The 144,179-nt window shown below is 32.8% G+C and overlaps 1 protein-coding gene across 6 annotated transcripts; it reads right to left on the minus strand.

Annotated features, from left to right (window-relative positions):
• Nucleotides 1-14,016: 14,016 nt before the first annotated feature.
• On the minus strand, nucleotides 14,017-119,724 carry Pot1 (protection of telomeres 1). Of its 6 annotated transcripts, none has more exons than XM_046422442.2 (20): nucleotides 119,576-119,701; nucleotides 118,666-118,850; nucleotides 110,661-110,733; nucleotides 104,886-104,971; nucleotides 91,507-91,614; nucleotides 89,463-89,510; nucleotides 84,729-84,843; nucleotides 57,819-57,949; nucleotides 54,033-54,323; nucleotides 47,579-47,734; nucleotides 41,412-41,581; nucleotides 40,222-40,310; nucleotides 36,504-36,560; nucleotides 33,109-33,265; nucleotides 30,827-31,032; nucleotides 26,204-26,339; nucleotides 21,384-21,472; nucleotides 18,880-18,971; nucleotides 17,295-17,400; nucleotides 14,017-15,186 (listed from the first exon to the last, which is right to left on the minus strand). In XM_046422442.2, exons 2-20 carry the CDS (start codon nucleotides 118,786-118,788, stop codon nucleotides 15,074-15,076), a joined length of 2,346 nt encoding a protein of 781 aa, XP_046278398.1. In that variant the 5' UTR covers nucleotides 118,789-118,850; nucleotides 119,576-119,701; the 3' UTR covers nucleotides 14,017-15,073. The 6 variants fall into 6 exon arrangements, with proteins under 6 accessions (XP_046278398.1, XP_046278399.1, XP_046278401.1 ...); XM_046422443.2 differs by having other exon boundaries at nucleotides 118,666-118,847; nucleotides 119,576-119,681; XM_046422445.2 differs by lacking the exons at nucleotides 104,886-104,971; nucleotides 118,666-118,850 and having other exon boundaries at nucleotides 119,576-119,724.
• Nucleotides 119,725-144,179: the final 24,455 nt, after the last annotated feature.

A 144,179-nucleotide genomic window follows, 5' to 3' on the forward strand; every position in this document is an offset into this window, starting at 1 on the left:
TGAAAAAACACGTTAAAATGAGGTCAGATTATTAATACACTTCTTTCTTTTTCATGTAACAGTAAATTTAAGAATGTTTCTTGTTCTTAAATATTCTTCTAAAATAGGACCTTTGAAGGTTGCATTATATTCCTTTTTTTTAATAATCCAGCAATTTATCAATCAGCATTGTAGGAAGTTGTCATTGTTTCTGATTTTCTAAATAGTATTTTTTGGAAAATGGTCACTCTCAAAATTTTCAGTTTATAAAAAAGAAAAGCATGGCATAGAAGAACAATTATTTTAAAAATATTGTTATAATTTATTTATTTTTTGGGTACTGGGGACTGAACTCAGGGGCACCCCACCACTGAGTCACATCCCCAGCCCTATTTTGAATTTTATTTAGAGACAGGGTCTCACTGGATTGCTTAGTGCTTCACTTTTACTGAGGCTGGCTTTGAACTCGAGATCCTCCTGCCTCAGCCTCCTGAGCTGCTTTTAGATTTTATTTATGCCACTAAATAACTTTCCAGAATAGTTTTAAATTTTAACAATACATAAAGGTGTCTTTTTAATCTATCTTCAGAAAATTTTTGTTTTTAATCTTTCCTAATTCCATGTACAAAATAAAGTTATTTTTAATTTTCACTTGGGTATGAATTATACAATTGATCATTTGAATTTATTTTTCTGTGAATTTGTTCATATTGATATTGTAAAGTTATTTTTATTGCACCATTAGTCTAAAATATTTGTTACCATTTTTTCACAGTGAATTATTTACCTTACGTTTTTAGCTTACTGATATACACAAATTTTTAAATTTAAAGAGCATGGTAAATATAAAAGAAATTTAATGAAACTTTTTCCCCCCAATGATTACTAGGCAAGTATAAAAAAATTGGTTAGGACAAAGTGTATTTTAAAATTATTCATTATTTCACTAAATATAGTACTAATGAAATTCCTTTTATGCAGTTTAAATATAAGAAGTTGATAATACATTTTAAATGATGTCTAAAAATGAGACTGCACTATATTAACAGTCAATACAAATGGTGTATATACAACCCAAATCACTATAGTTTAGATCACTTTTAAGTCAAACTTGACTTTGGATAATCTCATCAGCAAGTTAGAAATGTAGTACTTTATAGAAGTTATAAATACAGTATATGTAATTTAAGAATTATTTCCAATAGTGTTATTTATAAATCAAGAGATGGAATCTTTCATACATTTATTTCCAAAAATCCAAGTGTTCATATTTATGGGGAAATTCCCCCAAGATGATGATGTCTGAGATATAATTCTTGGGTAACTTTGTTGATTACCATGTTATGAAAATTCCCATTTAACTTGGAATAAATGTGGAACAACTAAATAAGGTCTACTAAACTCTACTCAACTGATCTGGCTTTGAAAATTAATGATGCCATTAAAAATAATGTAGCATTTAGATGTTGAAGTTTAAAATTATCTCAAGCTAGCAAGTCATGTGGTGTTTGACAGACATTGCTGTGGTTTCTCTAAGTCACTGAGATTATCCTGATCATCCTGTGGATTTACTGTGGTGTCCTGAGATGTTTAAACCATGACTTCAGGTGAACAAAAGAATAAGGCGTAAAATGGAAATACTCAAAAGCTTAAGCTGACCAATGCTGGGCATATATTAATGTATTTAAGATGTAAATAAATGCATGAATAATGGGTTGTTAAAAAATGTTAGAATTTTGGGGGACTTAGGTATCTTGAAAAAATACCAATGCTGGACTTTTGGTGCCGATACCAGGGGCAAAAAAGTAGAATTTAACAGGGTCATATATTAGTTTAACACAGTAGATTTTATTTATTTACTTATTTATTTTTATTTGTTTTGCTTTTTATTCTTTCTTTTTTATTATTAGTTGTTCAAAACATTACAAAGCTCTTGACATATTTCATACATTTGAGTCAAGCAGATTATGAACTCCCATTTTTACCCCGTATACATATTGCAGATTCACATCGGTTACACATCTACTTTTTACATACTGCCATACTAGTGTCTGTTGTATTCTGCTGCCTTTCCTATCCTCTACTATCTCCCCTCCCCTCCCATCTTCTCTCTCTACCCCATCTACTGTAATTCATTTCTCTCCTTGTTTTTTTCCCCATTTCCCTCACAACCTCTTATATGTAATTTTGTATAACAATGAGGGTCTCCTTCCTTTACCATGCAATTTCCCTTCTCTCTCTCTTTCCCTCCCCCCTCTCTTCCCTGTTTAATGGTGATCTTCTTCTCATGCTCTTCCCCCCATTCTGTTCTTAGTGCTCTCCTTATATCAAAGATGACATTTTGCATTTGTTTTTTAGGGATTGGCTAGCTTCACTTAGCATAATATGCTCTAGTGCCATCCATTTCCCTGCAAATTCCATGATTTTGTCATTTTTTAGTGCAGAGTAATACTCCATTGTGTACAAATGCCACTTTTTTTTTATCCATTCATCTATTGAAGGGCATCTAGGTTGGTTCTACAGTCTAGCTATTGTGAAGATTTTAATAATTTTATAGTCAGTCACAGTTCATTTCAAAAAATGAAAGATATAAATCTTAATAGTCAAACTGGATCACATATTAGATCAAAGACTTCACTTCAAAGTGACTATTTAAAAGAGAAAAACCAAGTTGACAGACTACACTTTGTTCTAGCCCTACTCTATCCCTGATTTATTTACCATCACTACCAATTCTTTTTTTAGAATCAAGTTTATGTACTATTTTTTTGTGGCTTCATTAATTCAAATGTTGCTATCCTAAGGGAATTCACATTTCAAAAACATTGAAGACTTTTTTTATTGGTGGGAATAGATTTCAAAAATTGTGGTACCCAGATCTTAATCATTTTATGAAAGAAATACTGTTATTAATATAGTTCCTCCTTATGAAGAAAGACATGTTATGAGAATCAAATTATTTATTAAAATTATAAAATGAAAAATTCAAATGGAAGCGTTAGTGAGATACAGTTCTAGGCTTTTCTGGATAAGTCAAGGTTCCATCTTTAAATTTATCCAAGTAGGAAGGGATGTGTTAGTTCATCTGACATGATGCTTGTTAGAACTTCTGCAATTGACTGAATGTCTATGTCCCTCCAAAGTTTGTATGCTGAAATGCTACCTCACAAGATGATAACATTGGGAGGTGACTAGATCATGAAGGCCATCTGAGGTTAGAGTGAAAAGACAACCACCTAGCCCTCATAGGACACCAAACTGCCAACACCTTGATTTTAGACTTAGCTTCTGGCACTGTAAGAAATACATTTGTTTTTAAGCTATACAGTTTATGGCATGAATTTTATAGCAACCCAAATGGAATGACAACCTTCAAGGGGGCAAAGTCTTCAAATACAATTTTTCACAGGTTACTAGGAAGACAGTGGAATCTCCTTTAAATTTAAGTGGTTGTTGAAAAGACCAAGTTATAAACCACAGAAAAAGGTAACATTACACATAAAAGGCGGTGTTAATTTTTATTTTAAACATTTTTTTTTGGTGTTTATGGCAATTCCCTTAATTGGCACATTTTGTCATTAACAGTTAAACTGCCTTTAGTGAGCTGTAAGTATTGCAATTTAAGTATCTCATATTAACAGTAACTTTTCCTCTATGAACTGTTGGATTTTTCCTCTAGTAGAGCAAGAATGTGAATAAAAGAACACAAGAGTTTTCATCTATTGTATTTTAAGCGTCTCTTTTAAGGTTTTCTCATGATTCTCCTCACCTGAAGTGAGGTGACTCTAAACAGTGTGATATCACATCCATCCACTTTGGTTTGAAAAAACACAAGTTTTTCACTTGCTATGGATTGAAATGAATGAGGGAGGGACAACCAACCAATAAACAAAAACCACACCCACACACACCCACACACTCAATTTAGATTCAGATAATGGAGTTAAGCAATTAACTCTCCTCTTTAAAAAAAATGATTTGAATATAGACAATTCAAAGTCCTCCAAGATGAAATTAAAAAACATTTTTTCAGATGCCAAGAATTCTTCCAACAGAAGAGGAAAGAAACCAAACAGAAAGAGAATTGTGAATAATGGTCCACAATGATTCTGAATTGAAGATTTTTTTTTTCTTTTCCCTCTAGCTGCTTAAGGGTTGGTTTGTTCTTAAATGACGATCAAAAAACAGTCTATGAAGCAGTTCTCTACTGTTTCCTTTACTCTTTCCACTAAGAAGGCTTTTACGTTAAACCTTTTAGTTACATAGTGGGAGACAATTTTTTACTGGGTAGGGTGAAGACTTATTTTTGGTCAGTCGATAACAGTTGGATACAACAGAGATGTTACTGTACAAAACAGAACAAAGAATGAATCATCAAATCAGAAAAAAGGTCAGAACTGGGAGATCTTAAACATCAGCTGGTTCACTGGTTTGCAATCTTAATTCCTGAACTATCAGTGACTTTCAAGGTACAAATGGCAGAAAGTGAGATTCTTTTCAACATTACAAAAAGCTTAAAAAGTTGTACAGCGAGAAATCTGCACAGATTCTTGCTTTTGTTTAGGATTAAATAAAATTGATTATATAAAACATTCTACAGTATTTAATAGGACCATATGTTCTTATTTAAGTTTCTTTTAAAAAATGAAAATGAGAAATTTTTATTTAACAAGAGAAAGTTCAGAGGTGAAGTCTTGCAAATTAATCAATGGTGAGTATTTGATTTTTCTTCTAATGCAAGAATGTGAACAAACGAAAACAATCATTTTCATCTATTGTCTTTGAAGTTTTCTCCTGATTACCCTCATCTAGAGTGAAGTGACTCTAAATAAAGTATTATACCATATTGATCCTTTTATTTATTAAACTCATCCCTTATATAGTCAGCCCTCTGTATGGACGGGTCCCACATCTATCTTTTCAATTAACCATGAATTGAAAATAAAGTATTGAAAATGTACTATAGGGTCCAGAGAAGTGACTTTCTCTGGATTAAGTACATTAGTGTGAAGGCTGGGACAGGTGGGACAGGATTTCAAGTTTGCTGATTGGCAGTAGTAAAGGTCAAGGTAAGTAACCTTTCTACCTTGGTCTCCAATACAATAACATAGAGGCTGGCTGGTGTCATTCACACTGTAGCCTGTGAGATGTAATCCCTGGAACTGTGTGATGTAGCCTCACACACCTGTGCTTTGTATGTTATAAGTCCTCTATTTTCAATAAATGTCACTGATTTTATACCTATTTAAATATTTTGCCTATTATATAGGTTTAAAATTTTTATACTATTTAAGTATTGATACCAACATGAAGTTGTGTTTTTCCAGGCTGAGTTCTATTTTGTGAAGACTTCAGACTTACAGCAAAGAACTGAAGCTCTTCCAAGAGACAGTCAACCTCACGCCAGGTATTCTTTTGGCACAGAGAGATTTCTGGAGGAAGGCTGATGACTAAGGCAAGAATGATATAGCTTTCCTTAACTTTGCAAAAAAAAATATTGATCCATTTAGAGTGGAGCTGGAGCAATCAAATCATGAATGTCTGCAGAGTTGGCTTCCCTTAAAAGGAAGTAACACTTTGTCCCTTGTAGATTAACCTCTTTTGCCATGATCCTACAGGTGAGGTATTGTTCTGAAAGATTTGCTTTATCATGTCATAGGATAACCAAGTGTTTTGTCAAAAAGATTGAGGAATACACTGAAGCCAGGTTTCAATTACTTTTAAGTACCTAATGTGTGTTCTAAAAACCAAATTTTATTTTTTAAGGCAGATAAATTATGATCTATGTCATAGACCCCTTTTGTGATCTTACAGTAAGGAAGTAATTTTCAGATTCAATATTGGAAATTCAGTGTTTTCAGAGAGATGTCAGTTATGGTCTGTGGAACCATAACACAAGCACTAAAATATCTCACCAAATAACCCAGCATAAAAATTGCATTTTGATTTAACTAAAACCAGAGGGACTAAAGAACAGTAGCATGTATTATGTCATTACTCTCTGTTTAAATCTTTACTATTATAAGAATAGACAGGTACATTGTGTTGCTCCATTCCAAATTATATCATACAAAATATTAAGAAAAAAAATCCTGTTGACTCTCTTGGAAACCTTGCATATAAACACTTTTGAGTGATGAAACACATTAGGAAATCCATAGTTTGTTACCAATATTTTAGTTTTAAGTGACTCAAATGAAGAAACTGAAAAGGCTTACACACCAGTCATATTGCAAACATTTCCCCATAAAGTCAAAACCTTTTGAGTTTTATTTTTTAATCATAAATAATTTCATTTTTTTCTTATTGCTTGTGTACTATTTTTAGATCCCCTTTTGACTAAGTTACTTTAGTCAAGCTATATCCTAGTTTAAAAAGCATGGAACATGACGATTTCTGTTTATCTGAGTTTCTCTCTTGGTTTTATTTGTTCATGACAGGAATGAGATATTGAGAACACAGGGTCTGAAATCCTAAAACTATCCAACATAACCATCTGAAGAGGAGATTCTTTGGTCAATTGACTCAATGACACTACTCCATTTCATTCCCATTTCTGTAATGGGCTCTAGATTGGGCCTGAAATAACCTGTCATATGCTGTTTTGTCTCTTTGTCACCACCACTGCAGGGCTGCTAGAATGCTAAGACATCACAAAACAGAAGGATGAAATAAACTTTAAATCTTTTTCTGAAGAGATCAGAAAGAAAAATGACTAGTTTTTGTCATTAAAGTTTACTGACATTTCATCCTTTAGAGGATTTCCCATGTGCCAGGTTCTAAACATTTTAATGTTATTTCATTTAGTCCTCCCTAATTTCTAGGACAATCTAGGTGGGTACTACTAGCATTTGGTTTTCAAGAAAGGCTAACAAACTTAAGATCAAACAGGTGGTTAGCTGTGCAGCCAGGGTTTGAATCTATACAACCCTGAACCAGAATCCAGGGTGCCAACCTAGTATCTGACACTCTTAATCTTCCTCCTCCAGGTGATTATATTAGGAAGTCAGAGTTTAGAATGGTTGACCACTCTAGATTCTAGCTCAAGTTGCTTCAACTAAAATGTTCAGGGCCAGGCAGAGCAAATAAAGTTCTGAATCAGACACACAGATACCACACTTGAAAAAATTCCTACAAATGGGTCAGAATCTTTTACCACAGGAGATATCTACCTAGGACTTTGCTTAAAATGCAAATTTCTGAACATCAGCTCCATAGAATCTTTGTCCAATGTGCATCAAAACTATCTAGGTTTTACTTTTAAAAGCAGAATTCTGGGTCCCAGGCAACCATACCTCTATAATCATTGTAGATGCTAATTTTAATATTCTCACATTTTAGAAGATGGCTCTCAAATATGAAATCTCTTCATTCCTTCCAGCAATATTTACTAAGCACCTATTCTGTGGCAAGAATTTCTAGACACTGGGTGAAAAGCAATGAAAAATCAAACTCCCTGTCTTAGGAGCTCATGTTCTGATACGAAAGAAAAATACAGATTGTAAACAAATAAATTTGTCAAATTAGATAAGTGCAAGGGAGAAAAATAAGGCAGGGGTGGTTGGGGGGATGGATTGCAATAGGATAAGGTGTCCTTCTTTATAAAGTCACATTGATACCCAGGATGATGGGAGTGAACCAAGGAAACTGGGACAGCTCAATAGTGTCCAGAATAAAGTAATGACATTAAGTTCAAAAACCTTGAGAGCTTGCCTAGTCCAAAGAACAAGACCAGTGTTCAGAGGGGACTGAGAAAGGAGAAAAGTGATGGGATCAGAGGTTTTAAGGAATTATATCACATTGGGCGGGGGGAGGCCCTGGTGATCAGTCTGTGTGAGACATGGAAAATAACATGGAAACATGGAAAATAACAATACCTACCATGTATTAGAACGCATAAGCCTCTCCACTGAGAATATAATGCTGGCAAATTGTGGAGGTGAGAAAATCAGCTGGAGGGCTATGGCTGTAGTCCAGGCAAGAGATGCTGACAGAATGGTCAGCGAGGTAGTATAGAAGGGGTCAGGTGTAGCCCATTTCTGGATAGGCGATGGAGCAAGCCATGGTTATTTTTTCTAATGGATTGAATGTAGGGTGCAAACAAAGAGGAGAAAGAAGAGGGGACAGAGGGGAGAGAGTAAAGAGGGAGAAAGAAGAAGAGAGGGGAGGGAGGGGAGAGAACAGGGTAAGAGGGGAGAAAGCGGGGTACAGAGCGAGAGAGGGAGAAGGAGAGGGGGAGAGGGAGAGAGAGAAATGAATTAGGATGACCAGATCTGATGCTTGGGCATTTAGAGCACAGTAAATTTGATGTAAATAAAATACTCTCCCAGCAAATTTCCAGTTGGACACTGGTGTGAAGCGTACTTGTCTTACAACTGAAGCAACATGTTTCATGGAGCACTGAAGATGAAGAACTGGAACACATACCTTTACAGAACTGTGATTAATCAAAACCCATTCTTCCTGACATAAAACATGGAATACAAGACACCTATTTTTTAAATTGCAACCAGAAAAGCAAAAGGTAAAAGAGAAACTTATTGGTTTTCTCAATGTATCGGAGGGAAACAGATTTTTTTTAATGACAGAAAAATATTTATGATTTGGTCATAATTTATTAGTATTTCTAATAATTTTAAATGGGCAGATGTTTAAGAATCTTTAACAAATCATTAAAACAAACCAAAAATTGTCTCACCTTTAAGTCAAAAAGTGGATGCTTAATTGAAAATTCCCCTATTCTATTTCTTCCATCTTCAGAACTTACATTGTACTATCAAGATTGTTTCTGCATTTTAAAATAAGTACTATTGATTACATAGGTGTGTTTAAAATAAGAGTCCACCTTGCTACTATTGAGATAAATAAAAATGTCTGTAGTACCTAGTAACATGATTAATAACTTGTTATTTAGTAAGAGCAATATAACCTGATGCATCTTCATGTGTAATAAGTTTTGCTCAAAACCTGTAGCATCCTTTAGGTTAGGATTTTGAATTGTAATACTCCTCTCATATGGCTCTAGTCTTCTTGCCCTAATTCTGAAGGCATGCCCCATGTTTGTCTTTTAATGTAAGTCACGTCAAATTTCTTTTTGGATACAGACACTGTATGAGTAATAAGTGAACAGAAATGCACAAGACGACCTTTAAATACCAATTTTGTGGTTTGGATTCTTTATTTGAATCTCCATTTAAGCTTTGATCATCGTGCAGAAATATTTTATTAATGATTTCAAAATTTAAGGACAAGTTTGTCTTTTAGAACTTTATTAATGAGGAATAAGCACATAAGTTTTCCCACCTAAAACCAAACCCACAACCATGCATATCTACTCCAAGCAGTTTTCACTTGACTCCACAGGTCAATAATTTTGATGTCTTACCTTACCTGTGTCACCAAAGACCCACTGTACTATTTATGTATGTATTAATGTATTAACTGTAATGCAAGCTTGAGACAGAAAGTCACTTATGAAGTAGCCAAACCTGGCAAGCTACTTTAAATTCTAGAAGACATTGCCTTCTAATGTAGGATAGAAATCTTCTAAGCAATTGTCTATGTAAATACCAAATGGCCTTTAGGAATTCATATTTCAAGAGGGAGAAATCCTCCTGAAGGTATAAGAAAAAAATTTCAAGGTTGCATATAAAAAGATACTTACTTAGAAACTAACAATATTTGGTATAAATGTTTTTAATAGATGAGAAGGTTAAGGTTTTCAACAGACATGTTTAACCTTCCAAATACTGTGAACAAATAGATAAAATAAAAGAATCTTTTGTACAAGTTGAAGACTGGTTTCTTTGACAACTATGGATGAAGTTGTCAGGTATCTTCAAATATAGTACCCTGAAAGGAGAACTCAAAGCAGAGAATAAAAGCAGGTATACAAACATTGATGGCATGCCTGCACCCATGTCAACACACACACACACATTCATAGTATCAATCGGACTTTGTGGCCTACATTTCAAGCTTAAAAAAAAAACAAAAACAAAAACAAAAAAACACCAACATGTTGCTATAGTCTAAAGAAATGTGAAGTAGCTTCTGAACTGCTCATAATTGTTACAAGAAGGAGAGCTCCCACTACAGATATATCATCCTTATTGTTGTAAAGGAAGTATAACAAGTCTTGATCCATCAAATGCAGTCCTGAATGCAGGGACATTTATCTCCACATATGATCATCATTGAAACTCCAACTGATATCAAATTTTCTAATAGCTTAAATCACAATACTGCAGGGAAAAATAACACAGTATGACGATTAACATCTCAACTTCCAAAAGAAACTATAATCCATACCTGAGTGCACTGGTGTGTTCTCATATGATTTCCAGGTGCCATAGGGAAAGACAGACTATTTTGCCCAGATTTAACTAGGTAGGTCCCTGTTTTCTGGGTTGGGTGATGTTTTGGGTTTTTCGCTGCTGTAACCAAGAAAATTTTTAGAGGAAAAGTATACTAGGGATTCACAGTTTCAGAGGTCTTAGTCCATAGATGGCCGACTCCATTCCTCTGAGCTCTAGATAAGGCAGAACATGATGGCAGAAGAGTGTGGTGGAGGAGAGTGGCTTAGGACATAGCCACCAAAAAGCAGAGACTGTCCTCACCACTGACAAAATATGTGCTCTATGTACCCTAGGCATGCCCCCAATGACCCACCTTCTCCAGCCACACCCCACCTGTCTACAATTACCATTTAGTTAATTACTATCAATGGATTAACACACTGATATAGGTTAAGGATCTCATAACTTAATCATTTCACCTCTAAACTTTCTTGCATTGTCTTATGTATGAACTTTTGAGTACACATCATATCTAAATAAGAGGTGACTAAGATTTGAAACTCCCCAGAGAATATGAGGGAACAATAGAGAAAAAAAATTTTGTTTCGCCTAAACTGATGTTCTAGAACTTCAGTATGACTCATCATAGCCTTCACATAACTTGAAATGCCTAATGAAAAGCATCAGAGAAAGTGTTCTTATTATTCTTTTCTCCATGATTTTGTCAAAGCAGGAAAGAATATTTCAAGATAATGTGTCATGGTAGAATCCTAATCTATATTAGGCATCCAATATAGTTCTCCAAAATTCTGATCAGCTAATAAAAACCTCTAAAGGGTATGGTGACTCCAGACCCCAGGATGTCAGATTTAAGGGGAAATAACATCAGACAAAGTACAGACTAAATAATGTAAACAGAACAATATTATGATTAACTATAAGGTAATAAAATAAAAACAAGGATACATTCTTGTAAAAATATAAAATTCCAAAACTGATGTAAGAAATATTTAAACAAACAACAAAAAACACAACAGAAATAGTGAAATAATCAGAGAATTACCCACTGAAGTAACTTCTGCTGAGTAATTATAAGCAATGAGCTTCTTCCTCTATGTGTACTGACATGAAAAAAAAGTCCATTATAAAAACTGACAAGAGAAAAACTGCAGGACTGTCTATAACATGATGCAATAAAAAACATGTAAATATATACATACTCACATGTTCTTAGGAAAAACAATCTGGAAAGTTGTACTCCGAGCTGTTAAAAAGTGCTTTCTTTGGGCTGGGGGTGTGGCTCAGGGGTACAGCGCCCACCTGGTGCACGTGAGACACTAGTTCGATCCTCAGCACCACATAAAAATAAAATAAAGGTATTTTGTCCATCTACAACTAAATATTAAAAAAAAGAAAGAAAAAGAAAATGCTTTCTTGTGGGCTACCAGCAAGTGCAGGAATTACTTCAACTTTACATATGCTATGTTGGTTCTTCATAGTATATATTAGTGTGTATGTGTTGGGTATTGAACCGGAGGCCTCCTGCATGATAGGCAAGTACTAACCTAAATCCTCAGCCCTATTACTTTTATTAATAAGAAATGGATAAAAATTATCTTGATAAAAGGCAGAGTCAAAAATAACACTAAAAATTATAAGTAGGGATTGACACTGTTTTTTATAGATACCAAGAAAAACTTTCAGAAAGCCCAGAAGACAATTGGTTGGATTGTCCTAATTTGTGACAAATTCATGGTTTGACTTCTGAAACAACTTCATAGTCAGTTGGGCAGTGGAGATTCTGGCCCATTCCTGTGGCCTGTAAGAAGCTAAGGTACAGGTTCTATGTCAGCTAAAGACCTGGGTACCCAATGTCCTAATTTGTGAAGATGGTTTTCTAAGGTAGACGGAGGTCTATTTTTATTTGGAAACAACTTCCAATGTACAGGAAGACCAGGGGTTAACAACAACAACAACAAACCCTGAGATGAACTGTGCCTTGGAATGTATAGTTTCCTCAAAAAAAAAAAAAAAAAAATCAGTGGAACTGAAGCTGGCTGCACAGTGAATGTGTGAGCAATGCATTTTTCATTTCTGCATCTAGATCAAGAACAACTGTCTTCAATAGAACAACTGTCACCAATTTTTAAGACCCAAATTCTCTTCTTCATATAGAACAATGCAAGGATTATAAAGAGACAATCTAATAGTATTGTTATGGTTTAGATGGTGTCTCCCAAAAGCTCACATGAGACAATGCAAAGTTTGAAGGAGAAATGATTGAGTTAGATCTTTAACCCAATCAGTGAATTTTCCCTGATGGTATTAACTTAGTGGTGGCTAGAAGTAGGTGGGGTGTGGCTAGAGGAAGTAGTTCATTGGGGGCATGGCTATGTGGTATATATTTTGTATTTGGAGAGTGGAGTCTATTTCTCTGTTTTCTGATTGTCATGTGAGCTGCTTCCCACCACAAAACTCTCCCTCTATAATGTTCTGTCTCACCTGGAGCCCTGAGGGCTAAAGCCAGCCTTCTATAGACTAAGATCTCGAAAACCGTGAGCCCTCAAATAAACCTTTCCTCCTTTACATCTGTTCTGGTTGGGTCTTTCAGTCACAGCATTGAAAAAGCTGACTAAAACAAGTATCTAAAAATAGATACTGAAGAAATCAGAAGTTGTACACAAATGATCTTCCTAAATTTATGTCACACTTTAAACCTCACAGGAAGATTCTATCAGTAGTTATATCAAGGGGACAGGGATTTTAAGAACAATCTGGGATTATTAAAGAACAATCTGGCAGTATATATCAAATCTTGGTAAAACAAACTACCATTCTGTTGCTCTAGAAATGAAATTCTTCTAATACTCTGGGTTCCTGATTACGGTAATATACACATCACTGCTGGATAAATACTAGGTATCAATGAAACTCTTCTTTTTCAAACAGAAAACGTAAAACAAAACAAAACTCCACAACAAACTATAAGTCATGTTAATGTAATGGTTTACATAAAACAAAAAAAGAGTGAGAGAAATGACCTTTAATCATAAATATTCATGGGGAGAATTTTCCTTTGTAAAATGGGAGAACACATAGGTTCACAGTGTAAACACTTGACAACATTTGAACCCTATTCTTTTAGACTGGGTGTTTCCTGAAGGAAGAGAAAATGTCTACCCCACCTTTGTATCCCTAGCATATCAGCAGTACTGAAATACATCCGTTCAATTGTAGGGTTTTAAAGTATTTTCCCTGAGGATGTTTTGAACCAAGAGTTTGTATCTCTAAAACAGCAGCACTGGTCACGAGTCTCTCACTGTTTAAAACATGGAATTTGTAACTAGGTATAGAAATGTGTTAAAGTATCCAATGCCTTTTGGATCAAAAGCCTCTTGAGAGTTCAGGAAAATACATTGACTTCTTTTATAATCTACTTCTATTTTAGGTATTTAAAAGCAGGATTTAATGCAGAATAGCCCATGGTATCTTTTGTTTCAGAATACTGGAGTGGTTAGCAGTAAAGGCTCTAAATAGATAATAAAACACAAATACTGACTCCAATCTATCAGGATTCAAGTTTTCTTATTAAAAAAAATGCATTGTTCAGGGGTTCAAAGACATGTTAAATGCTAGATAGTGGCTGGTATATAGTACCTAGTATCTACTATGTTGCTTTGATTCTTTGCCTCATCATTATCATGCTACCACTCAATGTACAGCAAATAAATGAAACCAATGAAATGTGTGCATTTATTTATTCTTCACTAATACTGAACTAGGCAGATTGGTATTTGTCAGTCATTAGCACATAGACAAATCTATCCATACATACAAATACATGGGAATATTTGTATGAAATTAAATATTCATGATTTTACACTTGACAAATAGTGCCAGGTAAAAAGCAGACTATTATACTGAGTTAACATCACATTCAATTAGTTAGAAACTCTAATATGTGTATATTTTACATAATACTATTGAAAATGTATATAATATAAATAAGTCATTAACATTAATCTGATCACTTTATTATGTTGGTATGGAATGGAAAATGTTTTAGTATCATGGAAAGAAACAAGCAATCAAGACACATAATTCAGGTCTAAAGAAATGGATTTACCCCAAAATGATCAATATCACAACTGAAATAAAGTATTTTTGTTAAATGCAGTTAAAGTAAATCACACTTTTACCGAACTGTGGTTCACTCTGACAAACATTTCTTTAAGCAGAACTTGGTTTAGCGGATCTCTCTGAACAAAAACAAATCAAAATAAAACCAATAGCTTGCATTTAGTGAAAGCTGAGACTGAAGGTAAGAATATTTCCTAATCTCACACCCATATTAACATAATAAAGGCTGCTGATACAAAAATCAGGTAGGAAAAGAAGCTCATTAAGGAATGGTATATAGCACAGAAATCAGTGGTTGATACATGAAAAATGCCATAGAAAAACTGATTTTTAGTTTAGGGTAATAAAACAGGCTTCTCTGCAAGGACTGCAAAAAATCAAATGAAAGACTAGTCTTTATTTATTCAATTTTCCTTTTATGTCCCTGGCAGTCATCATGTGGATATTTTGAGCAACAAGCACATACTCAAAAGAAGGCGTTAAGATCACAAAATGTCTATTAAAAAAAAAATCTAAAATAGTAGTAAGAATGAAAATGTGACTGTTATTTGAGTAACAGCCAAATGTCTTCCTTGTTTTGCAAGAACTTCATAAAAAGTAGTAACTTTTGCTTTTTAATTTAGGGTATTTTATTTAGGCTAAGTTGAATGGCAATATTAGATAAGATCTTCTGCAACTGTGGTGTCAAAAATTTGATAGCAAATTTGCTGCTCCATTCCATTTGTGACACTGTAAGATCTGATGAAACATTCCAACCATGGGTATGCATCTACAAACAAACACACAAAAACAACAAAACACTATTTAACCACTAACACTATACATAACCATATTAACCATTAACACTAAACAAATAATTGGCAATTGTGTCTATTTAATTTTTTTCCCAACAGCAGAAGAAACTGATTAAATCTATTTCATTTCAAAATGCTTGATATCAAAAGTAGTAAACCAACTTTTATTCTGTTTTCCTCTGCTGACTACTTAGTGATTACCCACATACTTTTTAATTTTTTTCCTTAAATGATTAAAAGAAATAGAGCCTGAACTTCAAATTAGTTCCAGCCCTTACACTTGCCAAGCTGGACTCACATCAGGTAGCAGATATGGAGCTCAAGCAATACTGGCTGCCACAGATGCCATTTCTAAGCTTTGGGTTTATTATCATGGTAAGTTTATTTGTAACTTCTAGAAAAATTGCATATGTTTCTTCAAGTTCAAGTGTGAAATATTTTTAATAAAGTACTTAATTTTGGCAAGGGTAAAGTGAAACTGACACTGTCCTACACTGCTGATAGAACTGTAAACAGATAAAATATTTTTAAAGAACAATCCTGCAGTATATATCAAAAGCTACAAGGTCCATGTTTTATTTTTTGACATGGGAGTTTTGCTTCCAGAAATCTATCCAAATAACTCAAATAACCAACATAAATAAAAACAGACAACAATAAAACTGAAGAAGATAAACTTTGTTTGAGATGAACAAAACTATCTCTTTGGAACTGTCACAGATGCAGATTAACCAGAGAAAAGTATAGTGATTAAATTGCATGGAAATGGAAGGAGACCCTCATTGTTATACAAAATTACATAAGAGGTTATGAGGGGAAGGGGAAAAAAAAAACAAGGAGAGAAATGAATTACAGTAGATGGGGTAGAGAGAGAAGATGGGAGGGGAGGGGAGGGGGGATAGTAGAGGACAGGAAAGGTAGTAGAATACAACAGTTACTAATATGGCATTATGTAAAAATGTGGATGTGTAACTGATGTGATTCTGCAATCTGTATTTGGGGTAAAAATGGGAGTTCATAACCCACTTGAATCTAATGTATGAAATATGATATGTCAAGAGTTTTGTAATGTTTTGAACAACCAATGAAAAAAAAAGTAATCCATAAAAATTAAACCAACAACAGTTAGATCTACAGCAGGTAAAATTTCTTAGTGATAAAAATATTTGGAATAATCAAATTGTCTTAAAATGATTTAGATCTGCAAGTTTCAATATAAATAGAAATAAAAGCCTCAGAAGGAAAACTCCGGCAGTAGGTATAATCCATACAATTTAATCTTAAGAAAACCTAGTTGATCAATCAAATGCTTATATGAAAAATAACTAAAGTTCATAAAAAAATAGAAAAAGAAAACTTGTATAATCTGAAGCTAATTATCAATAAACAGAAAATCTACCAATGAATTAAATGCCTAAGTAGAGTTTATTATAGAAAATGTTTAACATCAAAATTTCAGTCCTTTTTGGTATAATTTCAACCTAAATGTGTATATGCACAAACTTTGTATCAAATGTGCTTATGAGCCGGGCGTGGTGGCACATACCTATAATCCCAGAGCTCAGGAGGTTGAGGCAGGAAGATTGCGAGTTCAAAGCCAGCCTCAGCAAAAGTGAGGTGCTAAGCAACTCAGTGAGACCCTGTCTCTAAATAAAATACAAGACAGGGCTGGGGATGTGGCTCAATGGTTAAGTGCCACTGAGTTCAAACCCCACTACCCATTACCTGCAAAAAAGTGCTTATAATCAAAACAGCCTCCCTTTTACTACATTTCAAATTACTTATAAAATATTATATAAATATTTCATTTATACCTTCTCTATCTCTGTCTCATCAAGAGGTGGATAATATAGTAATTACTATTTAACAATTCATTTGAATTCAAAGCTTTCATATTTCTAACTGTCTGCAGATTAGATATATGCTAGATGCTCTTTCAAGAATAAGAAAGAAAGGAGGGTTAGGGATTTGGCTCAGGGAGAGACCGCTTGCCTAGCATGTGCAAGGCCCTGAGATTGAGTCTCAGCCCTGAAAAAAAAAAAAGAATAAGAAAGAAAGAGATTGTCAAAATATTGTTACCTACCAATTTTTATCCCTGAAGGGCAAAACATATCCATGATCATATCCATATTTTTTTGAAGGTCATCATCAATTAAGACTTCTGATGCTGGAACCTGGAAGAATTTTTCCTTTAAAAAATTATGACAGAATGAAAAATAAAATATTAATGTTTTTAATCATAATTAATATGAAAGTATTTTAACATTACCTAATATACTGAAATAATCTAGGATCATTTCACTTTATCAAGATTATAGAATTCATAAATTAGAGTGCTGATCTTTAAAATCTGCTTACACTTCTTTAATGTTAAAAGAACTTTGTGATATACATATATATAAAATCAAGTTAGGTTACTCTGACTTAATGATGATGATAAAAAATAGACTGATGATTCTCTATACACGAGAATACAAAATCTAGTGTTAAGTTTAAAAGAACATAACATAGTATGCATTTATTTTTTCTCCTCTCTACTAGGTTGTAAGTTTGCTTACTTTGGTCAGTGCTGTATCCTTATCACACTGGAAAGGACTCAGTGCACAGGTTATCATTAAGTATTTATTTAATAAATGGCTAATGAGTTGTGAAAGTAGGAGAAGATGTCTTCTCTCAAACTAACCTCATGTTCAAGATGTTTAGTAAGAAGTTTAACCTTACCTTAATTAAGCCCTTAGCCTGTGGGGTAATGTCTAAACTTAGTGGCACACCTGATAGGAGGAAGACTTTGTTTGCCTGGGGTGGGGGTTGGGTCATTCTGAATAGTCTAACAATGTGATTCACATGGAAAGTTTAGGGTATGCATTATCAGCTTGATGATGACTCAAATCAGTCACATGGGCAGTCAACCATGCCAAGGTGATGGAGTCACAATAAACATTTTTGACATCAAGAGTCATTCAGATTCCCTGGTTAGCAATACTCCACTATATAGTTACACTGTTGCAGGAAAAGTAACACAGTTCACAATTTCATGGGGACAGGATGACTCTAAGTTCCATATTTGGAACTTTCAGAAACTATGTAATCTCCATTTTTGGTTGATTTCAATCTATATCCTCTGCTACGCAGTTCTATATTTGGACTACAATAGTTTTCAGTGAGTTCCAAGGTTTTCTTGTGAATTATGAAAACTAAAGATGGCCTTGGAGACTTCTGAACTTTAGAAATATCAGAAGTGAGGATGGGCATATGGAACGCTCTACAGCTTTACACAATGTCTACCTCCTTATCAAAGTAGCTGTATTTCTTCTAATATGAAATGTGGAGGCTTACAAAGTATGGTGAAACACTTACTATAAATAATGCTTATTAGTGTGGCCATACTTCTGATTTTTGGACTTGCAGTTCAACTTAAGCATGATACAGACAATGACTCTTCAAATTTCTATTCCCATTTTTTTCATTTTTCAAATATCAAGATTTATAATATCAAATCAAAAGAGAGATACAAACACAGACAACTTAAAGATGTATAAGCTTATATTTTATTTAAACTTTCACGTTGCCTTAAAAATTTTAGAAATTAAATAGGTATGTATAAGTGTATTACAATTTAAAAAATTTTTCTTTTAGATGGAAATGTCATTATCAGCTTTGTTACTTACTGAATCCTTGAGATAAGCTTCTAATACTCCAGTTCCATCATCAAAAGTAAATGTCATAACAAATACATACTCAAGGGGTACAATACCTAGTACTAGTGAAGGAAAAAAATGAACAAAAACAACCCATGAGTCTGCTATTCCTTATTATCAAGGAAAAGTCAAACTTGTTTTATTATGTATTAACATATAAATATTGTTTACTAAAATACTTCAAGAGATAAAGAAACTTTCATATTCAACTTTTGCTCTCTAAAAGCAAAATATTAAGTTTATTTAGCAGGTTTAATCTGGAACATTCCACAGTATTTACACAGGGATAATGTCTTATGCTATTACAGCAATGGAATCTTTCCTTAATCATTTTTATAATGTATCTTTAAAATGAGAAATCATAAAGTATAAATCATAAAGTATTTCATAAATTGTAATACACTGCATTTAGTCTTCTGAAAATTAAACTAAAATAGCAGGATTAAAAAAATAGAATGCAGTTCTTTTTTTTTTTTTAACATGCCACTCCTGTTTGTATTGTAAGTATAAGGGATCGCTTATTATGTTTTAAGGAATATTATCTGATTGAATTAACAAAAATCTCAGAATCTGGGATTTCATCATGATGAAAAGATGAAGAATAAGAAAGATATTAAAGACACAAAATCATGTTTGTATACGGAAATGAAAGATACTCAATATGCTTACATACCTTAGCTTCCATCTACAGAACCCATATTTAAACTGTAGGACTAACTGTACTAATCAAGTAGGCAAATAATAAATCAGGGCACACAGACATGAATTTAAGCATGTAACAGATATTATTATTACAGAGGAATTGATTTTCAGGTTTCAAAAGGTCTCAAATAAGTTAGAATAGTTAACTAAAACCAAGAAGGAACAACTTAAACTTACGCAGAAGATCTACAAAAACAAACAAAAAATTGCATTAAAAATATGATAGAAGTCAGTACGGTGGCTCCTGCCAATAATTCCAACTACTCAGGAGGCTGAAGCAAGAGGATCAGAAGTTTGAGGTCATCTTGGACAACTGAGTGATACCTCGTCTGAATGAATGAATGAAACAAAGAAACTAAAGTGTCGGAGAGGAGAATGTAGCTCAGCATGTCCTTAAGGCCCTGAGTTCAATTTCCAGTACTGCCAAAACAAACAAACAAACAAACAAAACAACAAAAAGAATGATGGGAAGACCAAGCCTGACATCAAGAAGTTCAAAGGAAAAGCGTGTGTCGGTCGGCATTTTTTTCCCGGGAGCGTATGGGGCATTGGCGGGGAGTTTAAAAATAAAGTTTGTTCCTGTTTGAGTGGCTCGTGATTTTGTGCCCAGCCAGACTGCGGCAGAAAACAATATGGAATTTCACTAGAACACAAATAAAATATGAGATAGCAGTATCATACATCTGTATTACAAAAGGAACAACATACAACTAGGTATAGAAATAAATATCTAATCACTAAAAATTTGGCTAGTAAAAGCTAAGTGTCCAGTTTTAGAGAAGCTAAAACTTTTCATTATATTTGAAATTGGCTAGATGTCAGCAATCCTGCATCCAGCTTTGAATGTCAAACCCCAGTTAAGAACTTTGGCTAAGTAGAATGTTTACTGAGGAGGAAAAACAAAATAGTAAGACATGTGGAGAAGTACTAGAGAAAATGAGGGTGCCTGCTTGAAGAAATAAGATTCCAGAGGCCTGACAAATATCTTCAAATGTACTAAGTCTGTTTATCTTACAGAATAGGAAATAGACGTGCTCAATAATTCTAGTAGACTGAATGGTGCATATTAAAAGTTCTAGGTAGGGAGATTTTGCTTCAATGTTAAAAGTGTCTAAACCCGGTGCAGTGGTGCTGCCTGTAATCCCAATGGCTCAGGAGGATTGCAAGTTCAAAGTCAGCCTTAGCAAAAGCAAGGTGCTAAGCAACTCAGTGAGACTCTGTCTCTAAATAAAATACAAAACAGGCATGGGGATGTGGCTCAGTGGTCAAGTGCCCCTGAGTTCAATCCCCTGTATACTGCCCCCTTCCCAGCAAAAGTATCTAGTACAGGCTGCCTTGAAATGTAATGAGTACCCTGCCATTGAAAGACTTAAACAAAGGCTGGATGACCATAGTTAAGAATTCAATTTGAAAAGATTCTTTATATTGGGAGAAAGTTGTTAATTGCTCTAAAACCCTTTCCAATCCCAGAGCACTTAAGAGCTGAAGTGATTTTTCAGAACCTGTATTTATGATCAGTGACTAATGAGAAAACAAATTATTGATAATTAAAATTTGCATTATGATGAAAAATATAGGATGACACTCTTGAAATGTACTTGCAAGTGTATTAAACATGTAGACTATATTTTAATAAAATCACTGTAAATGATTTCCCTTAAAAAAAGTTAACCTAGTTCTGCCTTTTATATTCACAAACGCTAAAATATACATCAGTGAGATGATCTTATACAGGAATAGTTAAAACTGTACGACATGGAAATTTAGCTAACCTTCTGCCACCGAAGAAGGAATCCATGATGTTTTATCGATAACAGAATTTAGATTTTGTATGGGTCTCAAATTAGAACACTGTTTACATCTGAAATTAATAAAAGAAAAAGTTGTGAATATTTAAAAGTAATTTAATTATTATTATAACATTTTTGCTGCTTAAGTACATATAAGTTTAGAAGGTAAATTATTAAACAGAAGAGTACTGTACTACCTATATTGTAATGTACTTATTTCAAAAGGGCATTAACAAAAAATAAGGCTTTTTTTTTAACATAAAAGCAATAAAAAAGATACATGGGGATCAAAATAAGCAACTCTACTTTGAGAACTGAGGAATGAATTCCAGATGCCAATCATTAATTAATTTGACTCTTAATTTCATAATATTAAAAAGTTGAAAGAGATAATTTCTAAGAATTCTTTTGATTTTATAGCAAGCAGTCAGGATTAGATACTAAAAAAAATAAAAAGAATACTAATTAAATTACAAATAATCACATATAGAGGTTTATAGTTTATGATGCCTAATACTACAGTTCTCTTTTAAAATGTAAAAATATCTAAACTTATGTTACTACTAAAGTTGTACACTATTTAGAATAGACATTTTGCTTTGCTTATATACCACATATTTTAAGTTTGAGTAATTCTTTTTTTAATCACACATCACCATATATTTATAACATATGATAAGAAAATATACTTGAATAAAAATAAAAATTCAGATTCAAAAGATTCCTTTTATTTTCACTTTGGGGCAAACAGGGTAACTGTATTAAATTTTACCACCTAATCATCAAATACATAAATGATTCTTTTTTTTTTTTTATTTTTTATTGTTGGTTGTCATAAATGATTCTTAACTAACTAAAAAGACAGCTGAATGAAATAATAATATTGTCTAAAATAGGAGTCTGAAATATTAATTAGATTGTGACACTGATAAAGCAAGTATACTAATTAAAGATTTATGGAAATAAGTCAAAATAAGAGAACTTATTAATTCCAAATCAGTAAAAGGTGAAAAAGGACAAAATTTGGAACATTTAAGAAAATCAATTCAACAAAAAGACTTGAAACATTTTTAAAGAAAGTAAAAATATACTAAAAATGTGCTAAGTAGAAAATAATAAAAATGAAAAGATATATACTACATACTAATAATTAAAATGTATTTAAATTCATCTGCTAAGGATAACTAAACAATTTGTGACATATTAAAACTGGATGACACAAACTTGAAAACAGAATTAGATACTAAAATAAGTTGAAAACAATAAAAAAATATTAGCAAAAACAAACCTTAAGGAAAAAAATTGTGGTTAGAAATGTTTTCCTTTTGTAAGGACCAATAATACTCAACTAAATGAACTCAGAAAAGAGCCTCAAAATATATATAGCAAATGGTAACAGAATAAAGAGACTCAAAATCACAGAGGATGTTTACACACATCTTATAAGAAAATGTTTAAATCAATAAAATCACAAAAGAAACAGAATTTTTTATTATAACTAATACGCCTGATCTAATGGACAAATTAAACTCTAACTCAACTATTAAGTAATGTACATTTATCTCAAAACTTGAGATAAATCTATGGCTATATTCTCAGGAGGAAATTTATAATTATAAATGTTAAAATATATTAAAAATTAATTAGTTGAGGCAAGCATTAAATATAGAATGTTTGAAAAACTAAGGAGACCTAAAGAAGTAAAGGAAGACAAAGAGCAGTAGTACAATAATAAAGAGGATGATCATGAACAAAAGTCAGCTGTTTTGACAAAGAAAACTCAAGGAAAAAAAGAGAGACACACAAACAATATTAAGTAGATGCAACAACAAAGCAGATATTTAAAAAGAATTTGAAAATATAATCAACAATTGTATGTCAATAAACTTAAAAAATGAAATGAATACTTCTCTAGAAATATTTCATTAACAAAATATAAATACTTAGCAGATATATAACCATTAAAGAGACATACTGAACCATTAGCTTAAATCTTTTTTAAAAAGGATCATGTCCAGACAACATAAAGAAAGCTTTTAAAAACTTTTATGGGCTTGGGAAAGCATTTTGGCAAATATGACTATATTAATATTTTAAAACTCCATAAAACAAAGGAAACCATGAAATTAGAAAGATATAGATAGCACTGTTAAGTATGTAACTGACAAAATATTAGTATTTCTACTACAGAAGAATATTTACAAGCAGTTGCATGCACATGCACAAATTTAAACTAAAAAGAGAGTGGTAATCACATAGAAAAGCAGGCAAAAGATGTGAACTTGGAATTGATGGAACAGAATACTGAAATAGTCAATAAACATATAGGTTGTATAAACCCAATAATCATCTAGAAAATACAAGAAAATACATATACACCATTTGAAGTCTAATAAAGTTATAAGTTAGATTTACACCAATTCATGGAGAGAACATAATAGAAATTGAAATTTTTATATACTACTGATGAGACCATTAATTGTTAAAAGCATTGAACAATTCAGCTTTTTTCCCAAAAAAGCAAAAAATATGCTTATCTTATGACCCAGTAATTCCAGTTCTAGGTAAACGACTTAGTAGTCACTTTCAAACTCTTTTGGCAAGGACCCATAGTAGTAAATTCATTTTAGATTATGTCCTGGTATGTATCCCAGTATATATCTAAAAAAAAAAAAAAAAAAAAAAAAAAGTCTAAAAAATATCTAAAATATATAAAAAAACTAAAAAAACAAAACTGCTGCTCATGATCACTGAAATGATTTTATGACAAAGAAAATGTGTAACAGGTGATGATTTAGTATTGTCATCTTTAAATTAAATAGCATATACCAATTAATAGGAAATAGATGAATAATTACGATATGTTGATAGAGTACAGATAGTAAAATAACCTAAATCTATACAATCTACATGGATAAGTCTTGAAAACAACATTGAATTTTAAAAATGCTGCATATGAGAAGGCATGGTATATAACAGTTTACACACATTTAAAAAACACAAAAAATAATAAGATATACTGCTTACGATGTTCATATATTAAAACAGAAGCATCAAAACATGCATGAGAAGGACTGACACAACTTTGGAAAAATAGTTACCTGTGAGAAAAAAGGGTTAGAGAAGGGTCTGTTATAAGGACATATTTCTTCTCTGTAAAATACCAATTCTTAAATGTAAAGTCTGAAAAATGCTAAAATGCTAATATCTGCTAAATCTAAGTAGAGGGTACATAAGTGTTGTGACTTTTTTTGATATTTTTGTAAGTTAAAGTTATTTTATAATTAAAGATAAAAAGGAAATCAATTAAAAGACATGTTGGCTTTTGCTGCTGATATTCAAGTAATAGAAAATTTAAAATATCTTTAAAATTTAACATGTAAACAAAATTTCTGTATTGGTTCATGCTGAAAGTGGTGAGAAAAGCTGACATCCTTAAAATAACTTTTATAAAATAGAATACTGGTAAATTAACAAATGACATTCTAGAGTTCATAACTAATATCTGCTTTCCAAGTTTAAGAGTAGTCAATTACCCTATACAAGGAAGTCAAGTCAGAAGAAGGGCAAGAGAGAGAAGAGGTGTGTATGAACACACAAACACAGACTCACACACCCATAAAACAAAACAAATGGAAAATCCCATGTTAGTGATTTCATTCAAGAAGAAACATACAGAACATAAAAGGTTTTGATTGTTGAATTAACTGGTGGATAAATCTTGAAGATGACTCTGAGGTCATGTATCTAGTGAGAGATATAAAGATATTGGGCACATCAAGGTAAAAATCAATATTAACCTAGGCATTTAATTCAGTGGTGCAAATAATTAGTTCCACTTTATGACTGAAGCATTTTGATGTATCTTATAGGGGATAGAACCTGGGGGATGCCTACCAGAGACTCCAAGTTCTCAATCTGGGAAACATGATAACTGCAGTAAATAATTTTTCAATGGAAATCAAGATGTAGCCATTTTTAACAATGACTAACAATTGCTACAAATTTAGGAGTAGGACAAATAGATAGTACAAGATTCATCCATCCTAAAATCCAAGGTCTCAAAGCAGGACATTTCCATGGTGATTGTTTTTTTCAAGCAGCAGGTGGCATTTTTATCTCTATGCTTTCCTTATAAACCTAGATATCTCTTTATATATCATAATGCATTCTTTTAATTTTTAGTGCAATCAAATTTTTAATCTAATGTCCTGGCAAATCTGGAATTCAATCACTTATTATTAAGTTTGCAGCACTGAAATTTTCTCTGTAGCTATTATCTAAATCTTTGTGAAAGAAAACAAGTATCTGCATCTGAGGAAAAAAAAAATGTTGTAGGCTTATACTTCAAACACTGTGTGCTTAATATATAATGCTTAATAGAATAGAAAAATCTAGCATAGATAATCCTTGATCTATTTTGGAGTTACATCCTAATAAACCAATTTTAAGTTGAAAATACCTTAAATTGAAAATGCATTCAATACATCTAACCTAGAGAGCATATAGATTAGCAACACATTCCGCTGCAGAGTGTTAGTTGTTTACCCTCTTGATCTTGTAGCTGAGAACTCCAGCTTGCTACCAGTGCCCAGCCCTGTGAGGGGAGTACTGTACTCATATGACTAGCCCAGGGAAAAATCAAAATTTACTGAGTGTGTGTCACTCCAGCCATTGTAAGTTGGGAACCATCTGTACAGATAAGTTGGTACTAAGTATCTGCTAAACATATACTAGTGCATGGGACAAAATACTAACAATATAGTTTTTCATTCCAAAAATTCTCTGGGTTGAAAACATACCCGTAGTAAAACACTTTTCCTTGTATAAGAAATGGTGCTGAAAGATCTAGGAGTTCCAGGTCTTCAGGGCCAGATCTCACAGGAATTACACTATGAAACTTGTTTGAGAGTTTAAATATTTCACCAAGCATACCTCCTATTAAAAAAGAATAAATTAGCCATCCAGGTTTATTAAATAAGCCATATCAGGTTTATATAATGAAGGCAAAATGGAATACTTATTAAGTAACACATGAGATACAGTAAATACTAAAGAGATTAACAGAAAAAAATAAAGTCATAAATTTAGAGATTTAATCACTCATGGTAAAAAATATTAATCCTATATATTAACAACATTATACAAAAATCCTATATATATAACAACATTATACAAAATTGTTGGGACTTAGTCATTGCCATGGCACATGCCTATAATTTCAGCGGCTTAGGAGGCTGAGGCAGGAGGATCATGAGTTCAAAGTCAGCCTCAGCAACTTAGTGAGATCCTGTCCCAAAATAAAAATTAAAAATACAAAGGGCTGGGGATGTGACTCAGTAGTTAAATGTCCTGGGTTCAATCATTAGTACCCCAAATTTAAAAATTAAAAAAATTTAATGCTGAGACTTGATTAAAAATACAAAGTTTGTGAAATTTCAACCATCATCTTAAATTTAAATAAACTGCTCTTTATGCCAGGATCACCTTGGTTCACGTAACCAAGAGAACAAAGATGGGAACGAAAGTATTATAGGTTTCTCACTGCTAAATTTCTTATTGCTATTAATGTCTAAACAAATATAGTTTTGAGTTTGAAATATCTTTTTTATGACTATAGTTTAATAAAACTTTATTTACAAAAATAAGTGACTGACCAGATTTCACATACAATCTCTGTCTAGAGTAGTATATATCACAAACTTCATTTAAAAGTTTCTAGTACTTGCATTAAAATAGGATGAAATTTTAATATATTTCATCTAATATAGCATATTCAAAATATTTTCAACATATTGTCAGTAAAAAGACTAATAAATTATTTTACATTAAATCTTCAAAAACTACTGTACAATATTTAATACTTACAGCCCATCTCAATGTGTTTTAGTTTCAAATGCTCAGTAGACAAATGTGGCTCAATGACTACTGAATGGATAGTGCAGGTCTATAGTTCTAAAACTGATCAAATATATAATTACTCTACCCTCTATATCTTTTAGCTATTCTGTACTTTCATTTTGAAATATCTTTTAAGCTTTCAGATCAATATTAAATTTAACTATACCTATGTAGAGTAGTTTATGTCATATGAACTCAAATACAGTGTTTATTCATTTTTCCTGGAAATATTATCACACTTCCCCTAATTCTGTGACAGGATAAACATTAAAACCACCAAGTTGGCTAAGAAAACAGTATGCTCAATGGTTTTCCATTATTTGAAGACAGAATTATCTTTAGAACTCAAATCCAATTATCTTTTTACTTAGATTGATAATTCCTTTTCTCTATAAGGAAAGAGAACATAATGTTTAAACATCAGCTTTGTGTATTTCATGAAAATTGGACAGAAATTGTAATGTTAAATTGCAAGTACTTCTGGACCTTCAAAAATACTTTTTTCCATAAAAGTAACAAGAACATCAGCAAAAACTACCAAAATTAACTTTTTCAGAACTCTGGAAGTTAAACATAAGACTGTAACAATCTGTTGAGTGTTTATTACTGATAAATGATTGAATTTTGGTAAGAACAGTGAGCTCGGCTGCATTTGATTTTGTACAGTCCCATCTTTGTTTCCACAATTCTGTGTCAGCTAGAAGTCATACTTTTGTTCTATTATACTGATCACAACTACTTAAATTTCAAAATCTAAGAAGCTAGCTATTTAAAAGCTTCATATGCCAAAAGCTACAGTCTATCTTTTAGATACTTATACATAGCCCCACTTAACCCTGCCTACTTTGCTTAAAATTGCAATGAACGACCGACCATTCACAAACTCTTTTTCCATGAATGTTCCCTGCAAAATAACATTCCAAAGAACACTGTGAGCATTCTGCCTGGCCCTTTTCACTGGATTACCCAACACTGGCTCTGACACGAGTTTGATAACCTTGGTTGAGCTACTTTGGTATATTAATTTCCTCGATTTTCTTTCTTTCTTTTTTTTTTTTTTTTGGTGTGCGGGGGTAGTACTGGGGATATCACCTGGGGATGCTTAACCACTGAGCCACATCCCCAACACTTCTTTAAATATTTTATTTAGAGACAGGGTCTCACTGATTTGATAAGTGCCTCGATAAGTTGCTGAGACTAGCTCTGAACTCTCAATCTTCCTGCCTCAGTCTCCTGGGATTATAGGCATGCACAACCTTGCCCAGCAGAGTTTAGTGTCCTCATTTTAAAAACAGAATTATAATACCGTTATACTGTAAAGTCATTATAAAGATTGAATGAGTTAATATTTATAAAGTACTTAGAGTCACATGTGACTACTTTTATTAATTATTACATAAAGTTCACAAAAGAAAACACTTTGTCTTGTATGCTACAATACCACCGATGATGAGCTCAGTTCCCGGCACAGAATAAACATATGCAGAATAAACAAAAGAGTACAAATAAAAGATGCTTAAAATTATATGTATGAATAGCAGTGTTAGAAAGATTTATATATATAGGCATTCTTACTGAAAGACACATATTTATAATGGGTACAAAGATTCATCTTGGACTATGAACATAGGTTTGAGTTTTTTTTCTCCCATTTACTAGCTCTTTAATTTTAGGCTATTTATCATCTTCTCAGTCCCAGGTTTCCCATCTGTTTAAAAAGGGGACAATATATAGCTTACAGACATTGTTATGAGCTAAAGATAAAATATTAAACTATGTAGTATAGTGCATGGCATATAGTATGCTCAAGATATTAATAAATATTATGATAAAATGACTCAACATTAGAGTTGCAAATGAATTATGTTTCAGAGTAAGTTTAAAATTATTCAGTTTTGAAACTACATATTAATAATAAAAGGAATACATCTGAAAAGAAAAAATAGGAATATTATTACCAACTCTATACCCACAAGTTTGTTAACTTAGATGAACAATTTCCCAAAACTCACACAAGGAGAAACAGATAATCTGAATAAAACTTTATCTATGAAATACTGAATCAATAGCTAAACCTAAGGAGGGGAAAAAAAAGAATCAAGCCCAATTTCAATAGTGAATTCTACACAAACATTTAAAAAATGATATATCTGTCTCATTCAGAATAAGACATTACAAGAAAGGAAAACTACCAACTAATATCTCTCATGAAGGCAGATATAAAAATCCTCAACAAGTATCAGGAAATAGAATCTAAAAAATGTATTCAAGTAACCATTCATCTATAAATGAGATATATTATAGGTATGCAAAGGTAGTTCAACATTAAAAACATCAATTGATATTACTTGTCACATCTACAAGCTAAAATAGAAAAATAAATATAACATCAACAGATGCAGTAAAAAAAGCATTTAACAAAACCTAATACTCATTAATGACAAAAATTCTCAGCAAATTAGAAATAGAGGTAAACATGTATCCTGTCCTTAGTAAGATTAAAATCTAATAAATGAATTTCTAAACAGACAAATTAACATAAATCACAAAGTGATTTGGCTTTTTTGGATGGTTAAATGGATATATAACAAACACCAATTAGAGTAGTTTTGGGCACAGTGTAATTATATTAGAAAATTGCTATGTTCATGAAAATGATATCCATTTTTATAAACAGGAATATTCATATATATATGCTTTATAAAATCATATAAAAGCAGTATTACTCCTATGAATAAAAAATGTCAGTAATAAAAATAATACAATCATTATTATTATAAAACAGAAGGAAGCATTTCTCCAATGCAAATTAGTTATCATGGAAAATTATATAGGAAGAAAAGCTTTAAGGAAAATAATGAAACTTTAAACTTGTACTGAGAAAAGTTGTATTACATATATAAAATATTAGATAAAATGTGACAAAAATGGAAAGAAAATGAAAAAGAAAACATAATAAAGATTTATTCTTTTACTTTATTTATTTATTTATTTTTTTTGGTGGTGCTGGAGATTGATTGCAGGGCCTCATGAAAGCTAGGCAGGCACTCTACCACTTAGGTGTATACCCAGCCCCAAATTTTCCTTCTTTTAAAACTTGTCAAGTTATTCCTACTTGTTTAATGGTCTCTTCCTTGATTTAGACATCAATACAAGACTTTCATCCTATTTTTATGAAACAACAGTGACATCCAGAGGCCAAGACAACAGCAGTTATACAATAGCAGTCAGCTCACTATTATTACTCAGCTAAATAATCAGTTTGGAACTGACAAGATCACATGCAAGAATCCAACAAGATGGATGAATATAAATACTTAGGTTTAATGTCTAATTTCAAAATGTAATTCAGATGAATGTGTGTGTATAATATATTTGAATCTAGTTAATATAACATTCAATTTTGTGAAACTTAAATTACTAGTATTTTTCATTTATATGTATTAGGTGGCCTGTAAAATACATTTAATGGTAATTAATCTGTAAAAGCAGTATTCTAAAAAACAACAGCTTAAATATCTTACCTTCTATCAAAACCAGACATTCATTTGAAAGTGGAAGAATACCACTATTTTTCACAAAATGAACAACTACTTTTCGTCCTCCTTGGTCTTTGGTGGTCCAGATCTCTGAATCATATAATGATGTATTTTGTAGTTTGTTATCTGGGGATTGAGTTGCAGCATCTTGCAAAATTATATCCAAATTGCCCTCATGTGGAACTTCTTGCCTAAAATCAATGACAATGAAGTATTTTAAAGCAATTTTGGTTTAATCTTAAAAAATTCCACTTTAAGAAAGCATCCAATTAAAATTCCATTTTTATATACAGATCAATTAATCTATTTTTTTTCTTAAGTTAAGGAAATAATTCACTGTGCAAATCAAGTAATTTTATTTAATAGATATTTGGTATTTTGTGGCTAAGCAGATCTACAATTATTTTTTTTTATACCAATCTGTTCTCCTCTGTAAGGAATGTGAAAATTACCAGTGGGAGAAAAAAAAAAAAATGCAGCAACTCCCTTTCCCTCTCTTTATCCAGTTAACCTCACTTTCATAGACCATATACTTTCAACCAATCTTAAACTTCCTTTAATAATTAGTAATTAAGTCACATGGTTAAAGTATCATAGTGTAGAAATGGCATGGTCGGGAATCAAAAGGTCTATGTGCCTGTCCTGGTTCTGTTGTCAATTAGCTGTATAACTTTATCTCATTTGTTTAAAGGGGGATTATAGATAGGGGCTTTGCTTTAAAGAGCTGTAGGATTAACACAGAAAGGTAGATTACCTGTAGGCAGGTAGGAATAAGGGTGTTTGAGGAGGTGGGAGGGAAGAGACCTGGCCATCCTACAAGGAGACACTAGGCCTTGAGAACATTCTGTGGCTACTTCTGCCAGCCTCAACAGTAATTGCCCTTCCTTATCAATGGCCAACCACAAAATCTACTCTTATCCCAAGCACTTTCTATTCAACTAAAGGACCAAATCCCAAGGTTGAGCCTGTCTTCTTAATTATGTAAATAAGGGATTAAACTTATACACTTTGGATTGGTTTATTCAACCAGAACTTAAAGAGCTTGACTGCTCCATTCTTCATTTACATAGGTTCCACCAATCACCTACCAGGGGCCATCACACATGCCTTTAAAAACCCCCAACAAATAGCCAGCAGTACCCTCCCTTAGGACCACTCCTGTACTGTGGGAGCCTTTTCTGACTTAGATAAATCTTGCTACTCTACCCTCCACTTTTTTTGTGGATCTCATTCTTGGAATCTGAGAGACAAAGAACACATTTAACGTCATGCTCCATGCAACATGATTACACACAGAATTTAATGATCCAAAATTTGATAATATTTCAAGTATTAAGTAAAATATTTACATATATTTTAATCCCAACTACCATTCAAGGTCTAATGGGTCCCAAATGTAATTTAAAGATATTTGTTAGATTTCAGAGGGAAAATATGTATATTAATGTACACAGAAATTACTAAATAACATAGCAACACAAATATACATGGTCATGTATATAATGTGCATCATAGTACACTACAGAGAAAGCTTGATTTTTGGTATCCAAATGTACATATCCATCCATTAGCTACTTTTCATTAACATCATTTTATATATTTAGAAGACAGGTAAACTGCATTAAAAATATGAACAAAAATTTAAAAAATAACTTTCCAAATATCTCTTGAGCTGAGTACATATTAACAAGATTACAAAACAGTCCTATATACATACCTGCATTTGTTTACTTACTTATTTATGATTAATGTTTATAGTAAAGACACCAAGGAACTGAGAACTTCTTAATTACTATACAAAATTTAAATTGTGCTTTTTATATTATAGTTCTTAACTAGACAGAAATATTTCTAACAAGAATTCTGTATCACTTAAGTAGAAATACCAATTACCTACATTTTTCAAGAATTCCAGTTAAAACAGATTTATATTTACATATATATTTTGTAACAAAGGAGAAATTCTCCCGAAATACATTTCTAATTTATTATTTTCATAGGCATTCATCAGAACTAAGGTGAATTTCAGATCTAAAAATAGCACATATTTTTATTTATTATTACTAAGAATGAATTGAAAGGAAACATAAGGGAAAAAGAATGAATCAGAAGAATCTACTCTGAGATTGTACATTTCCCTTAAAAACATTATCATTCTTTCAAAATACTATACATACTATACAATTTGATCATTATCAGGACTTAAAACTATGTATGTGTAATGCTTATATACAAATAACATGATAACTTTATTTTGGAATACTTACAGTGAATAACATTTAGGACAATGAAGTTTGACAGACTGAAAAAGTTTTTTGGGCTTATAGGATCTCAGTTTTGCTCGGATTCGATATTGTTGAGGAGCTTTTTGTTTCAAAATGGCACATAATGGTGTTTTCTCCAAATACTGATGATCTGTAAGTACTGTACAGAATTTTTTTTTAAAGATTTTTTTTTTAAGAGAGAAAGAGAGAGAGAGAGAGAGAGAGAGAGAGAGAGAGAGAGAGAGAGAGAGAGAATTTTTAAATATTTATTTATTTTTTTTTAGTTCTTGGCATACACAACATCTTTGTTTGTATGTGGTGCTGAGGATCGAACCCGGGCCGCACGCATGCCAGGCGAGCGCGCTACCGCTTGAGCCACATCCCCAGCCCTGTACAGAATTTTTATATTAAATCAGAATAGCTTACAAGAGCCTTAAGTGTATTCATGACATCCCCCAGAACCAAATATACACTATAAAGCCTAATTAACTTATGCTTTGTTAACTGTCAGTTCCAAGAAAGCAAAAGTCATATTATTCTTGGATGCATACTTATTAGAATTTAGGCAGCACTGTCATGCAGATAATGTTACTGTTGAAAATTGGGGAGGAGTTGGGGGAGGAGAGTGAGACCAGAACCTTGGTGGCAAATGCCCAGCAGGAAGGCCAGGAAGGCACACAATAGGTATCCAAATACTTCATTCATGAAATAATTTGTCTAGTAAGTGTACACTAAGTATTTTTATATGAGACTAAAAGTGATTTCTTGGCTAACTTAAGGAAAACAGTAAAGTTTATTTCATCAAGAAAATGAATATGTTACCTGTGAAACATTTTAAAATATTCACTATAATACTGATATCTGCAACAACTCTATCAAGTAACAGCTTAAGTTGTATTTGACATTGTTCAACAGAATATAACAAAACACATTTGCTCAATATTATTTGCCAGACAAGTTCTTCTCCATGATATTTAAGACAAGAGACTCTTTCCAGAACTTTCATTTATAATAAACAATTCCAAGAGTGACAAGAGACATTAAGGAATACCAAATTGTCATGGTGGTGGTAAAGTACAAGAAGGAAAAGGAGTCAGGTGGGAAGGAAATGAACGAGGAAGGTGAAGAGAGGAAAAGGAGGGAAGAAGGAAGATGAGAAATAAAAGAATTAGATTGGAAAAAAAGTCAGACAAAAGCAATAGAGGCTTAGCCTGGTAAAATGGGTTTCCTCAGCTGATGGTGGAAAGGTCTGGGATAGCAGTGGTCAGTTTATACAGGGATGAGTACAAAATTGCTGGTGACCCTCAGTGTAAGAAAGCAACCCTTACTCTGCCTGCTAAATTAGTTAATACTTTTCTATTTTAGAAAATGGAATGGATGCACACACTTTGACACTCAAATGGCTAGGAGCATTACTTCCTATATCCAGCTTGAATCCAACTAAAGCCTCACTGAATAAATTTGCCTTCAAGGAGGTAAGAGGCCAAGAGTTTACAGTGGAATAGTCTTGCTTTAAAAAGCAAAAGGCCAAAGTAGATGCAATCAGTTTAGTTTAAAATTGGCACTTGCTTCAATTAACACTGTGAGACAAAGTTTTTAACTTTTTATTTAAAACTTTCAAACTTAAAGAAAATTGCAAGAGTAATACAAAAACCCTCTATATTCCCTTTCCCAAGCTTTTGTCACATTTAACCTTGTCAGTCTGCCTTTATCTCTCTGCATATGTATTTTTATTAATGAAATAATTGAGAATAATTTTTAGATATCATGCCTCCTTCCCCCAAATACTTTAGTGTGTATTTCACAAGAACAAGATCTTTCAATGACATAGTTACAGGGCAATTTTCAACATCAAACATTTAACATTAATTTAACAGATATTATTCAAATTTTTCTAACTATTTCCAAAAAGTTCTTTTCAGCATTTTATTATTTGGTTCAGAGTCCAATCCTGCTTTTATTTTTTGACATTTATTTGAGAAGTTCAGGCCACTTACTTTGTAGAATAAACATTAATTTGGGTGTGTCTTGTTTTACCCTCAGGTTCAATTACAAGTTACACATTTTTGGCAAAGACAATATCTGTGATAATGTGTGCTGCTCAGTGCATCCATCAAAGGGCATATAATACCGTTGTCTCCATTATTGGAGATATAACTTTTTAAATTTGGTGTAGGTGATTAGTCTGCTATAAATTTACTATTTTGCCCCCTCATAATTGGTAAAGAGGTACCTAAGAAAAAGCAAATATGCTATGCTTCATCAAATATTTAGGACCTAACAGCTTAGGAGCCGCTGATTCACAATTAAATCAATAATTACTAATATCATTGCAAAATGATGGATTTTTTTCTAATTTAATTTTTTTATATTTATTAGTAGTCATATGTAGTAGTCATTTCTCCATAAGAAAGAGATTTCCATTCAACCCCATTTATTTACTGTTGTTTGTTATCAACTAGGGCTCATACAATGAGTTCTAATCCATCACTAATATATATTTTGATGCTCAAATTGTCCTAGATTTGACATGTCCAAACATTTAATTGAGAATTTCCTTATTTTCTGGCACTCTAAGATATTTCAAATTTATCTTATTCCCTTGTCCTAGCCCCAGATCTGCTATTTCTCTAAGGAGCCCTTGCATATTTTTAAACCAAAATCTGTAGACCACTTATACTTATTGTTAGTGGAGTACCCTTGCCTCTGTGCCCTTTCATGGATACAGGTGGCATATGTGCATATAGGTTGATACTGGTATATACACATACATGTACTTTTATATGAATATGTATACATGTAAATATATGGATACACACACACACCCCTGTCACCATTTCTATAGCTACATATAAAATCATGCCACGATTACAGGGCATCTTTGGTTCCAATACAACACCAAGTTTTATTAAGTGTTCTCTCATTCCATATTTTGTATCCCCTTTCTCTCATATGAGAAACTCATATCTTTATAATAGTATATAACATTTAATTAAAGTGTGTTTAATAAGTTCTGTGGCATGTTTTAAGAAGTTCCTTATCTAACACTATGAGAGACATAGTGTGATTAAAATTAATGTCATATAATATATTCTGTATCCTCAAACTAAAAAATAAACCCTGATATACTGTTAAATTGTACAATGATATTTTTTATAAATAGTAAGAGATACATGATTTAAAATATATATTCAATCAGAGACAGGTTCTGCATGGGTTACATTTTATGCTGTATAGGATGAGATAGAGGAATAAAAGTTAAATGCAGACCTATTTTTGTTTTATGATATCTACTCTTACTATTAGGCAAGAAGGAATTAGTTAAGTGTAAGAGCAAACTTTAATATGCTCATTATTGTAGTATTGTTCCTTATCTCAAAAATGATAGTTGGTCTTACTTGTAGCAGACAGCTGTTGGCATCTTTCTACTTCATATAGTGATACTGATCCAGAGCCTACAGGAAGAAGGAAAAACAGAAAAGAAAAAGAAGAATTACAAATTTACTGTGGCACTGAAAACTATAAAACATTATTGAGAGAAATTGAAGAATACCTAAATAAATTTTGACATAAGTTATCATCATGATTTTCTAGCCTTGACAATGTTAAGATATCAATTTCCCCCCAAATATTTTGCAGATTAAATACAATTCTAATCAAAATTACATAGGCATTATTACAGAAATTGCTAATCAGATTCTACTACTTAAGTGGAAATGCAAAGGATCTAGAATAGTGAACAAAATCTTGAAAAAGAAAAACACTGCAGGATTTATAGTAAAAGACTTTAAGACTTACTATAAAATTATAGTAATCAAGTCAACATAGTACTGGCATAAAGACTGACAAATTAAATTAATTAAATATATAATCTATAAATAAAGCCACATTTACAGTGGTGATTTTTGACAAAGACAGCATGATAATTCACAGGATAAGCAGAAATAGCTTTGGAACAATTGAAAATTCATATGGGAACAATGGATGCATCCTTCACACTATACTAACATGTAAAGAACAGAAAACAGAAATAAATCTATATTTACATCCATTTGACTTCTGATAAAGACACTGAAGTAATCTAAACAGGAAAAGGAAATAAACATTGCTATAAAAACTAGAAATTCCTACTTAAAAGTAAAATGTCTACCTTACACTATACCACAAAGTGTTAAGAAAAGAATAAATTATGCAATAGTGCAGATAAATCTCAGAAACATACTTTGTGTAAGAGAATAGATAACTCATGATTCCACTTATTTGAAGGTCTAAAACAGAAAAGTATGCAGAATGTGAATTATTCATGTTTATGTATCAGGTAAAACTCATGTAGTAGTACATGAAATAACTGGTTGTCATTTCAATGAATGTAAATTTATCTTAAAAATAATCTTAAACAATTGTTGAATGTTAATGACGCATATTCATACTTAAGTGTTTAGAAGGCTTGATATCTGAAACGTACTTTAAAATGAACCAAAAAATAGAGACTAATAAATGAAAGGAGGAATGGAGAGAGAGACCAATATGTAATAGAGCAAATAAAATAAAATATGAATCAGAGAATCTAGGTACTGAGTATATAATATTCTCTCTACAATTGTTTTAACCTTGTTGTATGTTTTAAAAATTCTTAATATATCAAAAAATACACCATGAAAATGAAGAAGTGAATAAATTAGTAAGTTTATTAAATGTAATACAATGACAAATTAAATTAAACAGGATATTACTTTAATAAGCAAAAGTAGAAATCAAACCAATAATTTGTAAAATACTATCTAATTTATAAAATGAGGAATTTAAGACAAGTATATTTTACAATTGCTTTATTTTTCATTCTATTATATATAGCAGTATATTATTTATTTTATGGAGCATCATATACAACACATACATGACTAGCCTTTCTTCTTCAGCATCATTAATGACTAACACCAAAAAACAAGAGAACTTGGACAGATATCTCAAGGTGACGTGGTACAATTTCAATGAATCTAATTTATTTATTAACATCTACCATTCCAATATGAAGTGTAAACAATGCAGAAACCATAAAAGCAGATGAATGAAAAAATATGGCAAAATATATATATGGTCTACCATCAATTGATAAAAAAGGTAAAAGAATCCAAAAGAAAATCACATAGAGTAAGAACAGAAAATTGAAAGAAAAAAAAATAAAAAAGAGCTGTTAATTATATTGAGATTTCCAAATGCTCACGAAAATTAAGTAAGACATTTCCTTTTACCTACCAAATTGTCAAGAAATTATACACACTGTTTAACCTCCAGAACTGTGAGGTCGTGGAGGAAAGGACATTATCCTATGCTGTTATTCAGGTACAAATTCTGATGACCTTTTCTGAAAGAAATTTTGTGGTATCTATTAACATAAAACATATGTCTAGCCTTTAATATATCAACTCCACTTGTAGGAGTAGTTGTTTTTTTTTTAAGAGAAGTAAAAGCATAAAAGTAAATGTGTTTAATATTTATTCAAACATTACTTGCAATTACAAAGCACTTGTTGACAACCTAAATGTCTACCAAATGGAGAATGGCTAACTAAATATCATTATGCCTGTATAATACAATACTATGTGATTACTAAAATAATGAGTTTAAGCTATATGAATCAGTGCAGAAAGAGGTTTAAAATATACTGTTAAAAAAGCAACTATTACAGCATGATTCCATATTGGTAATAACTTAAGAGAGAGGGAAGTTTTATTTCTTTATGTTAGGTATGTCTTTAGAAATATGAAGTTATTGAAGGAATCACATTAAACTATTAACCTTATTTCAGGGAGAAAGGCATAGAGGGGGATATAGGCATACAGACAAGTATTCAATTTGATATTTTGAATATTACTGTGTAATTTAAAAACAATAAAACACTTTTAAAAGGAGAAAAGAGATTGCAAGAAAGTATAACTACAAATTACACTATATCTAAATGGTGTCAATTGTAAAATTGGTCTTTTAATGGTAGTGCGAATAGTTATATATCAGGCTAAAATGCCATTATTGAGGTGACAGAAATGGGAAGAGTTTTAAGACAGAATGAGAAATAAATTTATAAACAGAAAGTCAAATATACCCTATATTTGAACTTGATTTGCTTTATCATCAGTCAATAAGTATCTGTGAACAAATTAAATGATGCCTGTTACTCATAGCCTCAGTTTCCTTTCTGTAAAAGAGCGAAAATAATACATCTTACAGGCAGTTGTCAGGATTAAAAAAATAATGGACACAGGCATTTACTAAGTGTTTATTAAGAAATGCATGCTAATTTTAGACTACTAGTGGTATAGCCAGAGAGTAAACACCCATAAAACATTTTTTTTTTTTTTTTTGATTATAGCAGGATAGGAGTTAGACTGTTAAAAAATATCAGACTAAAAACCTGATGTACCTTCTACGGGTCAGAATGTACAACCAGATATTAAGTCAAAGTGGAAAAGGAGAAGAAATGTTGCACGCTGAACAGTTTTAAAGTTCAGACTTGAACAGTCATCTATTCAGGTAGACAAAAATATAAACATACAAAAATATAATAATTTGATAGCATCTTATAATTAGATTATGGAAACTATGTATACATCTAAGATGTATATGAGCAAAAAATTATTGGGCTTTTTGATAAAAAGCAGCACAATCAATAAAGCAGCACAATCATCCTTTGTTCATTTTAGAAACTGAGAAGTAAAAGTAGTTGCCTAGAAAATAATACAGAATTTTTAATGAATACACACATTTTATATATATATATATACATATATATATATATATATATATACACACACACACACACATCATAAATCAAGCAGTCACTATCACTCTAATTTGGAAATGTAATTATAAATTTAGGAAGAACCATACTTTGCATAGGATACAGATGAATGTTTAGGGTGTTCTATTATATATATATATATATATATATATATATATATACATAAATATATATATATTTTATATATATATTTACACACACACATATAAATAAAACAAGAGAGATAGAAACAGTGAAATATTAAAGAAAATAATTATACTGATGTAGCAATTTTATTTATCAGGAACTAAACTGTCAAAGTTAAAAACTGTCCTTACTTGAAAGGGCTGGAAAGCTGTCCTCATGTTCTGATTGAGAGATAATATCTGAACGCTGAGTAGCTGTCAAATCTGCAGATTCTAAAGCTCTAAAATGGGAAGAATATAATTTCAAATTTGATAACACAAAGTCAAAACAGCAAGTTTAGCTCCAACCACAAAAATCCAGGATTCCACTGCAATTACTTATACAATTTTCTGTGTATTCTCAGTAAATAGTCTACAGCTTCCATTAGATTATCTGAGGGTTCCAAAGCCCTCATAATTAAAAACCCAAGGTTAGAAAGATAAAAGTGGAACAGAAAGGCAATGAAATACTATAAACAAAAATATTCTGGCAATTTAATAGACATTCGGAGTCAGAACAATCTCACTGTAGATTCAAGAAATGAAATAATGAAATGCTATGTTGTTATATATTGCAATACAAATAAAAATGACATAAAATTAGTAAAATAGATTTTTTTTTAATTTTAATGACAAATTCACTGAAATAAATTAAAATTTAAATATTACTTATCAAGTTACTGTTCAGCAAAATTAAGTGTTTTCTATCTCTGGAGATACATAAAAGTTATTTTTTTTTGTTCTGTCTGTCTAAAATACTGCTAAAAATATTTTTGTACACAGTAGCCACTAAGAATAGCTCAAGAAAAAGAATTGCATATACAGGAATTAAATTAATATACTATTTACTTTCTGAGCATATCCAAAAGTTAAAGACACTTTTGTTAAAAGTTTAAAAATTCATACACTAAAACACTTCTGTTACCTATTTAATCTTAAGCCCTTTAGAAAGTTTTTTCTTTTCCTCTCCCCACAGCAGGATTAAATATTTTAGAAATTTTAGTTATATAATAAAGTTTCCAAACTTTGGCTAAAATCTACTTGCCACTGTTTATTGCTATACTTAGTATAGCAAATGGTATAAGAAGAGCATGAGTGTAAAAAGCAGACTTGAACTACTAGAAACTTAGACTATAGTGTTGGCTCTGTTACTAACTGGCTATTTGAACTTATAATCACTTGAGGTTGTATCATTTGGCTCATCTATTTAAAAACGTGGAGAATATAATAGAAGGCCATGAGGATCAAACCTATCAGAGACCCACCAGGAACAATATTACCTTTGAAATTAGTTTAATGAATACCTTATGTACATTTTCTAAACAGGTGTATAAAATGCTTACTTTTTCAGTTGGTCCACATCGGAGTTACTTTCTGGCAAGACCCTGATTCCTCGACCATAACTAGTACCTCCATGGAGATGAAACTCTAGGCTTAACAATGATGCCTGGCTCTGCAAATTCACTGATTGTAGTTTGGTATGGAGGCTATAGATCCTAAGAAAGCTTCCAACCTAAAAACAGATTATTTATGATTTAGAAAGAGAGGAAAAAATCAATTTCTTACATTTAAAAATGTTAGATCCAGTGTGAGGCAATGACCAGCCACAACAATAAGGACCACTGCCTAACCAGAAAATAAGAGTAGGTGTGCTATACCAGTGTGGTTGAACATCAGCTCCATGGATTCTACATCCAAACCACACATTCAGTTGTAAGACAGTTCCATTTCAGACATACTGAATGTGAAAGAACATACTGTCTTAACATTAAGCTAGGAATGTGGGAAAACAGAGAAAGATATATTCAGTCTCAAGAGAAAAAGAAGCACCTGCGAACTGTTGGAATTCAAAACAAAACTACTCATGGGCAACCCAGCCTGCACCCTTGGGGCATGCCCTTGCTTGCAAAAAGTCATGTAATACCAGGGTAATATACAAGTAGTACAAAAACCGGCTTGAAATTGTGTAATTCTGCCCTGCTTCCACCTGTAGTCTAATCCATAGTTACTGTCCCTCAATAAATGTTAACACCCCAGACCAAGTGGTGCCTCTCTAGTTCTTTTTTTTTTTTTTTTTTTAATTTTTTATTGTTGGTTGTTCAAAACATTACAAATTTCTTGACATATCATATTCCACACTTTGATTCAAGTGGGTTATGAACTCCCACCTTCCCCCCATACACAGATTGCAGAATCACATCAGTTACACATCCATTGATTTACATATTGCCATACTAGTGTCTGTTGTGCTCTGCTGCCTTTCCCATCCTCCACCCTCCCCCCTCCCCACCTCTCCCCTCCCCTCCCCTCCTCTCTCTCTACCCCCTCCACTGTATAACCCTGAGGGTCTCCTTCCATTTCCATGCAATTTCCCTTCTCTCTCCCTTTCCCTCCCACCTCTCATCCCTGTTAAATGTTAATCTTCTTCTCCTGCTCTTTGTCCCTACTCTGATCTTAGTTACTCTCCTTATATCAAAGAAGACATTTGGCATTTGTTTTTTAGGGATTGGCTAGCTTCACTTAGCATAATCTGCTCTTTCTAGTTCTTGAGGTTGCCCATATTCTCCCTTGAATGTATCTTTGTTTCCCTAATTAAAACACTATCTGTGAATCTAACTGACATGTCTTAAATTCATTTCTCTAACATTAGTCAACATTTGTGGTCCTCCTCTCTAGGAATTCCTCCAGTCTCTTCCAGTGATGGCATCAATAAAATATAGCAAAGAAATTTATTATCTAAATGAAATCCAAGACCTTTATTTGATAAACATTTCTCAAAATAACTTGCTTTAACTAGTTTAAAAAATATAATCACTAAATACTCTCATGGTGACAAAGTAGAAAAAACAAAAAGTACAACTATACCAAAATAATAAATATTACACCATCCCTCAATTTTTATGAAAAGGAAATTTTTATAATAAAGCATTTGTATTTCCACAACAGTACTGCGAAATAAAATTATAGGATTGATCTATGAGTTCAGATATAGGATTAACGAGTTTTGAATCAACTAATCTATGGTTAATCTTAGATGTTTTGCTAAAATTAGTCTGAAAGTGTCTCAATTACAGAGAACCTGATTTTTTTTTTCAATAAAGATCTCAATGAGAGAGATATAGAATGCCAATCAAAGATATCAAGATATTGACATCTACTTAAAAGAAGAAGCAACATAACCTGAATCATAATTTACTTTCATGAAAATTTACAGTTATAAGCTAGGAATTTAATTAATTTGCATAAAAGTAGCACTAGTGATTACTAGATGACTATAAGGCTATCTTCCTCTTTTTTTTGTCTGTTTTTCTTTTTTTTTCCCCTACAAATTCAGCCTAAAAGTGGTGATGTACAATAGAACAGAAAAACCATATAAGTGAGAATACAAAAAATAAAGACAAAGAGCAAATCATCTTCCACTAGTGACTGTAACTTTTCTTTTCTTTTTAATATTTATTTTTTAGTTGTTGGTTGGACACAATACCTTTATTTTATTTATTTTCATGTGGTGCTGAGGATCAAACCAGGGCCTTGCATGTGCCAGGTGAACACTCTACTGCTGAGCCAAAACCCCAACCTAACTTTTCTTAATTACATTTCTCTTCCTCACTCTTTCGCTGTGATGGAAGGGGATGGGGAAAGAAAGTAAGGTAGTAAATCTACATTCCCAGACATACTCCTTCAATCCCAAGGGTCTTTTTTTCCCATCCAGTAACTGGTTTATAAGGAGGGAGTAAGGTATCTAGTCTTTTCTCCTCTGACTTCTTACACATCATAACTGGGGAATAGGATGATGAACATCAGGAAAACACACACATACACATACACACACACACAAAGATGATAAAACTCATTTCCCACATGGTCTCCAAAATGCAATAGTGGAAGAAAATAAGTTTCAATTTATCTCATTCTTTTTGAATATTCATTATTTTGTGATTATATATGTATATAAATATAACTATACATCAAATATACTAGTACAGTACATATCTATAATCTATGAAGAACTTCAAAGAAGGTCTAAATATATGGAGAAAGATTCTTTGTTCACAAACAAAAAGCTTTGATATTATAAACATGATTTCCTCCATATTACTCTTTAAAGTCAATGTAATCTCAAGCAAAATCCTTAGTGTCTTTCATAGAATTTGAAAAGCTAATTAAAAATTTATGGGAAATAGAATAGTCAAGTAAATTTTTAAAATGAAGAAGGGGCTCTGTCCTATTAAAAGTGTACATACAGTAAAAAAATATATTTTTTAAAGGATCAAGCAGGATACAAAAAAAAGTCAATGTATAGAGTTTGATTCTAAAAGTATCTAAAGTAAACATGACAAAACAATTAGAAATAAGTTTATCTGGTGAGATCATAGGTGTTTATCTTTTCTAGTATTGCATTTCATTATTAAACAAGATTTAAAGGCCAGAATAGAATTCATATACCAACAGACTATAAAAATGACAAATGGTTATTATCAGAAATTCCTTCTGGAGGCAGCATTGTACCTTTTAAAACCTGACTAAATATATCATGAAATATGCCCAATGTTCTAGTATAAAAAAATGAATGTTGTTTTGTCTTATCACTAATGCAATAAGGTTCCAAAAACAAGTGAAAAAATTAAAAAATTATAAAATATACTTTAAAAATTATTATAATTTTTAAATTATATACTATTTCAATAAAGAAACACTGGAAAAAGCAAAGCAAATATGACTATTAAGAAACCACTATCTCTTAACATAACCACCTCAAGTTCTAACCATTTTCCTCCAAATGACATAATTTCACTTTTCTTTATGGTTAAAGAAAACTCCATTGTGTATATATATACCACATTTTCTTTATCTATTCATCTGTTGATGGATGTCTAGGCTGATTCATATGTAGAAGCTAAGAAAAAGCAAAAGAAAGGTGTGTGGGGCATAAGCACATGAAAAGCAAAGGGAGGTCAGTAGAAGAGGAGAAAGCAACCAGGCAGTGGAAGGTGCAGAGGGAGGGGGGGATGTGTTGAGGAGGAATACTGGCGAAGTTATATTGCTATATTGTGTGCATGAACTAATGTATAACAATAAATCCCACCATTATATATTACTATGATGCACCAATAAAAATGTGGAGGAAAAAAAAAGAAACCACGATTCCTTTAGAAATAATCAAACTATGGGCTGAGGCTGTAACTCAGTGGTAAAGTGCTTGCCTCGCATGTGTGAGGCACTGGGCTCAATCCTTAGCACCACATAAAAAATAAATAAAGATACTGTGTGTTCATCTACAACTAAATAAATAAAAAAAAAATCAAAAATATTTTGCATAAATCATCAAGAATTTATCTTTAGGATTAATACTTTTAATCCCCTGTATATGTCTCAAAATAGTCAAGCTACAGTTAATTAAGGGGTTGCTAAAGGCCTTTATTATGACATTATATGTTTTATAGTTATTTTCAAAACTGTCAAGATAAGACAGAATCTCAATTTGTCTTCATGTGTATAAAATGTTCTGGGAATGACATAACTTCCTTAAACAGCAAGATTCAGAAAAAAAGGTGAAATGAGTTAAAAGGTAATTTAGGCTGTAAAATGTATTGTTTAATAAAATTTGGTTATATCAAGCTTTACTTTGCATTAACTACTCCTTTATTTAAAAAAATACACATCTTTCCTGTCTCCGTACAACAAATTTTGAATTTGCTCCATGCGTTTTGATATAAAAATGCAAACTTAAACTGTTGTCTTGAAACACTGATATTCACTTATATCTGCCATGTGATTAAAGATTTCATACATAAATGTGAATGTTTACAGAAGTTGCCAGAAATTAAGATATCAAATACAAAAGTATATTATATAATAGTTTAAAGGTAATACTTAAACACAGAGACAATCATTTTCATTTTTAAATTGTCCTGCATACAAAAAATATAACTATGAAGTCTTTTGAGAGAAACAACATGCCTCCTATTTTCTCAATTAGAATATGTGCTCATATCACCATCTAGTGGGCAAGAAGTTAAAAAGAAAAAAATCTGGAAAAAATTCACAGCATCCTTTCACTCATCTACTCATTAACCAGCAGATATCATTTCATTCTTACAATATGGAAAGTACTATAATAAGTACTGTTCAGGACTTAGACAAAAAAGTAGAACAAGTAAGGAAATAAAAATTCACAAAAGTGCAGAGGGAAACAAAATGGAATTACAATAATCACAGTAGATATGCATGATGAGGAACTGAGGTGATTCTAAAATGTAAATAATTTTATTCATAAAAGAACTCCTTTTGTACTAAAAATAACCTCAGAAGTGGATGTATCATAATTTTTCATTTGAAAAGATACTAGTACAGACAGTATCTTTCACAGAAAAAAATACCCAAAGTATATCTTCAACAATAATATGTCGGGTACACACACATAAACACAGACATTTCTAAAGAACTAGAAAGTGCATTTATTATATCCAAAGCCCTAATTTTAACCCAATTTTATTGTTTGAGTTGGGAGAGCTCATTTGAAACACAATGTGAGAGTGGAAGTGTTTTCTTCTCCACGGATTTTACATTTTTACAAAAGGAAACTGAGCATTGAAATGCATATCTGCACTTTTACTATTTCCTTTTAACTTCCACAAGTAGGCAGAAAGACATCTGCAATAAGAAGAACATTTCCTTTTAATGTTTAAAAGGATTACTTCAGGAAACAGACTTTGTGGATTCAATCACTGGCATAATCAAATAGCTGTAGAATTTTGGAAAGTTCACTTAACCTCTGAAAACCTCACTGTCTCATTTATAAAATGAGATGGTGACAGCACTTACAGCATAGGTTAGTACCGGATTCATATGAAGTACCTAGCAAATGTTATTATTATAAATCACGGTACAATTATTTGTTACAAAGGATACTTTCAAATAAAATACAACAAAATGAAGAAAAATATTCCATGAATCTGTGTTTCTAATTTAATAGAAACTGCCATATCTAAACAGTGCATTTTTCACTAAAAACTATAAGCAAATTCCCCAAAACAGTAAACAAATTCTATAAACTTTATAGTACATAAAAACATACACAACTAAATCAATACACTGGAGATGATTTACCACTTTCTTAAACCAGTAAGTACAAAGTTGCCATCTAGAATCTACCAAATCAATTAACAAGCTTAAAATTTATTAACAATACTTTACAAATCCTTTGTCACTTGACAAAATTTCCTTACTATTTACACAGTAAATTGTGTATGGATGGATACAAGATATCAGGAAAGATTAATTTAAAAAATAATCTATTATATATTCTAATTTATTTAGGTGACTTTAGGTACATATTTTATAAATTAAAAATTCAAGAAAAACATAAATTTGAAGCTAATTTCTAGACTTCACCTATTACCTATAAATGTAATCTTTTATCACCAACATTTATGTGGACCAAAATCATCAAAATAAAATAAATAATGCAAACATAAAGTAGCAAAAATTTTATGACACTCAACATTACCTTCAGGGATTTTGCCACTCGAACATGGTTATCATAGACTAAAATGTCTATTGTCAGATTCTGTAGCCGATGAATATGAGTTAAATCACCTTCAAGAACAAGGTCTTGTATCAAAACTCTCCAAGATGGGAATGGTGTCCTGGTGCCATCCCATACCTGCCAAGGGAAGAGTAGAGCAAAATTTAATGATATTTATGAAAAAAATTATTTTGTGTTAATAGTACTTAAATAATTAAATGTATGCACTTAAATATCTGCAATACTTTAAATATGATACATATTATTTTCTAATTATAAAATTATTAAAGATTAAACTATGGGTAATGTGAAAACATAAAGAAATAAAATTCACTTTTATGAGCCTAGATAAAATATTAGTATACTGCTCTATTTCATTTTTCTATTGTTTTTGTATACATAGTGTATATATTTAAAACTTTTAAATAAATTGGCTTTATGTAATGTTATGGTTTGGATGTGGTGTCTCACAAAAGCTCATGTATGAGACAATGCAAGAAGCTTAAGAAGAGAAATGATTGCACTGTGAGAGCTTTAACCTAATCCATGAATCCCCTGATGGAATTAACTCAGTGAAACTGAAGGTGGGAAGGGTGTGGCTGGGGGTGTGCTTCTTGGTATATATTTTGTATCTGAAAGTGGAGTCCCTCTCTCTGCTCTCTGATCATAATGTGAGCCACTTTCCTCCACCACACACTTCTATCATGATGTTCTGCCTCACCTTGAGCCACTAGGAATGGAGCTGGCAGTCTATAGTTGAGACCTTTGAAGCTGTGAGCCCCTAAATAAACTTTTCATTTTTTATAATTTTTCTTATCAGGTCTTTTAGTCACAGCAGCAAAAGAGCTGACTAAAATATATCACTTTTCTCTATAGTTTATGATTAAGTATTTTACCAAGCAATTTAAATAATACCCTACAATGTGGTTTACAATGTATTCATATTATTATTTTAAATCATTTAATTGATTTTATTTTTTAAATACATGACAGCAGGATGCATTACAATTCTTATTACACATATAGAGCACAATTTTTCATATCTTTGTAATATTATTTTAATAGGGATGGGCACAAATTTACCCTAGTAACCTTCATTAGTCAGTTGGGTGGTTTCACATTTTGTTATTTAAAATAATACTATAGCTGTCATCTTGCGTATGAACCTTTTTGAGTACCTATGCTAATTATCTTAAAAAATTTTCTATACTAACGTTAGAAATATACTGACTTGTTAATTTTTTCCATTTTGTTCTTATTTAGAAAATCCTTTTAAAAGATGTGAATGTTTTATTTACACTAGATTTTAAAAATACAAATAAATGAAAATAATGGGTACTGGGAAAAAAAAAAAAAACCTATGTTGGACTGCTATGTAAACAACTTAAGGTGCCGGGACATGGGCACAAGATGAGAATGCATTCCCCCTTCCTCACAACATGAACAGTCTATGTTGTGCTTAGGTTTTAACAGATGCTATGCTGTGCCACAAATAAGTATGATGATGAAGGACAGCTGGTGTGATGTGGGAATGTTAGAAAAGTATGGATGAACAAGAATAGACAGGTTATTTGAAAAGAAAACACTAGATCTTTTATTTCTCTCTCTACTTTTTTTATTTTCTTGTGATCCTGGTTATTAAATTCAGGACCTGACATAGAAACTCAAACACACCAGATTTTTATAGAAAAGGTCAGATCAGTGACAGATAGTGTCAGGGCACAGTAATGAATAATGCCAGTATGATAGGAAGATTAAAATAACAATCATGTCAAAATGAGTAATATTTTATGTCACAAACATTTTTCTCTGTCCAGACTTCATTAATTTTTTTGTGTGTACTGGTTTTTGCCTTTAACATTCTGTACTTTACAGATCAATGTAAGAGTCTTTGGGAATGGGGTTAGAGGGTAAAAAGTTGCAAAGCGGCTTTTATGCTTTAGTTCTTTTGGGGGTGGGGGAGGTACCCGGGATTGAACCCAGAGGTACTTAACCACTGAGTCACATCCCCAGCCGTATTTTGTATTTTATTTAGAGATAGGGTCTCACTGAGTTGTTTAACACCTTGCTTTTGCTGAGGCTGGCTTGCGATCCTCTTGCCTTAGCCTCCTTAGCCTTAGGGTTTATAGGCATTGCGCACTGCGCCTGACTTATGCTTTAGTTTTAATTGAATGAAAATCTTTCTCTCTCTCTCACACTCACACACACACACACACACACACACACACAGAGCTAACCCTTGAAAAACATGGATTCACTTATATATACATATATATTTTTAGGGGAGCTATGATAATTTGAGAAAAAGAACTTGCAAAATAACCACCTAGTCTAGAAACAGTGAAAAAAAATGAAGAAAAAGCTATGCTGTGAATGCACTCAATCTATGTAAATATGTCTATTTTATCATTTACTACCATAAAATATACACAAATCTATTTGAAAACATGTGTTGATGGTTTATGTTAGTTGTAAGGCTTCTGGTCAATAAAAGGCCATTAGTAGCTAAGTTTTTGTTGAGTAAAAAGTTATATGTGAACTGTTCACTATAGGAGGGACTTTCGCATTGTTTGGGGTAAACTGCCTGTTTACGTACACACACACATAATTTTAATTAAGTAACTTTTGTAACATCACGTCAAAATTCAATTTGGTAGGTATTTGTATATTTATAAAAATTATATGTATTTTTTTCCAAATAGATAATAACCACCTTTAAACAACTTTTCTTGACTAATTTGAATGCTATTTTAAAAATATGTATATACTATATAAACATGGAAGAAAAAAATATGGTTAACAGTATCTCATATTTCCTCTAGGCTCATAGGAGGGAGATTCTTATTTCTTTACATTCAAATTACTCATAGTTCATATTTAGTAATTGTATAATTATAAATAATATACATCATATTTAGAGTAGTGCGGCTACTTAAAGGCATAGATTTAATTACTGCTATTAAGAACAAATAAACTGTTGCATGTACAATACAGGATTATTTCTGAGTTTCTTCATCTCTTCCACTACTTAGTATTAATTTGAGTGGTTTTCTAAAACTTTTAAATATCTGATACAGAAGGCTCTTAGCACTACCAAAACTTTATTTCATTCTTTGATTATTTATAATAAGCTTCAAAACTATAGTCTATTAAAACAGTGATTTTAATTAAAATTGTATTTTATTTAAAATTACTTCAGGGAAGAATCAAAAATTTCAATGCTTCAATTTTACTTTTATGTCTCAGTAAAGTCTTCTAGCTATTTTCATACAAGGTTAGGTATATCTTGCAAGAACTTACAGGTTTTACAAATTCATTGCCAATCTGAAAGGTATTTTGTTCAATTATGTTATTTTATTTGTTGACATATAGGAAAGACATATTTTAAAGTATTTTAAACTAGTTAACTCATTGAACAATTTTATTAACATAAGTAGCTTTTTAGTTACCTGAATTTTGATATCATAGAAATACTACTGTGTTTTTTTCTTTTTCATTAAGAATTAAATCTCTCATTTCATATCTTATTGAATTCATGAGACTTCCTGAGCAATATTACAAATTAGGAAGACAGCAGATAATTTTGCATTGTATCTTACACTAAAATTTCATCAGTAACTATTTTGTTTGGTATAAGATGGACATGTTGTTTAAAAAATTAAGGAGGCATATTTCTAATATTACCTTGCTACATTAAATGTTTTCATAAATATATTAACATTTACTGAGACAAGCATATAATTTTTAATAATCATGGAGATTACTGTATTTTCCTGTCATTATACAACTTCTGAACTATAAAAATAAATTATGCTAGATAATAGTATATTATCCTTTTACTATACTGTTGATTCTGTTTGGTGGTATTTGATCAAGGATTTTGGTTCACATTTACATAAATAAGATTATTATATAAGATTTCATCTCATTCTTAGTTACATAGCATTCTTATGATGCTTCCATACAAAGAAGTAAATATTGCAAATCTGAACAGTAATCCCTTGAATATGACAATTTCTGGCTCACATTATTTTATGTTTTCTAAAACACAATAGAGATTAGACATACAAATGATCTATCAACTCTGGCTGCGCATGACTTCTGCTTTTTTATTTAAAAAACAATAATAATAAAAAAATAAAAGAGCTGGATGCAGTGGTTCAATATTGTAATCCCAAGGGCTTGGGAGGCCCAGGCAAGAGGATCAAAAGTTCAAGGCCAACCTCAGTAACTCAGCAAGGCCCTACACAAATTAATGAGATCCTGTCTCTAAATAAATAAATAAATAAATAAAAATATAAAGATGAGATTTCAACATCACTGTGGACATTAAGGACACAGAATATACCTAAATAAAATTTAATTTATAAGTATTATACAGAACACAAGCTGTATAAACACAATAATAGAAATAAGGTAGAATAATGTTAGACTTCCAGACTTATTAATTTATGTCTTTATTGCACACCATTGGTAAAAATATAGTTACTGAAAAAATTAAATCAACTACATTGCAATTACCGAAAAAGGGATCCATATTAGTATCATACCCAGGTTGAGAAAGGAAATAATGATACTACATAGTTATGTTGACTAGATATCATTTAAGGTAAGGTCTGCCTCCTCCTGGTTTTGAAAAATAATTTAATAATGTTTTCCTGATACATAAGAAAAATCCAACATCAGAAAAATAAAATCAGCTATAATTCTACCTTTCAGAGTTAACAGTAAAATACTGGAAAGTTATATATGCTTTTCAATATAGTTTTGCTATGTTTATGTATATTTTTGTAAACAAATGAAACAATATTACTCACAGTATAGACAACCAAAAAACTATCTGAACAAGTATGTATCTACAATCCATTTTATAGTCTGAGAGCATTCTATTACATATAAATAGTTCATACAATTTAATTCTCTACTGTTACTGAACTTTTCCCTAAGTTTTGGTACTATAAGACAAATATTCTTTTAAATTTCCTCTGTACACATTTAAAATCAGTTCTTTAAAATAAATTCATGAAAATAAAATTGTTGCATCAAAAGGTACACAAAGACTTTTAGGCTTATATAAAAATTGTCTAAGATTTACTAATTTAATTTCTTACATTTACTTTTTAATACCATATTTTAAAAGTTACTTGAAAGTTCCTTTTACTTACTTGAAAAACTTATCTATTAGAGTAAGATACAAGAACACACTATTTTTTAAGAGAAAAAAATATAGATCATCAGCCACAAAATTTAATGCAAAATTTAAGAATTTTCTAACAGGACAGCAGTAAAAATATGCTCTCTGCCCAAAGGTATATTCCTTGTCATTGAAAATATTTAATAATTACAAACTGCCCTGGTTAAAGATATCACATTGGCCACAGAGCATGACTTCTATCTTTGAATGATTTTATGTTGCTTTAGCTTCAGCTTTGTCATATTTGACGTGATCAACTTTCCTTATAGTATGCGACTTTCCTTATAGTATTCTGTGTATATAAAGATTCTATTTTCAATTTCTAACCCTTCATATTTTATTTAATAATTTCTGTTTTTCACTGTCCCTTAATATGAGTGTTTCAGTCAGCTTTTTATCACTGTGACCAAAATACCTGACAAGAACAGCTTACAGGAGGAAAAGTTTATTTGGGGCTCATGGTTCAAAATTCTTAGTCCATAGATTGACAACTCCTGGCCCCAGAATAATGGAGTCAGCCATCTATACACTGAGACCTCTGAAACCATGAGCCCCACAAACACTTTTCCTCCTTTAAGTTGTTCTCGTTACCCAAAGAACATGTATGAAGACAACGATTGGTGTCAATATACTTTATATACAACCAGAGATATGAAAAAATGTGCTGTATATGTGTAGTAAGAATTGTAATGCATTCTGTTGTCATTTATTTTTTTAAAAATCAATAAAAAAGCTAACTAAAACAATGGACACGCTTAATGATAATAACACTAAACCCTAAGATTGTCCAAGTGATACAACATTCCACAATTCTTTGCCCTATAATTGCAGAGAACAGAGAAAAAAAAAAAAAAAAAACATGGTGAAAGCAATGTTGTTCAAATGCCCAAGAAAGAAAAATAGCAGATCATTCCTCCAAAATTATTCAAGAGCTAAACAAGGATAGCTATTTAGCTAGAAAACAGCTAAACAGCTAAATAGAAAACAGGTCTATTACTACTAAAATAATAAATAAATATGCCATAAATCATATTGTATTTAAAATACAGATCTGATAATAATATTTTTCTCTGGAAGGAAAATATTAAAGAAGTAAGTGTAGATAGCATGAATATTTAGGCTTATCAAAAAAGTTAAATTTTAAGTACTTAGTAGAGTGTAAACTTATTCCATATGAATGCTAAAAGTGTTTCATTAATTCAAATATGGTAATAACTTATAATTTCAAGTATTTAAATGTACCTTTAGAAGATATGAAGCTCCATCCACTTCTGCTTTGCCCACAAGCTGACAAGTCAGGTCAAAATACTGCATAGGCTGAACATCACACAACTGTACTAACATGGAAGAAGGCGAAATATGTGTAGATGCCCATACCCGTAGTGCTTCTACCATTTTGTGGTCCTCAGCAGTGAAATTAAAACATTTGCTTGAAGTACGAGGTATGACAGGAGCTCCCAAGGTTCCTTCAAATGTCAAAGATGCAAACCCAGAGCTGGTGATACCCTGAGGCTCATTTTTATATATCTGAATCTAAGAAAATAGGGCAAAGTAGAAAACAGATACTAACAAAATAGTTTATCAACCACAACTCAGGAGCTAAAGAAACGTGAAAGATTATAAATTTTTCCAGCATAATTAACTCAAGTATGTAATTCTTTAATATTTTTCATTGAACTAACATGAAATGTAAATTCAACTGGTATTATATCAATATACATAAGTTATCATATAAAATTCTACAAGACTGTACAAACATATTTACATTTTCAAAGAGGTAGTCATTGACTACCAAGTTTTCATTCATTATTTTTACTAAGATATAATTTACACAAGGAAAAAAGGGATAATAAGTGACAGTTATTAATGACAGATTAAAAGCTGGAATACTTAAAAGATGAGTGTGTGCTGTCAATAAATGCATTTTAGGCTACTTTACTCACTGTGATTGAGAGAACTGACCATCCATGAGCATTTTTTTTGCTTTCTGAATTTGGGGGCTCATTTACTAGATATATAATTGTTATATATTCTTCACAAAGTGACATTTTTGTCCTTATAAAATGCTCCCTTTCTCTTTAAAAAAAATCTTTTTAATAATATATGCTTGATGGTGTAGTTATTTCATTTTCTGTATGACTACTGCTTGCTTGGATATTTTTTCCTGTAGTTTTAGTTTCGATTAAATTGTGTCTTTATATTTTAAGTATGTTTTGTAGGTCATATACAGTTTTTAAATTTTCATTCAGTTGATCCTTTCCTTGTAACTGTACTGTTCATTCTATTTACATCAATGTAATTATCACTATGGTTGTACTTTGTTATCTTGTTATTTGTTTTTCTTTTGTTCTTTGATGTTTGCTTTTTAAAAACTGCTTCATTGGTACCATTGTTCCATATATTGGATATTTCAATTCTCTTTCAGCTGATTTCATACTTCATTTTGGTTTCTACACTGGTTTCAGAGTAATTTGTTCAGGTGTCTTTTATTTTCATGTACCTTGCATTAAGTGCATTTAAGTCAATGTTATTCATCAAATTTGGAAAAGTTTTGTCCTTATTTCTAAAAAATATTTTCCCCATCCACATTCTTTTCTGTTGCTTCTCAAATTGTATAATGCAACATTTGATATTCTTCCAAAAATCCCTTAGGGTATATTCATTTTTACTTAATCCTTTTTCCTTCAGATTAGGTAATTTCTTTAGATCTATCTGAAAATTAACTTGATATATCTAATCTGCTCATTAGCCTGTCCATTAGATTTTTCATTTTATTTGCTGTTCTTTTCAACTACTGAATTTCTATTAGGCTTTTAAAAACAGTTCCCATTTCTCTGCTGTAATTTGATTTGTCATTCATTTACATTTTCATTTGCTAAAAATTTTTTTCTTAATATTTTGTATTTTATATATTATATAAATATATATTTTTAAGTTTTAATTCAAAAAAATCCAACATCTGGGCCAAGGAATCTGTTTAGAATGTCTTTTTCCTCCCTTGCCTCTGGGTAATATTTTCCTATATTCTTATTTAGTATTCTTTTTTCCTTTGGTAGACACTGTAAGAATCTGAATTGTGTTACCTCTTCATGGTCACTTATTTGATGGCTAAACACCTTAAATCCAGGAATACCTGGTTTTATGCCTTGTTATACACAATCTATGGAAACCCCATGGTGTATTCCAAAGTCTTTCTATCTTGGTGGGACTCACTTGCAACATGTCTTCTTTGTAGATCTTCTTTCAGGTTTTGACAAAATATGTTGTAGTAGGCCTTACTCTAGGATGTTTCCCTTTATGAGGAAGGGCTTTAGGTTTTCTCAGCTGAATGTCAAAGGTGTAAAAGAGGTATTATCAAGGTTATTTATCCCTAAGTAGGCTGAACTGCAGCATCCCCAATGCTAGACCTCTAATATCTATTTCATGTTCAACCATAATTCTGTCAGAGAGCAACTCTTGTAATCCTTAAGTATTCTTGTCCTTTCCATGTACAGCACAGCTTTCAGTCAAGAATTCATGGACACCAACCCCTTCCCTAACACTAATAGACTTCTTGACATCCCCCTATAAATAGTTCTTTCCTCTCTGGTACCTCATCTTAAAGATCCAAGTTCTTTTAGCTGTCTTGAATTTTGGCCTAGTTTCCTTATCTTAGTAGGACAACAGGTTACATTCCAGCTTGCCATGCAATTGTTGAGAAACTGTACCCAGATAGAGATGTGGTGATCATGTGGCTCATCTCCTAAGTCTCTTTTCTCTATCTGATCAGATAGCTATTGTCCAATGTGTGAAAACAGTTGCTTCACCTTTGTACAGTGGGAAAAAAATGCTCACAATCCATATACTTTGACTAAAAAGATCTACAATCTTTATATATAAGGAACTTCCACAATAAGATAAGAAAGGGAAATAAAAATCCCATAGAAAAGAAAATACATAAAAAATGGCTATTTCATATTTTGGAAGATACATGAATTCAAAAATGTTCTTGACTTCATAAATATTCACAAAAATTCAAGTTAAAACCATGAGATACTAATATAAACCCAACAATACATTTTAAAAGGAAAGTATGAAGAGTTTGTGAAATGTGGAACAACCAGAACTTTCATATGCTGTTAGTGACAATGTAAAGTGGTAGCAATCACTTTGAAAAACTTAGGGTGAACATAAAAGTACATCTTAAGGCACTAGTAACCACACTTGCTAGTATAAACCTAACTAAAATATATGTGTGTATAGAGGTATGTGCTTGAACATATGTTTATATTAACTAAAAGCTATACTAAAGAGTCCATAACAATAATTATAATTTCCACAATCTGGAAATCACCTAAACATTTAGAAACAACAGAATGAATATAAAAATTGTGATGCGTTCACATAGGAAAGTACCATTTATCAATGAAAACGAACAAAACCATGTAAGCAATATGGATGAAACACACAATCATGAGTAGACATTTAAAACATAAAACCAAAACCATATAGTGTCTAGCCACATTATAAAGGGAATACAAAGAACATACACAAATAAAACTAGTATGATATTAGAAATCATAGCATTGACTCAGGCCTGGTGGCATATGCCTATAATCCGATCTACTCAGGAGGTTGAGTAGAAGGACTGCCTGAGCCCAGGAATTTGAGGCTAGCCTGGACAACATAGCAAGAGCTCTGTCTCAAAAATTAAGTAAATAAATAAGTTAATTTATTATGATTGTTACTCCTGTCCTTTACCAAAATTTTCATATCATGAATCTATATTTGAAAGTAAGAACACAGAATGGGCTTAGTGTGAATCTGAACAACTAATATATTTCTGAGGAAGAAGAATTGGAAATTCATTTAAATGAAGTGATATCACACTATATATTATTTGGAGTCTGATACTATTTACATTTCTTCTTCTGAAACACCTGATATCATGCTCTAAACAAAGCAACTACACAAGTAGTGCTAACTAGCTTCAGTGAATGGCAGCGTTCTCATCAAAAGAATGTAAGTTATAAAAAGTATGACTTATACCTTAAGCCTGTGAAAGCGAACAATGTCTCCAATTTTATAAATTATTGGAAGGGCTTCATAGTTTCCACTAAAAAACAGGCAAGTTAACTTTACATTTGTCTGATCCACAATTGTTACCACCGAACAATAATCTGGAAAACACAAAAATATTGGCCTAACTTTTAGTATTTCAAAGCATTTGATGAAATAAGATTATGCTTACTTCAAAATGCCATACTTTATTACTTAAATTTTTAAAGAAAATGATGAAATATGAAGACATTTTCTTGGTTTTCAGTATGCCTTGTCAAACTAATCTGTAAAAGTGTTCCACAAAAATTACTTTAGAAACTGTAGTAAAACAAAATTAAAGACTCAATTAATTTTTCTGGAGAGACAGTATCTTCTTCTATTACTCCAAAGTTTAAAAATCATAAAGTTGATGAACATAGTCAAATAAACAAAGTATAATTCATAAAGTAAGCACATTTAAGTTTAGAATAAAAAGAGTATATTTGCACCAAATATGATGAAGTCATATTGTAACTACATAAAAATGCTATATATTGACTGCAGTGCCAGGGATCAAACTCAGGGCTTCATGCATACTAGGAAAGCACTCTACCACTGAGCTGTCCTTGCCCCCCCCCCCCAATTATTTTAAAAACTAGAATTTTACAGTAAATGTACAAAAAAATAAATGATTCGTAGAAAACAGTTTTTTGATAACAAAGAAGTAAAGATATACCTGAGAGATTGGAGGACTATGGGTACTGAAGAGCAATAACAATGAATAAAAGCAAAGAACAAGGAATGAAAGTTAAGTATATTATTTAAAATCAAAGAGCATTGATAAGGAAAAAGTGAATAATAAAAATCTAGAAGGAATAACATTTTCCAGAGTAAAAGGATTTCAATAATCTACAAGCAAAGGCAGCAGAACACAACAGACACTAGTATGGCAATATGTAAATCAATGGATGTGTAACTGATGTGATTCTGCAATCTGTATATGGGGTAAAAATGGGAGTTCATAACCCAAGTGAATCAAAGTGTGAAATATGATATATCAAGAACTATGTAATGTTTTGAACAACCAACAATAAAAAATTAAAAAAAAATCTACAAGCATTTCCCTCTGATAATAATTGCTTGATAAATTAAACTACATAGTCATACTTTAATAATTGTTTCTCAACTCATAAGTAAATCCTAGGTATAAACAAATATGGCAGGAGCTCAAGTTGGGTGGAAAGTAAATACAGAAGTTAACAACACATTGGTCAGTGCTCTTATCATAAATCTAACAGCTTTGGAAATTACAGATCAAGTCTGAAAAAGAAGTGTATCTTAGACTACTGAAAGTTGAAACAGATATCAGAACAAATCAGTCATCATAAAAGACAGATATGGGAGAAAAAAATGACCTGCCAGTATAGAAGATCAATAAGAAAATTTGTCCAAATATGCCATGGTTTGGAAATGAGAAAAAAATAATAGGCTAACTAATAGGTAAACTTCCTGCTGAAGAGCAAGAATTAAAAAAAAAAAAAATACAATAAACCTAAAGGAAATAGGATACAGTAGTAATTTCAAAGAGAAAAAAAATTAATTTTCCAGCAATATTAGTTTTTAGCAATAAACAAAAATATTATTTATTACTCTTCTATATTTGCAACTCACCTAAGTTAATTCCTATTATGTAAATTAAAAAGTTTTATCAGAAAACAAATCCTTTACCTACAATTCATCCACTGTTCTTCCACACAACGTATCACTAATATTGCCTCATGTCTAACAAATATGATTTAATACAGGATTTTTGGTAAGACCTTCCAATGTTTCTCTAAGCACTACACAGGTTGTTAACTTTGCAACTGGATTCACATGCATATGACCATGCTACCTACCACCTGTCCTGCTTGTGAATATTACCTCTGTAATTTTGGTCCCATTTTCCACAACAGTGATATAATTTACCAATTTCATAGTGAAATGCACAGCTGGTTTGCCAGAAAATAACAACATACTTTGAATAAAACACAATTAGATTGAAAGTTTTAAGTTCCTTAATATTTTATGACAGATAAAACATAAGGGCAGAGATCACTATTCTAACAAAATCTGGCACAACTCATGGTACATGTCATTAAACTTAGTCCTTTTACATTTTTGTTTCTTGGCAGCCTTTATAAAGCACATAGCTGATTCACTTGTAACAGAACACAAAAACTCGCATTTCATATTTGTACCTAGTCACTACTTGCATTTATGTCATTTTAACCTGCAGCAATTCTACATTACTCCTCTCACTTTAAATGCTCTGAAATGATCCATTTTTATATACTGGGGATATAATGCAAAAGCAAAACTGCAAATTCATGGCATAAATAGTTGAATTTGAATGTTAGCCAAGATGAACAAAATCCAGTCCTTGTAGTACTAAGATGATATTGAAGAATGTAATAGCTGTAGGGGACGGGGGAGTACGGAGTTTTTGATTTTTTAAAATCAGGCTTAATCTAAATTTTAAGACTAAAAAAGTTTTACCCCCGTCCCCCTGCTCCCAGGAAATGTCAACCTTCAAAAGATGAGTTGATGGATTGAAAGACTCTGGGTAATATTTTGGTAAACACTGATGTAGGCCCATTATCTAAGTAGTCTTTACAGGATCATCACTAGTTTTGTAGTGCTTTGTGCAAAACTTAATAGACTCCCCTTTTTCAAAAGTACTGATGATCCTCATCAATTTTACAAAGAAACTTTATTGACTCCAAGAGAGCAGTTTTGGCTACTCACCCATATGCACTCCTATCTGATCTCACATGCATACCCAGAAACGGTGATAAAAAGGACAAATTCTTTCCTCACCACCACTTCCCTAGAAGTGACTGTGCCAGGTTAAAGGTCTGTGCGGGATTGGACAGCTAGGAGAAAGAGAAACACCTCAAAGGATGCCCAAAGTACACACACAACTGTTGTGTGTGCAAGGAGTATTGTGTCTGCATGCTCAGAAATCTGAGTATGTAAATAAGATGGCTGAGGATCTAGGTTTATGCAAGAGAGGACACTCCTCAGTTCAATCAAGTCTTGGCTGTAAACCCTGAAATATCTTTTACCTAAACAACTCTATTACCTGGATGGAGCACACACCTCTACCAATAGCACGCTAAGTCCGTGGTCCTAACTTTCACTTGACCCATGTTTTCTCCTTTGGAAGTACTACTACCTGTGACTTTTGGCAAATGTAAACCAAAGAGACTCACCATGTGCTCAAGGAAGAAAGGGAAGTAGGCAAGCAAGGAGGAAAGGAAGGAAGGAAAAAGATATTTCTATAGAGTAAGAGCTTCCTTGAAAGCAAAATACACACACACATACACGCACACACACGTAAATAAGAATTCGTAGGCATGACTTTCTTAATTCAATACAAAGGATGGGGAAGAGTGGATGATATGCAACAGTTGAATCACCTGAAATACTATTTTAACAGAATGACTTCCCTTGCAGTTTGAATAAATCTGCCCCAAATGTAAATGTCCTTCAGGATTTTCCTCTATTATCCTATATCATTAAAATCTTTTTTGTTGGTTAATATTTTGTATTGCAGTAGTGGTAATCCCTTAGCTTTTGCTTTACAGTTTTCCAGACCCCATTTTTTTTTAATTAGTACATAAGCAAAGTGAATAGCAGATTCACTCATTATTTTATGTCACACATAACCATAGTTCATAGAGAGTACTAAGTGAGTGAGACACGGTCCTGCCTCCCATGAAGTTTACTTTATTGATTTCCTTGTACTGATTTTACATTTTTATAAACTAATGTTACAATCTTAGTTTTTATAATATTTTATGCCCCTATTTGCTACTGTAGAGTTTACATTCTCTATATAGGTAATGACTCATCATGGTAAAGGCAGAATTAATGATGTACATGACATTTTCCAGAATAAATGGAAATACACATTTAAAGTTGATGAACAGTCAGTATTAAGATGGTCCCAGAGTCTTGCTGAGCATTACTTTATTTATTTTATTTTATTCATTCATTCATTCACTCATTCATTCATTTATTTGAGAGAGAGAGAGAGAGAGAGAGAGAGAGAGAGAGAATTTTTTAATATTTATTTTTTTGTTTTCGGTGGACACATCTTTATTTTATTTTATTTTTTATGTGGTGCTGAGGATCAAACCCAGCGCCCCGCACAGGCCAGGCGAGCGCGCCACCGCTTAAGCCACATCCCCAGCCCTGAGTATTACTTTAAATATTCACATTTTAGAAAAGTGGCAAAAACAAAAGTTTTTATAAATATTAGATACAACCCTGCAGTTCAAAATGTCAGGCAGTAGAAAAGACCTCAAATTAAATTTCTAGATATGATTCAAGTTCAACCAAAGGGTCAGAAATTAAGTCTATCACGGAAGTTAACTATTATTAATAATTAATTATTTTGTCATTTTTATAACTAATACTTGTCAATGTTCTGATTTATATAGAGCTGAATAAAGCATTCTACTGAAAATATAGTTTCTCTGTTAAAGTACTTTCTTCCTAGGTCTTTAATAGGAAGAAAGCTGCATTACTTAATGGTCAATAATACTGAAGGATTACTATACACCAGGCAATATGGTAAGCTCTGTGTGTTTGTGTGTGTGTGTGTATACATACATAACACACATATATGTGTGCAGGCACATATTTATACATGTGTCTAAACATACACACATATGTACACTCACATATCCATACACATACCTCCTTAAATTTTTTTGACTTCTGGAAATTTTATTATTTTGTCTTTCACATACAGACTTGTTATTTACCAGGAATTAATTTTCATGTTTGATAGGAGGTAGTGATTCAGTTTCATTTATTTCAAATGGTCACAACTGAATTCGTATATACTTGAATATACCAGAAATTATTCTTCCAGCTTTAAAACAAGGGAACTTCTTGTGACTGGGGTTGTGGCTCAGTGGTAGAGCTCTTGCCTAGGACATGCAAGGCCAGGAGTTCGATCCTTAGCACCACATAAAAATAAATAAAGGTATTGTGTCCAATTACAACTAAAAAAAAATATATATATATATTATATATATATAAAACAAGGGAACTTCTTAAAAAGGTTAGTCAAGCTATCCAAGTTCTAACATCTTATAGGTCACAAAGCTGGGATACAAACTTAGCATGTCTGTATCAAATATTTCTATGCTGCATGCTTTTAAAAACCCGAACAGTAACTTCCAAAATGTAAAATATTGCACTCAAAATTGTGATGAAAGCTTGAGTAATTCTAATTATATAAAATCATACTGTATCTGAATTATATTTACAATCTTTACAATTTCATGCATTTGTCTTGAAACAGTTCATTTCTGAAGAATTAACACATCATAATGAAAAAAAATAATATAAATTTACTCCATAGAAACAGACCCAAGGGCACTATCACGGTTTCTATCATTGTATTCCATTCATATGAAGCTTATCATATATGCTACTTTGCAATTCTTTGTGATAATTAAGATTTATTTTTGATTCATAAACTGAATGAATAAAAGAAGAACATTTTTAGAAAAGTAGTCTCTCCTCAGGGTATTTGTAAAAAGTTAAATACTAATGGAAAGACAATCAAAGATGTATGTTTAAGTGTAAGACCACTTAAAGAACAGTCTATTGAACCTTGAGTGATAAGAAAAAATAGAGGGGCAGTGGAGTTAGGAACAGGGCAAACTATAGTCCAAGGGACAGATCTTGCCGACTGCTTGTTCTTCAACTTTGCAAAGCATTCAACTTTATTTTCATAAAGATAGTGTTTTCACATTCATATCTATATTTAACTTCATTATTTAATTAGAATAACAAGTGAAAGGAGTATCAACAGATCTGAGAACAAATCAAAATATAAGAATACAATTCTTGTAAAAAGAGAGCTTCATTTGTGGGAATAGAATGTGAAGGTGTACTAATCAACTCCTACTAGAGGGAATTTAGAATGAAAAGCATCAGTTATATGGTTTTACAGATAAGAGGAGGACAGATCAGAGTTAGAGTTTCTAATTTAAATAATTTAGCTATGTGCAAATGCCCAATATCATACAAAAATAATTTATGTATTAGAATGGAAAATATATTTTCAGAACAGAAGACTTCTGAAGAATATCAAAGGGGAAATAGACAGCTTTTAATCAGAAGACATAGAAAGACAGGCTTCCAGATTTAACATCAAATCTTCTCAATTCACTGCATTTATCACACATAGTATCTGATCAATCAAACACATGGCACATGTAAAAATTCATCCCCCACCTAAAGCCAGTGGCAGACACAGTCTCTGTATACCTCAATTTTCTTATCTGAAAAAATGGGTAAGTCATAGTATTCATTCACCTCAATGGACTGTTAGAATTAAACAAGTGATTACTTCTGCAGTGCTTAGAATAATGCCTGGCATAATAAATGAGCACTGAGCAGTAGTAGCAGGAAAAGTACTGACAGTATTTCTTCTAGTTTACATAATAACAGGGTTCTCTAATAAACCTACATATGATCTTAAATCTGTCTAAAGAAAATATATAGTATATAAAAATACTTTGTCAAAATATGGTGCCAATCTTTAGATTAAGTTTGGCAAATGAAATGGAAAGTATAGATTCAAAGGATTACAAAAATATTTAGATTTGAATTTCTACTGGATTAGTTACTATTAAATATGGTTTCTTTCCAGAGAAGAATCTCACAGTTAACAAGAACATGCCATTCTGAAAATAAAATTCACTTGGGACACAAGAGTTTCTGAAAAGATGGAAAGTGAAAAATAACCATTAAACTGTCTTACCTTAATCTTAAACTTAATTAAAATGCCAAAGAGACAAAGACAATTCTCATAGAGCAAAGGGGTAATCAAGAGCCAAGAAGCTCTAATATCTAGATTAAGATTTAGGATAAAAAAAAATTAAGATTTAGGATAGGCAAAAAAGCTAACATAGATTTTTTTAATTGCTCCAAGGAAATATTCTATTAAAAAAATAAACCAACTTCACAACTTTCAATAATGAATTCACAGAACAATACAAGTATTTATTTTCACTATGACTTATTTCTACTCTGTCCTAAATGAAGACACAAATTAAAGGTAATTTAGGTCTTTCTTCATAGTTAACATCTCCAGGGAAGATGGGCAAAGAACTTTAACAAATCAACGTTTTTACCTAAATATAGCCTTCATAATATATATGTTTAAACTGTTGAGAAAATATTGACTTTAATGCTTTAGTAATACTTTATAATTTGATTTCTGACAAAGCATTTAACTGGTTTAACACTTTGGTAATACTTCCCATAACTTGATATAAATCTGAAAAGATAAAAAATGATAAATCAAGCACTCTATTCTGCAATATTGAGCAATTCACCTAATTTCCTCAGCATGATTAAGTATAAATTGCCTTGGAGTTTTATTATAAAGGAAAGTTAGTACTTCATCTAAGCAAGGTCTTTAATCAAAGAAGCATGCATGCATAAATAATATAATCTGCAAAAAACTCCTCTATGAAAGCTGCTTCATCTCCTTTTTATCTACTTCTGTACTTCTGTTTTTAAACCAATCAATATTTTAGCAACACTCTCCCATTTGAATAAAAGTATCTTATGTAAATATTTAAGTACAAACTATGAAGATAAATCACTGTATCAAGACCACATAATATATAATCCTATTTCTTTTATAAGGAAACTTATTATACAATAAGAACATTTCTTTATTGTGCTGGGGTGAGGTTACATAATTTCCCTTCATATTTTACTGTACTGTAAAAGAGCACTGAAGGTAGAACAGAAAGCAAATGGTATGATACATATTATATATTACAAAATACATACTATAGATGATAAATATTATATGTACTATATATTTTAATACATACTGACATAAACTAGATAGGTGGAAGATCTTTTTTTTGAAATTGACATTTTAATTATAACTTAGGAGAGAGCAAATAGAAACATGTGCTCTACCATCTAAATTCATTTTACATAGAGGGGAAGAACAGCAGTTTACAACAGATTAGACAAAGGAGAATGAAGGGAATGGAGAGGGCAAAGAATAGAAAAGACAGTGGAATGATTCTGACATAACTTTCCTACGTACATATATGAATACACCACAGTGAATCTCTACATCATGTACAACCACAAGACTGAGATACTAATTAGAATAAGATGTACTCCATGTTTGTAATAAATAAGTCAGATTATACTCTATTGTCATGTATAACTAAGAAGAACAAAAATATTAAAAAGTAAAAAGTAAATAAATAAATCCATTTTAAATTGGATGAAAATCATAGCCATGAAGAAGGTCATTAAACTATGATCTATGAGGCAGCTGCCTGTTGTTATATAAAACTTTATTACTATACATTCATTTATTCATGCCTATAACTGATTTCATGTTGTATGGCATTTGGGAGGCAATGTCTATCATTAAACTAATTTGGGGGTCACAAAGCACCAGAAAGAAAACATTTTTTGCTTTACAGGACATATTTTCTGCAAGAAAATTGAAAAATTCCAAGTTGAACCGTTGTAACTCTGAAGAGCTGAACTAATACATACATGCTTCAACAACAGATTGATATTGAAAAAAATCAGACCATGTGAAAGAAGGCAGGTACAAAAGCCACATATTGAATAATAAGTTTATAGGGAATGTCAAGAAGAGGCAAATTCTAGACTGCTTAGTAGATTAGACAAAGGGGAATGAAGGGAATGGAAGGGGTAAAAGAATGGTAAGAAATAAATTTCTCTTGTGTAATAAACTGCCCAGTCTATAATATTTTGCTACAGCAGCCCAAACAGAATAAGACATATATAGCATAATCATGCAACTTCTGAATAAAAATGCTTCTGTTAAAGAAATATAGATGGTCCTCTCCTGACAATGGTTGAGATTACAATTTTTTAAATTTATCATGATACAAAGAGATACACATTGAGTAGAAACCATTCAGCAATTTTTGTCTTTTGCTAAGTTAGTGCTATCTTCCCTGATACTCTTTCATGGTGCTGAACAGTGGTACTGAGCTGCAACTCACAGCCAATTAAAACATACCTAAGAAAAATACCTAAAAAATATATATATAAAGACATTTTTTGTTGTTTTTCCCAGAACAATGCAATATAACACCTTTGTACTGCGCATTTATGTTATATTAGTATTATAAGTAATCTGGAGATGATTTAAAGGAAGGATATATGTAGATTATATGTAGTACTTCATTATTTTATATAAGGAACTTAACCATCTGCCAATTTTGGTATCCTTGCGGGTCTTGGAACCAATGCCTCATGGATACCCTGTGTTTGTGTGTGAATTTGTCCTTTGGTGTATCTTATATGTAATTTACTTAAGAAGCTAATACTACCCTAACCTTAGAGAAGAAAAAAATCAGAACTTAGGGTATGAGTTTTATATAAACTTTACTCCGGTCTCAAATATATTAGATTCCATATACCAGCATATGTATGGTAAATACACTCAATATATTCCTGAAAGCCATAAAAATCCACTAAAATAATAAATGAAGAAAAAAGACAAACCCTGAAATTCACAAGCAGATAATATAATCATAAAGAAAATCAAGACTGAAACAAAGATTCCTAAAAACTCCAACACTCCCAAAAGTTCCTATAGAGACTGCAGCAAAGACTTTGGCCAATGACAAAAAAAATTGTCAACATCTGAAAAGTCTTCTTTTTAACTGACAAATTATCACAGGTTAAATGCTGGGATCAGAAAATTAATTACAGACTCCACAGATCAGTACAGATATGTAAGTTATCTATATATCATGTTATTTAGTAAATGATTTTGAAACAACAGATCAATAACCAACAAAACATCAGATCATCATATCTTAGAGGGGGATGGGCTTTCCAAAGAAGCAGGTAGAAAAAAAAAAACTCCATCATATTTTAAATATCTGTATCTCAAAAATTACCAGCAATGAATGGCAATAATTGTGAAAAGCATCTTTAACATACAGGACAAAAAAGACATTAAAATCATTAGTAAATTAGTAGCTGCAGAAATAACAGCAAACAACAAATCAAAATATAAAAAAAGAAAAGATATTTTAGATTTCTTGACTAATGATATAGAAAGTATGTGTGGGAGTAGTATACTAAAGTAGAAGGAGCTCTCAAAAATGCAGATGAATGTAAAAGGAATTCTTAACGGTAAGGTCTCAAAATCCTAACACCAGTTATGACAGCCTCATCATATGAAGTATTTGCAACATAGCAAATATAATCTGAATGAATCAGTTTTATCACATTTTAAATTAAATCTAGAAAACCATAAATTAAATATAAAAATATTTTTACTTTGACCCCAGGTTCTTAATAATGATCCCTAAAAGACTGCTACAACAGCATAAAATTAGGTTTCAATACAATGTTTTTTTTTTACTAGTTACACAAGACAGTACAATGATCTTGACATATCATACATTTGAATCAAATACTTAACTAAGTATTAAGCCTTCAGTTCAGACAATGGTAGAGGAAGGAGAAGACATATTGATTCAAGTAAAAGAGAAGGTCTCTCAAGTTAGTCAGACAGAGGAAAAGATTCAAGTAAAAGAGAAGGTCTCTCAAGTTAGACAGAGGAAAAGATTCAAGTAAAAGAGAAGGCCTCTCAAGCTAGTCAGACAGAGAAAGAAAGTGTAAAACAGAAAAAGCCATCAGGGGGAAAGTTACAACAGGAGACTGCTACTAACACCTTTCTATCACCAGAGGGCGTAAGTGTCCAACTAACAAGGCCACCTCCATATGCTGGGAGGTCCCCAACCCCCGCAGTTGATAGTTGGGATCCTGAGACAAGATCTCAAATATTAACATGCCCTGTATTTGAGGCAGGAGGGCAGCGATTTTACCAAGTTTTAAATTTCAAAACAGTGAAGCAGCTAAAAGAGGCTGTAACAACCTATGGTCCTCAAGCACCCTTCACTGTAAGCATGGTCGAATCCATTAACAACTTGAACATGACGCCAGCAGATTGGGCTAATATGTGTAAAGCTGTGCTAAATGGAGGACAATACCTGTTATGGAAGGTTGCCAATGAGGAATTTTGCAAGGAGACGGCTAGGCGAAATGCAGCAGCTGGTTATCCTCAGAGAAATCTAGATATGTTGTTAGGAAAGGGACCTTATGAGGATCAGCAGCAACAAATTGCATATGATCCTGGCGTATACGCACAAATTGCTGCAGATGCAATTAAGGCATGGAAGACTTTACAAGGACATGGAGGTTTACAAGGTCAATTATCTAAGGTAATACAAGGAGCTAATGAACCTTATGCTGAATTTGTAGATAGGCTTATTCAAACAGCTACCAGAGTTTTTGGGAATACAGAACAAGCAATGCCATTACTAAAACACCTGGCTTATGAGCAAGCGAATCGTTGGTGCAGAGATATCATTAGACCATGGAAACATGAAGATTTAAACACATATATTAAATTATGTAGAGACATTAATGAACAAGAGCAAGTCGTGGCAGCTGCAGTAAAACAGGCTTTAGATGCCAGAGACATTAATGAACAAGAGCAAATTGTGGCAGCTGCAGTAAAACAGGCTTTAGATGCCAGGCCAAGAACATGCTACAATTGTGAACAAACAGGACATTTTAAAAGGAATTGTCCCATTGGAGGAGGGTTTAACAAAACTAAGTATCAAAGGAGTAGAATACCAGGTATTTGCCCACGATGCCGTAGAGGGAGACATTGGGCTAATGAATGCCGTTCTCAAACCACCATAGAGGGTACTCCATTATCAAAAAACGAACAAGGACCAGGTGTTTATCCACGATATTGTGGAGAAAGGCATCGGGCTCCATTGCCAAAAAATGGACAGGGGGGCCCAATGCTCCGGGGCCCAAAACCACAAATATACGGAGCACTGGAGGAACCCAGCAACCCCATCAGGGTAGTGCCCAGGACACATTGTCCATCAGATCCCTCATCAGACAAACCAGAGGGAGCGCAGGGTTGGACATCTGCGCCTCCGCCAGAGCAGTACTAACTCCAGAGATGGGAGTTCAAATCATTCCCACAGGGGTGAAAGGACCTCTTCCCAAAGGAACAGTAGGCTTATTATTGGGACGCAGCTCTTCTACTCTAAAAGGACTTATGATAAGTCCTGGGGTAATTGATCCCGATTATGAAGGTGAAATAAAAATTATAGCCAGTTCTCCAAAGGGTATATCAGTAATTTCACCAGGAGATAGAATAGCACAGTTACTAATAATACCCAGCCTACATGATAAATTCTCCAGTCGTACTGTAGAAAGAGGTTCCAAGGGATTAGGCTCCACAGGTGTAGATTGGACTATGCTTTCTTTAAATTTAGATTCTCGCCCCATGCTAAAACTAAATATTCAAGGACATGAATTTAATGGGCTACTGGATACAGGTGCAGACCTTAGCATCATCTCTCGTCAAGAATGGCCAAAACATTGGCCATTACAACAAGCCACTCAAACGCTTCGAGGCCTAGGAGTGGCAACTAATCCCCATAGAAGTGCAATGGTATTAGATTGGAAGGATCCTGAAGGATGTGAAGGAACTATACAGCCATATGTATTGGATCATCTTCCCGTAAATTTATGGGGACGAGATGTCCTAGATCAATTAGGTTTGACATTAACAAATAACATCAACCAAAATGCACCCACTATTATGACTAGACAAGGTTTTAGGAAAGGAAAAAGATTAGAAAAACAAGAACAAGGTATAGCAGCACCAATACAAATAGATCAAGGAACAGAAAGACATGGGTTGGATTTTCAGAAAGGGCCACTGAGACAATCAAAATTACTTGGAAATCAGAAAGACCAGTATGGGTTCCTCAGTGGCCCCTGACTAAAGAAAAGATACAAGCAGCCCATGACCTGGTCAAACAACAATTAGCGGAAGGACATATACAACCTTCTGTATCTCCCCATAATACTCCCATTTTTGTCATCAAAAAGAAATCTGGTAAATGGAGATTATTGCAAGATTTAAGAGCCATTAATAATGAGATGGTTATTATGGGACCTGCTCAATCAGGGATTCCTCAGTTGTCTGCTTTGCCAAAAACCTGGTATGTTTTAGTTATAGATATTAAAGATTGTTTTTTTTCAATTCCAATTCATCCTGAGGATAGTCCACGTTTTGCATTTACTATCCCTGCACTGAATCATGAAGGTCCTGATCAGAGATATGAATGGAAAGTACTCCCTCAAGGGATGGCTAACAGCCCAACTATGTGTCAAATTTATGTTAACAAAGCAATCCAGCCACTTAGAAATCAAAATCCTGAACTACAAATATTTCACTATATGGATGATGTATTATTAGCACACAGAGATAAAAACACATTGCTAGAATGTTATGCCACACTTACAAACTTATTAAAAAATTATAATCTAGAGATAGCAATAGATAAAGTACAATTAAATTTTCCAATTAATTATTTAGGAGTTCTATTATCCTCAACCATGGTCCGTCCACCAAAAATTCAAATACGAGTAGATCAACTCAAATCACTTAATGACTTTCAAAAGTTATTAGGAGACATAAATTGGATAAGGCCTTATCTAGGTATACCAACAGGAGAGTTGGGACCTTTATTTGATATCCTAAAAGGTCCATCAGATCCAAATTCACCCCGAATGTTAACGCCTGAAGCAAGAAAGGCATTAAAAATCATTGAAACATATATGGAAAATATGCATTTGGATAGAATTGATATAAGTTTGCCTTTATTATTTATTGTACTACCAACAAAAAATATTCCTACAGGAGTATTTTGGCAAGAAGGTCCATTATTATGGATACATTTATCTTATTCTCCTAACACTATTCTTACTAGGTATCCTGAGGCTGTAGGACAATTAATACTCAAAGGAATAAAAGCAGCAAAGGGAGTGTTTGGAATTTCTCCCAATAAAATTATTACTCCATATACTATGAATCAAATTGATGAGTTAGCTAATGAGTTAAATACTTGGGCAATAAGCATGTGCAAATCTAATGTTTCATTTGATAACCACTTACCATCTAACCCTTTATTGTCTTTTTGGTCATTGCATCCTGTAATTTTTCCAAAAATGACAAGAAAAACACCTATCATGAATGCTCCAAATATATTCACTGATGGGTCAAATAATGGTACAGCAGCAGTAGTTACCCCTGATCAAACTTTTACATTTTTAGTACCCAAACAATCAGCTCAAAAGGTAGAGCTTAATGCAGTTTTACAAGCTTTTGTGATGTTTAAAGATTCTGTATTTAATTTATTTTCTGATAGTCAGTATGTAGTTAATGCTATAGTATCTCTTGAAGATGCTGGTAGGATTTCCCCTTCTTCTACTGTTTTCTCTTTGCTTTCCACTATACAAAGTCTAATCTGGGACAGAAAAGATCCATTCTTTATAGGACATATCAGGGCACATACAGGATTGCCTGGAGCCCTTAGTTTGGGCAATGATTTAGCAGATAAAACTACACATGACATACATATTTTTTCTACACTAGAAGAAGCTATAAATTTTCATAAAAAGTTCCATGTCAATGCTAATACTTTACAAAAGCGTTTTAAAATAACTAAGGAACAAGCTAGACAAATAATAAAACAATGTCAAAATTGTGTGACCTTTTTACCACAAGTTAATCTTGGAATCAATCCTAGAGGATTGATACCTAACCATATTTGGCATATGGACGTCACACACTTGCCAGAATTTGGAAAATTAAAATATTTGCATGTTACAGTTGATACTTCTTCTGGATTTTTGATGGGCTCCCTTCATGCCGGAGAAAAAACTAAAGATGTTATAGCTCATTGCTTACAAAATTTTGCCACTGTGGGTGTTCCAAAACAGTTAAAAACAGATAATGCCCCTGGTTATACTTCTACCTCTTTTAAACAATTTTGCTCAACATTTGGCATTACTCATATAACAGGAATCCCATACAATCCACAGGGACAAGGCATAGTTGAAAGAGCTCATCAAACTATTAAAATGTACTTATTAAAGCAAAAAGAAGGAATTGGGAAGGGGTATATATTCCCCAAAAATAAACTTAAAATAACCCTTTTTACTCTAAACTTTTTAAATTTGGATTCATCAGGACTTAGTGCTGCGGAAAGGCATATGTGTCCAAAAAATGTGCATAAGCCCAAGGTACTTTGGAAGGATATTCTAACAGGACAATGGAAAGGTCCTGACCCAGTAATTGTCTGGAGTCGGGGGTCTGTTTGTGTGTTTCCACAGGGAGAACAGCAGCCGATTTGGATTCCAGAGAGATTAACCAAGGTCCTGACCCAGTGATTGTCTGGAGTCGGGGGTCTGTTTATGTGTTTCCACAGGGAGAACAGCAGCCAATTTGGATTCCAGAAAGATTAACTAAAGCGATTTCTACAGACCAAAAAGAAGATGATTTGGCTCAAATCCATAACAACTGATATCCAAAACTCCAGTTTGGCTATTCTTACATCTGCAACAGAACCAGGATGCTTTTTTCAATATCTATTTTATTATTGCCCTTTGCCATATCATGAAGTTCTATTTTGTTTTTTGAGCTCATACAGACCTAGGTTAATGTTTTGCTGATCAGTTCTATTTTTTGACTATAGAGTTTTTAAACATTGCAATGGAGATTTCACCTGTAAAAAGTTATAAGGCCTTTACTATAATGTTATGTGTTGTATGTATTATATTATGTGTGCACACTTGTGTTTTGTGTTATATGTTTGAATGTACGTATGTCCATATATCATATATGATGAGTGCTCATGATAAAATGGATCCAAATTTTTTTTTTCACGTGATTTATATGGTTTAATTTAAATTGGGTAAACAACTGTTGAGGATTGTTTTAATATGTAAACAAAAAAGAAGGTTAACAGATCTGTTTGTTTACTTTCACCTTTCCTTTTCATTATATTTAATAATTCTCTTAAAGATAATGTAAATTGTTAAGAAAATTGTTTTCTTTTAGTGCCTTCTGTAATGTTACATAATTTTTTCTTTAGCCATTATTGCCAGAATTCCTATCTTCATCCCAGTGCCAGTGAAGACAATGTAAATTGTTAAGAAAATTGTTTTCTTTTAGTGCCTTCTGTAATGTTACATAATTTTTTTCTTTAGCCATTATTGCCAGAATTCCTATCTTCATCACAGTGCCGGTGAAGACAATGTAAATTGTTAAGAAAATTGTTTTCTTTTAGTGCCTTCTGTAATGTTACATAATTTTTTCTTTAGCCATTATTGCCAGAATTCCTATCTTCATCCCAGTGCTGGTGAAGTCAAAGATAAAACCAATCTACAGCTTCTACAATAGCCATCACTGAACTGCTTGCAGAACTTGCCTGGACACATTGTAAGCTCACCTGTATGCATTGTGAACTATCTGTTGGTGCAGCGACTTGTGGTAGTGTTGGGGTATTTTTGCTGATGATGTCATTGGTGGTACAATTTTTCCAAAAGGAGCCGTCAATTGGCTTGGTGTATCTTCCTCCCTTCTGCTTGTCATGATCGTCCAGCTAAAATTTGGGGGCCAACAGAGGTGAGGCAAAGAACCTCACCCCCCCCCCCCCGGCTGGTACAAAGACCTCTCCACAGGTGTGGCTGTATACTGGACCGGTAGTCAGTGACGGGTAAGATCCAATTGCAATGGTACCAACCTAAGGACCATATGTACTATTGGACAACCTAAGGCAGGCACGGTCCCTAAGCCACATGCTTGTTGTTTAAACAGAGAGGGGGAGATGTTGAGAGCCACAGCCGAAGGGGCCCCAGCAAACTTCCAGCTGCGGGCTGATGATTGGCTCACAGCGGCCCCAGCAACATCTAGCTGATTGGCTCCTTGGCCCCAGCAACATCTAGCTGATTGGCTCCTCTGCGGTGATGCTCATTGGGCTGTTTCCCTGCCCTTTCAGACCACGGAGCTGCTCATTCGGGGACTTTTTTGGCTCCGCCCACGTGACCCAGCCAATCGGCCTCAAGAGCAAGAGGATTGGGGGAGGTGGAGAGAAGCTTGTGTGGGAGAGAGAGGCTTGTGGAAAGCCGGTGGTGGCAGTTGAGGCTCTGAGGGTTTTTCCTGAGAGGCTGTTTTGTTTGGCGTGTGTGGTTCTAAAAATAAAGTTAGTTTCTTTTGACAAGTGGCTCCTGATTGTGCCCAGCCAGACTGCGGCAGTATAATTTCTCATTTTTCTGAATGTACAAGTTGCAGAATCACATATATATATACTAGTCACGTATATACTAGTGTCTATTTTATTCTTCTGCCCTTCCTATCTCCCCTTTCACTCCCCTCCCTTCCCTTCACTTCTCTCTACCCAATCTAATGTGACACACTTTTTTCCCCCTCACATCATCATACACATGTATTCTGTATAACAATGAGAGTCTCCTTCCATCTTCCGTGCATTTCTCCTTCTCCCTCCCTTTCCCTCCCAACTCTCTTCCCTATTATTGTTTCAAATTATATTTAAGTCGACTTCCTCAGCAGTTGACTTTTGAAATTGAAAAATTCACTTTTTCATTACAGAACTCTGGCAACTATGACTGCTGTCTCCAAAATTTGGAATATTGTCCTCCTTTTCCTCATCTATCAAAATTCAATTCACCTATGAAAGTTCAACTAAAATACTAGATCTCTTAGAAGCCTTTCCTCCATTAGAATTTATCTATGTTCACTGCCAGAGATCTTTGCTTTTTCCTTCAGTTATGTATCATACAACTAACTATGTCTCATATTAGCAAATCTATTACATTATGTCTTCCTTGACAACTCAGTCTCTTACTATTTTATCACTGTGAACACCTAGGTCTAACCCAAAGCTACAAGTGAGAAAAAAAAAGAAAAATTTTAATTGAGCAAATAAAAGAATGCATTACAAATTTTAAGACAGATTGAGAAAAATGTACTAACTTTTATGATTCATTAAAACAATTCAAATTATAAACTAATGAAATATAGGGGTAATTCTCTAAATTAACAAGCTATTAATTCACCAAAGGAAAAGATCATAAAATACAAATTCTAGAATATGCACAGAAAGCCAGATGGAAGCCTCAGCTTCATTCAAGAATTCATTCCTGAACGTAAGTAAGTAAACAATATGATGATATGGTGATGAGAAAAAAAATCATTTTTCCCCACCTCCATTCTCCAGATGGAAATGGACAGACTAACTGGAAAACAGTATGGGGCAGATGAAGAAGAGAAGCTTAGCTCAACCTTCCAAGTCCTTAAAAAGAGATAAGTGATAACTATCCATGGCCTGGATGCCTTCCATTTCTGAAAAACTGTCAAGTACCTATGAAATCTTGACTTATTCACCTAGAATAATACAAAATAATTCATTTTAGCTCTTGCAAAATGGAAAATTCAGTGCCTCCATTATAATAAATAAATTGTCACTCAACTTTAAAATATACATTCAAAAAGCATAGAGTAAAACAAAATTTTGATAGAAAATCACTGCTAAAAAATCTCCAAAGTCAAAAGAAGGCAGCAATGATTCTCCCTTCCTAAGACTGTATCATACACTCCATAAAGAGACAACTTTGATGACGCACTGACACGTTAATATTAGCTGATTCCATAATCCTCAAAGTTTTTCTAAGTTCTCATGAGTACAAATGTTAATATCTATGGTATCCTATGTCCTTATAACAACAGGACTAATTGACTTCCAAAAAGAATAAAAAAATATTGCCTCCAATAATTGATGATAACATTTGGGAAATGATGCATTTGCTTTCAGATGGAGATTATTACCAGAAATAAGACACCATGCTATACGTCATATGGAATTTTTAGTGCTCAGAATGAGGCAGGTCTTCAAGAAAAATTTTAGTCAAGGAGTAAGAATGCCAAATTGCACTTGACTCCACTACAATAGATTTAATATTTATAAAAAGAATTTTAGTGAAAACAATTATAGCTAGTGATATATAAAAGAATATACACTTTTCTTCTCTACGTAAATTTGAGTTGCATGAAGGTAATTTCCCTGTATCTAGTTGTATGTATATCCAGATGTTATTGAGATTGTGGTTCTGCATTTCTGAAACAACATTGCTATATGTAGTATTCTTAAAAGGCAAAGATGTGCACTGCTCCTATATATTTCTTTTAGTATTTTTTTGTGGTACCATTAATGAAGCTGATCCTCTCCTGAACACATACATGAGTGATATTTGTCTGACTCTCCTGCAGCACTTACTCCTGTTGAAGGATGAGTTCTGTCAACAAAAATAAAAATGTAACTGTAACTAAAACTGCAAGATGGATAGTTTATACCTGTACTGTCTTACAAGTAGTGAAGACATCTTGCTATGTCTGAAAGATGGATTTTAAAGTTTCGATGATTGCTGAGACAAAATTGATGACATTTATTTTAATTTAGTATTTCAGAAGAAACATATTCCATCTGTAATAACAGATAGTTCTTTACTAGCCATGAATTTTTTACTAAGGGACTGGATCCCTTAGTAAACATATCTTAGTAAACATACCTCAACTATCTGATTAAGATACATACACATATACAATAAATATTATAGTTACATGTGACATTCACTTTTGTGTGTGATTCAATAACATTATCAGAAGAAATTATGACTATATTCTCTAATAAATGAAAATTAAAAGTTATCAGTGTTTTTTAAACCAGCTACCATTTTATTCTACATTATCATTTTTAGGTTATTTTCTAAAATGATGTATTTGCTGAACAATTTATTACCAAAGTTTTAAGAGAAGAATTAACAACATATCAACACAATGAAGTTTTAAAATGATATCTTCTTCCACCATAGATGGACATTATTAACAGTAATGGAGCTTTTTCCTAGGCATACCAGGTCAATCAAAATCAACTGGTAAAACTGAGAATTTGGAAGAGGATCACTGTGATCACATTATATCCAGAAATACCCAGAAGGGCACATGTACGATTCAGGAAAAACCTTGGTGGTAAAAGGAGACTAATGAGGTTAAAGTATATGTATATACATTGGATGGGGTGGGATCATGGAGACTTTGAGAAAAAATAAAGTTGGAATGAAAATATCTGAAACATAAATTTGAACAAAAAATGCTCTGCTTTGACTTCAATATTTCCCTTCCTCTAAAACAATAAGTATCATAAAGATTTTTCCATAAAACAATCCTCTGAGATTTTCAGACTTGATTTGAAGTCTATTTCAACATTATGTCCAGATTTATTAGTCTTCAAAAGGTCTTTTGTACAGTGTAAAAAATGTACATTAATAATATAATGCTGAGCAGGGCTGGGGTTGTGGCTCTGTGGCAGAGTACTCACTTAGCATGTGTGAGGCAATGGGTTTGATCCTCAGCATCACATTAAAAAAAAAAGGAAAAAACCCACAAAAGATATTGTATCCATCTACAGCTTTAAAAAATTATAAAAATATATATGCTGAGCACATGAAAATGAGATTTTCCCCCCATACAACCCACTCAAGATCACACCTTCAGAGCAACCTCGATAACATAATTTGCATGTATTTATCATTATAAATAAAATGGCTTTGTAATATAAATTCAATGGGAATATCTTTTTATGTTCTCAGAATGACCTCAGGTCCTGGAATGCAATATATAGATAATATTTTACCAACAACATCCACTTTCCTATTTTTAATATCCCAGAAATATATGTTCCTCTTTAAAAAAAAATAGCCTAGGTTAACTGGTAATATTCTGTTCTTAATAAAACACAAAACAGTGTCATTAACTAATAATGGTGTTTTGAAATAGGTTAAATACAATAATATTAAATTTAGTTGAATTGAATTAAACAGGTGAACTGTGTTTTCTCCTACTCACTTTTTACTATCTCACAATAAACAGAAATTCATAGTTTTGATGTACTATCTTACATGTTATTTTGTTGATGCTGTCACTGATGCTTAAGGTCTTACATTATCATATGGCAATTCATTGGTTGGCTTTTTAATTTGAGAATTACCCAAGTATGTGGATAAAAAACTCAGCCTTCTAATTTCTTCATTTATTCTTTTCTTCAAGAGAAGTTGTAAGGGTAAAAAATACATGAGATATAACCTTTTAACAATGTGATGTTGTACTGTAAGCACAATATTGTACAATAGATCTCTAAAACTTTTTGTCTTGCAAACTGAAGCTTTATATCCACTGAATAGCAACTCCCAACTTTCTCTCTCCTCTGCTCCTGGCAATTACCATTTTAATTCCTATTTATGAGTGTGACTACCTGAGATACCTCATACAAAGAAATGAAATCATGTGGAATTTGTTGTTCTGTGATTGACTTGTTTCAGTTAGCATATTACCTTCAAGGTTTACCTATATTGTTGCATGACAGTCTGTCTTTCTTTTTTTGTAAGCTGAACAGTACTCCACTGTATGTACATGCCAATCTTCGTTATTCATCCCTTGATGGATATTTAAATTGCTTCCATAACTTATTTAGGGTGAATAATGATGCAATGAACAGCCATGGGAGTTTACATATCTTAGGAATTCTAATTTCAATTCTTTTGGATAAATATATAGAAATGGGATGGTGGATCATAAGGTCAGTTTGATTTTTAAGAAAATGTATTTTCTAGAATGGTTACACCATTTCACAGTCTCACATAGCACATAATTTCAATTTTTCCATACCCTCATCAACATTTGCTACTTTTTTTGATTTTTGGAAATGGTCCAGTTTTTTAAAATTTTTTTAATTTTCTTTTTCGTTATACATGACAGAAGAATGCATTTTGACATACCATAAATACATGGAGCATAACTTCCCATTTTTGTGGTTGTACATAAGGTGGAGTTAGACTGGTTTTTGTATTCATAGAAGAATATAGGAAAGTTATGTCCAATTCATTCTATAGTCTTTCCCATTTCCCACCCCGCTCCCTTCCCTTCATTCTCCTTTATCTAATCCAGTTAAATTCTATTATTCCCTCCTCCACCACTTATTGTGAGTTCGCATCTGCATATCAGAGAGAACATTCAGCCTTTGGTTTTTGGGATTGACTTATTTTGCTTAGCATAATATTCTCCAGTTCCATCCATTTACTGGCAAATGCCATAATTTCATACTTTTTTATGGCTAAATAATACTCCAATGTGTATATGTACCATATTTTCTTTTTCTATTCAACTGTTGAAGGGCATCTAGGTTGGTTCAATAGTTTAGCTATTGTGAATTGAGCTGCTATAAACACTGATGTGGCTGCATCACTACAGTATGCTGATTTTAAATCCTTTGGGCACACACTGAGGAATGGGATAACTGGATCAAATGGTGGTTCCATTTCAAACTTTTTGAGGAATCTCCATACTGCTTTTCAGAGTGGTTGCACCAATTTGCAGTCCCAACAGCAATGTATGAATGTACCTTTTCCCCCACATCCTCACCAACATTTATTGTTATTTGTATTCTTGATAACTGCCATTCTGACTGAAGCGAGATGAAATCTCAATTTTAATTTGCATTTCTCTAATTGCTAGTGATGTTGAACACTTTTTTTATGTATTTGTTAACCAATCATATTTTTTCTTCTGTGAAGTGTCTGTTCAGTTCCTTTGCCCGTATATTAATTGGGTTATTTATTTTTTTGTTGTTAAGTTTTTTGAGTTCTTTATATATCCTGGAGATTAATGCGCTGAGGTGGAGATGGCAAAGATTTTCTCCCAGAAAAAGGTAACTTAACAGACATGAGGTGATATCTCTCTGTGTTCTGATTTCCATTTTCCTGATGATTATGGCACTGAGTATTTTAATATATTGGATTGCTATCCCAATGCTTTCTTTGGAGAAATGTCTACTCAAGTCTGTAGACTATTTTTATTAATTTTTTGGTTTGTTGATTTGTTCTTGCTGAGTTATAAAAGTTCTTTATATATTCTGGAGATTAACCTTTTATCAGATGCATTGTTTATAAATATTAGCATAATATTCTCCAGTTCCATCCATTTACTGGCAAATGCCATAATTTCATACTTTTTATGGCTAAATAATACTCCAATGTGTATATGTACCATATTTTCTTTTTCCATTCATCTGTTGAAGGGCATCTAGGTTGGTTCAATAGCTTAGATTCCTACAGATCATCATCAATTCACTCTATTATTTCCTTCAGTGAGTGGAGACTTCCTAACTTGATATATTTCTACTTGTCTATTTTTGGTTTTGTCTCCTGTGCTTTTGGTGTTATATGTAAGAAACCATTGTTTTCCTGTGTTTTAGTATAGAAGTTTCACAGTTCCAGGTTGTATGTTAAAATCTTTAACCCACTTTGAGTTGATTTTTGTATAAGAGAATAATCTGATTTTATTCTTTTGTCTATGGTTACCGGGTTTTCCCAGTAACATTTATTAAAGACACTATCCTTTCTCTGTTATATATTCTTGGCAGTCTTATTGATGATCAGTTGACCATATGCATAGGTTTATTTCTGGGCTATTTTGTTTCACTGATGTACATCTGTCTTATGCTAGTATCTAAGGTTTTAATTACTGTAGCTTTATAATACATTTTGGAACCAGGAAATGAGAAGCCTCCAGATTTTTCTATCTCAAGACTGTTTCTGGCAATCTGGGGTTCTCTGGGGTTCCATATGAATTCTGGGATTTTTATAGAGACTATATTGAATCTGTACATCGCTATAAGTAGTACAGACCTTTTAACAATATATTAAAGTCTTCCAACCATGAACACATAATATCATTCCATTTGTTTGTATCTTCTTTAATTTCTTCCAGCAATATTTTATACTTTTCAGTGAGCAAATCTTTTACTTCCTTAGTTACATATTCCTAATCATTTTCTAGTTTTTGATGCTATTGTAAATGGGATTGTTTCATTTCTATTTGAAATTATTTATTGTTAGTATATAGAAATGCAACTGATTTTCATATGCTAATTTTTAATCTTGCAACTTTTCTGAACTCATTTATTACTTCTTACAGGTATTTGTGTGTGAGTGTGTCAGGGGTGCTTTCTATTTACATAATCATGCCCTCTGCAAACTAAGGCAATTTTATTTCTTCCTTTCTGATTAGGATGCCTTATTTCTTTTTCTGGCCTAACTGCTCTAGGTAGGACTTCTATGTTGAACGGAAGTGAAGAATGTGTGTACTTTGCCTTTTTCCTGATACTAGAGGAAAAGCTATCAGTTTGAATGTCAAGTGTTATATAAACTAAGGGCTTTTATACATAGTCTTATATTAAGTTGAGGTAATATTCTCTTATATCTAGGATGAATGTTTCATTCATAAAAGTACTGCATTTTGTCAAATGCTTTATTTGCATCTCTTGAGGTGGTGTGATTTTTATAGTTCATTCTATTATGATGATGTAATAAACTGATTGATTTCAGACACTGAAATATCATTGCATCCCAAGAATAAACTTTATTTGGTCATGGTGTGTCATGACATACCATGACATGAACATACAGTTCACTAGTATTTTGTTAAGGATGTCCACAAAAATTTTCATTATGGATACTGACATGTAGTTTTCTATTTTTTCAGTCTTTGATTTTGGTATCATAATAACGCTATATTCATAAAATTAGTTTGGAAATGGTTCTTTCTTTTCAGCTTTTTTGAAGAGTTTGAGGATTGGCACAAATTCCTCTTTAAATATTTGGCCAAATTCACTAGTAAAATTATCTGGTTTTGAGCTTCTTTCTCTTTGGGGGGAGACTTTTTGATTAATGACTCAACAGCTTATAAGTCTGTTTAAGTTTTCCACTTTTTCATTCTTATGTTTACAGAAAATCACCCACTGTTTTCTCAGTATCCTTTGTTTTCTGTGGCATCATTTATAATATTTCCCTTTTCAATTCTGATTTTGAATTTTTTTTCTTAGTGTAGCTAAAACTGTCAATTTTGTCTTTTCAAAAAAAGTTTTTTCTCTCAATGTTTTACTATTCTTTATTTCATTTATTTTTACTCTGATCTTGTTTACTTAATCCCTTCTGTGTACTTTGGGATTATTTCTTTCTCTAATTCTTTGTAAATTAGGTTGTTTATTTGTGCTCTTTCTCCTTTTTTTAACATAGGTACTTATTGCTACACAGGTCTCTCAGAATTGCTTTTGCTGCATCTCCTAAGTTTTTGTATGTTCTACTTTCATTTTTGTCTCTATTTTCTAATTTCCATCCTGATTTTTCCTTTGACTCATTGGTTAAGGGATATTATTTAATATGCCCACATTTAGTGAATTTCCTAATTTTCCTCCTGTTACTGATTTCTAGTTTCATTCCATTGCAGTTGGACATAAAACTTGGTATGTATTTAATCTTAAATTTGCCGAGTAGTTTAGTTACCTAACGAGTGGCCTACCCTTGCGAATGTTCTGTGTATATTTGAGAAGATCCTGTTATTAGTCTCTAGTTACAATAAATGTTCTGCTAGACACACAGATGCATGCCTGTAACCCCTGCTGCTCAGGAGGCTGAGATAGAGGATCAGAAGTTCAAAGCCAGCAACTGAGACCCCATCTCAAAAAAAAAATGGGGGGGGGGGTGTTGGGGCAGGGCTGAGGATGTGACTTAACAGTTAAGTGCCTTTGGGTTCAATCCCTGGTACAAAAAAAGAATGTTTTGTGTATGTCTATTAAGTCCGTTTGGTCTATAGTGTTGTTAAATTTTTCTGCTTTATTTAATCTTCTGTCTGGATATTCCATCTATTATTTAAAGTGGTCTACTGAAATTTACTGCTATAATTATGGCTACCTATTTCTTTCTTCATATATATCCACAATATTTGTTTCATATACTAGGAGTGCTAATGTTGGCTGCATATATAATTATTATATTTTCCCGGTGAATTGATCCTTTTATCATTATATGATGTCCTTTTTCTGTTGTAAGAGTTTTTGACCTCAAGTCTATTTTGTCTGATATAAGTGTACCATCTGTGCTCTCTTTGGATATCTTCTTGTTTGTTTCCACACAATAATCTATGTCTTTTGATTACAGAATTTAATCTATTTACAATGTCAGTTGTTAGTGACTGGGAAGATATATGGTCATTTATTTAGTTCTTTCCTGAGTACTGCAAGTCTCTCTTTTGTACTGCTTTTTTTTTTTTTTTCCTCTCTTGCTATCTTCCTTTATGTTTGGCTGAGTTTACATAATGACAAAACTCATTAATTTCTAATTCCTTTCTCATTTTCTTTTGTACATTTTTCAAAGGTTCTATTTTTGTCCTCATCACAGGGTTTACTTATATCATAACAATCTATATAATCTTGTAACAATTTATGCTACATAAAAACTTCTACACTTTTACTTCTTCTCCCAACAAATTTTATGTTATTGATATTATAATTTACATCTTTGTATACTATGTATCTGTTAACATATTTATACAGCTACAGTTATTTCTTACACATAGATTTTTCAACTTATATACCAGAATTAAAGTCATTTATGCTGTAATAGTACTGCCACAATACTGTAATATTCTGTTATCTGTTTACATATTTCCCTTTACCAGCAAATTTTATACTTACTTATGCTTTCATGTTACTGTTTGGCATCCTTTTAAAAATTTATTCTTAAACTAGACTCCTGAATCTAAATACATATTTATTTCATAAATTAAAATTGCTGAAGAACATGCATCAATGTTATTTGGCAATTATAAATGAGAATTAAGATTCTGTTCAAAGATTCAGGTTACTGAAGGAGCCTAATTCTTGCAACCAATATGCAGTTCTAGTACATAAAAAGCCCACCAGGACTGGCGATGTACTTCACTGTTAAAGCCCTGAGGTCATCCCCAGCTCCAGGAGGGGAAAAAAATAAACTACACTATATAGAAGTTGCACCAATTTTAATACTTACCAGTTCCTTTGCTTAGATATGGGGGCTTAAAGAATTTCACAACACCATAGACATTGACAATTGTACCACCTTTAAGTTGATTAAGGGGTGTATATATATAATTTGTTGCTGGAACCTGAAGAAAGAAAAGACAGTGATTACATTATTATTTACTTTTTAGAATCATATCATCAGTTATAAATGAGCAAATCTACATAACTGTATATTACCCTTCAAGAATCGAAAAGAAGACACAACTTTAAAAAAGGCAATTGTGCAATTTATAAAATTTACTATATAAATCAACTAATTTTCTTCAAAATAACTTGTTTAAACATTATACTTCTTCAATAATAAAGTCGAAAAGAGTACATTAAAGTATCAGTAACTAATGTATAAACTGAAACAGTATAGGAAATAAGAAACTCTTAAAATATGTATATCTTCTAAGTTAAAGAAAAAGAGTTTTACTAAAGAGATATGACACATAAGGCTGGGGATACAGCTCCATGGTAGAGCATGTGCTTAGTACAGACAAGTCCCTGGACTTGAATCCAGTATCCTCCCTCCCCTCAAAAGAAAAGGAATAATCAATAATAATGAGACTTTTCTTAAAGTCCTGATAGAGTGGTAAGAATACTGGTTCTATCAATAAAGAATTCTGTAACTTATAAGTTTAGGGAAAATGTTTTGTCTAGGGTATTCCCAAGAGTACTAAAGGCTCTGAGGGGGCCTGTCAGTAATTCAATCATTTTAGCCATTTTTACATTAATACTTTCCCAACTTATCTGGCAATGAAGTCATAAATGAAACGTAAAACCCACAGTTTATGTGTATCTATAAAGCACAATTTTAAAAACCATAAACAACTAGAAGGAAGACTGGTAGAGAAAGGGAAACAGGGGAGGAGAAGGGAGGGAAAGATTAAGGACTGAAGGGAAGCAAATTATATTCCACAATGATTAGGTCAAAATAAAACCAAATATTATGTATAACTACAACACACTAAAAAAAAAGCACAACAAAATAGTTATCAGAAAAAAAAATTTTAAAAATGAAGTCTATGAAATTTTGGATTTGGCTTGTAACTTTATATCACTTTAACAGTTATGGTATAATTTCTCTTTCTTTTTTCCGAAAGATTTACTGAAATAACTACATAAGTGTGGTTAAAAAAAAAAAAAAGTCATTTAGGAGACTATGAACATCAAGAAGGATGCTAAATGTTGATATGACTGCAAGGTTCAATTCTAAAAGGTTTCAGCTGGGTGGTGCCGTCATCCACCTGCCTCTACCTCCACAGAAAATCGATTATCCATCACTCTGAAAGGAAAAATTTTAAAAACTCAAATAAAAACAAATGAATTCATTTTTTCCAAGGAAGATGATTCCTTGAATCACACATGGAAGAGTAGGGCTTAGAAGCTGCATTACACTTTTAACATAAAAGAAAGCTGTAGCTCATCAATGATGAAAGAACACAGGTCAGCAAAATAAACAGAAAGAAGACATGTGCCTTGGTTGACAAAATGACTGGATGTAATATTCTATCTTAACAAGTTAGCTTAATGCAGAGATGAAGGAGGAATGCTAGCATAGCTAAATGGATCATCCCAGTTACTGTACTTGTTAATTCATGATGAAAAATCAACTTATGAATTATAAATTTGGCTTTCCAGGTAATCAGACAGTACATGTGTATGTAGCAAGTAAACTGTGTTTTTTAATAATATATTTATAAATTGATGTTTCTGCTAATATTCTCGTATAAGTTTGGTTAATGTACGTTTTTTGGCATGGGGGACTGACCACAGGGGCTCTGAATCACTGAGCTGCATCCCTGGAACTATTGTTTTTTTTTGGTACTGGGGACTGACTCAGGGGTATCTGACCACTGAGTCACATCCCCAGCCCTATTTTATATTTTATTTAGAGACAGGGTCTCACTGAGTTACTTAGGGCCTCACCATTGCTGAGGCTGGCTTTACAACTCCCAATTCTCCTGCCTCAAGTCTCCAGAGTCACTGGGATTACAAGCATGAGTCACTGAGCCTTTTTTTTTTTTTTTTCTTTTCTTTTTTTAAGATAGGATCTCACCAAGTAGTTTAAGGGCATGCTAAGTTGCTCAGGCTGGCCTCAAAGTTGGGATCATCCTGCTTCAGCCTCCCAAAACGCTGGGATTATGGATGTGCACCACTGCACCTGGCAGTTAATGCCCTCTTAAGAGAGTACGTATTTGGAAAGACAGCAAATAAACTTACATAATAATTCCCAATAAAACTTATCTGAAAAATCTGTCTCCATTGCAGACAATAAAATATGACATTCCATAAGAAATGATTGTAGTGGAGACACCCAAATCAATGTTATTTTAAGAGACAAACGTATGTTGGGAGGGATGTGGTGTGGTTAGGAAAGAAGAATGATAAGCAAAGGTTTTCTGAAGGGTATAACTAATGTAAATGTGGAAGGACAACAAAGAGAGAACAACACTTACAAGAGATTGGCTATAACATTAAATAATTAGATATTCGAAAATAGTTTGACAAAATTGAAGCAAATGCTATTTCTAATATTGATAACAATAAACATATAATATTTACAGCAAGCTACCAACTTCTAGGCTGATAATAGGACATAGTACTTGTTATGGCAATGCCTTTGGACACATTATTCTACAAATAATTGCAAAAAACTACATCATCACTTTCCAACAGATCCTCTGTGAGAATAAAAATATTCCACAACAACACTGTGGTTACTAAGAAATTTAAATATGACTAGTGCAAATTAGAGTAGTCTGAGGAAGTCCCTTTGAGAGGCTGAAATGTTCCTAAGCAGCAGAGTGTGTGTTTAGAAAATCCCTTTGAAAAGATATTTACAGGAAGGAGCCAATTAAGCAAAGAACAGAAGTTAGGAATGAGCTAAGTAAACTAAAGTACATGTATGAAGACACGAATTGGGTGTCAACCTACTTTATATACAAACAGAGATATGAAAAATTGTGGTATATATATATATATATATATATATATATATATATACATACACATACATATATAAAATAAGAATTATAATGCAAAAAAGTGCATGTATAAAGACATGAATTGGCGTGAACATACTTTATACAAAGATAAGAAAAACTGTGCTCTATATGTGTAATAAAAATTGAAATACATTCCGCTGTAGTGTATTTAAAAAAAAATAACATCAATTAAAAAAAAGTAAAAAAAAAAAAAAGAGAGTCCAAAGTAGAGAAAACAAATTTGGTATGTTTGACAATCACTGTCAAACATATGGCTGAATTATACAAAGTTGGATAGGAATATAGGGATTAGTTTATATGCTAAGCCTTTAGATCACAGAACTGGGCCAAATATTTTTAAATCCTGAAGACAGTATAAGATGAAATAATTGTTTGGTGTTACTTGAAAAGGGCAATCCTACCACTACTGTAAAACAACACACTCTATTTCCTAAATTCTAAAAGACTACTGGTCCAATGATACATTAGACATTAAATAATACATTCTGAGGAAAACTGCCAAATCTTCTTAGGAAAATAGTAAAAACCTCACCAACAATAACTGGATGCTTTGCTAATATAACTGCAAAGTCCAATACTCAGTTTAAAAATGTGAAAATGAGCATTAGACTCAGGAAAATAAAGTTCAATAAACCTGTACTTGATTTATTTAAGAGGTCTGAGCTTTTTGGAAAACTATTTTAGAGATGTTCCTCTTATTTCCTTTTTATTTGCAGGCTCAAAGATATACCAAATAATTAAAGTTGATTAATCTATAACAATTTTAGGAAATACAAATGCCAGGGCTACTTCACATTCTAAAAAGCACATCTACCCTCCTATTGTTAGTTTCCCCCCAAAATGATTTTAATTATATTACTATTGATATGGCTCGGTTGGTAGAGTGCTTGCCTACCATGCACAAGGCCTTGAGGTCAATCCCCAGCGCGCGCACGCGCACACACACATACACACACACACACACAAAATTCAAAACCTGTGTCTCATATTCTTTTTTTTTTTTTTTTTAGGAAAAAAGTCTCTATTCTCTATTTGCCTGAAGCTTTATTATTCTCTATTAACTGAAGGTTTAAAAATATAGGCATATCATAAATGTTAAATTAAATTTTAACAATATATTATCTTTCCAGTTTCACTCAGCCATAAATAGCCTACCTGTCAAAATGGGAACCTTCCTACTGCTATAACAAAATTTTATAAGAGTGAAAATATGGTATAAAAAGAAAAAGCAAAATGTATCACAAATATAAAGAAATTCTTTACTTAAAATTATATAATTTATCAAATCATAATTCAGCACATAATAATCTGTTCATACATAACTTGATGAAAAACAAAAAATGATTCTTCCTGTAATTAAAATTATCAAAAATCTCATTGTCTTCATATAGTAAAAATCTTTTTAAATTAAATTTTCTTGTGTATGTATACCTTATACAAAGTATCAGTAGATATCCAGATAATAGAATAAGCAGATATTAATTACTAAGTAAATATGTTAACAAATAGAAAGCTATCAGATATAAAAAAAAGGACTGCATTTTTTGATACTATTTCAAAATCAAGACAGTAAGGCAGACTAATTCAAAATCAAAATATAAAGTAGATGGACTAAAAAGCAGATATAAACATGTGTGTGTATCTCTGTGCATGTCTATGTGGATGTAGTAGGTATTATGTATTCTAAAATAACTAAAATATCATCTTACCAAAGACATTGGTTCTGTAGAAAAATCTCTCACAGATTTGACATAAACCTGAAAAAAGAGAGAGGGTTTAGTTGTATGCAAACTATCTCTAGTGTCATCAGACATTAAACTGTGGTAAAATTAATACTTAACAGTACAATATTCAAACTCACTAAAATGACAAGAAGTTATAGATTATATATTAAGAATAAAATGTGCTGGGCAAGGTGGCTCATGCCTATATACCCAGCAGCACAGGAGGCTAAGGCAGTGGGATCACTAGTTCAAAAACATCCTTAGCAACTTAGTGAGGCCTTAAGCAACTTAACAAGGCCCTGTTTCAAAGTTAAAAAAAAAATTTAAAGCCTGGGAATGTGGCTCAGTAGCTAAGTACCCCTGGGTTCAGTCCCTGGTACTACAAAAAAGAAAGAGTAAAATGTATTAAATTTTCATTAAAAAACTCAAATTTGAAGTATATCAGTATTTAGTCCTCAGGAAAAAATATAAAGAGCATACAATTCTCAGTCAAAAGGAAGTGGAAAATCAGAATTAGTGTTCAAAACTTCTGCACAGAACCCTGGACTTTACAGAAAAATAAAATAAAGGAAATGTAGTAGAGATCACTTTACCTGTAAATCTAACCCATATTCAACCTAATTTATTTATTATAATATCAAATAAGGCCACCCATAGCCCTTGAGTTGCCTTTGTGCACACTAGGAGAAAACAATCAAATAGTTGTATGACTTGGTCAACATATGATTTTGACCAAAGAAGTAGTTTTCCAGTATGTGAAGGAGAAAGGAGGTCAAGAGTAAGAAGTCATTGTCACAAAGACTAACCCGGGAGAAAATGTTTTACTTAATTAATTTAAAATGAAATCAGGTCAACTATCGAAAGTACCTAATGGGATAATTACAAAGAAGAGGGTGAGGTCTTGAATGTCTATGCAGTTTTCTAAGTTTCATTTTAAAAGCAATAATATGTTGATCAGGATATTTAAGTCAACAAGTCAACAATGGATTGCATATATGATGATGGTCATGTAACACAGCCTTGTGACATAGCAGCCATCTGAGCTTGTGAAAAGTACATTCTAGGATGTTTATACAACCATAAAATCACCTAATAATGCATTTCTCAGAACATATGACTATCATTAAGAAATGCATGACTGTATCCATACAAGACCTTCCTTTTTCAGAGTCATTCTAAACATTTTGGGTTTTTTTAAACTTGAAATAGTCAATTGTTGTGGATCAGAAAATGACACTCCAAAATATACAACTTTGGACCTCAAGCTGAGAGGCTATTTCAAAATCAGACTGTAAGGTAGACTAATTCAAAATCAAAATATAAAACAGATCGACTAAAAAGTAGATATAAATATGTGTGTGTGTGTATCTGTGCATGTACATGTGGATGTAGTAGGTGTTATGTGTTCTAAAATAACTAAAATATCATCTTACCAAAGATATTTGGTAAGGAACAGCAAATGCTTGGAAGAGTTTTCTCTGAAGTTAGTTTCCTTATTTACTCAAAGACTAGACCTCCCAAAAAAGAACATAATTACCTTCAGATCTTGGTATTGTAATTTCATTAGCCATGGAAGATTAAACTCAAATCATAGAGGAAGAGATTGAAAAAACAAATATTACGTTAAGAACCCAAAATATATTTGTATTAATTCACTGACTCCTTTCCAGACATTCTCCCTCCATAAAAATCCTTTTATACTCCCCTAAAATTGCAGATAGCTCTCCTCCCTCCCTCTCTCCAATAGAGGTCTTTAAGTCTCAAACAGCTTACATGTCTTATTTTGTATGGCTCCTGTAAATACATTCACATTAAAAAATTTGTACATTTTTTCCTTCTATTAATCTGTTTGTTTCAGCAGATTCAATCACTGAACTTCAGAACTGAAATATGAGCTTTCTATACCACTAAAACAATTCAGTCAAACTAAATTTATCTACTGATTTCCAAGAATAACATCTCTATCCCATTACTTCAGCTCAGTGAAGCTACAATATATATGGTTAGAAAATAAAAGTTGCATACTTACATAAACAATTGATTTGAAGTTTTCAAATGCTTTCAAAAATATGCAACATTTAGTGTCTCTGCTTGTAGATGCTGACAAAACAATAAATCTAGCCAATGCAATGGTGTCCTACATATGAAAAAAAGTTTGTTATTTAATTATGAAATATCTATAACCCTGAATGTTATACAAATCATTATTTAAAAACAGGAATTACTTCTATAAAATGGAAAACTGTTTAACCTAAATTGATTTCATGCTTATTGAATATATGTTTTAGACTAATACCTCCTTTGACCCTGAACTTCTACAACCATAGAAAAGAATAATGTCCCACTTCATGGCCCAGGAAAACACTAACAAAATCACATAGAAGATTTTTTTTTAGTGGGACTGAAAAATCATTGTTTATCTCAGCTTATATAAATAAGCTGTATAATTAAACACAAGATAACAAATGGGTTAGCAGTATTAAGAATAAAATTTCAGAGCTGAGAGACTACATTGAAAAAAGCATGTCTTTAGTGTAAAAACTCTATATTAAAAATTACATATGTATATAAATCCAGAACATGATATAAAACTAGGAAATTTCCAGTTATAACTAAGAAGAGATATATTAAACTTATGTTTATAAAAGTAAGAAGAAGCCATTCTCCATTTATTTGTGTCATTCTCCATTTATTTCTATCTGAATATTTTTCAGATACTGAAACATAAACTGAGTTCTGTCTTGTCCATTGTACATATTTTGTTTTCTTATTCTTCTAATTTTAATAACAAATCTTAAGATGTATAAAAATTCTTGGACTTTAGGTCATCTTCCATCAATAGTTTTAATCTCCATCAAATGAAAGTCTACATAACTACATTTTGCTTTATATATACAAGGGCATGGTATTAGCCCTCAGAATTTTCTATTCCGTTTCATAAACTAGGTTCTAAGCCCCTGGAAGACAAAGGGTTATGTCTTATTTGATTTGTGTTTACAACTGACCTCAGACCAATAAATTCTGATTTAAATGAAAACTTAAGATTTTGGTTAAAGATTCAAAGTTGTTTATTCAAATAAACATGGTATCTCTCTCTCTCTCTCTCTCTCTCTCTCTCTCTCACACACACACACACACACACACACACACACACACACACCAGTATCTTATGTTATTCTTTATTTGACTTAAAAACATTTTCAAAAATAAACAGCATGAGGAAAAAAAATTCACCAAAAAGCAAAAGATAGGACAAAGATGGACATTTTTGTCTCAAATTTTCAGCATAAAACTTTATAAATGTCTTTCATAATACAGAAAATATTTTATGAATAAATGATTAAAAGCTGTGAGCTAGCATTCATTAAAAATTTCTCAATTTATGTCAATATTAGCTACACATGATTCAGTAAGAAGTTATAATTCTTCCCTGAGCATATACTTGTCAACATGGAAGTCATCAAACTTTTTTTAAAAAGTAAAGTTTATTATAAGCACAGATTTATATGTGAATATGTACAGAGCATGCACACACACACACACATAAATTGCTTTGAAGGCCCTCAGTGATGTCATCTCATCTGAGCCTACTTCCACTTATTTTCATCCAATAAATATTTCCTTCAATATTTTCATTCATTCTCTTATAAATCTAACACTTTTCCACATCTATTCTTTGCTTATTCTAAGCTCCCATGAATAATAAACATTTCCCCATTTGTGTATATTTAACTTTATCTGTTCTTCAAAGTCTGAGTTATAAATGCTTCTTCCTGATAAGGACTATCTTAAATTACACCTTTCCCAGAAGGGAAAAAAAAAAAAAAAAATCTTCCTCTGATTTCTCCCATAGAGCATTTAAACATTCTTTGTACTCAGTTACTTCCAAAGTGTAAACTTAACACCTCTAGTGCCATGTTAAAGCCCATTAAGCTCTTTTTTTTTTAATACCTTTATTTTATTTATTTATTTATGTTTGGTTTTATGTGGTGCTGAGGATCGAACCCAGGGCCTCACACATGCCAGGCAAATGCTCTACCACTGAGCCACAACCCCACCCAACCCATTAAGCTCTATAACACTAAAAATAATGTCTTATCCACGTGTACATCCCATGAGTCACTGACAGGTTTCTATTCACAGTAGTCAACAAAGATATTATATGAATTAACAGTGGTAAAATTGAAGTACACATCAAACAAAGGAGAAAAAAATGTCTCTTCAGATCTAGTTTCCATGAATTCATATATTTTTATATTTATTCAAATACACAGAAAATAAGAAAGATGAATATTTAATATAAAATATTAGATTTTATATTCAGTAGATTTAATTGAAAATGAGATTTAATGTGTAGTGCTCTAACTTCTAAACTTCTGAGAGGTCCATACTGAGGTCATTCAAAAAAGAAGAGGAATTACTTAGTTTGGTGCCAAGAGGACATACTGATACACAAGAGCAGTTATCTCAATCTGCTGAAAAAGTGTTAGGAGACCAGCTTGAGAAGAATACCATGTTACTAAATTTGACCAGGCTTACTGATGCCTGTGCACAAGCTATTAAAAGTAAATAAATATACAATCAGTGTAATTGAAAACTAGAGAAGTCATTTCCTTTTCATGACTGCTCCATCCTTCACTGTGCCTTAGATAGAGTGATTCCATGTCACTGAACAATTCCCTGTTTGGTTTACCCAAGAGGAATGTTTACTGCAAACCAGTCTCGGGGTGGGGAAAAAAAAAAAAAAAAAGAATGTAAACAGTATACATGTTCTTAACTTAAAGAAATGTTCTTCAAAAATTAACAATCAACAGGCAAAAAAAAAAAAAAAAGAGCCTACATATTGTGTGAGTCTATATAACATCATGAAAAATGTAAAACTATGAAAACAATAAAGATAAAATGATCAGTAGCCTGGGATTAGGAGAAGGGAAGGATGCCAAGGCAGAGTACAGAAGATTTTTCAGCAGTGAAAATCCTCTGTACATACTATAAATGGTAAATATATGTGAATATATATTTGCCCAAACCCAAAAGTGAACCCTCATGTAAACTACAGACCAGGTGATGATATGTGAAAGTAGGTTCATCAATTTTAATGACTATCTCACTGTAGAGGGGGATGCTAATAGTGGAGGAAAGCCTACATGTGTGTAGGGAGGATGTAAAAAGAAAATCTCTGTAATTTTCTCCTATTTTTGCTGTGAACTTAAAACTGCTTTTTAAAAAAGTCCTTTAAAAATTCTATCAGACAACTCATTTGTACATTATTAACAAATAGGTCTTAATATGTTCATGTCACTTAATGAACAAAGCAATCAGTGGTGAAATAAGCAAATTAATAGATGAACAACAAAAAAGGTAAACTGTAATAACTGGTGCTGGAGAGAGGAGCCTTATTTTTTATTATGGCAACCTGCTATTTTTATAACATGATGATTGAGTTGAACACAAAGTACTGTAGAAACTGATCTCCCCTTCTTCCTGAATGAGTGAGCAGATGATTCAATATTGAAATCAGTATCCTTGGGCATAACTGAATGAGCAGTGTTTGCAACTGCCTCTGTTTGCAATGATGCTGTGTTTTGGTTGTGTTCTGAAGTTTTGGAGCACTACTTGGCATCTCCTTTCTTCCATGGAGCGCTCACCATTCAAACATGACAGATTTGGTAAAACGCTAGTTAGGTTGAGTCTTGCTTGCCTCCACTTGGTCACCATTGTATGAATCCAATGGTTGTTTTGTTTTGCTTTTTGTTTTTTTTCCTGGCTTTTTTTTTTAAACAGTTTTCAGCTGATGTTCATGAAGAGTGCAAGTATTTAGAATTGTGCTACCAATAAAAGGAAATCCTAAAGAAGTACACTTCTTTACAGAGCTGTGTCATACCATCTTTTGGACCCTTTGCTGGAAAAGTAGAATCAAGTCTCAAATAATTGCCTTTTTAATTGTATCCTCTAGTATTATAGATATAGGACAGTACAGTATCATACTCTGTGAATGTAAAACCTCTTGTACTTGCCTTATGATATGCAGTAGTGACTATGCTTTAACAGAGCTGTTTTTAATAATGTTACTCCAGAATGTTTTCTTTTCAGGTCATGTCTGAGAAGCTAATAAGAAAAAAAATGGTGCCAGGTATCACAACACTACCAGAACTTTGCAGTTTTCTCCAGTTTTGTTTTCTTTTTGTTTTTATACCTCCCCCACCTTTAATGGAGTGTGACGGATGTCTCTATAATTATGTTGATATGACTGAAGAACCTGGATAAGCTGTTGTTGTATTATGTATATATATAAAACATATTATAAATGAATTTGAAACAAAGCATTTGTTTTAAAATAAAAGATAAGAAAAAAAGAAAAAGAAAAAATACATATTATATATATATACATATATATAAGATATATGTATATATATATATACACATATAATATTGAATTTTTGGAAACTTTAGCTATACTGTCAACTTTGGAAAAAGTATCCCAATTTACTGTGTTGAGATGGCATTGTACAGAAACTAACAGCCATATTGGTCTAGAAAAGTTAAACATAATTTTTTTCCATTTATACAGGGGTAACACACTGTATCAAACATGCAAGGTTTTATCTACATGGGTCTGATTGCAGAAACAAAGTATTTTATAAATAATGAAAAAAATAAATTGTAAGACTAAAGAGTTAATTTGCTAATTTTTAATAGATAATAAATTAAAAATTCTCAGGCTGTTAAATTTCATGAGCAGAAAAAGGGCACAGAATATATAAAATAACTGATAGTCTAACAAGAAAAATACATATCTGATTTTAACAAGCATCAAGTAATTTTTCTATGCTGACCTTGCAGATCTTATTAGGTTATCTTATTATTTTAAACAATGTTAATACAGGGTTCAGCAAGAAACTAGGGACCTGATGGCATTAACCGTATAGTGATTAGACAGAAAATGTTTCACTAACATAAAAAAAGTATATTTTTTGAGAATTACCAGCTATTGGATTGTGTAATACACCACAGACAATTATGTAATATCAGCCTTAAAACCCCAAATCCTATAATGGTCTATAATTACTATATGATCCCGTAACCACCTCCCTCACCAGTCATATACTAGTTGACTCAATCTGATATTCTGCCTTCTAGTATTCTTTAAACATTCCAGATGCTCACTCAGGACCTCTGCATGTTATTCTCATACTGAGTCACTCTCTAAGTACCCTGTAGTCATTTTTCTATAGCTCTTCTCAATTTGTTACTTAATGTTCTTACTATGAATCATGTCTGTATGAAGTGATCGTAATAGTTGGCTAACTCCACTTTTCTCCACTCCACATCATGTTCCATGAATGAAAGGCCCATGACTATCTTATTCACTAATTATCTCCAACATCTAACATAAAACATAAAAAAATATTCATGTATTTGAACAACTACATAAATAACCAAAGATATGAATACTCGCAAACTCAGATACACGCATTGTACAGCTTCATAAACCTTACATAAATTGTACAAAGCTTACTTCATAGAATCTTAGCATTTTGCATTTTAGAATTGATAAGAACCTCAAAGATCATCAAACACCTTCATCTTTCAGATAATAAAACAAGGGCCAGAAAGCATATTAAGAATGGCCTAAAGTCACTTATAGATAATTAGTTATAGACTAAGACAGGAACCCAGATCTCTTGACCTCCATGACAGACACTACTCTACCTCCACTTTTCAAAACAAGGATAGAAAATCTATCTATACATAAATGTCCATAAATTGACAGTTTTGTAATAAAATATTTTTTTAAAAACTTAACACTTTGGATAAGTCTACCCATATCAAATATTAAAACTTACTTTAAAAAATGAAAGCTAAAACAGGAGGTTCAATTAGGACATGTATATTTCTTTAATTTAGCAAAGCAAGGATTAAAATCTTGTTAAAATTAGTTTTAGAGTTTTAGGAATTGAGTTTTACTCAAATATGGAATTAACCTTATGAAGACAAACAATTGACAAGGCAGACATAAGAACAAAGTTAGAAAAGTTAATTTCTTTGTGCAAAAAGTTTTAACTTTGCATTGCAATTTTTTTTAATGATGATACCATAGTCTCTAAATTAACCATGACCAGATGATCAGCACTCATGAACTGTAAGTCCAGAAAGAGTATAAACTGTGACCTAAGTTTTACCATATTTAAAGAGGGAGAAAACACTGACTTACCATCTTTAACATCATGTTATCTCAGAAATATTAATTAGCTGTCATAATCCTATTATATTTTCATAAACAGCTATATAAAATTTATTTTAAAAGCAAAAAACATTTTTCATGTGTCAGGTAAAATACATTCAATACCTAATATAGTGTTTATCACGTAGACACATAAGTACATGTTCTAAAAAAATCACTATAATTTTTATATAATGCTTTTTAAATAAAAAAATAAATGTAAGCTGCTTAAAGAGAATAAAAATTAAAACATATTAGAAATATAAACAGAAGATTCCAAGTATTATACACTACTATGCATTTATTTTTGAAATGCTTCTATAGGATACCTAAGTATAACTAAGTGAAAATAAATCAATTTTCAAAACATGGGTAGCATTTGTTCCACTTCCAGACCCTGTAATCCCTTTTCCCTCCTCCCTTCTTCTATTCCCCATGCTCTATTCTACTGGTCTTCCTTCTATTTTTTTCTAGTTGCAGTTGTTTTAAATTAGTGCTTTACAGATATACATAATAAGTTAAATTCACCTATATGCATATATGCACACAGCACAATTTGGTTAATTTTATTCCACTGTTCCTCTCTTTTCCTGACCCTCATCCATCCTTCTCAATTACCTTTCCTCTGCTCCACTGATATTGCTTCTATTTTCATGGGATTTCCCCCACCCGTTTATTTCCCTTATTTTTGTCTACCTTCCACATACAAGAGAAAACATTTGACCCTTGACATTGTGGGTGTTGCTTATTTCATTTAGCATGATATTCTCCAGTTTCATCTATTTACCAGCAAATGACATAATTTCATTTTTCTTTAAGACTGAGTAAAACTCCATTGTGTAGATAAACATTTTCTTTATCCATTCATCTGCTGATGGGTATCTGAGTTAGTTCCATAACTTGGCTATGGTGAGTTTCTCTGCTATAAACAATGATGTGCCTGTTATCACCACAATATGCTGATTTTCGTTCTTTTGAACAAATACTGAGGAGTGGGGTAGCTGGGTTATATGGTGGTTCCTAGTTTTTTGAGGAATCTCCATACTGCTTTCCAGAGTAGTTGGACTAATTTGTGGTTCCACCAACAATATAGAAGTATACCTTCTTTCCCCCCACATCTTTGACAACATTTATTATTATTTGTATTCTTGATATAACTGCCCATCTGACTGAAATGAGATGAAATCCCGGTATAATTTTAATTTGCACTTCTCTGATTATAAGGGATGTTGAACATTTTTCATAAGTTTGTTGGCTACCCATATTTCTTCTGTTTATTTAGTTCTTTTGCCTATTTATTTATTTATTTTTGATGTTAAGTGTTTTGAGTTCTTTATATATTCTGGTTACTAACTCCCTGTTAGAGGACCATCTAAAAATCTTCGTCCATTTCATAGGTTTTTCTCTTCATGCTTTTCTTTCTTTTGCTGTGCAGAAGCTTTTTAATTTGTTGCAATCCCACTTATTGACTCTTGATTTTATTTCTTGAGCATTAAGGGTCTTGTTAAGAAAGTTGGTACTTGCAGGGATAATGTTGAAGTGTTGAGCATGTGTTTTCTTGTAGCAGTTACAAAGTTTCTAGTGTAATTTCTAAGACTCTTACCCACTTTGAGTTGACTTTTGAACAGGATGAAAGAGATCCAGTTCCATTTTTCTACATATAAGGCATCCAATTTTGCTAGCACCATTTGTCAAAAAGGCTACCTTTTTTTCCAACAGTTTTTGGCTCCTCCATTGAGTACCAGATGGCTGTATCTATGTGGATTTGTATCTGTTTTTTTGTTTTGTTTTGTTGTTTTTGTTTTGTTTTGTTTTGTTTAAGTCTCATTGGTCTTCATGTCTATTTTGATGCCAATATCATGCTGTTTTGGTTACAATAATCTGAGATCTGGTATGGTGATGTGGTGATGCCTCTGGCATCGTTCCTCCTTTCTCAGTATTGCTTTGGCTATTCTGGTTGACTTATTTTTCCACAAATCATTCATGAAATACAAAGGGAAGGGGGACACTTGACAAATTCATTCCGAAAAAATTCAGACCAACATCATTGATGAATATAGTTGAAAAAATTCATAATAAAATATTGACAAACCACATTTAAAAACACATGAGGAAGACAGTACAACATAATTGAGTAGGTTTCATTCCAGGGATGTATTGTTGGTTCAACATACAAAAATCAATAAAAATAATCTATCACATAGAGTCAAAAACAAAAATCATCTCAATATAATCTGAAAAAGTATTGGACAAATGTAGCACCCATTCATGTTAAAAATGTTAGAGAAACTAAGAATAAAAGAAACTTTCTCCCACACTGTAAAGGCTACATACAATAAATCCAAGGTCTACATATATTTAACAGAGAAAAACTGAAAGCATTTCCTCTAAAATCAGGAACAAGACAAGAATGCCCACTCTCACCACTCCTATTCAAGACAGTTCTTCAAACTATCAGAACAATCAGGCAAGAAAAGAAAAGGAATACAAATAGGAAAAGAAGCCAAATTATGTTTGCTAATGACATGATCCTTCCTTTAGAAGACCCAAAAAACTCAACCAGAAGACTTCTAGAGCTGATAAATTCAGCACAGTAACAAGATACAAGATAAACATAAGTAAATCAATCATTTTCCTATACTCCAATAATAAATCTACTGAGAAAGAAAGAATGAAAATTATTTCATTCACAATAACCTAAAAACAAGCATGAGGAATAAATTTAATTAAAGTGGTTAAAGATTTCTACAATGAAAAATATAGAATATTGAAGAAAGGAACTAAAGAAGATCCTAGAAGACATAAAGGATATTCTTGTATAGGAAGAATTAATATTGTAAAAATGGCCATACTACAAAAAGCATTATACAGATTCAATGCAAGCTCTACCCCATCCAAATCCAATGACATTTTTCACCTACTCACATTCTAACTTTTATTCATATTCTCTCTCCCTGTCTTTCTAATTCCATCATTTCTGAATACCTTTCTTCAACAAACGATATCTCAAGTCTTCTTACATGCTGAATTTTTTTTTTTTGGTAGTGCTGGGGATTGAACACAGAGCTTTGTGTATGAGAGGCAAGCACTCTACCAACTGAGCTGTGTCCTCAGCCCACACTGAATTCTTAATAACTCAAAACAGTCATCTCAAATATTAATTAATTAAACTGATAAAAATCCACACCTCAAAGGTAGCAATAATAATAGTAATGACAACAGGGACTGACCGGAGCTACCCATAAACAAAGTGCCTCATCATAAAAGACAGTTTTATAGTAACTTGCTTAGAGCTATTAATTCTTAGCCTAAATGGCTTGAGTAAGAATAACTGTATATGGGCATTGTTTTTTTCTATTTAATTTTCTAGTCCCCTTCCCTGATAAAAGACTGCTATATAACACTTCTTATTTAGTAGATTTGTCTCTAGAACTTCTCTATCACACCAAGTACATTAAAACTTTATCTCAATGAGAATCTTTAAACCTGCATCTAAAATTAGTTTTCATCCTGGAAGAAATGATCTGATGACCTATCCATGAGTTTTAAACTGTACAACACCTACCTGACTACCTCAATCCCAAAGAAAGATTTTAAGAAATCACTGGTTTAATAAGAGATTTGCACAAGGAAAAAATATTACTATTACTGATTCTCCTTTTGTTTGTTTAAAACAGAAATTAGGAAAAAATTAACTGATTTACTGCCTCTTTAGAAGAGCTTTGGCAAAAATAGATTAAAACTTTAGCAATATATCCACAACACTCTTTTACATGGAAAACAAAACAAAACAAAACCCAAAGTTTTTTTGAAATGGATCTTTAATCTAGACTTTAAAGTCAGGTTTTGCAAAAACAGCACCACTTCACAAGTTAAACTCAGATTAAACTTAGATATGTGCTGTTCAATACAGTATCAACCAGCTATATGTAACTATTTAAACTAAATAAAATTTAAAACATTATTCCTCAGCCACACTAGCCACATTTCAAGTGCTTATTAGCCACATGTAAGTAGTAGTTACCGTATCAACAATGTGGATGTAGAACATCTTTCTATCATTGCAATAGTTTAGATGATGCTGGTCTAGGGAACTTAGTCACTTAGATTCTCATTTTCAATTACCTATCTATACTGTCCAAATATTGTATAGCAGGTTTGCATTATTAGGCAAAATATAAACAATGTAAAACTTGCCACTTCTATTCTTAAGGATTCAACTCAGTAGAATTAATTAAAAATACAAAGTTACGCAATCATCACCTCTATTTCCAAAACTTTTCAAGATGGCAAACACAAACTTTTCAACTGTCAAGCAGTAATTCCCCATTTTAACCTTCTTTCAGGCCCTGATGATCTCTACTTTTCCTTAATTTCCCTAAAGTCTCTATGAATATGTTCTTTCTACTTATTAACTAGAATCAAACAATAGTTGTCATTTTTTATCTAGCTTATTTCACCTACTTTAATGTTTTCAATGTTTAAACTCACTGTAGTGTATATCAGAAGTTCGTTCATCTTTATGGCTAATATTCTACAATATATACATACACACTTTGCTTATCCATTCATCTGTTGATGGACATGTAAACAGTTTCCGCCATTGCTGACTGAGGTAAATAATGCTACAATGAAAACTGGCTACAAGTGAGTTTCATTACCTGTTTTTAGTCTTTTGGTTATACACCTAGATCTAAGATTGCTGGTCATACACTAATTCTGTTTAGCTTTTTGAGAAAATACCAACCAATTTTCTACTGTGACTGCACCATATTACATTCCTACAAGCAAAGTATATAAAGGTTCCAATTTCTTCAGATTTTTATGAACATTAGAACTTCTGTGACTTTTTTATTATAACCATCCTAGTGGGTGTGAAATGGTATTTCACTTTGGTTTTAATTTTTCTTATTCTAAAAATCAACAATAGTATTCATATTTTTCATGCAGTTCTTGGTCATTTGAAGATCATCTCTAGAATTTCTTTATATATTTTGGACAGCAAATCCTCATTAGATATTTCTCCCATTCTAGAAACTTCTCTTTTACTTCTGTGATAATATCCTTTAATACATAACATTTTAAACTTCTGATGAAAAGAAATTTATTTCTTCTTTTGTTTCTTATGCATTTGTTGTCACATTTCAGAATCCACTGCCAAATCTAAGTTCATTAACGTTCATTCCTGTATCTTCTACTTATTCACAAGACTTCGATCTACTTTGAATTAAATTTTGTGTATGATGTACAGGTAAGGATCTACTTCTTACACATGGATATGATCAATCCCCACACAAAAGTTAGTTGTTTATATACACCTCCAATGTGTTTGTCTTTTTAACAAATGATGAGGCAGTTGGATTTCCATATGTAAAAAAAAGTTGTTTATATACACCTGCAATGTGTTTGTCTTTTTAACAAATGATGTGTGGGGGTTGTTTCCTATGGGGGTTGATCATATCCTACTAGTTTCTTACATATGAAAATGCAACTGCCTCATCATTTGTTAAAAAGACAAAAAGTCACTATAAATAAAGATAGTTTTACTTCTTCCTTTCTCATTTGGATGTTAAATGTCTTGAATCTCTTTTTTTATACTAATTGTTTTGTTCACTGACTGGACCTGATATTCTTCTCAAAAATTAACTATTGATAGAAATCTGCATTTCTTTCTTTTCTTTTCTTTGCACTTAGGGATTGAAACCAGGGCCTCAAACATGCCCCACTGTTTCTTGACTAACTTTTAGTGCACTTGTCTTTATGCCAGTATCAGTGTGTTTTGATTAGTATAATGTTTTGAAATCAGGAAGCATGAGTTCTAACATTTCATTCTTCTTTTTCAAGATTGTTTTGGTTATGTGGTCACTGAAGTGCCTTAAAATTCTCTAAAACTTGGGGACTGTTTTTGTTTTTTTTTTTTTTATTTCTAAAAAAAAAAAAAAACCAAAATTGGAACTATGATACATACAGATGTTCTTAAATCTACAGATCAATTTGGGTAGTATAGGCAACTTAACATATTAACTCTTCTGACCCAAGAACAAGGAAGGTTATTTTCTTTCATTAGGTCTTTTAAAACTTCTGTTAGCAATAACTTTTTAATTTTCTGTGTACTACTCTTTTTTTTTTTTTTTTTGGTTAAATTTATTACTAGGTATTTTATTCTTTTACGTGCTAGTATAAATAGAATTGCTTTCATCATTTCATTTTCAGACAATTCATTGCAGGTATATATAAACACTTAACTTTTGTGGGCAGGGGTTGATCATATCCCTCAAAACTAGTAAATTAATTTATTAGTTCTAATAGCTTTCTTTTGAAGTATTTGGAATTTTCTATATATCTGATTAGTCATTTGTAAATAATGATTGTTTTATTTTTCCGTTTCCATTATGAAAGGTTTATATTTCTTCCTCTTAACTAACTGATCTAGTTAGAACATCTAGTACAATGCTGAGTATCGGGCATACTTCTCTTGTTCCTAATCAGAGAGAAGGCTTTCAGTCTCTCATTATTATATTAGGAGTGGGTTTTTCCATAAATGCCCTCTATTATGTTGAGAAAGATCCATTTTATTCTCTGATTTTGTATATTTTTATGATAAAATGTGTTAGATTTCTTACATTATCTAGTAACCTTTTCCCCATATTAACAGATATTATCATGTATTTGTTTTTTCCCCCTTTCTTCTACTAATAAATCTGGTGAAAGGTAGTGACTTATTTTCTTCTTATACTAAATGAGCTTTGCCTTCCTGGGATAAATCCTACTAGTTCACAGGGTCTAATCCTTTTCATATGTTGTTGAATTAGGTTGGCTACTATTTTGATCAGGATTTTGAAAGCATGTAGTTTTTAAATAACTGTAAGAAAATACTGTAAACACAGAGCTAAAGCTCACATTAATCTTTAAAAATACTTATTTTAATTAAAGGAGGAATGTATATAAAGTTAGACATGCTATTCAATACTAAAAATTAAAATGAACTAAGAAATAATTTCTCTTTATGCCAATGATTAGTTTTAATCATCTCTTAGTACTGTAACATTTCAAAGATGTCACTTTTATAGGTCTTATTCTTTATTACATGCCTGAAAATAAATAACAAATTTCAAAAAGTCTGTAAGATGAATAACATCATTAATAACTCTATTTCTAAAACAGTAAATATAAAAATATTTTACCCCTTCATAGAAAACTTTTGCACAGTCCTTTGCTAATTTTCCAAAAATTAATACATTGATGGTGTTGACCTCTGAATTTTCTTTTTCTATTGAGAAAAACACAACACATACACATAGAAAAACACTTATTAGATATAGCAGTTTTATAAATAAAATAAAACTGATGACAACTATATCTTTAAAACTAGTTCCTTGAAAACTTAATTATGAAGAAAATAATCAAATTGCTTATGACTCAATTTTAGCTTGCTGTAATACTTTAAGAATTACAAAAGTAACGTATACTACACATGAAAACCAAAATTATAACAAGTTTCAACTAGAATATATCTGGTATAATATTCTATAAATATCACATTAACAATACATAATAGCAACCTTCTACTATTTTTTATGTTTGTAATCAAAAGAAATTGAAAAACTACTAATTATTTAATTTAGAAGTGCCTAAGAGATCTTTCAAAATACTTCATTTTTATTGATGGTCAACTTTAAGTAATCTACAGTTATTAATGCAGAGTCTCCTATACTGCTATTTTCTCTATCAAAATTTCAGGGTACTTTGCAACACAGATTCTGATCTTTCACACTTGCATATATATGTGCTGGGAGAGAAGACCACAGTAGTTTAAGTAAAACCTAATTAAATAATGAGACTACAAAGAAATTTTACTGACAAGGTTGACTAACAATCAGTTCTTTACATGCTCCCTAAAAATATGACCATATTTATTTTTAAAGTGAAAATATCAAGGATGTTAAATACCTAAAAGACCTTATCATATTACTTCTTTTATCTCTAACACAATCCAAACACACGAGCCAAGGATCTAACATACCTAGGAATGAATATTTTTCAAACTGATGTCGAGATCAATTATACTCAATACTTAGAACCAATAAGGCAATGTCATTTTATCAAATCTTTAATAATTAAAAAAGTGTTGAAGAGCAGGGATGCATTTAACATAGTGATAAACTCATTAAAAAATGCTCAACAAATATTTGTGAATAAAGGAAGTAGGTGAAACAAATCTAACTGCTGAGGTGATAATCAGTTCTTCTAAATAATGGCACATCTTGGCCAAATCATTATAACTGTGGAAGAGTTAGACAAATTCTATAAAGAATCTCACTGACATCTTCTATATTGGGGGACAGAATGTCAGACATTCTCATTCTCCAAAGGTTACCCACTTCCTATAAACCACTACAACAGAGCCAGATGCTAAGATTCAATTATATCATCTGAGAGAAGCTAATTTATATTAATTGGCAAACATTTAACTAGTTCAAGACACTCCCTTAGTAGATTTTCTTGTCATACATAAAACATCTTTCCAAAATCTGAAGTCTCTGTTTTTTGACTTGGAACTCTTACATCTGCCACTCTATCAGGTCTAATGGCCTCTGGAATGAAACAACTACCACAGAACTACCTGTTGCTCCTTTTGCTTACCTCCCTCAAAACAAGTATATATGCAAATTCAAATATTACTGTTCCTCAAACACAAAAACTATGGCTACTAATCAAAACCTAACACATTTCTTGAATGTCTTAAATGACCTATAGAATTTTTCTTTTTGGCCATGAAGAAGCAACAAAGACTGGATTTATCCTCCAGCCTTAAAACAGAAGATCAAGAAACAAAATATGTGAAATAACTCTTCTTGGACATTAGACAAAAGAAAGTGAGTTGTGGGGTTTTTTTGTTTGTTTTTTGTTTTTTTAGGAAAGAAAAGCAGTAACCTAGTTCACTTACGGGAGAGATTGAGGGCAACAGAATATGGAGATGGAATCTAAAGTCAAGCAATTTCATTGAGTTAAAAGTCTGAGGACATCACAGTTGTTAGAATTTTCAGGACAGAGTGCAGAAAGGAAGGGAGCCATAAAATGAATGCTTTGAATTTGAATATCATTAGGTGTCCTCAGGTCTTTGGCCATATACTCATCTCCAACCGTATGAGCACTCAGTCCTCTGGGAAAGAGACGAGCCAACTGAATAGAGAATGAAGAACAATCTTGAGATTCACAAAGACCTAGAACAACCAATAGGCTAGAATAGAAAGAGTTTCTCATTTTTTAGAGTACAGAATGGACTCCTCAGAAGGATATTTCCTTAATGACAAGGCCAATATGTCCCAGAATAAAGGCTACTTTGGACCTAATTTAATGAAGCTAATCAAGTTGAATCCAACAAAATATATCCCAAACACTAACAATATTCAAAGGGTAACAAATCTAACATTTGATTATATAAAATTCTAAATATCCAGCATTCAGCAACAAACTGCCAGTCATGTAAACAGGAAAAACAAGGAAACATAAAACAGGAAAAAGGGAAATAAATAAAATGGCCTGGGAATTAAGTAGCTCAGTGGCATAGTACCTAGCACGCTTGAGGTTTTCCATTATTACCAGCAATGAAAAAAAAAAAAAATAGAAAAGATCCATGAACAATAGAAATAACAGCACTAGGAGAGAGGAGTTTAAGGAAGTTAAAAACATATGTTCACAAAAGTACTGAAAATCATGAACATAAGGAAAAATGGAAGATATGAAAAAAGACTCAAGTGAACCTTTTAGAGTTGAAAAATACTGAAAATTGATAATATACTGAATGGGGTTAATAAGTCAATAAACATAGAAGAAAGTGCTACAAAGAACTGGAAAATACAGAAAACCAATAAAACAAAGGCAATTATTTGTAAAGGTCAATTAAACAGACCTCTAGCCAAAAAACAAACAGGAAAAGAACACAGAGAGTAATCTCAAATTACCAAACCAAAAATTAGTAATGAGATATCACTACAAATCTATCAACATTAAAGGAGTATTCAAGAAATGAACAACTTCATGCCAACTGAGATGAACAGAATAATTTCCTTTACAAACACAAACTACCAAAGATTCCTCAAGACAAAGGGACAATTGAACATCCCTACATAAATTAAGACACTAAATTAAGTATTAAAAGATTTCCCATTAAAATAAGGCAGTTGGCTGGCTTTACTAGTGAAATGTATAAACATTAAGGAAGAATTAACAATTCTCCAAACTCTTCCAACAAAGAGAAGGGAAACACTATGTCATGAGAACAGTGTTACTGTGACACTAAAACCAGTCAAAATTATTATAAGAAAAGAATGTTTTAGATCAAAATCTTTCACAAATGTAGATGCAAAAATATTTAACATATTTGCAAATCAAACCAAATAATTATATAAAAAAGATAATACATCAAAACTAAAAAGGATTTAAACCAAGAATACAAGACTGATTTAATGTGGCAAAATCAATAAAAGTAAAATACATATTAACAAACTAAAAATAGAAGAAACTATGATCATTAACAGAGGCAGACAATGCATTTAGCAAAATCCAACATCCAATCATGATAAAACTCTCAACAAAGAATGAACTGAAAAGAATTCCTTAAGTATGATAAAGGACAATTATTAAAAATAAAAGCATGAAAAATTCAGGAATGTATTAAATATGTGCAATATCTGTCCACTGAAAATTTATAACACACTATTAAGAAAAATTAAACAACTAAATAGTGAGTCCTTACAAAGTTAATGCTAACACATGGGTATCATTAACATGTGAAATTTCCAAAGGATCTATAGATTCAGTGCAACAGCAATCAAACCCAATTAATTGTTGCTCATAAATAAAGATAAAACTGATTTTTGTTTACTGATATTTTATTCAGCAGCCTCATAAATTTTATAATTAAATATTATATTTTTCCACTGATAACTTTAGAAATTTTACATATTTAGCAATGCCATCTGTCAGTAATGACATTCTATTAATTCTTTTCTGATCTGTATGCGTTTTAATTCTTTTGTCTTTTTATATGACAAGGACCTTTTGTAAAAAGTGGTAAAAATGAGCACCCCTATTACATTCCTGATCTCAGGGGAAAGGTTCAAATATTTCCCTATGAAGAATAGCATTTGCTATAAGATTTCTGAAGATATTTTATATCAGATTAAGAGAATTTCTTTATATTCCTAGTTGTCCAAGTGTTTTCACCATGAACTGGTATTTAATTAGATTATACCTATTGAAAAAACATAAATTAATAAAATAAAATAGACAAAATATTGATGACAATGTGTAATCTCAAAGTCTGATATCCTACTGGTAGAAACTGAAATCCTACTGGTAGAAACGTAAAACGGAACAAATCCTTTGGAAACAATCTGGCAATACCTACTAAAGACCTAAGTCCACTACTATGTAAATATGATCAAGAGAAATACTTTGTATTTACCAAAACGTGAACATGTATATACAGTATAGCCAAAAACCACAAAACTAACCAACTGCCTATCAACAGAACAGATAAACTCTTAATATACTCACAAAACAGCATACTAGAGAACAATAAAAAAGCAATGAACTACAGTATCAATATTGGTCAAATCTCATAACAAAATGTTCAGATTAAAAAGCCACACATAATAGAGATACTGCCATAAAATTCAACTTATATAAATTTCAAAAACAAGCAAATTAATATATAGCATAATGAGATTAATTCTCCTTGGGAAGATAGTGACTCTGGAAGACAGTATTAAGGATGGTCTTTTATGGATTTAGATGCTAATTACAAATGTATATTCTCCTCATAAAAACATCATTATGCATGATTTGTTCATTTTTCTATACATATCTGCTATGTATACGTGCTAAAAAAGAATCCAGTGACTTGAATAAAGGTACTTTGATAGATTCAAATTATGAATGCTTCTATCATGTTATATTATACTCATCTGAACATCTTTTTTTGGTCAATGAATGGATAACCTCTCTACTTGATCTCATACATGAAGTCCAAAATTTTTCTATTTACTTCATCTATGGCTTTGTTCAATATTTAAAGTTCATGTAGAAGGATTTTACCAAGTTTCTGCTGCATGCAAAGCTCTAGCCACTGGAAATATCAAAAAATAAAAACAAAAATAATACCATTTCCTGATAAATCAATTTTCTGTCAATATCTGTTACTTGAAAAATGCAGACATTACAGATTTCCTGAGAAAATTTAGAATATTTTTATGATCTACCAACTTAATTTGCTCTTTCTCAAGATCACATTTGTATCTGATATTACTTTTTATAATTATTTACTGCATTTCATTCACTCTCCTATTCTGTAAATTCTATGAAGACACAGGTTGAGTTTCAGTCACTGCAGTATCCACAGAACTTTTATCAATGTCTGATACTTCGATGGTTTTTAAGAGTTGTAGAATGTTGAAGTTCTCAGTCTGTTTCCCATTCACTGCTCCAGATTATTCTTCCAACCAAATTACAGAATTTAAATGTGTTCTACTTTATAGTTTTCAAGTAGCTTACTAAGATTCTTTGAGAGTTACTAACCAGAAGGATTTCTGCCTACATAAGGGCACCTATATAAGAAGTAACATGTTGAGGGCAAATTTTTAAGAGAGTTTAGTTACTACAATGTTTAGGTCATTATTAATAAAACTAGAAACAGGAAGATCAATCATTGCAATAGTCTAGATATGAGAGTAAAGGTTATTAGATTTTAAGTAAAGGAATGAGAGGAAGAAGAGATGTTGAAAAAGTTTAGTAAAGGAAAAACTAACGTCATTGCACAGATTTCTGTATTAATGCGACTGTATCACCTGCTAAAATCATTTGGGTTATGTATGCATGTAGTACACAAAGGTACATATTTAAAGATTACAGGAAAAAAGCTAAACATAAATTTACTCAGCTTGCTTACTATATACCTTGAAGTCCAATCTTCAAAATAGCTCTTCCATTTCCACCGTAAGTTAAAGAAGAGATAAGTGAAAGTTTTCCCTGAAATGGGAGAAAAAAAAATTAGTTAACAAAGAGAGAATTTTATGTAATACCAAGATATTAGTAAAAATTAGAATTTTTTTTAAAAGCATTAGAATTTTATCTTTTGTGAATGCTCTCAAAACCAAAATAGAATTGCTTTATATCAACCCTAACTAGTTAAATAAACAAATAAAGCCACTGGAGGTTTCTGACAAGAGTTCCTAATTATGACTTCTGACAGTTGTGAAGTCACAACTCTGCCAGAACCAAAACTTTGTGCAAATGCTACTGCAAACTTTTACAAAAATACTTCTTTGAGGATATCTGCCCAGCATCTGTCTGTACAAACTGGTGTAGACCCTGTTATTAATCTCTGTGGCTGAAGATTATTGTCTCAAAATATATAATTTTCCTCACGTTTTGATTAAAAACTTCTCCTTGTGCCTGAAGTTCCTAGAACATGTTCATAGTTGACTATGGATACAAATTTTCCTGTAATGCTATTCTATTCCCAAATAAGCTTAATTAATCTTTAGAGAATCTGTAATTTTTATTGAGGTTGGTCCTTTCAAGAAGTCAACATATTGTGTTCAAAAAATTTTTCTAAGACATTGAATACTGCTGAATAAATTTTTCTAAGGAAAAATTTGAGGGTGTAAAAATACTTACTTAATAATTTAATTTTTTAAACAATCCTATTAGTTAAGATACAGGGAAAGAAATATATCAACTTTACCCAACTTGGTTTTAACCCATATTGTTCTCTAACAAAAATAAAAAAAATAAATAAAATTTGAAAAATAAGGTTTGCTCTAGAAAGGAATGAAAATCTAAACAAGAAAACTTGGTAGTGCAAAATTATCTCATAAAAAAATAGTGGAGGGCTTGGGATGTGACTCAAGCGGTAGCACTCTCGCCTGGCATGCGTGCGGCCCGGGTTCGATCCTCAGCACCACATACAAACAAAGATGTTGTGTCCACCGATAACTAAAAAAATAAATATTAAAATTCTCTCTCTCTTTAAAAAAAATAGTGGGGATAAATCAATATACTAAGACACAGATACAGGTTAGCCTTTGTTCTACTCTGTAACTAACCAGTCTGTCTGATTTACAAAGTTATTAATCAGAGTCTCAGATAAAATAAAGTGCTTAAATCTGAATGGTTTCTTACTTTCTTATGGCTTTAAAACTTAAGGATACTTTGAATATATTATGAGGCTCTTACAAAACTTCCATAAAGGTATCTATTTTACTTATTGAATACAGTTTTTAAAAAGATCCTAAAACACACACCTCCCACCCTAATAATATTCCAGACATTTATACAGTCAACAATAAAAAGAAATCAAGTTTATTGATGAGACAGAAATCAATATTGGTTATAAGTCAATTTTATTTGGAAAACAGTATTCCTAAATAAATAAGAACATGGCTATGAAGAATACATAATAAGGGGCTGGAGTTGTGGCTCAGTGGTAGAGCACTTGCCTAGCATTTGTGAGCACTGGGTTTGATCCTCAGCACCACATATAAATAAATGAATAAAATAAAGGTCCATCAACATCTAAAAATTAAAAAAAAAAGAATACATAATGATTCAAAAGTAAAGATAAATAGTTCTGCTTTGGAGGTAGAAAGCTAGAGACTGACAACAAAAAATAAACAATTTGCAAATTTCAAAACTTTTTCTTGACCCATTAAAGAGCTGAGGTCACATGTCAAACAACTAAGGAAATCTAAACAGAAAGTGCTCTTTCAGTGAGAGATGACAGACAACACTTTCTCATCTGGGAAGTGTTATAACACTTGCTTACAGGGCAGATGCTGCCAGATTATCTGTTAGAAAAAATCATCTGACCTTTTTAATGAACTGTTAAAAACCAAGAAAGGCTAGTGAGCACAAACAGAGCCCCTGGGAGCTGTAAACACAAGGGAATTCACATCCACTTATAAGTTTCTTTCCACAGAACTGACAAGATTCACACCAAAAGGTGGGGCAAGGGTGACAGGAGTTACTACAAGAACTGGAGGACCCCTGCTTGGATCTTTCTCATCAACCTTTTTTTCAGAAGAAAAGCATGATAATGCTGGGAAAAGGGCAATAAACCTGGAATAACTTTGGTGAAAACTCACTGTAGGTAGAAGGGAGCTACTGAGGGAAAAAAAAAAAAAAAAAAAAAAAAGAAAAGAAAAAAGAAACTTCTACTCCTGCAACGGATGGTCAGGAACAGTAATACCCATACAAGGTCCAGACCTGCATCTAGGGGCATGGCAAGATCTTGGAGAAGGACCCACTCACAAGACCCAGGAACTCTTCACTGCCTGCCAAGATAGGCTTAATCAGAACAGAAAGCATCCACCCATCAAAGACCAATACATATCTAGTAAAAGATAACATTGTCTACAACTAGGAGAGAAGTACTACAGCATGGAGAGACCTTATCTATAGAATAGAGCAAGGCAAAAACCTAAAACTAAAGATGAAGAAGACAGTGAGCAAAACCCTCTGGCCATTCCGCCTTCTTCCTACATACAAAGTTAATCTGCAGCCCACAGCACACTGAAATAACCATAGTAACAACAAATCACAAACTCAGCCCTCTTATTGACTAGATTAGTTTAATGCACCACATACAGTTTCAGGAATAAAACTATCTGCTTCAATTTCCATAGTCCTATATAAGGTGCATGGCTTTCAACAATATATTTGAGGCATACAAACAGGCAAGAAGTAACACTGTCTTAGACACAAAGCAACCAAGGGAATCACAAGAAGATTACATGAGATTAATCAAAGCAAATGGCTTTGTTCCTCTTACATGTGGTCCAACTAGAAGAAAGGTCTGGGTGAGAGAAGAGAATGATCAGAGAAAATATGAGTTTCAGTTACTGGAATGAGACAAGCTGGTTTCATAAAGTTGGCACCCTGGAGAGAGATCCCTGGAACCAGGGAAGGGATATGAACACTTGGGACTAGCTAGACTTGGGAAGGGAATACTAAGACCCCAGAGGTATAAGGAAGGGGAGATTAATGACCTATGTCAGAACTACTCAAAGAGCTTTCCCACAACCCAAAAGAGAATGAACTAGTGCTACTTTCACAAACTGCTGGGAAATTTGCAAGTAAAATAACTATAGACCCTATTATCATCCACCACCCCAGGGCTCTCACAATGAGGTTGGCATGGCCAACCTCCTACACCTTCAATGGAGAATAGCTCCAAAAGTTCTCTACATTTAGGGTAAATGAACTGGTCAGGCAGGACAGATTTAAATGACCGCCCTCAAGCAGTGTCTCTGGAAACTAGATCTAAATTGAATTACTGGGACTGAACTGGGGGCCAGAGGCCTTACCAGTGGCAGACCTCATAAGGGACCCTATCAACTCACACTGATCTATGTCCTTTTAGGAAGGGCTCCCAACAATTGTAATTTTGTTTCCAGAGATGAAAAATGTGCCCTTGAGATTGTGTTTCTTGTGTGAAAGACAGAAAACCACACAAACAGTGTGATGTGCACCCACAAGTAGTCTATAAACATTTAAGTATTTAATATAATTCCTTTGGTTGATACAATAGCCCTTAGTTATATATTATCTTGACAGCTTTACCTACAATGGGAGTTACTCCATAAGGAAGGTGGTAGGAAATCTCACACTGCCTCAGCTGAAGTGAGCAAACATAAATGGAACCTGAGTTAAAGAACAAAAGCTTGGAAGTTAAAGGATAACTGACCAGTAAGAGACTTCAGAGTGACTTGCATCCAAGTTATGTGTTCATCATTTAACAGGAGATAAAACCCGGGGCCACTCCTTTATATTCCTTCCAAATGATATATTTACATTAAGGAGATGATATTTCTCTACCACGGAAGAGTGAAGTTGAATAGTTGTCCTACATAAACTCTACATAGGATCTATGGGATCCTTTCTTACAGTACAAGAAATCCCCTTTACATATGGTAGGAAGACATCAGGTGCTCATTACATTGCCCTGAATGTTATTGCTAAGATAAGCTGAGGTACAGGGTGTACAAGAATAATATTAATCTGCCTCTACTCTAGAAATCTGTTTGCTTTCAGAATAAAAATGAAGACAGACATAAAAATGTAATACCCCATGTTGTGGACTGAATCATGTTACCCTAAAATTTATCTGTTGAAGCACTAACCCTCAGTACTCCACAATGTAACTATATTTAGAGATTTTTAAGGAGGTAATTAAGTTAAAAAGAAGCCATTAGGGTGGGCCCTGATCCGATGTGATCAATGACCATGTAAGAGAATAGGATACACAAAGCGACACCAGGAGCTCACACATGCATAGAAGAAAAAAGATACAGTAAGAAGATAAACACCTATAAGCAAAGGAAAGAAGCATCAGAAGAAACCAAACCTGCAGACACCTTAATCTTGATCTTCTCTCCTACAGAAATTATGAAAAGATAAATGTCAAAGCACCCCAGTCTGTAGTATGTTATGACAGCCCTAACAAACTAAAACACCCTGTTAAAATACAAGGGTTTCCTCACCAGCTGAATCTACTAAAGTACACCAGGCCAATCTAGGAGGAAAGCACAATAAGATGGTGAGATTGTCATACTGGATTAAAAAATATAATCTAGTTAAAATATTAAAACTGAAAACAAAAGAAAAAAGACATAGCATCCAAAAAGTAAAGATAAAAACTTTGGCAAGGCTTGGCCAGGTGTGATGGTACATGCCTGTAATACCAGTGATTTGGGAAGCTGAGGCATGAGGATCACTAGTTCAGGGCAACCTGGGCAACATATCTAAACACTGTCTCAAAGTAAAATAATAATAATAATAATAGTAAAAAAACAACCCTAAAGATGTAGCTCAGAAGTAAAATTCTCTTGGGTTCAATCCCCAGTACTACAAAAATAAAATGTAAAACATAAAAATAAAAATGCTAGCAAGGCTTTGTCACCGTCAGACAAAACAGATCAAAGAAAATGAGCTAGCAAAGATCAAACAGGGACATCTCATAATGATAAAAGGATCAAACCATCATGAAGACACAACAATGCTAAATATTTATGCACTTAATAAGTTTTAAAATATATGAATACTCACATAACTAAACAGACAAATCCATAATCATAGTTGAATTTAACAATCATCTCCCAGTAATTTACAGAACAAGCAGAAATTAAGCCACTTTGAATATGAAAGACTCAAATACACCCACCACATAATTTTATACAACTGACATTCATAGAATACTACACTTGACAACAAAGAATAGATTTTTCTAGAGACCATATGCAGGCTCACAAAGAAGTCTTAATAAAGTTTTTAAAAATCTGATAATCTTGCAGAATATAATTACAAATCAACAACAACATATTCAGATACATCCCCAGTCTAACATTATCAATGCTTTCTTCAATCTGATATCCTCTTTAACTACCATCTTTCCTCAATCCATTTCGTCACATCAAAATTCATTTAAAATAAAAAGGAACAATAAATTATAAGCTATAAAGCAGAAAAGTGATACAAATATTTTAAAATTCCAGGAAAATAACCTAATTTATAATTAACACTGTGTGACATATCTTTACTTTTTGTTTTTTGTTATATACTCTGATAATTTTTTCATGTTAATTTTAAAATATGGTTTCTACAGAGTATAGACTATTTAAAGAACAGAAAACTGTTATCAAGTTTGAGAAAACTCCTATTAAGTTTCATTCATACGTAAATTGTAAGATTCATAACATTTCTCCTCAGACTAGCCTCAGGATCTACGTGATTAAGTATTTATTTTTTCCTTCACTAACTATACATAAGTATCATGGTTCAGTGGGACAGAACATATTCACAGCCTTACACAATTTCAGGTCCATTACCTTCCTCCTTCTTCTTCTTCCTTTTTTTTTTTTTTTTTTTTCTTAGTACGAGCAAGTTGTTAAGAGTGATTTCCCATAATACTCTGGCTCACTGGACAGCCTTGCAAAAAGGTAAGGGGTCTATCCTCAGGTGTGGTGGCACACAGAGGGAGGCTGAAGTAGGAGGATTGAAAATTGTAGGCCAGCTTGGGTAATTTGGTGAGACACTGTCCCAAAATAAAATTTCAAAAGGGCTGTGGATGGAGCTCAGAGGTAAAGTACTTGCCTGGCATATGCAAGACCCTGTGTTTGAAGTGGCACCCCCTTTATCCACCATGGCTGATTTTAGGACTGTCAGCAAAAGAGTCTCTGAGAAAGAGTCCAATGTAGATAAACTTCCTATTTTCATGTCGCCCTGTTTACTTGGCCACTGGCAGAGAAGATACCAGCACTCCAGGTGCTGGACACCCCCTTACTAGTTTTTCACAAACATATCCAGTATAGTACTTTGAAGAAATGTGCAAACAAGGCCTCTGGCCTTGAGCTGGGGTTTCACAGAGATGTCTACATTTTTAAGATAAGTTACAAATGGGCTCCATGGTAACAGCTGGCAGGGGGAGACAAGAAAGGGGAAAAGAAGCTCTCCCCTTCTCAGGTGTTGTCCTTGAAGAGTTAACTTGCCCAGAACAGTGAAAGAAAAAGCTGCTTTTAAGTGAACTTTTGCAGATTGTGAACTTCTGAGCCCCTCCCCTTACATGCTGGGTATAAAATTCTGAAACTCCCTGAACTCAGGGTTCAGGGGATTAACTGATTATAGCAAAAGCTGTGCCCTCTGAACCTGGCTGAAGCCAAATAAAACTGTTTCCTGCTATCTTTGATGCCTTCCCTCGTTTGTCCCTACAACAGGTTCACTCCCGGCTAGCAATATCAGAGACTATCCACGAAAGTGACTACACGACACATAAATACATCTCCCGAAACCCAAACTAAATATATTTTATAAGACAACTTCTCCATAGCTAGAGTCAAAAAAGAAAAAAAAAAAAATCTTAGTTGCTCCAATGACATTTAGTATAAGAGAAAATATGATGGAGGAGATGAAAAGAAATTGTAGCCTTAAACATCTGATAAAACAACTTATTTTGGCAAATTAAAAATCTATATCAATGTGTAAAATAATTTCTAACGCCTCTGACAGCATGGTAGAAGGGCTTATGCAGGTGTAAGAGTCTTTGAAGGTTGCTCTAGTCAGTAAAACTAATTATATAGTATCTTCATCTACACAGATGAGGATTAATAGTGCCTATGCCTATATCATTGGTCTTAGTGATGATTAAATGAATTAATATACATAACGCACCTACAAAAGGAGCTCAATAAATATTAACTTTTGTTATTATTTTATTGCTGTTTTTTCCACATTTATCTCCTTACCATTATCCCCACTAACACTCAGATTATTATCAAATATCACCTAGATTACTGTAACTGACACTTACTAAATATCCTTCCTCTGATTTTTTAAAATACAATATATTCTTCACACAGGAAGTAGAATAATTTGAATGCAAAGTGAATCATGTATTTTTCCTGCTTAACACCTGCTGAGAGCCTTCATACTTTTATGGTAACATCCAAATTCCTTAACATGCACATGATTACAGCTTTTCCCCAAAAGAAAAAGAGAGAGAGAGAGAGAGAGAGAGAGAGAGAATCTATCATCCTGTAAATTCCAGTTCAACTTTCCTGCTAACATATGTAAACCAAAAACTCTCTCATGTTCACATCATATGACTACCACACTTAGTAATAAGAATTAGAGATTGAGCAATCCTATCAAACTCCTCAAAAATACAATCACCTTTAGTTCCCCACAATATTTATTCATCTATGTATCTCAGAAACCCACTCCAATATATTACAAAATTCTAAAAGTTTGCTACGGATAATTATGCAGAACTTGTTGAACTATTCAGTCTCAACTGTTAAGACAAAGATAAAAGCCATTCTTAAGACAGTTCTCATAAAGAAAATGAACATAAAATTCTCATTCCCTTTAGAAAGAAAAAGCATTGTGAGTTAAGAAACGTCTTACCTGAATATATTTCTTGCTATAATCACAACCTGGCTGTAGAGATCTGAAATCTACCTTGTGTAATTTACTCAGCTGCTGAACTTCAGGCACCCCACTGACTTCCTTTATTAATTCAAGTGGCATATCAATTCTGCTTCACAATGACATCCAAAGCAAATTCAACTAGGGAAGTTGACAGCTTGCTGCTAAAGACACAAATACCAGTGTTTTATCCAAAACATACTCAAAAAATAAGTCTCTTTGACTTGTTTGGCTTTTCATTTTTTTTAATAAGATACTTATCGCTGTTGGGGTTGAAAGAGTGGCAGAATGATGGATTACTTTATAACCTTATTATAATTACCAATATAGAACATTCTAAGGAATGGAGACAATTTCTTTTTTCCATTTAGCGTTTGCATTTAAAATACCTCTAAAAGCTAGCTTTAAGAAGTGTCAGAAGTTCACTAACAAACTTCACCAATGTATAACTAAAAGCAATTGGGGAGGAGGTGCTGAAAGTTTGGTTTTTGTTTTTCAATACTCCTGACAATTGTAATATTGTGTAGGCAAACTGCAACAAAGCATCTATTGTTGCTCCACCCTCCATCCCCTATATAATCCAAAGAAAAGATAAACTGTTGTTAACTTGCGGACTGGCAGTTAAATCCTACTTCTCAAATGTTGACCTGGAACACTGACTAGTATGGATACTTAACTTTAACATGTACCCGCCAACCTTGCCCAAGCTACTTCATTTCCGTTAGATCAAGGACTTGTACGTTGGTTTCTCCCAAAACACCAGCCAAGATGCAGCGCACAGCAGGTTCACCATAAACACACTTAAGGAGAGTTTCTGCGAAATTACCACATCAATGTGGATCTAAACGAAATCAATCTCTAAAGAATGCTGATCCAAGGTTCAACCTACCTCTCACAGACGCAGCAAATTCCAAAACCACTTAAAAAGTCACTCACTCACAAGCTAGAAAGAAAACTAGGAAGAGTTTAGAGACCGGCGCGTCCGTGACGTCACGCGCACGCCGGCGTCTCCGCCTTCGCGCGTGCGTACGGGGTCACTAGGGGGCTAACCAGCACTGGTGGAGGACAAACTGCGCCCGTTCCCAGGCCTAAGGCGCCCTAGAGGTTTTCTGAAATATGTAAAGGAAAGGGGCGGGGGAGGGCCTACAAGCCCCACCCAGTTTGTTCATATCCATCCAAATTCTCGCCGCTCCTCCTTGCTCCACCCCTCGTCAATTTCCCGCCTTCTCCGCCGGAGAAAGCTGGTGAGCGGATCCTGTGGGCTAGGTGATTCCTAAATCCTGTATCCAATAAGAAGCCATCCAAACCAGGGCAAGAGTGGACGTTTCATTTGGTGAATCGTAAGCTCATGGGAGCTGAACTTTTAAAATTTCTTACCCGAAGACGTATGCTCCTGAATGCAATTTTTACAGAGAAATATTTTCGAGTATAACAATGTTCTTTGATAATTTTTATAGCAGGTTTCAGGCATTGACATAATGAGTTATGCTATTTTCAGGCAAATTTGATTTAAACTTGCCATTGGTTTACAATGCAATGATAAGACAAAATGTGAAATGTGAATTATCCGCTAATTTCCAATGTTTTTGAATCATTTGATTTACGTGAAACCATAATGTAATAAAGAACTACATAAATATTTTCAAGACTGGTTTGGACTAAAATGTCTGCTTTGGGTGATATTTGCAGGAAGAAATAGTTCACTGGTTGTCAAGTACCTATTTTTTCAACAGGAAGCATTCAAAACAAGCCCATCTTCCCTTTTCCCTCCCCATATCTGGATTCACATAACATACTTAAGCCAGGGGGAATAACTGACAGCTCAGGAGCTGCCACTGGAGGAAAACCATAGGCTCAGATCATATCCTTGTTTCTCCTTCCTAAATGAATCCCTACTCCTGAGCTTTGTATCCCAACCACTTTCATCTGACCTCTGTCAACAATAGTATACTCTCAACATGTTTTCAAATTTCTCTCCTTACTCATTCTTTCCCAGCTGCATTTTAACACTTTAGTTTAGTATCCCAAGCTTATTAAGAACAGGAAGAATTGTTTACTATTATATCTGTGGGTCTTATGCAATTTCTGATGCATCATAGGTGCCGAATCTTTGAACAATGCTCAGGGAAACTGTTTTTCTTTCCTCACCTCTAATTTACACTCTTCTCTCCCCTCCCATCTTCACCCCATTACACTGAAACTTAGCTTACCTTGACAAAAACACTGAAGACTTCTTTGTTGCTAAGACAAAAGGACATTTCCAGTCCTTTTAGAAATTTCCATAAAGGCAGGTTTATTTGATGATTCTACAGGTAGTTTCATGTCACACGTAAGTTTGATGTCACAGTTCACCATAGGGATACACACCTATGGGCCTTTTTTTGCAGGGCACCATGTCTTCTAAATGTTGGCTGCTCAGATGATATATTTTTCTAGGCAATCAACCAACTTTCTAAGAATTTAAGACTCCATAAAAATGTTATAATTACTGTAATGCTTCTGAAAAAAGAAAGATTGGGGATCTCTTCTAATCTAAGGCATATAATCTAATTTTTCTAGATATATATCTGCCTCCTTCAAAGTACAAAGAAAACCTTAAAGGCAAATCAGTGAATTTTATGACCTGCCACTAAAACCCACACTGAATGCACTCAGGACTCAGACTCAGCTATTTCCCTGAGAACCTGTGAAAGATCAAGGCTTATCTCAGCATTGAAGCAAGACTAGATATTTTTTTCTTCCATTTCCCTTTCTCTCTGCTCAAGGCATTCTTATAAGAATTTATGTATCTGGAGTTTGAAAGGGGGTGGTATAGGGGGATGCATTATCTGATTATCTGAAATGTAACAATCCCTTCAGTTTTAATTCAGTTTTTTTTTAGTTCAAGCAAAATTTAGGTTAATACTCTGTAAGTATAATTTATATTATCATTCCTTTCTTTAAAATGAATTTTATCCATGTAGTGTAGTAGCTTCATTTTAATTCTTTTTATTCATACAAAAATATAAAAATAATGTCTATAAAATATTAATATGTTGTCAAGTGCAGGATTTGAGTGACTAATTGCTTTCTTCTTTAAATTAAAAATTTTACTATTTCATCACATAACTAAAGATATCTAAGCTCAAATGGTTTTTTTGAAGACTACACATTGTATAGCTAAATACATTTTACTTCAAAGATTATCTGTGAAGTGGTACAAGCCTGTAATCCTAGCAAGTTTGGAGACTGAGGCAGGAGTTCAAATCCAACCTCAGCAACTTAGCAAGGCTCTAAGCAACTCAGAGACAGACCCTGTCTCTAATAAAATATAAAAATGGGCTGGGTATGTGGCTCAATGGTTAAGTACCCCTGGGTTCAATCCCTGGTACAAAAAAAAGAAAAATAGATTATCTGATAACCAGTGTACATTTTGGATTTTTATGCATATAACCCTCCACTTCTCTAAGGTCTGTCCTCCCCCAACAGAGTAGTTTCACTATGCTACCATATTAATGTAGTATATTTCATCCTATTCCAGGACGACCAGAGTGATCACTTGATCATTCAACTCATGAGGCAGCCTATCTATTGCCTGAGCTGAGCCAGTAAAATTCTTTCCCTTAAGAAGATGGTATTTGTATAAAGTCAATGGAGCTTGAAACTAGAATTTCAAGGATAAACAGAAGGCTAGGGTAGTCAATGTCCAACAAAGCAAGAAAAGTCAGAGAAAAGTAAACTGTAAAAAAGGTGGTACATAATCAGTAGTACACAAAGAAACAAAATCAAACACCATGAAGCCCCAAAGAAAAAGGCAGAGTAGTTTCCTGAGTTCTTAGTATCTGACATAGTTCTTAGTAAGGAGCTAAATATCCTGCTCTTGGGTTGCATGTGACCCTTTTGAATTTTACCAGTATTTATTAGTTTTTATTTGTTAATTTTTGTTATTTGTTAGCAATAGGGCCATAGTGAATAACACTTAGAACTTTCCAAAATCTATCTTCTAAAGATGTGTACAGAATTATACCACTGCATATCACCTCTACCACTACTGTGATCAAACTCACCATATTCTCTGGACTGGGTTTTTGCAATACCATTCTAGAAGATTCCCTTGATTTTTATTCTCCACCTCCTGTCTACACACAACCAGTGGTGCATTCTCAGTCAAGACATTGTGTTGCATCATTTGCTCCTCTGCTCAAAACACTGCAAGAGCTCCACAATGCTCTGAGAGTCAAAGTCTTCTAAATAGCCTAAAAGACAATATATGCCCTAATCCCTCTGCTATCCTTCTAACTTTGCCTCTTCATGTCTGTTTATTCCAGATTACTCTGGATTCCTTGCTGTTCATGAGGAGTCCACAACAGAGTAATAGAACACTCTTTTCTGACTAATTCCTCCAACTCCAAATATTTTATAAAAATAACCTTCTCAAAGAATCCAAACCGAGCACTATATTTAAAATTGCACACACACACACACCCCTCCAGACATGTGCTGCCATTTTCTTTTTTTTCCCCTAGAGCACTAACGACCTTCTAACACACTGTAAAAATGACAAATGACATATTTAGTTATATTTTACACTAGAATGTAAGCTCCATGGGCTCTTTTGTTCATTTAGTGATCAGCAAGTAATTGATAAATGAATGGTTGACTGAGACATCATGCCTAATGATATGTTAATCAATCTGTCCAGTGATCCACAGGTCCTGTGGACAACACATTTCATCATCTCCAATGTACCAGTGCCTGAAAATTATCAGTATAATTGTTAGGAAGGAAGACACTGATTTTTTAATAGATACCAGTGAGGCTATGGATACTATTAAAAGTAGAAAAATTGCTTATTATGCCAAAAAACGTATAATAGGTGGCTTAAAAGCAATGAATAATAGAGAATCCATATGGCCTACTAATGGTTCAAAGACCCTATTTTGTGAATTATAGGTAAACAAGAAAGATGTTTCATTACGACAATAGTCATAAAGTTAGTCAAAATTCAAAGTTTACCTTTGTTAATATAGATAAGAGACTCCTTAAATTAGAGCATTTCAAATTAGAATATTCAAACAGGAAGTCTATTTTCAATACTCATTGGAGCTGAAGATCTCCCTGTTTCATTTTTGTCTCAGCCTCAGAGAATTATTTTGCACCCACGGTCTTCTGAGCTCCAGCCTCACTTTCTGTGGAGGCTTAGAGATTTGGAATGGATGAAAGCAAATGCAATGAAAATGCCTTAGAGGCATCCTAAGAAATAAGCCATTTGCCAAGGGAAAAGTCAATGGCTGGAAATAGAAAAAAAGAAAAAGAGAAAGAAAGAAAGAAAGCCCAAAAGTCAAGTTAGCACATCTGGGCATCCAAATGTGTGGAGTGTGATTTGTGCAAAAGGAATAAAGCTTGCATTACAGAGGAGAGGAATGGATCATTCAGGTTTGGACCATGTCATGTGGCACTTTGTGGCTCACTGTACAAAAGGCACAGCTTTGGGAAAGACTGTCTCAACAGATATTAAATTACACCAAAGATATACACTGAGATTTTTTTTAAAAAAATAACTCTAATAGGAAAATTCTTTTGAATGATAATTCTTTTGAGTGTTAATTCAGAAAAAAAGATTCTTGGAGAAGCTTGCCTGTAGTAAAAACTCAGTTCCCAACCCCATGAGGTGCCTATGTGTGGGGGAAAAACATGTTGCCTAAATCATGTTTGTTCTTTAGGTTTCTCTGTAGAGATGTGAGTAAAGACAAAAAGGAGAGAAATTGAAATGGAACCAGGGAAAAACCAGAGGGTTTGCATCACTCAAGAGAGATGCCACTCTTTGATTCCCATTCACACACTAAAAACCAAAAACTAGGAAAGTTATTGAGTTCACAAAATTCTTGAGAATATGTGAGAAATTTGAGAAAATCAGTGAGAAGTTTTGTTTATGTTCAGGTTGATACATGTGTAATTCTTGCAGCACACAAAACACACATGAAGAAAAAAAAGAAATAATATCTGAAAACTAACAAACATGAAGGCACAATTTTAGAACTTTTATAATGACTAGCTTTAGTTAATGAAAATCTGACTAAGAGTCTGCCTTCTTTTAAAGTTTAGCATTATTTGGAATATATAGAAACTATTTGCTTTAGATTCAAAATACATTTTAATTCAGAATGGAATTTTGTAACTTCTTCAGAACATTTTGTAACTTTGTCAGAACCTATTTTAAATTAAATCTATCTATACATTATCTTATATTTTATAGGAAATGAGAAATAAAATATAGAGAGTCCTGTTGATGAAAATTGAAGGTAGTTATTCATTTGTTAACATGTGTGCAATAACAATAGACTTTTTAAGGCTAAATGTTAATTTTTCCTCCACACAACTTGCTCTTCAAAGACTGTGTTTTTAGAATGATAGCTACAGCTGTTTTATGAGAGAATGAAATACCATTTGTGTTCTCCTGTTTTATTTAATTCTCAGTAGTAACAAAGTAATTCAAGAAGTCTTTCCTATGGCTAAAATAGAACAAAATTGATTACCATACAATAATTTTTGGAAGATTTCAGTTTAAATAGAGCATATTCAACCTGTACTTGGTATCAGAACTTGACATGTCAAAGGAATAGAACAGATGGAGAAAAATATGTTACCATTCTTATGTATTTTTACATTAAAATGTTGTAAACAGTTCCAAAGTCTAGAGGCATGTTTATTAATAAATTTCTAACTTTATTCGACTAAAAGGAAATTTATTTTGTCTTGACATGTATTTCTGACCATGAGGAATGTTCTACCTACTCTAAGTAATCTGCAAATTCTTATTAGACCCCCAAATAGTAATCTTGGTTTTACTACTATTAGAATAGCTTCTTTTCTTTACATTTCTGCTCAATATCCTTTATGCAGAAGTATCTATCCTTCATCAGAAAAAAATTATTGTCTTTGTCACAGTTATCGATTTAGGGATGATCAGGGCACCCAAAACAACTGCAGATGCAAGGACATATTTTCTGGCACTTCTAGGATATTTTTCCCCCCCGTGGAGCTATCATAGGAAATCAGTTTCCCCTCTTCTTGGTATGAAATGAGGAAACCTGTACACCAGTTGCTCCAGGAAACCACAACAAAACCAAAAGTAAGAAGATAAAGCCAGTCCCATAGTTGAATGAGTGGAACGCCAGGTAAAAAAGAAAAAAAAAAGATAAAAAACTATAATACGATGGTAGCAGTAAGCCCTTAAATCAACTAACTATGAAACTTTTGCCTCTGAACTTTTTGTTATATGAGCTAGCAGATCAACCTATGGTTTCTTATGGTTAATGAATTTTTAGTTTTTGATTTTCTATTTCTCTCAATAAAAGCAGCCATCTTTCAGGTGAATACAAAGTAATTCATAGATAAGATACCCACCATCGCTAGAACTTTTCACCATTAGTAAAAACTGACACCAAGTGGGGCAATATAATAAATTCTGTACTTCTTGTCCACCCCCCGTCCAGCTACATGTTTATATTCCTTTGGTGAATCAGTACTTCACCTCTTGCTGTGCAGTTATATGCTTATGCCTTCGTAATTTTGTATCCACAGTTCCAGATATATACATGCCAAATTTGTATCTCTCATAGATTTCAGACTTTTATCTTCAACTACGTACTAGACATTTCCACTTGGAGGTCTGGAAGAGCTCTCCAACTCACAAACCATACCAAGTTCAAAACAGAACTCTTAATTTCATGAACACTAAAATTGCTCATTTGTAGTGTTCTCCATCTCAATCAATGTTACGACCTTCATGTAATTACTCAGGCTGTCTCCATCTCCCTTCTCAAGATTCATATGTTGAAGACTTGCAGTAATGATATTGAAAGGTGAAACTTTTAGGAGGCAGTTAGGTCATGATGGCGGAGACTCCAGAATAAGATTAGAGTACAAGAAGGGAGCTAGCCCTCTCTTTTCCATGTGAGGTTACAAAAACAAGATTGCTATCTGCAAACCAGGAAGAGGGCCCTCACCAGATACCAGTTGTGTCACTGCCTTGGTCTTTGACTTTCAAGCCACCAGAATTATAAGAAATGTTTGTTTAAGCCACCCAGTCTACTCTATTTGGTATAAGCAGACTTAACTGACTATGACACAGGTCGAACCACCTTGAAGACATCTTTACTTCTTCTTGCATTCCATAACATATCTATAAGCAAGTCATATTTCCTTTTTTCTTCTTCTTTACATATATATATATATATATATATATATGACAGCAGAATGTATTACAATTCTTATTATACATATAGAGCACAATTTTTCATATCTCTGGTTATATACATAATATATTCACACCAATTTGTGTCTTCATACCTGTACTTTGGATAATAATGATCAACACATTCCACCATCATTGATAATCCCATACCTCCTCCCTTCCCCTCCAACCCCTCTGTCCTATCTAGAGTACATCGATTCCTCCCATGCTCCCATTCCCTATCCCACAATGAATCAGCGTCCTTATATCAAAGAAAACATTCTGCAATTGTTTGTTTGGGAATGGCTAACTTCACTTAGCATTATCTTCTCTAACTCCATCCATTTACCTGCAAATGCCATGATTTTATTCTCTTTAATTGTTGAGTAATATTCCATTGTGTATATACATGGCACATTTTTAATCTATTCATCTATTGAAGGGCATATAGATTGGTTCCACAGTTTAGTTATTGTGAATTGTGCTGCTATAAACATTGATGTGGCTGTGTCCCTGTAGTATGCTGTTTTTAAGTTCTTTGGATATATACCGAGGAGAAGGATAGGTCAAATGGTGATTCCATTCCCAATTTTCCAAGAAATCTCCATTCTGATTTCCATATTGGCTGCACCAATTTGCAGTCCCATCAGCAGTGTATGAGTGTACCTTCTTCCCCACATCCTTATTGTTGTTTGTCTTATTGTTGTTTGTCTTCATAATATCTGCCATTCTGACTGGAGTGAGATGAAATCTTACAGTGGTTTTTATTTGCATTTTTTTAATTGCTAGTGATAATGAACAGTTTTTTCATGTATTTGTTGATTGACTGTACATCATCTGAGAAGTGCCTCTTCAGGTCCTTGGCCCATTATTGATTGGAATATTTGCTTTTTTGGTGCTTTACTTTTTGAGTTCTTTATATACTCTAGAGATTAGTGCTCTATCTGATGTGTGAGGGGTAAAGATTTGCTCCCAAGATGTAGGCTCTCTATTCACCTCGCAGATTGTTTATTTTGCTGAGAAGAAACGTTTTAGTGTGAGTCCATCCCATTTATTGATTCTTGATTTTAATTCTTGTGCCACAGGAGTCTTATTAAGGAAGTTAGGGCCTAATCCTACATGATGGAGATTAGGGTCTACTTTTTCTTCTATTAGACGCAGGGTGTCTGGTTGAATTCCTAAGTCCTTGATCCATTTTGAGTTGAGTTTTGTGCATGGTGAGAGATAGGGGTTTAATCTCATTTTTTTTGCATATGGATTTCCAGTTTTCCCAGCACCATTTTTTGAAGAGACTATCTTTTCTCCAATGCATGTAATTGGCACCTTTGTCTAATATAAGATAATTGTAGTTTTGTAGGTTAGTCTCTGTGTCCTCTACTCTGTACCATGGCTCTACCAGTCTGTTTTGGTTCCAATAGCATGCTGTTTTTGTTACTATTTCTCTGTAGTATATCTTAAGGTCTGGTATAGTGATATCACCTGCTTCACTCTTTCTGCTAAGGATTGCTTTAGCTATTCTGGGTCTCTCATTTTTCCAGATAAATTTCATGATTGCTTTTTCTATTTCTATGAGAAATGTCATTGGGCTTTTGATTGGAATTGCAGGAAATCTGTATAGTGTTTTTGGAAGTATGGTCATTTTAATAATATTAATTCTGCCTATTCAAGAGCAAGGGAGATCTTTCCATCTTCTAAGGTCTTCTTTGATTTCTTTCTTAGGGTTCTGTAATTTTCCTTATATAGATCCTTCACCTCTTTTGTTAAGTTGATTCCAAAGTATTTGATTTTTTTTTTGAGGCTATTGAAAATGGGGTAGTTTTCCTCATTTCCCTTTCAGAGGATTTGTCACTGATATACAGAAATGTCTTTGATTTGTGGATGTTGACTTTATATCCTGCTACTTTGCTGAATTCATTTACTAATACTAGAAGTTTTCTGGTGGAACTTTTAGAGTCTTCCAGGTATAGAATCATATCATCAACAAATAGTGCCAATTTGAGTTCTTCTTTTCCTATGTGTATCCCTTAAATTTCTTTTGTCTGTCTAATTGCTCTGGCCAATGTTTCAAGAACTATATTAAATAGAAGCAGTGAAAGAGGGAATCCCTATCTTGTTCCTGTTTTTAAAGGGAATGCCTTCAATTTTTCTTCATTTAGAATGATGTTGACATGGGGCTTAGCATAGATAGCCTTTATGATGTCGAGATATGTTCCTTTTATCCCTAGTTTTTCTATTGTTTTGAACATAAAGCAGTGCTGTATTTTGTCAAATACTTTTTCTGTGTCTATTGAGATGATCATATGATTCTTATCTTTAAGTCTATTGATGTGATGATTTACATTTATTGATTTCCATATGTTGAACCAACCTTGCATCCCTGGGATGAATCCCACTTGATCATGGTGCATGATCTTTTTGATATGTTTTTGTATTCGATTTGCCAGAATTTTATTGAGAATTTTTGAATCTATGTTCATTAGAGATATTGGTCTGAAGTTTTCTTTCTTTGATGTGTCTTTGCCTGGTTTTGGAATCAGAGTGATATTGGCCTCATAGAATGAGTTTGGAAGTTCTGCCTCTTTTTCTATTTCCTGAAATAAATTGAGAGTATTTGTATTGATTCTTCTTTAAAGGTCTTGTAGAACTTGGCTATGTATCCATCAGTCATGGGCTTTCTTTTGTTGTTAGACTTTTGATGGTGTCTGCTATTTCATCACTTGAAATTGATCCGTTTAAATTGTGTATATCATCCTGATTTAATTTGTGCCAATTATATGACTCTAAAAATTTGTTGATGCCTTCAGCATTTTCTATTTTGTTAGAGTACAAGTTTGCAAAATAATTTCTGATTATTTTCTGTATTTCTGTAGTGTCTATTGTGATAGTTCCTTTTTTATCACACATGTTAGTGATTTGAGTTTTCTCTCTCCTTCTCTTCATCAGCATGGCTAAGGGTCTGTCAATTTTCTTTTCTTTTTTTTTTAATTGGTTGTTCAAAACATTACAAAGCTCTTGACATATAGGGTCTGTCAATTTTCAAAGAACCAACTTATTGTTCTGTCAGTTTTTTCAATTGTTTCTTTTGTTTCAATTTCATTGATTTCAGCTCTGATTTAATTATTTCCTGTCTTCTGCTGCTTTTGGTGTTGATTTGTTCTTCTTTTTCTTGGGCTTCATGATGTAGTGTTAAGTCATTTATTTGTTGACTTTTACTTCTTTTAAGGAATGAACTCCATGCAATGAACTTTCCTCTTAGAACTGATTTCATAGTGTCCCAGAGATTTTGACATGTTTTATCTGTGTTCTCATTCACATCTAAAAACTTTTTAATCTCCTCCTTGATGTCTTCTATGACCCATTTTTCATTCAGTAGCATATTATTTAGTCTCCAGGTGTTGGAGTGGCTTTTATTTCTTATTTTATCATTGATTTCTAATTTCATTCCATTATGACCTGATAGAATGCAGGGTAGTATCTTTACTTTTTTGTATTTGCTAACAGTTGCTTTGTGGCATTCTATATGGTCTATTTTAGAGAAGGATCCATATGCTACTGAGAAGAAAGTGTATACTCTCATTGAAGGATGGAATATTCTATATATGTCAGTTAAGTTTAAGTTATTGATTGTATTACTGAGTTCTGTAGTTTCTTTGTTCAGCTTTTGTTTGGAAGATCTATCTAGTGATGAAAGAGGTATGTTAAAGTTATCCAAAATTATTGTGTTGTGGTCTATTTGACTCTTGAACTTAAGAAGAGTTTGTTTGATGAACATAGTTGCTCCATTGTTTGGGGCATATATAATTGTTAAGTCTTTTGGTGTATGGTTCCCTTGAGCATTATGTAATGTTCTTCTTTTCCTTTTTGATTGACTTTAGTTTGAAGTCTACTTTATTTATATGAGGATGGAAACCCCTGCTTGCTTCCACAGTCCATGTGAGTGGTATGATTTTTCCCAACCCTACACCTTCAGTCTGTGAATGTCTTTTTCTATGAGATGAGTCTCTTGGAGGCGGCATATTGTTGGGTCTTTTTTGTTGATCCAATCTGCTAACCTATGTCTTTTGATTGGTGAGTTTAGGCCATTAACATTCAGGGTTTTTACTGAGACATGATTTGTATTCCCAGGCATTTTTGTTTGTTTGTTTATTTATTTATGTATTTATGTATTTATTTATTTATTTTTTGGTATTTAACGTGACTTGGTTTCTCTTCTGATTAGATTTTCTTTTAGTGTAATCCCTTCCTCTGCTGCTTTCATCATTGTTTTTCATGTCTTCTTGAAATATTTTGCTGAGGATGTTCTGTATTGCAGGCTTTCTAGTTGTAAATTCTTTTACCTTTTGTTTATCATGGAAGATTTTTATTTCATCATCAAATCTAAAGCTTAGTTTTGCTGAATATAAGATTCTTGTTTGACATTCATTTTCTTTCAGAGCTTGGTATATGTTGTTCCATGATCTCCTGGCTTTGAGGGTCTGGGTTGAAAAATCTGCTGAGATACGAACCGATCTCCCCCTATATGTGATCTGATTCCTCTCTCTTGCAGCTTTTAAGTTATCATATTCTATATGCTAGGCATTTTTATTATAATGTGCCTTGGTGTAGATCTGTTGCAATTTTGTACATTTGGTTTCCTGTAAGCCTCTTGTATTTGATTTTCCAAATCATTCTTCATGCTTGGGAAATTTTCTGATATTATCTCATTGAAGAGATTGTGCATTCCTTTGGTTTGAAACTCTATGCCTTCCTCTATCCCAATAACAAAAGTCTTTTGAGGCTGTCCCATAATTCTTGAATGTTCTGTTCATGGTTTCTAACTTTCTTCACTGTGTAATCAACTTTATTTTCCAGATTGTATACTTTGTCTTCATTATCTGACATTCTTTCTTCCAAGTGATCTAGTCTGTTTGTTATGCTTTCTATTGAGTTTTTTATTTGATTTATTGTATCCTTCACTTCAAGGATTTCTGACTGTTTTTTTTTTCAGAGTCTCTCTCTCTAAGTACTCTTTTGCTACCATATTTGCTCTTTTATCTCATTGTTAGAGTGATCAATTTTTGCTTGTATTTGCTCACTTAGGTCATTCTTTAATTCACAGATCATTTTAATTATGAACCTCCTGAACTCCTTCTCTGACATTTCATCAACTTCGCTGTCCATGGGTTCTGTTATTATAGTATCCTGGTTTGTTTGGGACACTTTTCTTCCTTGGTTTTTTCATGTTGTCTATGTGTCTGTTTTTCTTACAGTGTGGATCTGAGATGTTACAGTTTCTTCCCTTTATTCTTGTAGTACCTGTGCAGATTGTGCAGGTACTACAAGAATACTTCTAGACCCTGGAAGGCTTCCAGACCCTGCTGGTGTCCCTCAGTGAATGCTACTGCATTCTGGATCTGGGACCTGTGGAAGTTGGAGTGGGTGATCTGGACTACTGGGCTTGGCCTCCCATGGTAGTCTGCTGGTCAGGAAGGGGCGGTTCTGCACCAAAGGCTAGGCTCTGGAGGTGTCTGCCCAGCTGGAGGAGGAATGAACAGGGCCTACTGAGAGCCTAGATCCCATGGGCTGGTGTGGGTGGTCTGGGCTGGATCTGGGCTCCCAGGGTAGTCCAGAGGTCAGAAGAGGCAGTCCTGCACCAGAGGCTAGGCTCTGGTGAGTGTCTGCCCTACTGAGAAAGGGGTGGACCAGGCCTGCTGTGTGCCTGGGCCCCACAAAAGCTGGTGTAGGTGAACTGGTCCACTGGGCTTGACCTCCCTGATCAAGTCCCATTACCTTGATCTTCAGAACATTTTCTATCTTAGAGCCAGAAATTTCTTACACCTTTATCAAGCCCATTGTCTTTCACTGGAAAAAAACAGCAGCCTCCTAAAATGCCTTCCTCACATTCCTTCTTATCCTTTTACATCTGATGATTTGCTTAGAAGCATAATGGCTCATATCATAAAGTGACCCTTCCCCATTCAAAATCTTTGAGTGGCTTCCAATCATACTCAGAAAAAGATAATATGACCTCTTACTACTTACCACCCTATATTCACATTTTCCTCCTCAACTTCTCTGCCAAGCAGTGTTCACTCTGCTGCTGTTTTATAAATGACATTATCCTCTTCAAATATCCACTTAACTCACTCTCTCTCTCTCCCTTCAAGGCTTTGCTGCAGAGTTAGCTTATCAGAGAGTTCTTGCTTAATGATTTACTCTGTATCCCTTACTATCTAGAACTGGTTTTAGATAGAACAAGTAGGTGATACAAATCACTAGTTTGTTCATTTTTCCTGTTTATAACCCTGACCAGAAAGTAAGCTCTGTTATGGCAAAAATTTTATTAAAGGATATATCCTTGCCATCTATGAAAATTCCTCTACCCAGTAGTTACTCAGTTAGTATTAGTTGATTGAATGCTATTTTAGTTGGCAACCCCACTCCCCATTCTTATGATCACAGAGACTCATTTGCTACAATCCTGGAAAATTTACAAATCCATCCACATTGATTGATGTTTAGAAACAATTACACAACACCAGCTTTTCACATTAAAGTAATTATATCACTTTTGCTTGAATAATTGAAAAAAAAAAACCACAAAAGCTCTTTTATATAAGTCTTGATAAAAATAAAAATATTACAAGTTCAGATGTAAGTTCAGTTATGATGGGCATAGACTTCATAAGAATAAAATCACCCAAAACAAGAGTAAATATTAAACAAAAATAGTATAAGGAACGGTTGGGAACAAAGGGCTAAAGAAAATGAATTCTTATGCATAAATGACCAAATAACACTGTTGGAATTTACAATTTGTCTACTCTTAGAATTTTCATTTATAAGAGAAAATCCATTTTTACTCATAACAATTTGACATCTGTTTCTTTCACTTGGAAAATATTATTCATACTAATTGCTATTATGCATGAGCCAAAAACTGTTTTCAGGTATACCATTTGAATCCTATTATTAAAATTATTCTCTTTTTTTCCTTTTTATTAGTGGTAATGCTCTTTCAACTGTAGAATGGGAGACTCTCTACATCAACATAACTTAGGTGATATAGGCCACCTATGTCAAAAATTAGAAGCAAGAGTAGTTTCCAAATATCAGAAGGAGAAGGACATATGGAGCCTTGCGCAGTGAGCTGATCTTCAGTATAGTGATGCAATCAGCCTCCAGCCACTCCACAGCCATCAGGTATCTGCCAAGATTCCCCATTGGCCATGGCCTACCAAAAGCAAAGGCAGGACTTGCAAGGATGCTCTCCATACATGTCAGCCTCCTCTGACAAGAGCAGGTACAAGAAAAGTGGCAAGAAGGCAGAGAAAACAAGGCAGGGACATATGGCATGTCTTCTATTTTTTGAAGCCTACTTTACAAAGGTTTGTTTTCAGAACACAAAATTAGGAGGTAAATCACTACGCCTTGGGAATTACAGAATTAAAAATAAATAAAAGTCCAGACAGTGAGTGCCTCAAGGTGATGCAGACCTCACTACAAATGTTTGTGTTTTGAGGATAAATAAGCAACCTGGGAGAAAACAGTGACAAAAACACTTTCTAGGACATACAAGGATCTATGATAAATTCTAAATCCAATTCCAGGTTCCTCAGAAGCCCTTTGGTAGATGCAGCAGTCTATTACTGAAGTTGAACACTGTCGTAAATCTCAAAAAACTTGTAAAAAATCAAATACTAATGTAAAGATGAAATATTAAATGTACAACCCTTCCCAGAAATTGTATGTGGGCCAATTTCTGTAGGATTACATAAACTTTGCAATTCTCTGGCTTCTCCTAGAATAAAATAATAAAATGCTATAGCTAGCATAATTTTTGAGATTAATAGTTTAAGTTTATGTCAATTATAATTACACAGATTGATTATATACAAATAGCTCCAAGTTTTAAATGTTTCATGTTATCTTTATATATACCTCCAATTTTTATATATAAGCAAACATAAAAACCCAGAAGGTTAGAGTAATTTTATTTAAAGTGCAGATATCTGCATTTTACATAAAATAATCTGTGCTCTGTTTACACTCCAATATTTTCATTCTGTGGTTATGACTACTACATAGATTAAAAAACATAGCTACTAATAAACATTAAGACTCCAAATAACCAAATTTACAAGCTAAAAACATTTAAAAGTTCATTACACAGTAAAATATGCAATAATATTATTTAGATCTATTTTTATCATGAATTCTTGCATTTTAATGAATGTCAGTTAAAATCATAACATCTCTTCAATCATTATGGCCTTTTTATCTGCTTCATTCAATAAATGAAGTAAAAAAATCTGCAAGTCAAAAAATCTCTTACAAAAATACCACTAAATAAGCACGTGAAATCTTAAAAGGGATACATGCACAAGGATACTACATTGTGTTCTTAAAAATATTTACAACAGGTCAGAGAATCAAATAGGTTTCAAATTAGAAATCATAGACTGTTCTGAACAATGATATTGGATGAAGATAGTTGACTGCAAACATAGGAACTCTCTACAAACCCAAATTACCTTTGAAATGGCCAAATATAGTCTACAGAGTAATGAATCTAATGTAATGCTGGAAAATTAAAATTTTTAAATCAATTAACAGAGAGAATAGTTTCTTATAAACCACAGCCCAAAAAAAGTTAGAAGAGGATTGTGTGGCACTACTTTCAGCCCCCAGCCAACACATACAAACATTTGGGGAGAACCCAGAGAAAGGACCATTTGGGTGAGTGCATGTGGAAGAGCTGGGCAGAGCCCTTTTCTTCCCTGGGCCTCAGCTGTGTTTGCCCTCACAGAGAAGTAGTGAGGGTGAGTGTTTGGATCATCAAAGCTAGACATAATCAGACAAAAATTTCTGGCACAATTTACCAGCATTTTCCTCCCACATTCTCCCGAGGCCAACTCTGATGTCAGAACACATATCCACATCCAGGCAAACAGAAATCATCTCAAAAATATGAGGAACTAGCAAAAACCAAAAATCATCAAAATTTTGAGGAATATATCCTGTAAGTCTAATAGAAATTAGGCAGTTTTATTGAAATATAAAATACAGTTATAGGAAATACAAACCAGTAGAAAATGTGAACAACTTAGATAAAATGGAGAACAGTAAGTGATCTGCTTTTTAAAAATACATCATGATATGTTCCCTTTTGAGCTGGAAAAGGAACAAAATCCCTACCCTCTTTTAACAACACAACAACAAAAAGAAAGGAAGGAAGGAAGAAAGAAAGAAAGAAAGAAAGAAAGAAAGAAAGAAAGAAAGAAAGAAAGAAAGAGAAAGAAAAAGAAAAGAAAAATTGTGTTTAAAGATAAAAATCAAGAAAAAAGGATTTTTGAAATAAAAAATAATTTGGTTCAATTCAGTAAACATTATATACCAATTAAAATTGGCTGTCTTACTAAAACATTTCACATAAATATCCTGGCTATAAAGAGAAGGAAATATTTTTTATGGAATGTGAACCACCAAAAACTTTGTAAAATAGATAAACTTACCTCACCAGGTACTTGTCAGTTTGTTTTCAATCTTTGGAACCACATGTTTCAGAGTAAGGGGAAGTAAAGCAAATCTAAAATGTCCTCAAAGAAAGTGTGGCTCAAATATATTTTAACATTTTACAATTCCATTTATAAAGATAACAGACAGATAATTTCAAACATTCAAGAGTTTAGGCAAGAGCCAGATGCAGTGGCACACACCTGTAACTTCAGCAGCTTGGGAGGCTGAGGCAGGAGGATTTCAAAGTCAAAACCAGCCTCAGCAATTTAGCAAGGTGCTAAGCAGCTCAATGAGATCCTGTCTCTAAATAAAAGGGCTGGGAATGTGGCTCAGTGCTTGAGTGCCCAGGAGTTCAATCCCTGGTACAAAAAAAATTAGGGAAGATACATTTGATAAAGACTTTCTTGAAGGAATTGTTGGAAGTTGCATTGCAACCAATCTAGAAATACAAGATGTGGTTAAGCCTAACATCATTTAATGTCAAGGTGAAAATTTAACATCTAGGAAAACTATAGCTATGGGATGAAATCTTTATCAATGCAGAAACAATAATATAAATATGAAATGTTAGATGGTAGAGGGGAAAAGAAGAAAGGTTCATAAACTTCCTGATCAAGTAGTTTTCAATTGGGTACTGAACTTTCCAAGGACATTTAGCAGCTATTAAATCAAGTAATAGTGGCTTAAGAATGTATGGGATACATTTTATCCAGTTATCCTACCCATATTGATGTTTATAGCAGCACAATTCACAATAGCTAACTATAGAACCAACTTAGGTGCCCTTCAACAGATGAATGATAAAGAAAATGTGGTTTATATAACCAAGGAATGTTACTCAGCCAAAAAAGAAGCATAAAATTATGGCATTTGCTGGTAAATGGATGCCAACTGGAGAATATCATGCTAAGTGACATACCAATTCCAAAGAACCAAAGGCCTAATGTTTTCTCGGAAATATGATATGGATACAAATTCACAACAAGGGCGCGTTGGGAAGAACAAAGATACTTTGGATTAGACAGAGGGGAGCAAAGGAAGGGGAGCGGGTATGGGGTTAGGAAGGATAGTAGAATGAATCAGACATTATTACCCTATGTGCATATATATAATTACATGACCAGTATAACTCTGCATCATGAACAAGTAGAAGAATAAGAAGTTATACTACCTTTATGTATGATGTGTCAAAATGCATAATACTATCATGTATAACTAATTAAAAGAACTTAAAAAGGGAATACGTTGGATAAAGATAATTATTAGAAAAATTATAAAGTATTTCAATTGATATAAATTAGATGGTAGATGGAAGGGAAAAATTCAGGAGTGGAAGTAAACTAATATTCTAATTGTTCATAGTGTCAAATGAATATATTTTGTATAAGAAAAAGGAAATTAAGATTGTTATAAAATTTTATAAAAGAGACAGATATAAACCATATGTCCTTGTGTGAAAAATACTTCTATTATAAATATACCACTGGAACTGCACTTATAGCCTCTGCCACTCATTCTCAGACATCACCTATTGATTCTTTTTGAATGACAACCGTTTATTCTCATTAGCCCTGCTCAAGGTGTATCCATACAATCTGGTAACCCAGAGTGTCTGTTTTCACAACCAAGTCATCAAGTTACACCAATTTCTGGTAAAAGATATATTGGGGAAATATAATTAAACCCCAAATCTCCTTCCAATACAGGGGTAAGATTACTACTTAACACAAGCACATAGCACATAAAAAGTATGAAAAGTTAGACTGCATGCACATGGAAAGATTTGGAGAAAAAAACCTTTAAAAACATTGGATATCTGTTAGTGAAACTGGTCTTGAGAATCAGGATTGGGTCCCTGTTCTTCAGTGTTGAAGACTGAACACCTGAGAAATGCCAAGGCAAGAGTAAAATGTTTTATTTAAAGGATAGAATAGAGAATGAGAGAATGGGAGACTCCTTGGGAGAGGAGAGGGTCCAGAAATGGTGCCCTGGGGAGTGAGGGTGCCTTGCCCTTTTATAGATTTTAGGTTTCCTTTCTTCTCATGTTCCCTTTTCCTTTTATTTTGCCTACGTGGCCAAAAGGGCAGGAATAGAGCCATCCAGGGGGTGATTGTGTTGGAAAATGTGATCCTTCCCCTCCCCTGGAGGTTGTTAACAATTAGGTGATAGGAAGTGCTATCTACCTGTTTCCTTTTCTTTGAAAATCAGCTACCTGTCCTTTGCCCTGGTCTCATTAGTATGACTGTTATTAAACTGAGAAGGGATGACAAATGTTGGAGAAAAGGAAACCTGCTGCAACCTGCAGGGCTGAACCTTAGAAACCAGCAAGGTGCAATGGGGAATTTAAAAAGACAAACAAACATTTAGAAAGATAAAGCTGGGACCAAGTGAGATACTGTCCTCTGATGGAGGAAAAATGACCCAGAGCTAGTACAGCACGTTTATTATATAGGTTTTAGTATCTAAAGCTTATTTATAGGAAAGTTTCTGCAAAGCAGGCAGACTAGAAGGTTGTAGCACTGGTGAGACCTTGTGGTTACCTCGTTATACTCAGAATTCTGTATCCCTGGTAGCTGGTGTCTGAGCTTGAAGTCAAGACTGATATAGTTCCATGCCTTTGCACAGAGTTTCCTCAGGCAGGGAACCATCATAGCAACTGAGCAATCTTGTCCTGCATCTTTGCACACAAAGTTCCCAGTGCAAGCACAGCCACAGCCACGAGGCAGTCAGAAACCATTATCCAAATCACCACTCTACACAGAAACTCTTTTTACACTGCTGATGGAAATATAAGTTGATGCAACTACCATGGAAAACAGTATGGAGTGTCTTCAAAGAATTAAAAAATACAACTACCCTGTAACCCAGAAATCTCACTGTTGCACTGGGAGGAGATTTTATTTTTAATTATATTTCCCCAATACTCCTTTTACCCGAAAATGGTGTATCTCAATGACTTGGTTGAAAACAGATACCTTGATTTACTATATGGATATACCTATAGACAGAGACAGGTCTAAGGAACATGAAACGTTGACTCAAAAAGAAATCACAGATGGTGCCTGAGAATGAGGGGGAGAGGATTTAGGTGTAGTTCCAGTGGTATATTTACAGATAGAGTGCACAGTTGTGGTTGAGAGTGTAGAGAGGGAAAACAAAACCTTCCTGAACTCCTAGTCCGGGGAATAGAATAAGGAACAGGAGCCCGACATAGAGGTGCAAAGGAGGGGAAAACCCACAAAAGTTCAGAAGAGAGGAGAAAAGCTGGGAACATACATTAAGACAGTTTTAGATAGTTTTTAGTTTTAGTTTCCTCTGTAAAGAGGATGAAAGTGAGGAGAACTGAGAAATCTGTCACTGGATGTCTCAAGTAGAAAGATTTTAAGGTAGAGGAAAATTCTGTTAAAGAAGTGGGCGTTTAAGCATTTTGAAACTACTTGTGTTTTCAAAAGTAAAAGGAACAAGGTATAATTCTTTTGAAGAATTTTATAGAGTTTAAGATATTGAAGACAGCAATCATGTACTTTTGTATTCTTTTCAGACTAAACTGCCTATTCACTTCAATTATTCTGCCTTTTCTGAGATTTCCATTATCTTATTGTCTTGATATCTTCCACACATACTTCAGACAGTCAATACCTGCCTTAAAATATGTTATCTGGTCTTTTCTAATATTTTAGAATGCTAAGACCAGATTACAGTGTAGCTTCTTTAGCATTACACACTTATTTATTCAGTTTAAAGTTTAATAGTTATTTTGGGAAAATACAGTTGGTTCATTTGAACTTGCCATTTTTATCATAGAATTTCTGTTAAACTAAGTTATTCCATTTTAGACTTGGCAATTTAAAGACATAAATAAAGAAATATATTTTTTCATATTTAATTTTATCTGGCTAGCATCAGTTCATTATTTCTAGCAGGCTTTTTAAATGTCATTGTGTTATCCAAACTCCTAGCTATGCTCTCAGTCCTGAGTTAACAAATTTGATAAATCTGTCTTTTATTTTCACTCTGGGTGAGAGATTGATTTACCTTAGTTATTTTTCAGAGAAATCCAATATCCAGAAATAGTAGATATCCCAAACTGAAAGTGTCTACTAATATATGCCTTATATCATAACACATTATTACATCAAATATTTGTTGAATTCATAGTTAGTATTTATATATGCCAGGCATTATTGTAAATAGAAATATTAACCAAGTTAACCTTTATTACAACTCTATGAGATGGTGCCATTACTGTCTTCATTCACAGATGACTAAACTGAGGCACAGAGTGGTTGTGACATGAAATTTACCTCCAAATTAGTCTTAAATAAAAGAGCCAAGATCAGAAGCCAGCAAATCTCACTCTACATTGAGTGCTTTACAGTGAATCTTAATTACTGTTTTATGCACAATATCACAATTTTATTACAAATTCAGCATTGTCAGTATGGATAGACAGATCCAATGTTACTCTTAATATCAATAAAATCTGGCAAGGTAGTAACATGGTTTTGATGTTATGTTCTGAAATTTAGTTTGCCAATGATTTTCATTAGTTCTGGATAATTGTTTTTGTAGTAGTAGCTAAATAACAGAGCATAAAAACAAATTGAGAAAAACTGATTGAGTTCAGTTTCTATAACTGGATTTGAGCATTTTTGTTTTGGAGTACAACTGGTGGCACTTAACTATTTTGATGTTAAACCTTTTTAAAATAAATAGAGGGAATTCACACCTCTCTTGGTGTTAAATTGTTCCGAACTCTTTGGCTTCACAGAGTTTACAAGAAGCTGCTACACTGGTGGACATCACAAAAGTATTGCCATCTCTGCAATCAGAGAGCCCATATGTTTTAATATGTGGTAAATAGAATCCCAGATTATGAACACACAGTAAAATCTACAGTGAGAAGAGTGTGCTGCCTTTGCAATCTTGCAATCTATTGTTAATATTGAGAGCTCAGTGAAATTTAATCACCTGAAAAAAAATGAAGATATACTTAAATAAAAATGGAGTCACAGTTAGTCTCACTTTCTCTGTCAGCCATTTTCTCAGACTAATTTTCAAGTATTTTTGTAAACACACATGAACCAGAAAATCTGCACCAATGGGAATCTCTATAGAAAACTTAAGTATAAAAAATGACAAATTTATACTTTGTATTTTCATTTGATATTGTTCTTGCAATTATATAATTCATTTAAAAGTATTTAAGAGTTCCTTATGGCTAATTTTTATTCTTCATGCTCAGAAAATTAAGTCAGTATTTTCTGAATCTCTATTACCTTGGCAAGCAATTTCGCTTTTCATTTTAAATTTTTACCACACTCAAATAATAAAAATTCAGGAAGTCCCACTTTTCTGTTTTATCTTAACAGAAAAGTTCTGCGATAAATACACTGAGGGTTTTTTTTGTTTGTTTTCTATTGTTTTGGAGAAAATAGCATTTTTAATTTATCATTACCTAATTGAGAGACTATTGGATCTTATATATCTTTAATGAAAAGCCCTCCTTGTATTTATTTTATGGCACTGTTGTTGTTTGGCACGAAAAAATTCAAAGGAAATCCTTAAATAATGGATGATATAAAAGTAAATGAGCTACTGAAATAGAAATGCTGAAATAAGAATATTGTATTTTCACCTAAATGTGAAAATTAGTAGATTATTTCTACAGGAAAAAGAATGTCCTTTAGGACATAATTAACATAAAATATCACATATAAAAACCTTAAGTGATTAAATTATGAGACACAGATAACAACAAATGGGAAATGCAACTGTGCAAAACAAATCTTTATGAAATACCTCTTCAGGTAATAGTGTTGAGAAATCATCTGTTAAAGCTTCATTTGACAACATCAACCCTATGGAATTATGAAAAACCACAGATCTGTTTTAATACACTGGAAGTGTGCTTAAATTAGATCAATTTCACCAAAAATGCAATCTCAAAAACATTAAATAATTTGAGCTTGTTATAAAAAACTAAAATAAAATTTTACATTCTTTAGCCATATCGGTACACTCCTAGAAACCTTTCTATTGAAAATAAGAAAAATCAAGGTTATATAGTGGGGAACACACAACTATGAAGTGGGTGGCTTACAATTGTTCTAATTGATGGAATAAATCCTGTCTATACCATACACACATACTAACCACATAGTATGTTCTATTTTGGTTTTTGCCTGAATTCTTTTCTCAATAAATCCCATAGAATTCATCATCAATATCCAATGTGCTCTGAAACCAGGTAAAATAATCAATGCTAAATGGCCAGAAGACATTTTGGGGCAAGGTGAAATTTTATTAGCAAACCTCTGTTTTGTTATAATTTTTTAAAAATATCTATTTAAAAAGATTTGGTATTAAAATACTAATGTATTGCTTTTCAAAATGTTTCTAACAGTGCTTAATATAGGGAAAGCTTCCCAGAAACAAAATGACATTTTGGCAAAAAAATATTTAAACATTAAATTGTTTATTTAAAATATATTTTATGTAGCTGCACATGGTGGTACATGCCTGTAATCCAGTGGTTTGGGAAGATGAGGCAGGAGGATCACGAGTTCCAAGCCAGCCTCAGGAACAGCAAGGCACTAAACAACTCGGTGAGACCCTGTCTCTAAAATAAAATGCAAAATCGGGCTTGGGATGTGGCTCAGTGGTTAAATGCCCCTGGATTCTATTCCTGGTACCAAAAAAAGAAGTATATTTCCTAGATGAACTTTTAAAATAACATTATCATCACTGTGAATAAATTCAAAATTTTAAAATGGAAATATTAAAAATAAATGTTTATTTTATTGTCTCATCATAAAGAAATGAAAGATACATGGTCTGTCTCAAGAATTGAAGGTGAATGATTGCACGCTTACTGTGATGAATTGTGCCACTTCTATGCATTAATAATTGAATTGTAGATTTTTCCTATAACTAATTATTTTTGGCAGTAAAATACTTAATATTTTCTCTGGCACTTTTCTTCTGAGGCCTTAAGATAATTATTCAAATCATGGATGTCTATGAATATTTTATTGCACTGAGCGAAAGAGGACATTTAGAAATTGCATGTTTCATTACAGCATAACCTGCCTTTGTATTTATCTAAGTATTTTAACTTTCAAATAAATAGAACTTTAAATATAAAATAGAATGACAGATATCAGTCTTCTTTTTTCAGATCCATTTGAAAAATAGTTGTTTAGAAATGACAGTGTATTTTATCTCAATGGGAAAAGAAATATTATAGTGAGTAATCAGAATTTTATTAAGTTAATCATACAGACGTAATTCAGAGTGTAACTGAATAACAAGAAACACAATAACTCTACTTATCAAATGAATAATTTATTCTATTGAAGTCTTTGATCCAAGTGCCCCATTTAATTTTAACGATGGTTTTATACATTCAATATACAAGGAATTTAGAATATTCATATTATTATAATTTTAATACTCATTGTTTTCATAAATATATGTTCCATATTTGAATTTTTTCAGTTCTACTTGAATTTTTAATGTAGATCTTTGAAGTTGTCAAACAAAAACAAACTTTTAAATTCTGTTCCTAGTAAAAATCACTCAAAGTGATATGTGTGTGTTCGTACACTGTTTCCAAAGAATAGATAACAACCTTCATGTCAAAAGTAGAGGAGTAGTTAAGAGACAAGCCAATCTTCAGAAACAAGATTTGAGTTTTAAGACCTATGCAGAGATGTTGAACATTTTTTCATACATTTGTTGATAAATTGTATATCTTCTTCTGTGAAGTGTCTGCTCA

Source organism: Marmota monax, unplaced genomic scaffold, assembly GCF_021218885.2.
Source record: "Marmota monax isolate L192 unplaced genomic scaffold, Marmota_monax_Labrador192_F-V1.1 WCK01_AAM20220418_F8-fsc00027, whole genome shotgun sequence".
Classification (NCBI taxonomy): domain Eukaryota; kingdom Metazoa; phylum Chordata; class Mammalia; order Rodentia; family Sciuridae; genus Marmota; species Marmota monax.

What these genes read in the sequence shown, in the direction of transcription:
- Pot1 (XM_046422442.2), bottom strand. Translation starts at nt 118,788, where the DNA reads ATGCCACTTGAATTAATAAAGGAAGTCAGTGGGGTGCCTGAAGTTCAG. An exon ending in ATATCTAAGCAAAGGAACTG is followed by an intron (nt 57,950 to 84,728) that starts GTAAGTATTAAA and finishes TGTGTTTTCCAG; the next exon opens with ATTATTGTTCGGTGGTAACA. An exon ending in ATGTCTGGTTTTGATAGAAG is followed by an intron (nt 26,340 to 30,826) that starts GTAAGATATTTA and finishes CTTTTTTAATAG; the next exon opens with GAGGTATGCTTGGTGAAATA.